Raw genomic sequence first — 144179 nt, 5'->3', positions numbered from 1 at the left:
ATGTATGATTTGTTTGAACTCATTTCCTGGTTTAATTGGACATTGTGTTATGTATTCTGGTCCATCTGACCATGGATTCCTAACCTGTCTTGCACCATGCCTGTCACCAAACAATCTTCCAATCAATCACATATGTTTGGGTCAAGTTCAAGGCTGTCTACGAGAGTGTGCAAGATGAGCTACAATCTCTATAGCACCGAAATCTCAAAAAACAAATATGTTTGTGTCTGTGTAAGTGTTTGAAACTGACACTGATACTTGTGATTATGTGTCAGTGTCGGTATTGTGTTTCCGTCCGTGCTTCATAGGCAATAACACATGACCTCAAATTTTTACGATAAAATTGTGAGTAAATAAACCCTCGTAATATATCTGTTTCGGTTAAATCGTAACTGAATATGATTCTTATTTATTTTGTCGAGGTTGAACCATAACTAACCAACAGCCTCTAAAAATGTGAGACGTTCCTCAACAAATTATACCTCCTAAAAATATCCAAGTTGTAAAAAATCTTTTTGTTTTTGATAAATGTTTAAACTATAGTAAATAAATAAATAACATGTGAAAATTACTAATGTTTGAAACAACATACCAATGTATAGTTATGTTATAATTTGCTTGATTATAAATCTTAACTATAAGCTTGTCTCCTCTATGAGCTATCAATGTTGGACCAGGAAATTCTCCATTTACTGTCAAAATGTTCTTGGTACTACATAGTCTTGTGAAAGATGAAGATTTCACCTGCATAAAAACAACACAAAAAGTTTATTTTTTTTACAAATATTGTTCATTGCTACCATCATTAATTAATGAGAGAAATTAAAATTGAAAAAAAAAAAAAACTTACTACAAACTTGTGATGGTGAACTTTTCCATTTGCATATTGAATCTGAAGAATGTAAAGTATAGAGAGTGCCAAAAATCTTAACATTTTTTTGAACTTGTTGGAGATCATCATTTGCCTTTGGATCATATGGCTTCAATTGTTTCTACTTATAATTATAATATCTAAGATATTTGATTATTTATGTAAACAAGTTTAAAATATATATATTTGATTCTTTAATAAATTAAATTGATTTTCCTTCTATAAAAATGTTGATTTTTCTTAATCTTTTTTATTTCTTTTACTTTTTGAAATTAAAAATTTTGGAATTTTGATTTTCCTTATGAATGCATATTTTTTACTTTTAATTTATTTTTTGACATAAATTGAATATTTTCTGCATAATTGTGTAGATAAATTCTTCAAGTTTTACCGAATTTAAGTTGACAGTAAATTCTTGTAAAATTTTAAGGCTATAGAGACTAAGACTTTGTTCATGAATGGAAGTGGTGAATTTGTTATACCTTGTTTAAACTATTTTTATAATATTAAATTTAATAAACTTTGACTCTATTACCTTTGAAATTAATTAACCTGATTAGCATTATTATAGAAAAATATCCCATAGAATGTCCTTAAAATAGGCTAAATAAACAAATATAAAAAAAATTATATTATAAAATAATGTGTTCAATTTTAAAAAATAAATAAATAAACATATTTTGGACTTAAGCAGTGCCCTTAGCTCTGCATGGCTAACTCGTTTTTAAACTTATAGCTTATAAGTTCATATAACGATAGGAGTTTATAGAGTAATTTATTCACTTATAATTTATTTTCTAGACTTATAATTTATCATCTATAAACTATCAGACATCAGCTATAAACTATAAGTAGTTATTGGAATAAAAAAACTATAAACTATAAGTTATCAGTTATAAATTATAAACTATCAACTACCTTTTTAATTAACCGTTATTTTTACCAAATAGAACTTTAGATAATTATTAGCATGATTTTATTAACAAATTTAAAAAGGAAACTGGTTATTTTTAAAAGGAAATAAAAGCTAAAAATATTTTGATAAAAATTCAATAAATACTTTATATTTAAAAAGTGTGATAAATATAATATAAACCTATCACAAAGTCTCATTTTTACTTTAATTTTTTTCAAAAAAAAAAAGTTTCATTCTTTTCGTTTCTAAAGTTTTAATAAGATTGGTAAAAAAAAAGAGAATACTACATTACAAAATAGATTTTTTTTAGGAAATCATATTATTTGTGGTATATTAAATTTATTAAATTTTTTGTATCATTTTTATAAATTTATTTTTTAAAGAATATAATCAATTAACATTTTTATAAAAGTACTTATAACAAATTGTATATTACCTTAAATAACTAAGGTATATTGATACAAAAAATAAATACAATTGAAACTTTATAGAAAGAGTTTATATATATATATATATATATATATATATATATATATATATATATATATATATATATATATATATATATATATATATATATAGGAGCGTATCCAGTGAGAACTGATATCTATTGTGAAAAATGAGAATTATCAATATTAACCATTAGATTTAATTAACGTTTAATTTATAAATTTCATATAAAAAATATCTTATTGGATTTTTTTTTTCTAGTATGCTTAGTATCTAAAACTTCCATAACAAAAAAATTATATAAAAAATATTTTTCTACATCCTATAATTATGTTTACTATTTTTTTTAAAGTTATTAGAGAATATTTTCTACTTCCATAATTATTTAATTGAAGTTTAGAAGTTTTTTATTTTTGCATGTTCTACTATACTAAGATCATTTTAATTAAAATATATTATCGATTTATCATCTATTTTTTAATTAAAAATATTGAAAAGTGTAAAATTACTACCTATAGGATTTTCAAATAAATGAAAATATGGGTGATGAATAACAAAAATTCAAAAAAATAATAGTTTCACATTATTTAATATTTTAATCAAATGAAAATATAAGTGATATACCAATACATTTTTAAACTTTCAAATAAATAATAATTTCACACTCTTCAATATTTTTAGTCAAATAAAAATATAGGTTATAAGTCAATAAATTTCAAATTTTTCAAATAAATAATAGTTTCACATTCTTCAATATTTTTATTCAAATAAAAATCTATGGGATAAATTAATAATATGTTTTTATTTAAAATAGTCACAATATTAAATCTTCCAAAAATAAATAAAAAGTTGAACATGCAAATAAGAAAATCAACCAAACTAAAATATATGTAATAATTTCATGTTCTTCAATATATTAAATCAAATGAAATTATATGTGATAAATCAGTAATATACTTTTTATAAAAGTAAAAGAAAAATCAATTATGTGTTTTATTTAAAATGTTCAGAACTTTTAAATAAATAATTATGAAAGTAGAAAAATATCCAGTTTTAAAAATTTGTAAACATAATTATAGGATGTAGAAAAATATTTTTTATATGATTTTTTTGTTATGGAAGTTTTAGATACTAAGCATACTAGAAAAAAAAATTCAATAAGATATTTTTTATATGAAATTAATAAATCTTAAATGTTAATTAAATCTAATGGTTGATATCGAAAGTTCTCATTTCTCATGATAGATATTAGTTCTCACTAGATACGCTCCCATATATATATATATATATATATATATATATATATATATATATATATATATATATATATATATATATATATATATATATATATATATCCCTCTTTTTTTCAAGTTTGATTTTTTTTAATTGTGTATCTTTTAGGTAATTGAAGTGTGTTCATTTTTTGTTCTATAAAACTTTTTTTTACTCCAATTGTGGTTTTATTTCGTTTTAAATGACTATTTTCCATAGTTTATATACGTATATTAAGAAATACAATAAATTTATTAAAGTCACCTTTTTACTCCTAAAAAATAATTTACTTTTTAAATTTATTGAATAATTCATTATTGTTGAACTACATTAGTTCAAATATCCAAGAATTTGATGTCCGTGACAAAGGACAAAGACAATCGACTAAATTGTTTCAGTGCAATAAAAATATAATAGACGAGAGCACAAAGAAAATTGTTTGTCTAGTTCAACTAAACCGATCTAAGTTATTGTCAAAAAAAAAAAAAAAAAACGATCTAAGTTTGGAGTGGAGAGAAACTCTCTTATATATTCAATATACTTCAAAACTGATACAAGATGAGTTACAAGAAAATAACTTTGAAGTTCTTAAGAACAAACTCTATTTTCTACTCAACTGTTTTCAATCTCTTCCACTTTCATTATTTGAATCAAACAAATCCAAAGTGTTTAAATTGTTTCACACATCTCTTTGATAACTCCAAAAGGTTGGAAAATGCTAAGAATAAAATCCTAAAAAGTTCTACCATTTTCTTCCCGCTAGAATTGCTATTTTATGTTGAACATGTGACCTCATACACAATAATTGGAGGTAAATTGTAGTCGTATGAAAAATGATAGTTTAAAACAAAATTATTTTTAAAATCAGACTTCAAAAATATTTTATCAAAAACATTTGTATAGGCTGCAGAATTTTAAAGTAAAGAAAATATGCGGAAAGTAAAAGAGTTAATGGAGGAGATATAACACTCGAGATTTATAAAGGTTTGATTTTAAAGAAATCTCATACTCCCTTCTCCAAAGATTGTCTTAAGAGTATTCAATAATGCTTGTACAAAAGAAAATGAAGTTTCAATTTTACCTCTAACCAAGCAATGACCAGTGAAATGAAGCAGTTAGTCCTCACACCAAACAACAAAGAAAGCTTCGAGCAATTAGTCTCTAAGACAAATTGAGATTTCGTATGAATTTTCTCTGGTTATTCTTAATGAATCTAAAAGAAGAGTTTTTCCTCAAGTGGCGGAGCTCACGAACCAAACGGAAACTAACACTAATCCCTCAAAGAGCTTTTGTACAGGTTTAGCTCTAAACCTAAACAATAACTTCCTACGGAAGAATAATCTACTCAAGAGGAAAAATAACTCTTGGAAAATTTACAATAATTCCCTTCACAAAACAACTTCCTCACTAAACTCAAGAATGTTTCTCAAAGCACTATAGCTAAATATATTTGAGTGAAAGAAAAATACTTTAGAGAGATATTGATAAAGAGGAAGGTGAGATATCTCACGATTTCTAGATAAAATGAAATGAAGGGGAATGCCTATATTTATAGCATAAAGTTTGGCTCAATTTAGGAAACAATCCATGAGAAAAATTAATTGCCTAATTGATTAGGAACGTGAAACAATAAATTATTTTTGGCCATATTGAAAGGTTTTGATAGTGTCATTATCATTCATTAAGACATTATCATAATCGATTGTGGACTTGTTTCGCCTTCATCTAATTGATTAGGCATTTGTTATAAACGATAAGACAGTTTAAGAAACTTGCCTGAATCAATATGACAATTCTCAATTCATCTGGCTAGCCTCCAAAAACATTTTAGGTGATTTAATTTGAATAATAGAAGCCTTAAAAATAGTATTGTGTGTGTTATTCATACTACTTACGAAAAACGCTCTTGTGTTTTTACAAAGCACTCATCACTCATCTAGACATGATCAAACAAGATTTCGCACTTCCTCTCTTTCACACTCTGAAGGTTCAAGTCCTTTTGCAAGATATACCAATCATATAAGCACTTCACTTGAATATTCTTATGGATGAGGCTTGAGATACTTCAAGTCATATGCCACCATTAGAGAATATTACTGGTGGTCATAAAACCTTAATTATTTAACTTTATTTAAAGGAATAGCTTGATCAACCATCTCGAGGATCTTTGACTGCTTGAACTAGTTTTAGTACTTGATTTTCTTTATGTTTTGTTATCGAGATCACTTCAGGATTTGTTTTCAACTGCTTCAACTTCTTCAGGTGTAGTCATCATCAAAGCATGACATTATTAGGGATAAGCATTTCTTGCTTAGCTTTGATTACGTCTTGATTATAATTGCAAGCACATAGTTCCACATTTTTCTGCTTTTTATGATGACAACACATCTCGGGGAGGTGGTAAAAGAAAACAGGTTGATAAAAAATTGGAGTGTTTAAACTCCTCCTCACATGAGTATAGAGTATACTCTACTCCCCTTGAATGTGTATATACTTCTTCACCTTTTTCATAATCAAAAAGTCTGGATAAAGATGCAAGATGGAATTACAAGCATATTATTTACATATTCAAACATATTAAAAGGAAAAAAAATTCATTGATTCAAAGCATACCATAGTTCAAAGTACAAGAAAGCATAAACAATAGGAAAAGAAATAATGCCGAAAACTATATTTTAAACACCTTAAAGAAAAATATTAAATTAAGAAACACACATGAGTGAGACTACTCATTTCTATAAGTATCACTTATTCTTGAGGTATTCCTTTTGATAATGGCTATGTCCTTTCCAGATTCTGTATTTCTAGAACATTTTGTTGGCCATGAGATTGATAGTAGTTGCATTCTTTATTGCAGGTTGGGTGATGACTTCATCTTCATCCATCAAATCATTATTTAATTCTCCATGATAGATGTGAACCCTAATTCTTCTAAGCGAACCATTCTTCTAATCGAATGATTATTCCTCCACCTTGATTGTAGGTTTTTGAATAAGTATATCCTCCTTGAAGAGTGTTAACATAGTTAAATAGCTCAATTGGAGAGCTCATTATGACTTGAGAATATGTGGTCACGTGGCCATTAACTTAACAAATCTCACATAGCACTTAAATGATGCAACAATATTCATACTTAACTTATCAAACTTTTGGATTTAAACATCAACTTTTGAATCAATTAATTCTAGGTTGTTTATATAATATTTACCTCCTTTTTTGGAATGTTAAGCATGTCCACTAACAAATAGGCAGTGAATATGTTGTGGATCTATGTGATTTCATGTACGACTATTTACAATTGTTAGATGCTCAAGATGGTTTTGATGATGAAAACACTATATGTCAAAAGGCATGATTTTAAGCCTTCATCTGTGAAGAAGAAATGAATCACAAAGATGTTCTTTTAAAGATTGAGATATACTTGTGTCTGTTATGATGACAACACTATATGTCAAATGTCATGATGTGAAGTTTTCATTTGTGAAGAATAAGAAATGATCAAGATGTTCTATAAAGATCAAGATGTCTTTGTGAAATGAAGATGATCAACATGTTCCATCAAGGTCAACATATCTTTGTGAGATCAAGATGTAAAGCAAAAGGCAACACCTAAGGTCAAGCGAAATTTGGTGAAGTCTTCATTTGTCTCTTATCAAGCAACCTCTGAAGATGACATCTATCAATGAAGCTATGTTAATCCTTATCAATTAGAAGAATCAATTCCTAGATGAACTTTTGAATCTTTGATGAATCAAGCAAGAGATCTTAAAGCATTAAAGTTGTAAAAGAGGGGAAGTGTGAAAGCTCGTTTGGTTCGTATCTAAGGGATCAATATATTGTAAAGATATAAGAGTAACTGATCGGTCACCATTTCTAGTAAGTTTTCGCACCTTTTTCCGACAAAAATTCGTGATCTTGGTAATACTAAGTGGCATTTGCATATGTTTTTAAAGTAAATTTCGTGTTTTCGTTTGTGTGACTTTGTTGCATTTTAATGCGTTTTGAGTATTACAAAAGTATCTTTTTATGCGCTGATTGTTAGTTTTGTTGGCCAGGTTGATGCACGGGAAAGATAGGACCTTGTGGCGCACACGAGCGGATAAAAGAAGCCGAAAGAAGCTAAGCTCATATGTCAACACGGGCACCCGTGTGCAGGCACACGGTCCGTGTCAAAAGATGGCTGGAAAGACAAATTCTGGATGCAAAAACAGAGGTTTTACACGGGCACCCGTGTGCAGGCACACGGGCCGTGTGGAAAGATGCGTGGAAAGTTGATTTTGGCCCAGGAGCAGACAAACAACACGGGCGCCCGTGTGCAGCAACACGGCCCGTGTTGATGATGCGTGCTGATTTTATTTTCTTTGTTTTCCTCACTTGAAGGGGACCGGGAAGGGTATTTTTGGTACTTCAGTTTCAACCTGAATGGAAGAGAGTTATAAAAACAACCTGAGGGCAAAGGAAAGGATACTTTTGAGATCGTAAGATAGAATTGCAGAGAAGAAAAGAGACGGAAGCGAGATTTTGGAAGGCGAAGAGATTCAACGGTGGACACCATTGAAGATCCTAGTTCTCCCAATTAATTGTAATGTCTAAACTTTTCCACTTGTGTTTCTTGAATACTATGAGAGGCTAAACCCCCCAATGCTAGGGGTGTCCCTGATTCGATTTGTAATAACTCTGGATTTGGTATTTCATTGATTTAAAATTCGTATTGTTCAATTCAATTGTATACTGTTTATAATGCTTTCTTTATCGGACCAATAAGGATTGTTCTGTGGTTAACAATTCGTAGGACTACAATTGTTAGGGTTTGTATGCAATTGAACCTTATAATTATCACCTAGGACTAGGGATATAGTCAGGTTATTCATAAATTCTTGATAAATTAACGATTTGGTTTTGTCTTATTTCTCTAAGGACTTAGGTAATCGGATTTTAAACCAAACAAGATTTTTACTAAGGACTTAGGAAAATCATGCTTGATAATGAATAATTGAATCATATAAACGGATTAAAGAGATCTTCATCCAGAGGAATTAGAAAGAGAATCACACACCCTACCTTAGCATTATTTTCTCATAATCAAAAGTTCAGTTTTAATTTCCCTTATTTCTTAGCATTTTAATCTCTTTTGTTAATCATTTGAAACAACACCCTTATGATCTTTTGTTTAATTGACTGAGTACAACCACTTGTATTTCCTACGCAATCCTCGTGATCGATACTTGGGGTAAAACCCATTATTACTACATCGGTAAAAATAGTACACTTGCTATTTTTCCGATCAAGTTTTTGGCGCCGTTGCCGGGGATTGCCAAAATATAAGTCGTTAACTAGTCAATTAAAATTTTATTGCTCTGCAATTAAAATTTTATTTTTGCTGAATTTATATTTGTTTAGTTTTATTTTTTTATTTACTTCAAACTAATCGACTTCTAATCTTGTATGCGAGGTAAGGCCTCAGCTGAACTTCTTTTTGACGCAGAACCAGAAAGACTATTGCGAGCACGACTCCGAGAAGTTAAACGGAAAAGACTGGCTTCAAAAGGAGAATCACCTACAGTTTCATAATCGGAAGACAAAGAAAGAATATCTATTTCATCCGAACAGTCAGAATCTGAGCCTGAAACTATGGCAGCTGATCCACCTCCTCCAGAGAGGCTTTTGGGAGATTATGGAAGGGCTAATTCCCCGCTTGGAAGAATGACCATCGTAAATCAACCAGTCAATGTGGCACACTTCCAACTACATCCTTCAACTATCCGACAGTTAGAGAGCAAGCCGTTTGCGGGAAGAATCAATGAATATGCGAATAAGCATCTACAAAGATTCCTCACCACAACAACATCATTGAAGATCGAAGGCCATTCTGAAGAAGCCAAGAGACTCGTGATGTTCCCATTCACTTTATCCGAAGACGCAGAAGAGTGGTTTTATTCACTTCCAGCTGGAAGCATCACAACGTGGGAACAGATGGAAACAGTTTTCCTTAATGAGTATTTCCCTGCATTCGTCTTTATTCGAAAAAGATATGATATTGTGAACTTCAAGCAGAAAGAAGGGGAATCACTGGGAGATGCATATAAAAGGTTCAAGAGGTGTTTGGTGGCGTGTCCCACTCATAACATGGACCCGACAGAGCAAATGCAGATTTTTGTTAATGGTCTCCGACTTAAGACAAAACAGCTTATCGACACTGCTGCCGGTGGCTCAACTAATTTCTCAACAGCCACTGGTATCAAGAGAATCATAGAAGCGATTGCCGCTAATGAGCACATTGAGTTATATGACCGTGCAATGAGTCAACCGGAAGGAAAAATTGATTTGAAGCTTGCTGATCAGGTAGTTAAAATGGAAGAACAAATTGCGGCTGAGGTAGAAAGAAGATTGAAGAAGATGAACATTGGTGAACAGAAAGTAGCTCAAGTTGAGCCAACCACCTCAGTTGTTTGTGAAATATGTAGTGGACCACATTTTGCTATGCATTGTGTGGCAACGCAAGAACAGGTGGAACAGATTCATATGTTAAGGCAAAACAATCCATATGCCAATACATATAATCCAGGATGGAAAAATCATCCTAACTTTGCATGGAAGGATTAACAATGAAACTTTCAAAAGCAAGGATCAACCTAGTTTCAAGTTCCAGCTCAGACACAACAATACAGACCTCCACAACAACAACCTCCATATCAGCAACAGTTCCAGCACCACCCACAATAGTTCCAAACTCAAGGTCAACAACAGGTACCAAAGAAAGCAGATTGGGAAATCGCTTTTGAAAAGATGGCCGCTCACAATTCTCAATTCCAAGAGGAAACAAGGAGCACTCTTAGGAACACAGGAGCTTCAATCAAAAATCTGGAAATTCAAATGAGTCAGATTGCACAACAAATGACCAACACTCAACCACAGGGTGCTTTACCAAGTGCTACCGTTACTAATCCCAGAGACAATAATCATGTGAACACTGTGACAACAAGGAGCAATAAATCTAAGGAAACACATGAGAAGAACTCTGATGAAGAGGATATGTTGATTGAAGTGGATGTGGAGATTAAAGAAAATGAGGTTGTAAGGAAAGAGGTCACAGATGAAGAAGGTGTAGTCCAAGAAAAAGTTGCTACACCTAAACCAGCGGTTAGACTTCCTTTCCCCACAAGGAATAAGAAGAAAGAACAACATGAGAAAAATTTCGAGAAGTTCTTAGAGATGTTCAAGAAACTTGAGCTAAATATTCCATTCTTAGAGGCACTAGAGCAAATGCCTACCTATGCGAAGTTCATGAAAGATATCATTTCAAAGAAGCGAACAATCGACAATGACCCGATTATTCTAACTGAAACTTGTAGTGCTATTTTGCAGGGAATGAAGATCCCAGTTAAAAAGAGAGATCGAGGTTCAGTAACGATTCCATGCACAATTGGTGATAGGTCTTTCAAGAAAGCGTTGATCGATTTGGGAGCATGTGTGAGTCTTATGCCATTATCTATTTACAAAAGATTGGGAATAGGTAAAGTACAAGATACACGAATGACACTTCAGTTTGCTGACCAATCCATTAAAAGACCCTACGGAGTGGTAGAATATGTGTTGGTGAAAATCGACAAGTTCGTATTTCTGGTAGATTTTGTTATTCTAGAGATGCCCGAAGATAAGGAGATACCAATCATTTTGGGAAGACCTTTTCTAGAGACCGGGAGATGCTTGATCGACATAGAAGAAGGCACAATGACTTTGAAAGTTTATGATGAAGAATTGAAGATTGATGTGCGAAACACTATGAAGTACAAGGATGATGTTGCCACGAGTCAACACATTGAGGTAATTGAGCAAATTTGTGATGAAGAAAACTCTTCGACAACACAGAAGCTACCTTTGGAAAGAGTTTTGAGTCTATCAATCTTCGAAGAGGCGGAAGTAATTGATGAAAAAGACATTGAAGTTTTAGCCATGATGGAAACATCATTTGTCAAAAATTCTCGCCACAATCGATGGGAGGATCTAAGGCAACCGTTAGTGGAAGGAAGTAAAGATGAACCAAAGAAGGGGGCTGAACTAAAGCAATTACCGGAGAACCTCAAATACGTCTTTTTAGACACTGAAAGTAAGTGCCCGGCTATCATAAGTTCTCACCTTGAATTCCTTCAAGAAGATAAGCTTGTCAAAGTCCTTAAAAAGCATAAAAGTGCTCTTGGATGGTCAATTGAAGACTTGAAAGGGATAAGTCCAACACTTTGCATGCACAAAATCTTAATGGAAGATGATCACAAACCGGTTGTCCAACCTCAACGACGACTAAATCCAGCGATGAAGGAGGTGGTTAGAAAGGAGGTGGTAAAACTTTTGGACGCATGGATGATCTATCCAATATCTGACAGTTCATAGGTGAGTCCAGTTCATGTGGTGCCTAAGAAAGGTGGAACTACGGTAATTAAGAATGAAAAGAATGAGTTGATTCCCACAAGAACAGTTATAGGGTGGAGAGTCTGTATAGATTACCGAAGATTAAATTTGGCAACTAGAAAAGATCACTTCCCGTTGCCTTTCATCGACCAGATGTTAGAAAGGTTAGCGGGTCATGACTATTATTGCTTCCTCGATGGATACTCGGGGTATAATCAGATAGCTGTTGCACCAGAAGACCAAGAGAAGACCGCATTTACATGCCCTTTTGGTATTTTTGCTTACAAAAGAATGTCATTCGGGTTATGTAATGCCCCGGCCACATTTCACAGATGCATGCAATCTATTTTTGCAGATATGCTTGAGAAACATATGGAAGTATTCATGGATGATTTCTCGGTTTTTGGTAAGTCTTTTGATAATTGTTTAACTAACCTTGCTCTTGTTCTAGAAAGATGCCAACAGACCAACTTAATCCTCAACTGGGAGAAGTGTCATTTCATGGTACGTGAAGGTATAGTTTTGGGTCACAAAATTTCTCACAAAGGAATAGAAGTTGACCAAGCGAAGATAGAAGTCATAGCGAAATTGCCTCCTCCCATGAACGAAAAAGGTATTCGAAGTTTCTTAGGGCATGCGGGTTTTTACCGTAGGTTCATAAGAGACTTCTCCAAAATTGCAAAACCATTAACTACACTGTTAGTTAAAGACAAAGCCTTCGTTTTTGATAAGGAGTGTGCCATAGCATTTGATACTATAAAGAAAAAATTAGTGTCGGCACCAATTGTTGTAGCTCCGGATTGGTCTCTACCTTTTGAGATCATGTGTGATGCCAGTGATATTGCAGTAGGGGCGGTTCTAGGACAGCATAGAGAAAAGTTATTACATGTTATTTACTACGCAAGTCATGTGCTGAACCCTGCACAGATGAACTATGCAACTACTGAGAAGGAGTTGCTAGCGGTTGTTTATGCCTTTGATAAGTTCAGGCAGTATTTGTTGGGTTCTAGAGTCATTATTTATATTGACCATGCTGCCTTGAAGTATCTTTTTGCTAAACAGGACTCTAAACCAAGGTTGCTAAGATGGATCTTGCTCCTTCAGGAGTTTGATGTGGAGATTCGTGACAAGAAAGGGTCTGAAAACACTGTGGCCGACCACTTGTCTCGATTGTCACCTATTGAAGAAACAGAAGATATGCGCCCAATAAAGGACGAGTTCGCTGATGAACATATCCTCGCTGTTGTTGGTGTGCCTTGGTTCGCCGACTATGCGAACTATTTGGTAGGTGGTATTATACCTGACGATTTTGACTCTAACCGAAAGAAAAAGTTCTTACATGATTGCAGGTTCTACTTGTGGGATGATCCATTCCTATACAAGAAGGGACTCGATGGCTTGATCAGAAGATGTGTACCCGAGGAGGAACAAAGGGATGTGCTAAAAGCATGCCATGACTCCGAATATGGAGGACATTTCAGTGGTGATAGAACGGCTGCAAAAGTCCTACAATCTGGTTTGTATTGGCCCACACTATTCAAAGACGCTCAAGGCATTGTGAAAGAATGTGACAGGTGTCAAAGAACAGGGAATATCTCCAAAAGAAACCAGATGCCGCAGAAGGGTATACTTGAAGTGGAATTGTTCGATGTGTGGGGGATCGATTTCATGGGACCTTTTCCACCATCTTTTGGAAAGAACTACATCCTTGTAGCTGTTGACTACGTCTCCAAGTGGGTTGAAGCAGTCGCTCTACCCACAAATGATGCGAGGGTGGTAGTAAACTTCCTCAAAACCAATATTTTCTAAAGATTTGGGGTTCCCAGAGCACTCATAAGCGATGAAGGCACCCATTTCTTAATCAAGTTGATGGAGAATCTGTTGAAAAAGTACAATGTGAAGCACAAGATTGCCACTGCATACCATCCTCAGACCAGTGGTCAGGTGGAAGTTTCGAACAGGCAAATCAAGCAGATTCTCGAAAAGACTGTTAGTGCTTCGAGAAAGGATTGGTCTCTGAAACTCGAAGATGCACTATGGGCGTACAGAACAGCATTCAAAACCCTCATTGGTATGTCCCCGTATCAACTAGTTTATGGTAAGGCGTGCCATCTCCCTCTTGAACTTGAGCACAAAGCATTTTGGGCTACCAAATACTTGAACTATGATCTGGAAAAAGCAGGTGAATTACGGATTCTTCAACTCCATGAGCTAGAAGAATTCTGTAATCAAGCCTATGAGAATGCTAAGGTCTATAAAAAGCAGACCCGAAAATGGCATGATCAGAGAATAAAACAGAAAGTATTCTGGGAAGACCAGTTAGTGCTTCTATTTAACTTCAGGCTTAAACTTTTTCCTGGGAAATTGAAATCCCGGTGGTCTGGTCCGTTTGTGGTACAAACGGTATTTCCTCATGGTGCGGTGGAAATTAAAAATCCAAACAACGGAGATGTTTTCAAGGTGAATGGACAACGGTTGAAGCCCTACTATACTGGAGTAGGAGCAGGAGTGATCGATCATTTGCGTCTCACCGGCTGAGGTGTAGACCGTCGAGCCATGCGATGTTAAACGAAGCGCTCCAAGGGAGGCAACCCACGCTCGTTTTCTTTAACGCTTTTTCTTTGTTCTATTTTGTTTTATTTTAGGTGGTAAAGTTTAGACCGGTAGGCGCAACTCGAGTAACAAAGCACGAAGATTATTCAATTTTGGTGCATAGAAGAACATCAACACGGGCGCCCGTGTACAGCAACACGGCCCGTGTTGAGTAAGAACGCAGAAAAGAAAAAAAATGTGGAATTGAAGCTACAGCACCAGCAACACAGGCGCCCGTGTGCAGCAACAAGGCCCGTGTTGTCCCTCAGCACTCTTTCTTTAACAAGCAGAACATTCACACGGGTGACCGTGTACAGGCACACGGACCGTGTGGTTTGTGCGGGGGCAGAAATTTGAATTTTTTTTTGGGCCATTTGTGTGGTCCCCATCTACATTATAACACATCTTCTCCTTCATTCCACTCATTCTCCCACTTCTCACTCTCTTCCTCCATGAAAACCTAGCCTCCACCTTCACAAACCTCACTCTACCACCATCAACCACTCACTTAAACACTATAGTGCTTTCACAAAAGTTGCTCTACTCTCCATCCTCTACACTTCTATCGGTTTAGATTTTAATTTTGTGCAATTTTAATTTTTCGAATTTTTCTTTGTTGTGGTGTTTGTCTCTTGTTTTCAGTTTTCTTGCAGAGACCTTATCATGCCTCCCCGAAAGACAACCCAGCGCCGCAACATCAGGGATGATTTCGCCGAATCCTCCCAACCAAGGCAGAGGGTCCGTCGCGCAACCGGTCGTAGTGGGAATCAAGAGGAGAATGCCCATGGCATTACATTTGCTATTCCTGAACACAAAGCAAGGTATGATGTTTTAGTTCAGCGTAAATTACTCCCGACCCGATATATCTGTGATGACACACTTGTCAAGTTAGGCCTTAAAGATGAAGTAAACCGTATGTTTCACAACATCGGGATGTTGCCCTTTATGTTATTTGAGGTACCGACTTATGAAGGCCTAACTCTTGAATTTCTGAGCACTGTGGAATTTAAATTGAGACACAAATGGAATGGCTCCGAATTGGAGTATTTTGGTGATCTGGAATTTTATATGTTTGGAAATAAGCATACTTTATGTGTGGAAGAGGTTGGGGCGGCCCTTAAATTACCTTCCGCTGGACCGGGAGCCCCACCCGAAACATTTCCTGCTTGCGAATTTTGGGAAGCCAACACAGGTTCAGCTGGGTACAATCCTAGTAAGGCTAAGGCCTCGGGGATTCATAACCCTTGCTTCTGATATGCTCAGAAAGGTTTGGCCTTTACCTTATTTGGGAGAGGAGATAGTACGGGGGTATGTGCGAAGAGAGAGTTGTTTCTTTTGCATAATATGATTGAGGTAAGTCGAGTGAATATAGCGGCCTTTGCTGCTAACCACCTAAAACAAGTTGGGTATGCTTCTACTGGAGAGATCTCAGTCGGTGGGATGATCTCCCATCTAGCTGAGCACTTGAACTATAGCCAGCTCTTGATTGAGGAACCCTCGATACCGGGTAAGAAGATTGACTTGCAAACTCTTGTAAATCAAAGGATGATTGTGGTAAAGCCCGGGTACTTCTCCCTAACTGTTCATGGGCAACATATTATGGCACTACCTGCACCCGATAGTATTTCTATTGCAAATCGTGCTAACTGGTTGTATGTAGCTACAAGACCATATCTAGGCGAAAGCCCCCCACATGATCATAATTTTGCAGGTGACGACATGGAGGATGATAATCCAACTCAAGATCACCCTGTCCCGCCTCCTCAGCAGTTCTTCCAACAAACTGCTGGGTCATCCTCCATGACTCCAGATCAATGGGGATGGGTACAATCAGAGATTGGCGCTCTCCGTACCGAGCAAACAAGACAAGGTGTTGAATTGTTCCGACAAGGAGCTGTGGTGGACGATGTCCAAGAGATGATGCGACGTCTTATGTTGCACTTTCCACAGGATCCTCCTCCTCCACCGCCGTTTCAGTAAACCAGGTAATCTCCGTCACACTGGAATTAAAACATTGAGGACAATGTTTCGTTCAGGTGTGGGGGAGATTCTATTTTATTTTATTGCTTTGCTTTCCGTTTTGAATTCATAGTTTAGTTTGTTTGTTTTGATTATGTTCATTTGTCTTTCTTTTATTTTAAAGTGTGTTTCTTTCAAGTTTGTATGGTGCAGTGCTGTCATGGTGTTACCAGGTGATTGATACGAGTCGGAGGGGAGCAAACTAATAGATAGTGGTTGAACAACACATCTCACACTTAATCTCCACAGGCACCACGGAAGTTAACACAATCAAAGAGAAGAATGTAGGACGCAAAAAGTCAACACTGAACCAAGAGAGAAGTATGGTATACTTTAGATGAAAGGAAACCGCAGGACACCAAGAGCACCTCGAAGCATGCAAGCTTAACCGACCCGGTGAGATTTCAAAGCCAAATTCATAACTCCACATGAGAGTCCAGTCAGGTAGGGCACTATTCACTTTGATTTTGCGTATGTTCTCATAACACAAGCACACTACGAAAGCGCACACTGAGGCAAGTTTTTTTTCGTAACCCCGAGCCTTTCTAGCCATCCCGTATGCATGATATCCATCGTCAACCCCCTTTGAGCCGTAACGTTAGTTTTGTTGATTGTTGTTATTCTTGTTACCACCCGCATATTCACTGTTCATGTTATCGCTCGGCATTAATGTTAGTCTCTTGAAGGACACGAAAGAATCTAAGTGTGGGGTTGTAAACCATTGAGAAAAGGGCAAAGAAAAAAAAAAGAAAAAAAAAAGAGAAAAGATGAATGTGGAACTTGTGAAAATCCAAAGAGAAAGTTTGAAAATCAAAACAAAGAAAAAATCTTAGCCCTTGCCCACTTATGTGAAAGACCTTGTGAATGACTCTAAAAAAAAAAGCGAAAAACAAGATGTCGAAGGTCTTAACCCCACTCTTACGATTCAAACCTCTAAGTGTAGAAAGAACCCAACATAAATGCCGAGCACCAAACCATTTGTTAACCCATTCCTTGTTTACCCCACCAAACCCAAGCCTCGTTACAACCCGAAGACCGCATGAAGTGTGTGTAATCTGTGTGTGTAGTGATTAGAGAATATATTCAAAGTTAAAAGTAATATGCATGCCTTGGTACTGTGAGTGTAGACACTTTAACCCGGAGAGAATTTGTGAGATTGTGAAAAGCTTGCAGGTGAAAAAGTGCTTGAAAGTGATAATGCGGTTGATAGTTTGACGAAGGAAACCATAGACTCGATTGCTAAGTGAAGGTATTTTGCGAAGAACCCGATTGTGTTGTGGAGAAAAGAATCTCGTTGGTGACCTTTGTTTCGCCTCGATACATCACTTGAGGACAAGCAATGAGACAAGTGTGGGGTTGTGATCGGTCACCATTTCTAGTAAGTTTCCGCACCTTTTTCCGACAAAAATTCGTGATCTTGGTAATACTAAGTGGCATTTGCATATGTTTTTAAAGTAAATTTCGTGTTTTCGTTTGTGTGACTTTGTTGCATTTTAATGCGTTTTGAGTATTACAAAAGTATCTTTTTATGCGCTGGTTGTTAGTTTTGTTGGCCAGGTTGATGCACGGGAAAGATAGGACCTTGTGGCGCACACGAGCGGATAAAAGAAGCCGAAAGAAGCTAAGCTCATATGTCAACACGGGCACCCGTGTGCAGGCACACGGTCCGTGTCAAAAGATGGCTGGAAAGACAAATTCTGGATGCAAAAACAGAGGTTTTACACGGGCACCTGTGTGCAGGCACACGGGCCGTGTGGAAAGATGCGTGGAAAGTTGATTTTGGCCCAGGAGCAGACAAACAACACGGGCGCCCGTGTGCAGCAACACGGCCCGTGTTGATGATGCGTGCTGATTTTATTTTCTTTGTTTTCCTCACTTGAAGGGGACCGGGAAGGGTATTTTTGGTACTTCAGTTTCAACCTGAATGGAAGAGAGTTATAAAAACAACCTGAGGGCAAAGGAAAGGATACTTTTGAGATCGTAAGATAGAATTGCAGAGAAGAAAAGAGACGGAAGCGAGATTTTGGAAGGCGAAGAGATTCAACGGTGGACACCATTGAAGATCCTAGTTCTCTCAATTAATTGTAATGTCTAAACTTTTCCACTTGTGTTTCTTGAATACTATGAGAGGCTAAACCCCCCAATGCTAGGGGGGTGTCCCTGATTCGATTTGTAATAACTCTGGATTTGGTATTTCGTTGATTTAAAATTCGTATTGTTCAATTCAATTGTATACTGTTTATAATGCTTTCTTTATCGGACCAATAAGGATTGTTCTGTGGTTAACAATTCGTAGGACTACAATTGTTAGGGTTTGTATGCAATTGAACCTTATAATTATCACCTAGGACTAGGGATATAGTCAGGTTATTCAGAAATTCTTGATAAATTAACGATTTGGTTTTGTCTTATTTCTCTAAGGACTTAGGTAATCGGATTTTAAACCAAACAAGATTTTTACTAAGGACTTAGGAAAATCATGCTTGAGAATGAATAATTGAATCATATAAACGGATTAAAGAGATCTTCATCCAGAGGAATTAGAAAGAGAATCACACACCCTACCTTAGCATTATTTTCTCATAATCAAAAGTTCAGTTTTAATTTCCCTTATTTCTTAGCATTTTAATCTCTTTTGTTAATCATTTGAAACAACACCCTTATGATCTTTTGTTTAATTGACTGAGTACAACCTGTCATACCCTAAAATTTTCCCATTACATTTCAAGATAATTGAGCTCAGTTAGTCTCCACAGGCTCATATGATCCCTGACTGAAAACATGTTCATTCTCATCCTAAGCAATGAAGGTCAGAACTAGGGTTTGAATTTTCTCAAGGTTAATCAAATTCTGAGATCCCAAATAGGCTCCATGGCCTCTCATATGCCTCAAAGGACCCTCATGACAAATTTCAAGCCTTGATCCACAGGATTGCTCATTCAATCACTTAAACGATCAACAGTCGACTATTTTGACCTAAAAATCAACTATGGTCAAAATACAGTCAAAACTCCCGATTTTTGGGCAACATCAACATTTCTATGTTATGTTCATCATTTGATCAAAATTTGATCATGATTCATCAGGAAAAAGGTCCAAAATCATCAAAGGAAGAAGTTACTAAATTAGGGTTTTAAGGGGAAAGTCAACTGAACTTTGACTAATCATAACTTTCACATGGTTCATCAAAAATTGCCCAACCAAAGCCTATTCTCAAGGAAATTAAATTCTCTACAACTTTTATGTTGGGCCCGAGGTCAAGAAATGCTTCCGCATAAGAGATATAAGCCAAAACATTACAGGTCCTTCTAGAGACTCGGAAAAAGCAGTTCTCTCGCACAAGCCATATCTTCAAGATAAAATCTCCAATTGGAAAAAGGCTTCCAAAGCAACTTGTAGAGGACATCTTGGGCTTTCCAAAAAGTCCTAGAACACTTTCATAGGATAAAAATTGAACGAGATATGATCGTCAGAAGTTGGAGAAAATCAGTCCAGGTTCAAATAATTGTAAATAAAATCGTGAAAAAAACTCATTGATCAAAATAAGTCCAGGTTCATCCAAATTAAATCATGAAAGTTGCACAAAATAGAAATCAGTCCAAAAAAAGAAAGATTTCATGTGAAAATAAAATCAAATTTTTTTGGAGTAAAAGCATGATTTCTTTCCAAACTTTTCAACCCTAATTCCATGCCATATATATTCATAACATTGCAGCTCTCCAACAGACGAAACCCTAGCCTCTAAAAGTGTTCTTCAAACTCACAAAAATTTCAAAAGAAGTGTGGTTTTCGTTTTCTCAGTTACAACGACCATCAGGCCAAAAGAATCCTTCTAATCTCCTCCTGTGACGTGAAGAGGTAAGAATGACCCCATAACCATGGCCCATGCTACCCAGGTTTCGTCCTTCATAGCATTCATGCATTCCCCCATTTGGTTTTCGTTTTTGATATATTGCTATGATTTAATGATATTTAACGATTTGTTTGAGTGTCTTGTGATCTATAGAGCAGTTTAGAACCATTAAACCGTAGCTTGGACGTAGAATCATGGAACCACCATGGTTAGGGCAAAAACTCTCTTGAATTCGGGTTGCATGATTCAAGCCATTGCAGACCAAAATGAGGGCACTAGTAGACTCGTAACCATCCAATCAGTAGATCTGGGTCATTGCAATTGCTTGTTTGAACCGTTTTTGCAGGTTTTAAAAATGTCTAGAAGTGGTTGCGACATCCGCAGGTAAAGTCCCAAGTGATTCCGCAGGAGTATCCGCAGGGAGAAAGGTAGACGATGATGAATAGTGTAGGAGACTAGTTGACTACACGCGGCGAACACACACTGGCCAGTCAAAAAGTCTCCCATGTACCTGCTATCTGATTGGCTGCGTGTGGATCCTTTTGGTTCACGTGTTTTTAATATTTGTTTCTTTTGTGTTCGGTTATAATCAGGTTAACATCATAGCAGGGTTGGTAGAAAGGCAAAGACAATTGGTTCGAACGCGCGGGTTCGATCCTCGCGCGGGCCAATATTTTTCCTTTTATTTTCTTACAAATTGGTAACTCCCAGATCCTATGTGCTTTGGTCCACGCACAGCCTTGATGCACCTTCAGGTCCAACCTTTGGATTTCAATGGACGAGGATCTAATGGACTGATATAAAGACACACCATAGGCGCACAGGAAAGAGAAGCAGGAGATCATGCGCCCTATTTCTTCATTGCTTATTACCTTTTTTTTATTTTGTATATTTTTGTTTGTTTTTTTTTAATTTACTAACAAATAACCAAAACAAAAAAATCATAAAATTTTTTAATTTAAAACTAATTAGTAAATTATAGGTTTTTTTTAATTTTAAATATAACCTTTTTTATTTATTTGTTTGTTTATCTTTTTTTTATAAATTCATTTAATTTAGATCTAGATTGGTTAATTATTTAAAAAGAACTTAATAATTAATTTTAAATTTAGGATTTAATTAAATAGTGTCATTTTAATTTAACTTGCTAATTAATCATCAATCATTTCTTATTATCTCTCGATTTTCTTCTCTCATCTCAAAATCCCGTGTATGGCGCGTGCTTGTTATTTTATTTGGATGTTAGAATGTATATAGGTAAAAAATGTAAATATCATAGTGAACCTATTTACTTTCTCGCACTTTTAATTTCCGTATTTTTATTATATTGTTAGATATATGCTTAAACTGGGATATATATGATAAGCTCGAATCGAACGATAGATCACATGAAAAATACAAGATAAATTATAATCGAATCCAACACACTTGCACGCACTCACCCTTAGGGTACTCTTGGTTTCCTTCAATTAAAAGGTCGTGTCCCTCGAATGTAGAGGTACCTATTAGCAAAAGTCCCCCGATTAAAATCATCGCAAAGATCATAAGTCCCTCGATGACCCACGATGTTGCCTACGATAATATGATCTAGTCCCTCGAACGGTTGCCTACGAAACGATGATTGTCCCTCCAAATATTGCTAAAGGTACCTCTACTTGTTGCCTTCAAACGACCTCGATGACCCTTCGATGACCCACACGTCCAATATAACTAGGATTTCCTACTTCTATATAGTATGGATAATCCTGGGAATCGTAAAAAGTATAGAAAAGGACCAAGTAGTTAGGGTAGTGCTCTTAACCTGCCTAGCTCAATAAAAGAACATATTTTCACTACTATTTCAAAAAAAACTAAGGCTACGCATTTACGCTAAAGTCCTTATGCTCCTTTCAAAACAAACAAACAAACATGAGCTAAGCAAGTTAAGAGCCTGTAGATAACTACGGATGAAAAGGGTACTTGCACCTTCCCTTTTCATAACTTACCCCCCGTGCCTGTTTTCTTTCAAATAAGGTCTTTTTCTGTACTTTTTACCTTTCCTAACATTGGACAAAATAAAAGTCGGTGGCGACTCATGCTCACCGCAACATTGTTGCATATTAAAAATAAAGTCAGTTCACCGAGTTACACAACCACTTGTATTTCCTACGCAATCCTCGTGATCGATACTTGGGGTAAAACCCATTATTACTACATCGGTAAAAATAGTACACTTGCTATTTTTCCGATCAGTAACTATAAAATTAGTAAGGCAGCCCACTCACTCACCTAAAATTGTTTTAAACCTCTATAATTTTATAAAATACCTTGAAAACAATGGAAGAATTGCCAAGGTGCATGTGGAATTGACCAAGAGTATTCCTAATCATTTAGGAAATATTTGTATACTGCCTAATCAATTAGGGACTTTGTACAATTGATTAGAGCAATGAAAAAGGCTTATTAATCTATTCTAAATACTCTTAATTGACAGACACATAATCATTATAGGGATTCCTTTTTGGGATTAGAGTTGTGGTTATTTTGAACTACTTATTTGATTAGCACTAGTACTTAATCGATTAAGTCATTAAAAGGCCGATAGATTTTTTTTTCTATTTGAGCCAAAATTTTATCCTATAAATAAAGGGCTTATTCTCATTTAAAAACACCCTAGAAAATATATTTCAATCATACTATATCACTTTCTATTCTTTCTACTACATTCCTTTCTTTTTCTTCACAAAATTGTCTTAGTGCTTTGAGGGTGAAAAATATATTTGAGGCTTTTGTAGTTTTGGTGTTGTGAGAATATTGTAGTTTAATAAAGAGGGGTTAGTGTCTTCTATATTTCTTTGAAAGAATTCGTTTTTTAGTTCTTGAACTTAACCATTTAAAAGCTCTGATTGGTTCTTGGGCTTAACCAGGTAAAAGTTATGTTTGGTTATTGAGATTAGCCAAATAAAATCCATGTTTAGGTTTGCAAGTTAAGCGTGTTAAAATATCGTGTTTAGTTATTGAGTTTAGCCATCAAAACTCTAGCTCTGTTTGGTTCTGAGATTAACCCAGTATAAAAGCTCTCTTTTGATTTTGGGATTATCTAGTGTAAAATATCTTATTTGGTTTGGAGTCGCTTCTCCAAAAAAGTGGCATCAGATCCTAACTCATATTATAAGACTAATCATCTCAGGAGGTAGAATGATGACTTCATACCATTATTTTAATATGATTTTTTTTAAATACACCTATACCTTTTAATCATGAAAGGTTTGACTTATGGAAAGCTTGAATTAAAATATTTTTAGAAGCTAATAATAAGGATATGTTGAATTTTTTATCAATAGTCTATTTATCCCTACTTGTTGTATTAATACTAAAGTAGTGAATAAACCAGATAATTTTTAGACCAAAGATGATAATATAAAAGTCAAACTAGGCTTTAAAGCTAAACTTGGTTTTTAAGCACTAAATTTTTATTTTCTATTTTTTATTGTAGTTCTTCCAAATAAGTATGAGACACTCTTTAAATGATCCATGGAGATTTTATCAAGATTGAGCAAGAGAGAACGAACATACATATCCAAGAATATGAGTCACCAAGTGAAAGTGAAGATGATTTTCGCAAATGGTTCTCAAACATTGGAATCCTTATGAGGTATTTTAGAAAGTTTATATCTAACAAATATCTCAAACATAAGAATTGGTATAAGAAATAAGATCCAATACTTGATTCGTAAAATAAAAATGTTTGTGTAATCCATAAAGGAGGAAGTTATCTTGTGTAGCAACCTGCCCTAAAAATAAAGACTTTTAGAGTCGCCACCTATTCTGAAGGGCGAATAGGAAACCCTACGCAGTTTAGAGACTCGGGGTAAGTTATTATAATCAGGTCGAGGAAAGGTGTTAGGCACCCTCAACCCTTTCCTATTGGCTTTGAATCTAAGGGTCAAGTTTATGGCTAAAATATTCAGGTTTAATAGCTAAAGAATTGAATAGGGAAAAAATTGAGATTTTAGGGAGGGGGGACTCACCTTGGTTATCCAAGTGCCTACGTATCTCCTTAGGGAGAATCAGAGTCAACGTAGTTCGGGCACAGGGTTGTACGCCTTTGAATTGATTATGGAGGTGTTTGAAATTGATTAAAGGCTTTTTGAGTGGCCTATTCGCAGTTTTGAATTAGGATGAAAATTCGTAGTTTGATTTGAAGTGTTTTGAATGTTTTAAGTTTTGGGAGTACAACCCTGATTTGATATGGCACCGTTAGATGCGGTGACCAATAGATTTGGTCAGTATAGCTAACGGATTAAGGGGCATTGCTGGTTACTCAGATCGATAGATTGATCGTCGCGGGCAGCAAATTAAATATGTTTTGAATTTTATATATTTTTTATCCCTCGTCTAATGCGACTAATAGATTTAGTCGGGTCGAGGAGAGAAATAAATAAAGAATTAATTAAATTATTTTATTGCTTTATTCAGATATTTGATCAGTACGACATAGAGAGTCGACTAATTCGAAGGCGGGATGAAATAGATATTCATCCGCCGTTTATCCGTTAAAAAGGAAGTTAGAATTGATTGTTTTTATTATTTTTATATCTCGTCTAATGCGACTAATAGATTTAGTCGGGTCGAGGAGAGAATTAATTGAAGGTTAATATTTCGCCCAATGGGCAATGGGATCGGTCAAATCCTAATATTTTGGTTACACACTCCTAGGGTTTTTTATGATTTAATATTAATTAAAATTAATCAATTAAGTCGAATAATCGACATAATTGAATAATCGGGGGAAAATGTTATACTCATAACCCTAATCCTAATTTGATTTTTCTAATCCTAATTTAAAAATTAAATTATATCAATATTAATATTTTCTACAATCAAACAATCATATAAATGATATCTAAATAATATAAAGAAAATAAATAAAAACCTGGACCGGATCATGTGTGTATGGCCTTTGAAGATCCATGGTGCTCCTTCAGCCCCTGTACGTTAGATCTGGATCATTGGAGATCCTGTGGTAGGTAGCGAGGGCATATGGTGAGCCACATGCGCACCAGAATATGTGGAAACTTAGGCCACAAATGAAATAAAAATGAAGTATCCCTAGCCAGGGATCGAACTGGTGTGATGAGGATCCACAACCTTTTGCACTTGCCACTTGATCTATGCGTTTTCGTTGTCAAGGTAATAGCCCAGTAAAATAAAATATGAAACATTAACCAATTGGAAGAATCAAACTCAGTCAACATGTGGGGCCCCTGGTTTCGTGTGTAACCAATGAAAAGGAGTGAGAGAATGTTGAAAGATTGACCGGCCAGGAAGGGGACGACACGCGTGGAGAGAGAGTGTGAAGCTTTTGACTGACGAATGGGATTCGTTAATCGTGCCACGCTAGCAAGTCCACCACCCTGAAAACCCTACCGCCGCCGGAACAGTAAAAACCACCTTCTTCTCCGATTGTTTCACGAGCTCACCTACAAAAATAACGTAAATAAATGCCAGAAGAGGACCCTACCCCCCTATTTCGAGGGCTGCGAGTCCAATGGTGCACTTCTTTTGACCTGAAAATGGTTGTATCTTGGGCTACGAAGAGGATGATGCAATCACGGGCATTAATGGCAAGGCTCCGTTCTCACGTGAAAACTCCCATGTAATGATCCAGACCTGGCCTGTGTCACCTTATAAACTTGTTGATATGGTTAATTCAAACTAAAACATGCATGCTAATGAAATACGAAAATCAAAAAGAAAAGTGAGAGATACAAGCCACGGTCACGATCTTCAGGTGCTTTTGGGGGCTGCTGTTGATTCGTTCTCCTCCCTTTCGTCTTCAGGAACGTAAATATGTGGTTATCCTTTCCTGAAAGTGGTTGGATGCCCTCCTCCTCTCCTCCCTAATTTCTTGAATCTTTGTAAGCTTTGAAAACCCTAGGCCTTTGTTAATTTCGTCCCCCCCTAATTTTCGTGGCCCCCCTTTTCCTTCTTTTTTTCAGAATATATATATCATAGCCCTAGGGTTAAGAAAATCAATCTCTCTTTGTAAGAAAAATTTGATATGATCTTTGTATCAAATCTTTCTATCTTGGACTTCAAGCTATTTCATGCACTTTTTTTAACTCATTCTTGGCCCTTGGATTAATTTTGAGTTTGATGTGAATTAATAAAAAAATAATGATCATTATATAATTATTTTAGGATTTTATCTAATTTTTATTTGAAATTAGTTAGACAAAATCAAATATAAATAGAATATTATCATAAAAATAATTATATTTGGTCAATGAACTTCTTTCGGGCCTATTATCACATGGATAGTTCAATCACTAAGGCCCATTTGAAAAATACTCAAAAATTGCTCCATATTGATTTCATGTATTTTCTCCACAATCGCCCAACTTGTACCAAGCATATCTCTTTCAATTTTTGTCATATGGCCATGCTCAAGGACTTTTTAGAAAGCTTGGAGTGTCCTCTAAATGATCCTTTTTGTTTTATCTTAATTGAAGCTTCCATGTTCGAGTTATGAGCTTTGACCCAAAATGTGTCTCTGTTGACTTTTTTGGAGGACCTATAATCTCTTTGACCATATCTCTCAAATGAAGCATTTCTAGCCTTGGCTTGTGAGAGACAAAGTTGTAGAGAATCAAATTTCCTTCAAAATAGGCTTTGAGTGAGGAATTTCTGATAAAGTATGAGAGAGTTATGCCCAATCAAAGTTGAGTTGACTTTTCCTATAAAAAACCCTAATTTGAACTTTTGACATTTGTTCATTTCTGAGTTTTTATTGATGAATCATGATCAACCTTTGATCAAATGATGGATATAACCTCACATACTTGATGTTGACCCAAAATCTTGAAGTTTGACTGTATTTTGACTATGGTTGACTTTTAGGTCAGCATAGTCGATTATTGATCATCTGAGTCATTGAGTGTGCAATCCTTGGAATAGAAGCTTGATAATTGACATAGAGGTGCCTTGATATATGTGAGACACCTTTAGATCCATTTGAGACCCTAGAAATTCAAATTCCTTTGATAGAATGCAAACCCTAGTTTTGAGATCCTCGATTAGGAGAGAGTGACTTGAGAAAACCCTTGAACCTTGAGGCATTGGAGATGATAAGAGGAAGGCAAATTTTGGGGTATGACATCTTGAAACTCAAAGAGATATTCCACCTTCTAGAATATGAGAATTCAATAATATTAGATGAATATTCATCATCTTTAAGACTAATTGAACAAATAATTGAAAGATAGGAACCACATGCGCCATTTAAAATAACTATCACAGTAAATGAATGTTTCTCAAAAGATTCAACCTCTAGTAGATTTTATGAGGAAGCTACATCCAGGAGAATCTTTGTAGAATCACCATTTGGAAGAATGTTTAAGGAAATTTTGACATGTGACACCAGATACAAGATCGGTGGTGAATTATGGAGGTTTGAAAAACATTGAATTGAAACAAATATTTGCGAAAATCCGAGTTTAAAATCATGAGTTAAGCAAATAAGTAAATAAGCATTGGAATAAGGACATAGATGGAAAATCAGAAGATAGAAATTAATTGGAAAGTAAAAGAGATAAGGGAGAGAGAAAAACATCATCAAATTATAGAGGTTCAGTCTAAATGAAGGTGACCTAATCCTCCTCCCAAAATTTCTTCTTGGGAGCTTCCATTATCTTGAGAGCTATTAATTGCGTGTGCCCTCAGACCTCCTTTTACAAGTATTTTAATTTTTAAATGGCTAACTAAAAACAAAAAATAAGGAGAGTTTTGATCGACTATCCTTCCAACCAAACAGAGATTTTGTACAGGCTGACCTCTGAACCGGGATGGAGTTTATTTTGGCTATCCTCTGAATTGAGATAAAATTTTATATTGGCTATCCTACAAATCGAGATTAAGTTTTATACTAGCTATCCTCAGAACCAAGATGGAGTTGTAAACTAGATATCCTCTAAAATGAATTGGGGTTTTACACGGGTTGACCACCAAACTGAGTTAAGATTTTACACAAGCTAATCTCAAACCAATATGAGATTTTACATGTGTTGACCTCAAACCGATGGAGCTATTACATCTCGATGAGCTCAAGAGCTTTTGTGGAGATTTTACTAGATGATCTTCACAAATCAAATGAGAGATTTTACAAAAGGAAAAACTCACAAACCAAATAGAGACTTTTAAAGGCAATCCCCAAGTCAAACAACAACTTTTACAGGTTTAGCTTGCAATCAAACAAACTCTTACATAAGATATTTTGCTCAACAAATAACACAAATTTGGATAAATTATGAATATGATCTTCACTCAGAACAAATATCATCACTTAAGTACAAGAACATTCTCAAAGCACTAAAACAAAATTCAAGTGAGAAAATGAAATATTTATAGTAAAAGATGAGAAAGTGAGAAAGTAGTATCAAAGATCATTTTCTGAGTTGTTTAAAATGATATAGGAACACTATATTTATAGGCCAAAATTAGGTTTAAACATTCCATGGTCAAAATAGGTTTCATAATCGATTAGCCTAATCGATTATTACACCCCAAAATGGAATGTTTTAATTTCTAGTTATTGCTAACCATTAAGAAACTTGTTCCAACTGATCGTGAATATTAAAAATTGAAATAATCAATTATAACACTAGGCCTAATCAATTATCCTTTGTGAAGAGGCTTCCAATTGATTAAATAATTCTCTAATCAATTAACTAGCCCTTAAAAACATTTTCAAGTGGTTTTAACAAATTAAGAGAGGCTTCTTAAATATTTTGTGTGTGTGAGTGTGTGTGTGTGTGTGTGTGTGTGTGTGTGTGTGTGTGAGAGAGAGAGAGAGAGAGAGAGACAAAGAGATTGATTTTTCCTTTGTAATTCTATAAATACCCTTGTTCCTTTACAAAACTCTAATCACTCCGAAAGACATAATTAGACAAGTTTTCACACTTTCTCTCTTTCACAATTTTGAGGCTTCAAGTCTTAGCATCATTGTGTTTTAACTTAGCTTCACACTATAACTTTGAATATTTAGCTTGATGAGGCTTGAGATGTCTTCAAGTTAATTATCATCATCAGAGAACTGAGAAACCAAACCACCGGAGAACTCGAAACAAAAGTCTTCACTTAAATATCGTTAGACAAAATTTTTGTCTTTAAGGAGATAACTTAACTATTGAGTTAAAGAATATTTGACCGCTTGAGCTATATTTAAGAGATAAGAACTTTAATAAATATCATTGAATTTTAGGTATTGTCATCATCAAAATTAACCAGTACATAGTATATTTGATATCAACAAACTTCAAAATTTTGGATCACCTTGACAATACATGCAAGCACATAGGTTCATATTCTTCCCATTTTTTATTATGGTAATGCATATCTCAAGGATGTGGTAAAAAAATAAAAATAGAAGGGTAAAATTTGGAGTGATTACGCTCCCCCTTCACATGAGTAAAGAGTGTACTCTATTCCCCCTGGGAGTATACTTATCTCCCTTTAGTATAATTAAATAGGGAGGAAAAATATGCGAGAAAAGAATAATAAACATGCAAGCACATAGTTCACATATGGTTTACTAAAAAAGGGAAATTATAATTTCATTTATTAAACAAAAATACAAATTAAGAAAAGGTTGCAACAAGGATGAAGAAACAACAAAGGAAAAAGGAAATCAAAAAAAGAAAACAAGCAAGCAAAAACTAAACAGTCTCCTTATCATCACCATTGAACATACCAGAAGTAACCGTAAATCTAATTCTAGTTTCAGCAAGCTTGCGAGCCAAGTGATGGACTCTTGAATCTTTCTTTATTTGCACCCTCATTTAAGCTTGTTGATTTTGAATAAGGACTTGTTTGTTTTGGAGAATGGTGTTAAGGAAAGCATCTATAGAGGTAGTTTGAGGGATTTCATGACCAAAATCCTCCAGGGTTGCATTTCCTGCTTACGGATGTTGACTTGTAGAAGCTCTTCTTCTTAACTTGGAGGTAATTTAACTAATACTTCATTGTTGATCTTCAGCCTCATCATCCCAAGGTTATTTCCTATTCTTGTGTATCCGTTTTCTGATTCTTCATCCTCTAAGTCGATGCCAACATGCTCTGGTATTTTTGTTATTAACCTACAATATGGTAAACTCATATTTTTATCTTTGCTCCCCATCATGTGATGGATTACTGCAATAGTCAAATTCTTTTCAACTTTATTAGCTAGAAAACATACCACAATAACCCCGACTTTTGTAAAATGACTAAAATTATTTTTCCTTGGAAAAATAATGTGGTTGGCCACATAGAGAGTAAGACGAATATTTGGCACACTAAGACAATAGTGAAAGGAGTAGGAATATTTGTGTTTGAGTGATCACTGTGTTGTACAGATATTAGAGTATTTCTCAAATTACTAAGGCAAATCACACACTCACGTAAAAATGTTTTGAACCAATCTGAATTTATTAAAATACCATAAAATCAATGGAAGGACTGTCAAGATACATGTGGAATTGATCAAGAGTATTCCTAATCATTTAGGAGGCATTTATACACTTCCTAATTAATTAGGAAATTAGTCCAATCAATTAGAGCTAGGAAAAAGGCTTCTTAATCGATTATAAATTCTTCTGATCGATTTAAACTCATAGCTGTTATAGGGTTTCATTTTTAGGATTAGAGTTGTCGTCATTTAGAACCACTTAAACGATTAAGTCATTGAAAGGACCATGGATCTTTCTCGTTTTTTGATCCAAACTTTTCTCTTATAAATAGAGGGTTTCTCCTCATTTTAAGAATTTTTCTTTAGCCACCTCCCTATGGGGGTCACCCCCAGCGAAAAACCAAAACTACCCCTGCTTCGGAAATGAACTTCCGAAGCGCTTTTTTTTTTGAATTTTTTTTGTCTTCGGAAATGAACCTCCGAAAATGTCAAAACCGTTAATATTTTCGGAAGTCCATTTCCGAAAATATTTCTGCATATACAAATTTCCCTCCTTCACTATTTCATCATTTTTCTCCAACACTTTTCCAAACCCTCTCCAAAACCCAATCAATCTCCATCCATTTTTCGTCCTAAAATCAAGTTTCAAACCGTTGATCACGTTAAAGGGAGCATAGAAAGCTACAATTTCAGGTAAACATCACTTATTTCATTCCCTATTTCACTACATTGATTCAACAAAATTCTGCTGAACACTGATATAATTCGGAAGTGCATTTTCGAAATATGTTACCTAACATATTTCGGAAATGAACTTCCGAAAATAGGCCTGGCAGTAAAAAAAAACAGTTTTGGCCAACTTTTGATAATTTATTCATTTGTTAGGTATGGTGCATCCGGACAACATTGTGCAAGACGATGGAGTATTAGTTCCAGAAATTGTCAACAATAATAACGATCCGGTTATTGACGTTACTCCTACGATCAATGCGGTCGATGTTCGGCAACATTTTACAATTGATCGGAGCTTCGGCGATCGCGAACAATTGCTTGATTGGGTTCGGAAGGAAGCTAACAAAAATGGATTTGCAATTGTTATTTTAAGGTCGGACAACGGAAATAGTAGGCGGATTGCAATTGATGAGATGCCACTTTTTATGCACAAATATATCGATAACATCGTTGATGTTGGAGGAGACGGCAATTGTGGATATCGGGCCGTTGCGGGTTTGCTCGGTAAAGGGGAAAATAATCACACTTTAGTCCGACGGGAACTTCTTGCGGAGTTGACTTCTTATCGGGACATCTACGGCCGACTATATGAAAATCAAGAAAAGTTTGCAAAAATTCATGATTCACTTGTTCCACCACTTACCGGTATCGCTCCGGTCTCGAAGTGGATGTCATTCCCCGATATGGGTCATCTCATAGCAAGTGCATATGATATTGTATGCGTCGAATTGACGAGTTTTAGACTATGTGAGACTTTCTTTCCACTTCATAGTCGACCGCCATTGGACTCGTCGGGCCGAATCATATGCATCGGGTATCTACGATCGCGGCACTTCGTCCAAGTGTTTTTGAAACCGGGGTGTCCTATACCGGCTACTTGTTGTCAATGGACCGCACATCGTTCAAATGAGGCGGAGACTTGGCCGGATCCTTTTGTTTCAAGAATGGCGGAGTTTGAAGAAATGATGAGCCAAGAGCGCGAGCAAAATAGAGAGCGGTCGAAGAATGAGCCTATTTTTGACTTAGGATCCACCGATTGGTTCGGTGAATTTTAGTTTGTTCCGGATCGTTTTTTGTATGTATTGTTGTTTATCATGTAAAATCGGACCGATTCAATACATTTATAATATAATTATGTTTTATGACTTGCTTGTCTAATTTATGGTTAATGTCAATTCCATATGTTCAATTTAGACAACACACTAAGCAATCAACAAAATGCAAAATTTATGTCTGTTTCTGCATAATTCGGAAATGAACTTCCGAAATATGCTAGTCTGCCTCCTATTTTCGGAAGTTCATTTCCGAAATGTCCCCTGAGGCAGGATAAGGTTTGTTAGGCCATCAATGCTCCAATAAGTCTATAAATACACACTCTTCTTCATCCTCTCCACACCACAAAACACAAATGACACAAACCTACCCCTACCTAGCATTCGTCTACTTTGAAACCGGCTACCCGATGCCGTTCCAATTTCGCTTCTCGCGCGACACGCCGTTTGCGGAGTTCATACCGTCGCTCAACACGCTTTTGCACTATCTCGAGAATCGAAAGGTTGTCAAGCTCGAGTACCGCTCGCCATCGCTTAACGACGAGGGAGGCATTAAGTTCACACCTTTTGAGATCAAGAACGACGAAGATTTGGCGGTTTTGTGGACAACATTCGACCAATTTTCTTCGAAAGGCCCGATCGAGTTGGACGCGAAACTTCAAAGATCGGCGGACGATGTTATCAAAATGTTGACTCATCCCCACCTACCTGTGATCAACAATATGTAACTTTAATTATATGTAATATTATCGTTGTAATCTTCACCCGATTAAATAAAGCGAATTGTTGTTGTTTTTCATTTTCTTCTGTCCAGACATATTTTCGGAAGTTCATTTCCGAATTCCCCAAGGGGGGTGCGTTCGGAGATGAACTTCCGAAACACCACATTTTCTGAAAAAGTAACTTTATTTCGGAGATGCATCTCCGAAATCAATATTTTATATTAAAAAAAACACGTTTTCGGAGATGCATTTCCGAAAACACCTTTTTTAAGAAAAAAGTACAGTTTCGGAAATGAACTTCTGAAACAAGGGGTATTGTGGTAAATTCACCAGGGGTGGGCAAGAAGGTTGGGAGGTGGGTGAAGAAATTTTCCATTTTAAATCAAACTAGAAAACATATTTCAATCTTGCTATCTCACTCTCTGTTATATCGACTTCATTTCTTTCTTTTTCTTCACGAAATTGGCTTAGTGTTTTGAGAGTGAAAAATATATGTGAAGCTTTTGTTGCTCTGGTGCTCTGAGAATATTGTAATTTACTCAAGAGAGATTTGTCTCTTGTGTAATATCTTCTAAGAAGTCGTTGTTAGGTTCTTGAGCTTAACCACTTAAAAAATTTGTTTGATTTTTGAGTTTAATTAGTTAAAAGTTTTGTTTGATTCTTGAGATTATTCAAGTAAAATCTCCATTTAAATTTGTGAACTAAGTCTATTAAAGTTCGCGTTTAATTATTGAGTTTAGTCTTCTAAAATTTTATGTAAAAGTTTTGTTTGATTTTAAAATTAGTAAGTATAAAATATTTAGTTTGATTTAGGGATTAGTTAGTGTAAAATCTCTTAACACAATAAATTACCGATAAAATTAAACATTTAGCAGTTTCACCTTAAAGTTCTTATTGATTTAAACACAAAAGAAATTACAATTACAAGTTATTAGCTGATCACTAAGTTAATTTTCGACTTTAACAAAAATGATATACTTGATTTAAAAATTGTAAGTCAAAATAAGACAATTTAAGTTACTAAAATGGAGTAGTTAGTTTATGTTTCCGAACTGGTTGCGTCAGTCAACGATGTGTATTACGCATAGGCGTGAATGACTTGGTCAGAGTATTGTCATGCTCTTTACTTGGTCTAATGTTTACTTGTATTTTTGGAGTAGAATATTGTGCAATGCTTGACAAATTGATGCATGTAATTAACAATGATGAGAGTAGTCACAAATATTTGTCTATATTCAAACAAGATCCATGTTTTATTTGTTTGTCCCCTCTTTCTCTCTAAATGTGTTTTTGATTCTTTGCAACTTTTTGTTCCAATGTGTTTTTGATTCTTTGCAACTTTTTGTTCCAAAGTCTTTTTCATTAGTTTAATGTTCAATTCGAATAGTTTTATGTTTTTCTTAAATTAACCACAGAATCCGGTTCACTTAACTATTTAATCTGATCTGGCTGATATTAAGTGGTTACAATTCTCTCTTGATCACAGTTTTGTGGATCAAATTTCAAATCTTTCTGCTAAATTTAATGTCAATTATCATTAAACTAACGGACAATTGATTACTTTTAAACTCTTTTGGTTAGTGTTCTCTCTTTCTTCTAATTTACTAATAGTTAGTCGTCGCACACACAAAAATTTTGAAAGAGAGAGAGGAAAGATTAATCAATAGTTGATATAACTAATATTATTGCATGACGAAATAATTTCATAAAGGATATGTGATGATGCAAATCTGTTAATGACAATTTGTGCTTTACAGAACACAAATTTAAAACCAAAAACATATTTCTTTTAAATAGTGTAAAAGATATTGTGTTATTAAATGATTAGTTTTTATTTTTGAATTTTTAAACTAATATCTTAAGCCCGGGTTATATATAGAAGAGATATATTTACTCAAGAAGTAAGTTATTATAACTTACTTCACATCTTGACAATTAACTCTTTTCGATTTAATGGTTAAAAATAATAAATAATTAAATATGGAGAGAGAAAACTATTATTATTTTTAACCATTAGATTGAGAAGAATCAATGGTCTAGATTTGGAGTAAAATATAATAAAAAATTATTATTATTTTTAACCATTAGATTGAGAAGAATCAATGGTCTAGATTTGGAGTAAAACATAATAAATTACTCCAAACTTCTCATATATATATATATATATATATATATATATATATATATATATATATATATATATATATATATATATATATATATATATATATATATATATATATATATATATATATATATATATATATATATATATATATATATATATATATATATATATATATATATATATATATATATATATATATATATTGTGGAAAGTTATAGAAAAATTATAGTAAAAATGTATTTTATATATTTTGCTGCAGGTTCGGGTTTGGACGAAAAAACTCGAACCTAACAGATGCGGATGTTGGTGTTATTTTTCCACCCGAATAGTTTTGGGTTCAGGTTCGGGTGGTGATTTCGGATGCGGGTTTGGATAGTGTAAAACTCACACCGGACCCGACTCGTTGTCATCCCTATTAATAAGAGCTTCAAGGATTTTGATAAGATTTAATTCTGATTCTCATGTTTTATAGATAAGAGCTTTACACCTAACTTGACATCTAATAATTTGTGTGGTTTTATAAATAATTATGATAAAAATCAAATTATATTAATGATACAACGAATATAATTTATTGATAATTGGTTGTGATCTTGTACATATCATTAAGAGAGAGTTGAAGATTGATAAGATGACAACTTTTAATGGTATGTCGGTCTTGCATGCTCTTTCTCGGTTTAAAAGTGTGATGAGGTGGTATCTGTGAGAACACTTTAACGCTCAAATCAATGAATGAACATGACAAAGGGAGAAATGTTTTTAGATTTTTAAGAGTGTGTACCTTGATTTGACGTCTCTATTTCTTTTCATAGAAATCTCATTAGGATTTTGGTAAGCCATTGTCCCTTGGTGTTTAATCCAGACCGTCCATACTCGTAGATGACATATATAATTTATTTTGTTATCTGACGATCCTGCCTTAATTTTCTGCTTAGATTCGGTGCTTTTTAGGGCAGGTCTACGCGTACTCCCCGACCCTAGAACCTTCCTCTTGGTAGTATATTCCTAACGTCATTAGTCTGATGTCGTCATTTTTGTAAATATCTCTATTTTGTCAGTTTGAATGATAAAATTGGTTTTTCCATTGTGGGGAAGAGATTGGTTTGTGTTAGCCAAGACTCGGGCATATGGATTACTACGTTAATGTGGCAATTTCAACCATTCCTTAATACAGGTAGGAACAGTTTTCCCCTAAGTCGGGTTTGACGGAATCAGGTATGGGCTTGTAAATATTCTTGCAGTTAGGGTTTTAAAATGGTTATAGCTGAGTTTCTCTCGTATTATACCAGTCTTTCCCCTTTAGTCCTTAGGTATTCTCAAACATTTATGTCAATAAATGATGTGATTCATCGATTTTTGTTTCTTTAGCCTCCTGCTACATGTTAGTCTAGGGAAAGTAATGTTATTGAATATCTCTAGGTCGCTTATGATAGGCTTCCTAGGAATATTATTTGTAATAATAATTTTGATAACGCGTTTTGTTACATGGGCTTCATCTATTGGTTAGTGTTTGGTTTCACACTTTGTTGTACTTCTAAATCTTGGATATTGCCCTTTCATTTATTCCCTCAAACGGGAATAAGTACTACAAGTTGTTAAGCCCTTCAATTTTTCTCTTTTGGTTTCTACTCCCCTATTTTATGGAATTGCTTTGATATTCTCTTTTATTGCTTTTGTCATCCATGTATTTGCATTATTTTGTGCTTCATTCTCCTTTTACTATTTAATGGTCTTTTATTTGTAAGTTTAGTTGGTTCATGTTGTAAGATACCCCTGCATCCCTATTCTAAACGAGAAAACATGCACCTCATTCCCATGTGTAAATTATATCTATTTAAAAACATTTTCAATTTACTTTGACCCAATGAAATCATAAAACTATGACGTCGATGCTAAAGTAGGGGGTTCTTCTAACATTTGAAAGATCATCATTTTGTATTTTACAAACAAGATATGTCCAGAAAATTCCTTATCCATTATTTCCCATGTTTGATGTAGTTTTTAGAGAAATGGTTTTTTTCTTACCCTTAACCTCTTTTGAGCGAGAGGTTCTTCATTATTTAGTTTTGGCGCCTTTACATTTGCATCCTAAATTTTGGGTATTTCTTCGAGCTTTCCAATTTGTGTGACAATACTTGGACGAGGAGGTTTCTATCAAAGTCTTCTTCCATATATTTAGGATTGGGTAGAAAAGCTTTTCTTCTCATTTTGGCTCGATTTCACTTGAAATAGTCCCTAAGATTGTTTGATGTGTTTAGTGAATCATTAAAAAAACCTTTAAATTTCATTGTGTGGTGATCGAGCCAATCACATATGATTCCCATTTTAACATATGTGGCTATGAGGAGGGATCCTTGAACGTTGTATGTGATCTTGAGTTTCCCAAATGTTAGATTCAAAATATTTATGGTAGAGGGAAGCGAGTCTAATCTTCAAGTTCTCAAATCTTTATCTAGAGAAAGGTGAAAGTTTAGTTGTTATTAAGAGTTATGTTAATGAATTTCTCCAAGTTCCTTTTCATGATCGTAAGTCTAAGACTTATAAAATGAGGGATCGTTGTGTGAATACTATATCCTTGGTTTTGTTTCTAATCCACTTAGTTTATTTTATTCATTGTTAGTTTTTTATTCGTGTGTCTCTTCTCAAGGACGTTCTTGGCCAAGGGTGTCCTTGTTTTATCCCTTCCTAGTCAAAAACTCTTAAAAGGGTGGATCGCTTATGAAGAGATCTTTGTTCATGATGGTGGGTAACTCATCAGGTGAGTCTCTCTTATTTGCCATCGTTGTGACTATCGAACTTTGTCCATGTTTCCTCAGGAAACATGTTCACCTTTTTCTTCCTTGACACAATGAGATATAGAAATAAAGGTAAAATAGACTTGAATATATAATGAAAATTTTATATTTGATTGTGAACCTTAAAATGTATGATTGATGACTAACTGTAAAATAATTTGAATTTTTTTGCATTCCATATGAGGGGTATTACGTCCCCTGACATGGGTTTTAGAATATAGGCTTATTTCTCTATAATGAAAGTGAGTCGGTATGGTCTATCGCAATTGTAACATACCTCTAATAACCCGCGGCAATTAAACAAGTATTAATCAAAGTAACATGTAAAGAGGCGTCACAATTCATAATTAAAGAAGCATACGTTCGGTACATGTCATGCATCCACTAAAAACATCTGTAATAATAACACATTAAATAAAATCATGTTTACACAGCGGAATTAAATCATCGAGTCAACATTCATCATCAATGTATCAGACTCCAAACAACATAAACAAAACAGAGTTATAATCAAAACTCAAAACATCGTGTTCCCAGTGTTACATCTACTAGAGCATGACACCGACACGACAACTAACTGACTTATGAGCCAATCCTCACCAAGTCACGCCGCTATCCTCAATTTGAAAATGGCAACAAGTAAGGGTGAGTCTCATCACAGTTAACCAATATTATTGCATCATAAATAACAATATATCGTAGTTATATCATTCACCCAATTGTTTCATATTCAGACACATCATCATCACACATCCACAGACATCAAGTCATCACATAACATATATAATCATGTTATAAAATCATGCACATGTATGAAAATGACACTATGTATGTGGTACCAACATCATCAATCGGAAAACCCACCGACCGATCTATCATCATCCAGATACGGCCCTGCCAGCACAGATTCCATACAATGGGAATCTTGCCTTTCACTGAATCCTCTCATCTTTAGGATACAACCCTCATCAATGATTATGAATGCACGCAACAATATATACAACATACTATCATCATCATCATACTATGAGTAACATCATCTATCCTCATTCATCATCATCATCATTAACAAGTATGTTCAATATATATATATATATATATATATATATATATATATATATATAAATATAAATAATTGCATCATTCAATAAAATCATGTATCAATTAATCATACGAATTATCTCGTTCTAGTCATCACAATTCAATCATCGTTTCCAAACAGATCAGCATTTGAAAGTTACTCATCGTCAAACTTTCAGAATCACAAAACAGCAAAATCTGCAAGTCACGCTGGCCATACGCGTACCATACGCGTACCAACAGAGCCAATTTTCCACAAAACACAAGCCATATGCGTATCATACGCGTACAAACAGAATCAAAAAACCACACAAAACAAACACATACGCGTATCAGCCAAGCATACGCGTACCAGCCAAACCCCATACGCGTGTCATACGCGTATGAGCAGGAAGTGCATTCTGTTGCACATTTGGGGAGCGTACCATACGCGTACCACCTCCCCCATACGCTTATCTTACGGGTACCATACGCAAATGGGTTTCAGTTTACCAAACCTGCAACTTACCCATTCGTCTTCCTCGTGAGTTCATCTGTACAGCCTGCGATTTGGGTCTCAAAACCAGAAAATTCACATTTTAACAGCACAAGGATTCACCCAACAATCACAATTTATAATTCTACAGTCAATTCTACCCATCATAACCTAAATCTATTCAGTTATTAGGGATTAACAGTCAAAATTCCAATCTAAAAGATGAACACAACAATAGAACATGGAATCCATTGATCTAAACAATACTACCAATCTATACTATTACCCATAATACGATAATAGAGATTAAATGGAGAGTCCCCCCTTACCTTAGACAATTTCTTGATCTTTGGTCCCTCCCTCTTCAGTTCTCCTTCACGTTCTTCGTTCCCAAAACTTCTGTTCTTTCACGTTCCTTCTTTTCCCCACTTCCTTATTATTTTATGAAAAATAATAATATTAAGATTAGTAAAAGCTTTACTAAATCACACCCCCTTCTTTACTATTTCCTCGCTATGGCCCAAATGCCATAAACCATCATTTTCCACAAAATTCTTAATAATTCTAATTATTAATTAAATATTCCAATTAAATTAATATTAAAATTATACGCGTGTTAAAACTCTCCCCCACTAAAAGAGTTTTCGTCCTCGAAAACATACCTCAGGTAAAGAGTTCTGGATAAGAATCCTTCATCTGACTCTCTAGCTCCCACGTAACATTTCCCTCAGCTGGTCCTCCCCAAGCTACTCTGACTAAAGCTATTTCCTTAACACACAATTGCTTCAGTCTTCGGTCTTCAATCCTCACAGGTAAAGTCTCACCCGTCAAGTTGTCTTTCACCTGTACATCATCTACTTGGATCACATGGGACGGATCCGAAATGTATTTCCTCAACTGAGACACATGAAATACATCATGCAAGTTTGCAAGCATCGGCGGTAAAGCGATACGATATGCCACTTCTCCCACTCTTTCAGAAATTTGGAATGGTCCAATAAAACGCGGAGTCAACTTCTTTGACTTCAATGCCCGACCAATTCCTATCATAGGAGTAACTCTCATAAACACATGATCTCCCTCTTGAAACTCCTTGAAACTCAAGTGTTTTCCTCCTCTTGTCATGATAACTCTTCTGACGACTCTGAGAAGCCTTCATCTTCTCTTGAATCATCTTAATCTTCTCTGTAGTCTGTTGTACAATTTCTGGACCAATCACCGCACTCTCACTAGATTCGTACCAACACAACGGCGTCCTACACCTCCTACCATACAAAGCCTCAAACGGAGCCATACCAATACTTGAATGATAACTGTTGTTGTAGGTAAACTCAATCAAAGGCAGATAAGTATCCCAAGTACCCCCTTTTTCCAACACACAAGCACGCAAAAATCCTCTAACGACTGAATCGTCCTCTCAGTTTGTCCATCAGTCTGCGGATGATAAGCAGAACTCAATCTCAGCTTAGTACCCAAAGCTTTCTGCAAACCTTCCTAGAACTTAGACGTAAACCTCGGATCTCTGTCTGACACGATACTTGAAGGAATACCATGCAGACTAACTATCTTCTCAATATACAACTGATCCAGTTTATCCATCGGATAATCCATTCTCACCGGTATAAAATGTGCAGACTTCGTCAACCTGTCCACCACGACCCAGATAGCTTCACAATTTTTGAGAGTTCTCGGCAAACCCGAAACAAAATCCATCGATATGCTATCCCACTTCCACTCAGGAATAAACATCGGTTGCATAAACCCAGATGGCTTCTGATGCTCAATTTTTGACTTCTGACACGTCAAACAAGAATACACAAACTCAACAATTTCCTTCTTCATTCAAGGCCACCAAAACAACTTTTTCAAATCATGATACATCTTGGTAGCACCAGGATGAATACTCAACCCACTACGGTGTCCTTCTTCCAAAATACGCTTTTGGAGTTCAGCAATATCAGGAACACAAACACGGTCACCAAACCTCAGTATACCGTTCTCGTCAACTCTGAATTCACCATTCTTGCCTTGATTAATCAAAGTCAACTTATCAATTAATTCGACATCAGCTTTCTGACCCTCTCTGATCTCTTCAAGAATACCACTAGTCAGCTTCAGCATACCCAATTTGACACTAGTAGGAGTACCCTCACACACCAAACTCAAGTCTCTGAATTGTTCAATCAAATCCAATTCCTTCACCATTAGCATAGACATATGTAAAGTTTTCCTACTCAATGCATCAACAACAATGTTTGCCTTACCCAGATGGTAATTCAAACCAAAGTCATAATCTTTAAGAAATTCTAACCATCTTCTCTACCTCATATTCAGCTCTTTCTGATCAAAGAGATACTTCAGACTCTTATGATCACTGAATACCTCAAATCTCGAACCATACAAATAGTGTCGCCACAACTTCAAAACAAAAACCACAGCTGCCAACTCCAAATCATGAGTCGGATAATTCCTTTCATGCACTTTGAGTTGTCTCGACGCATAAGCGACTACTTGTTGATTCTGCATCAATACACCTCCTAAATCCATCAACGATGCATCACAATAGACCACAAACGATTCTGTCGGAATCGGCAAAATCAAGATAGGAGCACTAGTCAACCTCTTCTTCAACTCTTGGAATCCTTATTCACATTTTGCATCCCAAATAAAAGCTTGTCCCTTCCTGGTTAATTTAGTTAACGGCAATGCTAACTTTGAAAATCCTTCAATGAACTTTCTATAGTAACCTGCAAGACCAAGAAAACTATGAATCTCTGACACTGACTTCAGAGCTTCCCACTGAGATACAACTTCTATCTTTGTAGGATCGACCGCAATACCATTCTTAGAAATCCAATGTCCAAGAAACTGACCTCTTCCAACCAAAATTCACACTTCGACAGTTTGGCTAAAAGTTGCTTCTCTTTCAACAGCTCTAACACAGTTCTGAGATGTTCCGCATGTTCTTCCTCATTCCTCGAATATATCAGGATATCATCTATAAACACCACCACGAACTTATCGAGATAGGGATGAAAGATCCTGTTCATATACTCCATGAAAACACCAGGTGCATTAGTAACTCCAAACGACATTACAGAATACTCGTAATGTTCATACCTCATTCTAAAAGCAGTCTTCTGAATGTCATCATCTTTCACACGAATTTGGTGATACCCAGACCTCTGATCAATCTTACTAAACACGCACGCTCCAACCAGTTGATCCATCAAATCATCAATCCTCGGCAATGGATACCGATTCTTGATAGTAACCTTGTTCAATTGTCTGTAATCCACACACAGCCTCATTGAACCCTCTTTCTTCTTCACTAATATTACAGGCGCACCCCACGGAGAAACACTAGGACGAATGAATTTCTTCTCAAGCAATTCTTCCAATTGCTTCTTCAGTTCCGCCAAATCAGACGGCGACATACGATACGGTGCCATCGATACTGGACTAGTTCCCGGAACCAAATAAATAGAAAACTCTACTTCTCTTTCTGGTGGCAATTCATTCACATCTTCTGGAAAAACTTCTGGAAAATCACATACCACTGGTAGCTCGCTACTCGTCACTTTTTCTTTCACATTCATCAATGCGAACAACATAAACACCATTGCACCATCTTCGATAGCTTCATTCACTTGCCTAGCTGTCATTTCCAGATCATCAGAACTAACCTCTTCAGGAAAAAATACCGTCTTTTCAAAACAGTTGATATGAACACGGTTGAATTCCAACCAGTTCGTTCCTAGGATTACATCAAGTTGCTTCAACGGAATACATACTAAGTCCATCCTGAATTCTCTACCAAAAAGGTCAACCGGACAATTCAAACATGCAGATGAAGTAGTTACTGAACCCGATGCAGGAGTGTCAATAACCATACTTCCATTTATATCAGATATCTCTAGATTCAACCTCTCAGCACAATCCAAAGAAATAAAAGAATGAGTTGCTCCAGTATCAATAATCACAACTAAAGGTGTGCCATGAATGAAACACGTACCTTTAATCAATCTGTCCTTTGGAGTAGTCTCTGACCCGGTCAAAGCAAAAACCTTTCCTCCTGATTGGTTCTTCTTTGGCTTGGTACAATTCGGACTAATGTGACCCTCTTCACCACAGTTGTAACAAGTCACAACCCTCTTCTTACAATCAGCAGCAATATGGCCCACTTGGTCACACTTGTAACACTTCTTATGATCTAGCTTGCACTCGTTCCTACGATGCCCCATATCACCACAATTATAATATCTGATACGAGCACTGGAATCTCCCCCACTGGTTTTCTTCCAATCAGCAGACTTACCTCTACCATATGTCTTACCTCTATCCATATGTTTCTTTCCCTTTCGGTTAACCAACTCGCGAGAGTGAGATGACCTTAGCTTGATATTGTCCTCCTCGAAAATCCTGCTACAATCCACCAAGTCTACAAATCTCCGAATCCTCTGGTACCTGATACCTTGCTTGATTTCATCATGAAGACCATTCTCGAATTTGACATATTTTGAGAACTCACTAGTTCCATCATTGTTGTAGTGTACATAGTACTTTGCCAGCTCCACAAACTTTGCAGCATACTCTGGTACTGTCATGTTACCTTGGACCAGCTCCAGAAATTCAACCTCTTTTCTGCCTCTAACATCCTCAGGAAAATACCTCCTCAGAAATTCCCTTTTGAAAATAGCCCAAGTAACTTCTATACCATCAGCATCCAGTTCAGCTCTGGTTGCCAACCACCAGTCATCAGCTTCCTCAGACAACATGTGCGTACCATATCTCACCTTGAGATTCTCAGCACAATCAATGACTTTGAAAATCCTCTCGATCTCCTTTATCCATTTCTGAGCACCCTCGGGGTCATGCGTGCCTTTGAACAATGGAGGATTGTTCCTCTGAAAATTCCCCAGTTGCCTATCAGCACCAATCCCTGTCCCTACAGCATTCCCTCCAAGCACACCAGCAATCATGCCCAGAGCCTCGGCGATAGCATCATCGTTTCTTCCTCCTCTTCCAGCCATTGTTCTGCTTAATCACAAACAATCCAGTCAGAACAAAAGTATCGACGAATAACTCGTATTAGTCGCATACACAGGAAAGATTGACACTAAGACTCTGGTCAAAACGACCGACTATGCTCTGATACCACTATTGTAACACCCCTCTAATAACCCGCGGCAATTAAACAAGTATTAATCAGAGTAACATGTAAAGAGGCGTCACAATTCATAATTAAAGAAGCATACGTTCGACACATGTCATGCATCCACTGAAAACATCTATAATTATAACACATTAAATAAAATCATGTTTACACAACGGAATTAAATCATCGAGTCAACATTCATCATCATTGTATCAGACTCCAAACAACATAAACAAAACAGAGTTATAATCAAAACTCAAAACATCGCGTTCCTAGTGTTACATCTACCAGAGCATGACACCGACACGACAACTAACTGACTTATGAGCTAATACTCACCAAGTCACGCCGTTATCCTCAATCTGAAAATGGCAACAAGTAAGGGTGAGTCTCATCACAATTAACCAATATTATTGCATCATAAATAACAATATATCGTAGTTATATCATTCACCCAATTGTTTCATATTCAGACACATCATCATCACACATCCACAGACATCAAGTCATCACATAACATATATAATCATGTTATAAAATCATGCATATGTATGAAACTGACACTATGCATGTGGTACCAACATCATCAATGGGAAAACCCACCGACCGATCTATCATCATCCAGATACGGCCCTGCCAGCACAGATTCCACACAATGGGAATCTTGCCCTTCACTGAATCCTCTCATCTTTAGGATACAACCATCATCAATGATTATGAATGCATGCAACAATATATACAACATACTATCATCATCATCATACTATGAGTAGCATCATCTATACTCATTCATCATCATCATTCATCATCATCATCATTAACAAGTATGTTCAATATATATATATATATATATATATATATATATATATATATATATATAATTGCATCATTCAATAAAATCATGTATCAATTAATCATACGAATTATCTCGTTCTAGTCATCACAATTCAATCATCGTTTCCAAACATATCAGCATTTGAAAGTTACTCATCATCAAACTTTCATAATCACAAAACACCAAAATCTGCAAGTCACGCTGGCCATACGCTGGCCATACGCGTACCAACAGAGCCAATTTTCCATAAAACACAAGCAATACACGTATCATACGCGTACGAACAGAATCAAAAAACCACACAAAACAGACACATACGCGTATCAGCCAAGCATATGCGTACCAGCCAAGCCCCACACGCGTATCATACGCGTATGAGCAGGAAGTGCATTCTGTTGCACATTTGGGGAGCGTACCATACGCGTACCACCTCCCCCATACATGTACCATACGCAAATGGGCAGCAGTTTACCAAACCTGCAACTTACCCATTCATCTTCCTCGCGAGTTCATCTGTACAGCCTGCGATTTGGGTCTCAAAACCAGATAATTCACATTTTAACAGCACAAGGATTCACCCAACAATCACAGTTTATAATTCTATAGTCAATTCTACCCATCATAACCTAAATCTATTCAGTTATTAGGGATTAACAGTCAAAATTCCAATCTAAAAGATGAACACAACAACAGAACATGGAATCCATTGATCTAAACAATACTACCAATCTATACTATTACCCATAATACGATAATAGAGATTAAATGGAGAGTCCCCCTTACCTTAGACAATTTCTTGATCTTTGGTCTCTCCCTCTTCAGTTCTCCTTCACGTTCTTCGTTCCCAAAACTTCTGTTCTTTCACGTTCCTTCTTTTCCCCACTTCCTTATTATTTTATGAAAAATAATAATATTAAGATTAGTAAAAGCTTTACTAAATCACACCCCCTTCTTTACTATTTCCTTGCTTTGGCCCAAAATGCCATAAACCATCATTTTCCACAAAATTCTTAATAATTCTAATTATTAATTAAATATTCCAATTAAATTAATATTAAAATTATGCGGGTGTTACAACAATTGCCTAATATCTTCCCTTGTAAAGCATTTTTGCAACTAATGTCTACTCTTCTTAGGACGATATCTCCGTTGGTGAACACCATAGGTAATACTTTCTTAATATACATAGATATATTTTTTTGTTTCACCAAGGCTTCGCTCAATATCGCGGCGTGAAAAATACCCAAGCGTAAAGAACGCTCGAAATACAAGACAGTCGCTACCGAACTTTATTAATTCCAAACGGAAAGAGAAAATATCTATAAAAACCGCAAAAGAAAAGAGAAACGGTCGTCGCAACCAAATTAGGATTCGGAAGTCGGTTATGCAAGGGAAATGTCTTAACACCCCTCACATCCTTGTTTTCAAAGGGACCCATTTAGTTAGTTATGAGAATGAGTGTTAGCGTGAATCATTTACGATCTTCAACTTATTGAGCGAGAAAAATAAAGAAAGGGTTTTTTAGGTTTTTTATTATTGTGCTCGCCAAGATTTCAAAATCACGTGTCTATGTATTTTCAAGTGCAATGAGAAAATTAGAGCTCCGTAGTTCATGGTAGAAAACCACAGATTTGTTGCTTACTTTTAAAGAGTGATGCTTTAGACATATCGAGCGGTTAAACCTTTTCTTGTAGCTCCCTCTTGGAGCTTGAATCCTTTGTTTGTTTCACTTCAAAATGAATAAAGCACACTCGTTTCTGAAAAGGCTTTTGAAGTCGCATAAGGGCGAAAAAAGAAGTTATGTTAGTTAATTTGATTTAAAAGTGGAACTCAAGCATTAGAATAGTAAGCTATTATGGCTAGCACCCAAATACTTAAAGATTAGGATGGGTATTGCGCCCAACTAACCCTTTATCGTCTAAAATATTTTTGAAAGTTGCAAGACTTACGGTGGAGAGAGGAAGAGACCGCAAGCGGAGAGAGAGAGCGAGAGATTTCACGTTGAATTTATGATTCTCTTGATTTTTGGTTGAAGGTGATGATGAACTATGATGAACACTTGAGAGAACAAGTTTTGATCTTAAGAGAGTTGAGAGAGATATTTTTTTAGTGTTTTTGGTGATTGGTGAATTATGAGAGAATTATGAGACAAATGGGAATATATAGTATGGGCCAAAGTGAGTGGGTTGGACTAATGGGCCTCAAAATAGTCCAAACAAATAGTGCAAAATTCTATTAGGTTAGACTTCGACACGTTCAGAGCAAATTCGCAAGGGGCACTGTGCGAAATTCAGGATCAGAATGTGAATAAAAAACGTAGTTGACGTTGATATTGACTTTATGTCAAAAGATGAGCTCATTCCGATGAAAAACGAGTGATATGAAATTTTGAATATCCAGCAGTCAGCATACAAACGAACAACACTGTGTTTAGCGTCTGTGGAAGACCCTAACACATATTCGCACAAAAACTGGTATTGATCGGGGAAGAATCCAAACTCGAGCTTCAAAGCAAAGTCATAGATCTCTGAGTCAGATTCATCGTGTAAAAAGATGAGCTCAATCGAATAAGAAACAACCGAGTTATGAATTTTCTCGTGAAACGACTATTAAATTCGAACTTCCCTCTTCGGTTCAACATTGTTGTTTTGTTAATTAAACCAAAAATGAAGGTCTTCATTGCACCGTTCGGACTCGGGCTTCAAAACAAAATTGTAGATAATAACACTTATGATCTCGTGTCAAAATATCAACCCAATACGATAAAAATCGACCAATTTATGTTTTTTGCTAGATTGAGAATACAGTGGAGCGCGTCACAAAAATCCTTCAATGTTTCCAACTTTAGGAAGTCTTCTGATCATATTCGGCTCTCGGGAAACAAAAACGGCATGAAGTTGGCATCGAGACGGGATTTTGGGCTCTAGAATGGCGTCAATACCACATTCCTAACTCGAGTTATGAATTTTTGATCGTCCAGAAAACAACGGTTTAGCACACTTTGTCACCGTATAACTTCAGATAAATTGCAAATTCGGGGACCTTCCTTAAAGAATAGATTGTCGACCCCAACACATGAAATATAGTAGACCTCAAGACATAACTTTTGGAATATGGCTCGCTTCAAAATGATATTCCGGCCAAAAGTTATGAATTCCCAAATATCCAAAAGATAGTGGAACGGTAAATTCAAATCTCAATTAACTTGCACTTTCAAACATCTTATTCAAAGAATTGACTTCCGGCCTGAACACGAAAGATGTAGAGAATGACAAAAAAATATCAACAATGCAAGAACCAAGTCCATATAACCTTCTAGTCGAGAGTTACAAATTTTGCACTTGCACCTTAAAAGCAGACTTTCACACCAAACTGTCTTGAAACAACGAGAACTCTTTATTATTTTCTCTTGATTTTGAATGACGAAATAAACTTCTACCATAAATTATACTAAAAAATAAGAGGGAAAATTTTGGGGCGTAACACTGTACTTTTTGAAGACTCATCATAAGATGTGTCTTCCTTCCATCTTGTTGTACTATCTGAGGGATACAATCAAGAAGACTAGGACAACTGATATTCAGAGTAAGAAGATTCCACCATAAGTTCCTTTTGGAAGGCTTCTGACTGACATCTTTGTGGAGAGTGGGTTGGTTAAATTCTCGTAGAAGAAGCTCAGTGTACAGAGGATCTGACTCCACGCATTGGAGAATTCATCAAAGTCTGGAATCTATAGTACATGGGTTTGTTGAAGAAGATAATCACTAACCCTCTGACGGTTTCTTCTGCTACCATATTGACAGAAGACTTCCAATGGACAACTTCCCTCTATTCACCAAAGGAGATAATCTAGATGGAATTGCTGCCTATGTGGTAATGATGGCAGAAGCAGGGATTGACGTGTCAAGCTTCAGATATGAAGATCTGGCTCCTGCACACTCTCTCCTTGATTCCTCTAGAGGCAAAAGGAAGAAAACCTCAGAAGGTACTGAACCTAGGAAGAAGAAAGACAAATCTCAAGCTTCTAGGAACATCTCTCTGGCTTTCTATCCAGAACCTTCAGCTGGCGTCTCTAAATCTACTGCTCCTGCAAGTAAGTCACTTGCTCCATCTGTTTCTAAGTCTTTAGCTAAAATTATTAATGAATTGTCATCCACCACTTCACTCTCAGTAACTTCACCCTCTACCACCTCCATCCCAGATACATCCAATTTTACTTCTTTTTCAACTCCACCATCCACCGTTCCCACAAATATTTCTGAACCAACAAAAACCAATCCAATTACTGTTTCTGATCCCATATCAACAACAATTCCAGTTATAACAACAACCATTCTGACAAGTGTTTCTAATTTTGTAACAACTACTTTTGATTTTGTTACATTGTTTATTTCATCTATTCCACCCACAAGTGTTCTGGGCTCGACCGATAGTCAGGAACGACCTAATCCATACCTACTCCAGGATGGCCAATGACCCTGACCCAATCATTCAAGGATAGAAAGTCCAGAACCTCCGCGACCTAATGCATAGGTCGCTCCTTCGTCCACGACCAGGGACGACTCATGCTTCAGTAGTCAGGCATCCGACTCCTTGGATACCGCCCATAGCTCCTTCTTGTCAACAAGGAACGTCCTTCTGCTCGCCCAACGACTACTTCCGAGCAACTTCCCAGGATTCCTACATTTGCTCCTAAAATTCGGACAGTCACACATTTTGGGTCTTAATCCACGATCCAGCCAAAAACGCTGACCATTGGCCATGATGGGGGGTATTATATGATCTCTCTCCCTCGAGAGAGTCAGGTTACACATTTTCATGATCCTAAACAATAAACCGTATTTGTGCTCCTACTGACTTGATCGTCGAAGTACCTTGTAGGTACACACCCTCCTCGTCATCATCAATACCGTGCAAGGCGTTCTTGACCCTTTCTGATTCTGGTCCCCAGGTCAATATAACTAGTAATCAAGTTTCCAACCTTTTTTCGTCCATAACTACTCCCATTCTATCAGCACCATTCCAAACTTTCAGCTTAACAATAATCACTCCTTCATCTGAAACATTCCACTCTGCCACCTCTCAAACTTTGTTTGGATATGCTTTCACCAACCCAAATGCTATCAATCTTGGCTCACCACAATCTCACCATTTTGATCCTCACTCACCAGATTCTGAAAGCACCTTTGAAATCCATACAACCGAACCCCTTGAAACTAACGATCCTGAACCGATTAATTCAGCTTTGTCTGCACCTTTTGAGATTTCAACCTCTGAACCTTACAATATCTATGATATTCTTGACCTAACCGAGGAATCTACTGTAATCCATATTCCTGAAAGAGACCTACCCGTCGTCATATATCAACCCTCTGCTCCTAAATTTCCCAAAACCTTGGATGAATTCACTTATATGTTTAGGGATAAGGCTAAGAAATAGGTTACAAAGGTTAGAGCAGAAGGTAGCACGAGCACTGATCCTCAGGCTCTGGATGACTCCTCGAAGAACCTTAGAAATGGATGAACTCTGAGTTTGTCAGACTAATGAACTTTTCAGATGCATCAAGAGTTGCCAATGTTCAAATGATGACTGAATATGAAGAAGCTAAGAAGGAGAGAATCAAACTATTTAATCTCCTTAAGCAAAAGGAAGTTGAAGCTAAGGCTCTTCAAGCAGTTGAAGAAGAGAAGCTCAGAGCTGTTGAAGAAGCTATACTGACTAAAGAAGATGAAGATGTAGAAGCTGTAAATCAAGCTATAGTAGTTGTCTCCTCTGCTGATCCTGTTATTTTGCGTCTGGAGCAAGCGATTGGAGAAACTAGAGAAGAACAAGCCATGTTCAACGAAAGCATCGCCCAGTAGAAGGATGTTAATGAGAATGTTCATAATATGCTTCAACTGATCCTGGCCAAGCTGTCTACACCATCATCCTTTAGACCTTAGGCTCATAGGCTTTTTTTACCTTTTGCATCTGAACCCTAGGATTCTATTTATCTTTCATTGTTTGTTTTTTCCTTTTGTTGCTAACTTATCTTTTGTTTCATCTACCAAAGTTTTTATCTCCTTCTGTTATTTTTTTGTTTTTGTTTTCGCACATAATCAACTTTTTGACTATCACAAAAAGGGGAGTAATAACTGAAGTTATTATTTTGAATCTAATAGTCATATTTCCTAAAATAAACTGCTCACATTTCTACCCCATATAAACTTCTATTTTTGTTAGAACTGCTTTATTTCACAGATATCATGATCTGAATCAGGATCTGGGAGTTATGAACAACGTTTGTGTCTAACTTTTGGAATTATACTCTAAGAATTGAGTACTCAAGAATTGATTCAACAAATTAGGCTCTGAAAATTCAATCAGGCTCTAAGAATTCAAGTTCTTATTTAGAAATCAGACTCTGAGTAAATCAAGTGAACAATCAGGCTCTAAGAAGACTGGAATCAGACTTCTATCAGGCTCTGAAGATTTCAAGCTCTTGACTAGCTAATCAGGCTTTGAGATTTCAAGATCTCGTTTTGGCATTATTGCAACCAGAGGGAGTTACCCTGACGGTTCTTAATTAGGATATCTGATCTTCATCAAGTCTTAGACTCAGGGGGAGTTTCTCATATAAAGGATAAGTATTCCTTACTTTCTTTTCAGAAACTTTTTCTGATTATGTCAAAAATTCCTCATAGGCTTTTAATTGTATGTTGATTGAAGCATGTTGTAGATGATCATAACTTGAATTTTTAGTACCTAAGTCTTTGAGTCTTTAGAGCTTGTTCAGTAGAACCTTGTCTTCAGAGTCTTTAGCACTTGGTCTTCAGAAGTTATGTCTTCAGAAGTTATGTCTTCAGATCTGTATAACTTGCTCAGCAGAACCTCGTTTTCAGCATCTTTAGAATATATGACACAAAAGTAAAACTTTAGAAGGCCTCCAAAGCTTCCTTACAAAGTCACAATCAGATACTCTTGTATTAACGTTCCTTGAAACCTTTGCATAAGTAACATTCCAGAATCTTGACTTCCATAGTAACACAACACTAGTATTCTTCCAGAGTGTTGAGTTCTGAATCTGATGACGTTACACGCCTTCTTACTAGAGTTAGAACCTGGAATGCAAAAACCACACACTAGAAAGAAAACCGTTAGTGTATATAATTGTTCCTTGAGATAACATGTAAAGTTATCATTAAAACCTAAGACCATATGCAAAACCTAGTTCTTACAAATGACTTCTTCGATTAATGACCTATAAACACATACTACAAACAAAAGATTGAACTATGAAATTTCACCTGTCTTTGAGTACTTTCAACATACTCATAATTTTTCGGAAATCTTAATAAATTTAAAAGACTCACCTATAACAATTTTTATTCAAAACTATCATTCATTTAACTCACGTTAATTTTGACGATCATTTTCGGCTAACAACTTAATTATTTTTAATATAAATTATGTTATAATTATAAAAAATTTAAAAATTGATTTCACATAGATTAAACACATAAAATAATATATTTTCAAGGGACTAATTCCCTATTTAAATCTATAAAATAATTATTTTCAAGGGACTAATTCCTATTTAAATCTATGAATAATAGTAGACAATTATAGTATACACACAAAAAGGAAGATAATTACACTAGTATAGTAACTTATACTAGTATTAGTAGTAAACATGTTCCTTGAACTTGAATGAATCCAATGCTATACCACATGAAAGTGACCCACAACATAGTATTTACTTTATCTTTTTTTTTAACATTTCAACCTTTCAACATTAAACCTTCTTTCTTTCTTTCTTTCTTCTTACAGAGAAGCAGAAGTGGGTGTGGGGACCAGTCACAGCCGTGCATGCGTGCATCTTTGACTCTACTCTCTCTCTCTCTCCTTAATTAATCCCATTCCCAATAATCCCATTAATCACACTTTAACTACTCATATTCATTTTACTTAAACTAACATAATTTTTTTATTATCACTCCTATAAATTGGTTCGAAGGTCAGTTCTGATATCAAGTAAGTCCAACCTCTTTGTAATCGCAGGAATCTAACTGTGATTTTCAATATTAAATACAACGTCAATCAACACTGAACCAACAATTGATTTGATATTCATATTTTACTTTGAAAAGATAAAAAAAAAGAATAATAATAATTAAGAAATTTCTCAGTAAAGAAAACGATGCAACATTCGTTGACCTGCCTTTTCTCTTAACCCTTTTCTCTCTCTCTCTCTCTCTAAACTGTTCTGCATTTTCATTTTCATTTTCACCTCAAACTCAGCTATACCCATCTCAAAATTTAGCTTCTTTTTCATCCCAACAACACTAATAACCAAAAAAGATTAGATTTTTAACCTACCCATCATTCAATTTCATCAAATTAACCATTTTTTGTTTGGTCAACGTGGTCAAACTCTGGTGTTGGGAATCGTGTAGATCAAAAGAGGGTTTTTTTAAGGGATTCAAATCAGTTGGTTATGCATGGTTATGAAAGTGTGTTTGTAGTTGAAAGTAAAGATGGAAAGAGTGGCTTTTGTTTTTTGGGCAATTTTGGCTTTTGATTTTGTGATTAAAGGGTCTTCTAATGTGGAAGGTAGGTGGTTACTTTTGTCTTTACTACATGAAGGTTTTGATTGTTTCATGAAATGTTTCTATCTGTTAATTGGGTGCTTTATGATGCTATGATTAGGGAAATTTGCCTATTTTTGATCTACTAGGTTGCTTTCTTTGCTATATGAGGGTTTTAATTGTTCCATAAATGTTTCTATCTGTTAATTGGGTTGTTTTAAGTTGCTATGATTAGAGGAATTTACCTAATTTTGATCTACTAGGTTGCCCTTTAGCTTTATTGTTACTTCCTATATTCATATGTTTGATTGAAAAATATGCTTCATAATTTGACTTGGAGTAGCTTTTGTCATATTTCAACTCATTTGCTAGGAAGTTATGGTCATGTGTTTGAAGAATTTTAGTAAATTTAGTATATGACGGTGTTTTTGTTTCGTCTGCGTTTATTTAGATTAGTTGGACTTGGTTTAGTATTTAGATGTATGCTACTAAGGTTGACTAATTATGTTAACGATTGCATTGCATCGTGGATGCCAATGGTTACGTTATCTCGTAGACCATGCAAGTTAATATTAAGGATGTTTGCAACTGAAGATTGGTTCTTTTTAGCACAGGTGATGCACTGAATGCATTGAAGAGCAACTTGAATGATCCTAACAATGTTCTTCAAAGTTGGGATGCTACCCTTGTCAATCCTTGCACGTGGTTTCATGTTACATGCAATGGCGATAACAGTGTGACCCGTGTGTAAGTTGATACGTCGTTTTTAACTGTAATTTTTACGAATGTTTGTGCATGTAGTGAATTACTATTAACGTTTTGTGCATTTGAACAGTGATCTTGGAAATGCGGACCTCTCTGGTACACTGGTTTCACAACTTGGTGATCTCTCAAATTTGCAGTACTTGTAAGTTGTGAATCAGATATGACTGTTTATGAGAAATTTAGCCGAACCTTGTTTCTTGATTGATACTTTTGTATTTTAGAAACTTTACAGTATACGTGGTAATCTATTTTGGTTTGTCTGGTCGTATTCACAACATATCAGCTTCAACAGAATCACATGAATGTGACTTGTCATCATTCAATTATTTTTGGACTTTTTTGTTTGCGCGAATCTGAATTTTCTTCCCTTTTCGATGGCAGGGAACTTTATAGTAATAATATAACAGGAAAAGTCCCTGAAGAGCTAGGAAATTTGACAAACTTGGTGAGCTTGGATCTTTACTTGAACCATTTAAGTGGTACCATACCGAATACATTGGGCAACCTTCAAAAACTACGTTTCCTGTATGACATACTTTCCTTAATCTCATATCTTTGATCTGCAAAATTTATTTATGTTGGTTTCAATTTTTTTTCTTCCTTTACCTTGTTCAATTCAACATCTGTTTTTTCGGTTTTCGAATGCAAAATTAGGTAGATTTTGTAGCCTCTACAACATGTTCATTCTATTTCCAGTAAAATTTCAATATACAAAAATACATGCCTTAAAAAGTATAGTCCTATTTTTTTGTTATTGGCCTGATAAGAACAAGATAAAGGAAGAATCTGAATTGTGGAGAGACAGACTTTCGAAAACTTGTGTTGTAATATATCCCAAAAATTATCTATATAAATTTCTGTTTCATCTTTTCATTTCTGTATCATGATTTATTATTCTACTTTATCAGTTATATATACACCAAACTAATTATTTATCTTACTCTCCAAAACAGGCGTCTCAATAATAACACCTTGACCGGCCGCATTCCGGTATCTCTGACAAATGTTTCTACACTGCAAGTTCTGTGAGTGTTGCTTCTCTATTTAGATTAGTCAAAGTAGATTCATGTTTATACTAGAATCATTAATTTCCATGTATAAATTGACTCAACGGCCATCTTGGAAAACAGTGATCTGTCAAACAACAATCTAGAAGGGGATGTCCCAGTCAATGGTTCATTTTCATTGTTTACCCCTATCAGGTCTGTGGAAAAAATTCTGTTCTTATTTATGTCTTATTGTTGACAGATGACCTGAAACTTTACTAATGCCATGTGTTCCACTTTACAGTTATCAAAATAATCCTCGCTTGAAACAACCGAAAAACACTCCAGCGCCACTTACTCCACCATCACCGGCTTCTTCAGGTACATTGATATCTGTTATTTATCGACTAATTTTAAACTGTTAAAGAATAGCTTGAACTGAAAAAATCCCTTGATCTAAAAGCGAGTTAAGCAATGGCTAATGATGGTTTTTCTACAACTCATAAAACTAGGTTAACTTGGTATTGAACTTCGTAGTTCTTTTTTTCCCGATTAGTCACGATCTATTGTTTCGAGTTATAATTTCTTACTAAACTGTTAATTCTTTTTGTAGGTAGTAGTAATACTGGAGCTATTGCTGGAGGAGTTGCTGCTGGTGCTGCTCTTTTGTTCGCAGCCCCTGCAATTGCACTTGCTTATTGGCGAAAAAGAAAACCACAGGATCATTTCTTTGACGTTCCTGGTTAGTTAAATAGCAGAATATATGTATACATGCTCATAAATGATTCCGTTTTTAATTATCACTTATGAACCGACTTTTTGTCTGTCTTTTATTGCAACAGCTGAGGAGGATCCTGAAGTTCACCTTGGTCAGCTGAAAAGGTTTTCTCTACGTGAGCTGCTAGTAGCGACAGATAGCTTCAGTAACAAAAACATTCTAGGTAGAGGTGGATTTGGAAAGGTTTATAAAGGACGTTTAGCTGATGGCACTCTTGTAGCAGTAAAAAGACTAAAAGAGGAACGGACACAGGGTGGGGAGCTACAATTTCAAACAGAAGTTGAAATGATCAGTATGGCTGTGCATCGCAATTTGCTTCGGCTTCGTGGTTTTTGCATGACATCTACAGAACGTTTGCTTGTATATCCTTATATGGCCAATGGAAGTGTAGCATCATGTTTACGAGGTGCCTTATCGTTTCAATATCCTTATTTTGATTTGTTATAGGAAAAAAATAACAATTAGTATTTCCTATATAATGGCAGCTACGTGAATACAATAATCGGAAATTCTTAATAGTTAAAATTTTTAAATGCAACGAGTGCTCTTCTAGTTGAATTTTCAAAATTTCTAGTTTCAAACTAAAAATGTGTCTATGTACATTGATTCTGTTGTTGTAGAACGTAGTGAATCTGATCCGCCACTTGAGTGGCCAATGCGGAAGAATATTGCGCTAGGATCTGCCAGGGGGCTTGCTTACTTGCATGATCATTGCGACCCTAAGATTATTCATCGTGATGTGAAAGCTGCAAATATATTGTTGGATGAGGAATTTGAAGCAGTTGTTGGAGACTTCGGTTTAGCAAAGCTTATGGATTACAAAGATACACATGTTACTACGGCTGTTCGTGGTACGATTGGGCACATAGCACCCGAGTATCTGTCAACTGGAAAGTCTTCAGAAAAGACGGATGTTTTTGGATATGGTGTGATGCTTCTTGAACTAATAACTGGACAGAGAGCTTTCGATCTAGCACGTCTTGCCAATGATGATGATGTTATGTTGCTTGATTGGGTATGTTTTTAAATTAACTGTAACATGCATTAATCTCTTCACAATGATCTATACGCCATTGCATAACGCATAGGCTATAACGTAATATCAACACTAATGACTTCTCGTTGGTTTCTGACATTGTTTTGAATCTAGGTTAAAGGACTTCTCAAAGACAAGAAGTTGGAAACACTTGTAGATGCAGAATTAATGGGAAATTATGACGATGATGAGGTAGAGCAGTTAATCCAAGTGGCTTTACTATGCACACAAGGGTCTCCAATGGAAAGACCAAAGATGTCCGAGGTTGTGAGAATGCTGGAAGGCGATGGTTTGGCAGAAAAATGGGAGCAATGGCAGAAAGAAGAGACGTATAGACAAGATTTTAACAACAACCACATGCATCACCCGAATGCAAATTGGATAGTAGATTCAACTTCACATATGCAGGCAGAGGAAGTCTCAGGCCCTAGATGATCCGTTCTACATTCTATCATATCGACAAGTGAATACACAATCCTTCCTCTGCCTGAAAGAGATAAAACGTCACGATTTGTGCATATGCTTTTCACCATCGCTTCTACTTAATCTTTTGTTTTGATCTTGTTGAAATTATCTTGTATGTTCAGGTTCGGTTCCATGTCCATTGATCAGGTTATGGTTATTTAAGAAAGAAGTTTGTAATGTTTATTGGGTTGTCAAGTTGCAGGATAAAGTGTAGGACACAAGCAACCAACACTTTTGTCATTGTATGTATGGGCAACTAGTATAGAGAGCTTTTATGGAAATATATGCAATTTTATATTTATTGTTTTCAGATAATAAGTAGGTAATGTATTTGTTTTTCTTTGAACTGTGAAATAATATTAGTACAGTACTTCAGGGGGTTGCTATGTTTGTCATTTAATAATGGTAGTACTTTCTCTGCAAATATGTTTGAAATATAATGGAAGCTATTCTTCAATTTCTCTTTGGAATGTCTCATTTAGCCAATTATTTATGGGGTTTCCTTTCCCACTTTTTGTGGTGAAGAGTCATCCTATGTAAATTCTAAATTGTGTCTCATGAATTTGGAAATATATTTTCGGATGCACACCAAATACATTAAATTATTTAATGTGCAAGGGAGCCACACATTCATTTTATTAGATATGAGTTTGAAGATGCATTTTTATATTAATCTCATATGCACCACATGTAATCGTAAGTGATTTACTCCCTCATGTTGCATTAAATTTGTCCGGAAATGTGTCTTTGTAATAAAACATAAAAATATACTTTCACAATCGCTCTTCAGCCAACCACATCTATTCGTAAGTGATTCACTCCCTCATGTTGCATTAAATTTGTCTGGAAATGCGTCTCCATAATAAAACATAAAAATATACTTTCATAATCACTCTTTAGAAAGTAAAATTTGACATTTTTTAATGGAATACATTAATGTAATATGTCATGTATAATGATTATACTATCATAATAATTTTGTTATCAATTAAACCATACATTGATTTAATGTATTAGAATCAATCCAGAATCTATAATACTATCAAAATGATAAATTACAAACCATAATACTATTCATAATGCAAATACTAACAAATACTATGTGTATATCAAATCTCCTTGATCCTTCTCTGTCTCCTGTATTGTAATGTCGTTCGTGCCTCAGATAGAATTACATCTATAATGGTCCTTGTTGAACATTTGATTCCACACACAAAAGAGAGAAGGGATGAATGTAGGTTTCGTAAAAACGATAGTTTGAATTTTGCTATTATTTTTCAGAGTTTAAAATCTTTTTGGTACTAATGTTTCAGAAATTAGCAGTGGAAAGTAAATATGTGAAGCATAAAGATTTAGGAAAAAGAGAAATGACACCAATAATTTATACAGATTCAGTCAAGAAGACTTAATCTTGTCCCCAAGATTTGATCTTAAGAGCATCCAATAATGTTTAAGAGCTTTTAGTAGGTTAAAATCTCAAACTTATACAAAAAAATGAAATTTCGGGCTAACTTCCAACCAAACAACGGAGATAAGCGATTAATGTTCCTTCCAAATATGAACTTGCAGATAGAGGCAATTAATCTTCCTTTTAAACATCGACTGAAGCGATTAGCATTCCTTCCAAACAAAAACTTGAAGCGGCAAGTCCCTAAGCTAAAACGAGATTTTCTACACATTTTATCGAATCAAGGTGAGCTTTTAAATCCGATTGAACTCCTGAACCGAACTGAGGTTTTAACCAGGTTGATTGCGGACTAAGATGATATTTTAAATCAGACTTATCTCGAACCACAATGAACTTTTAAATCGAGCTGAACTCGTGACTCGAGTTGAGATTTTGAACCAGAAGCTTTTAACCAGAATGAGCTTACGAACCGAACTGGTGACTTAGAAACTAAATCGTCAAACCGAAGCTTTTCAAAAGTTTAGCTTTTAACCCAAACAAAGACTCCTTAAGAATTATTCAACCAAGAAAAAAACACTCTTCGGTGAATTTACAACAATTTCCTTTCTAGAATACACAGATTTCTTACCAAATACAAAAACTTTCTAGAAGTGCTACGGCTAAATTCATGTGAGAGAAAGTTGAAAAACATTTTAGAGAGAGTGTGGGGAGTATGATATAAGGCCCACATTTTTGGATGGTAAAATGTGAAGGGAGTGATCTCTATTTATAGGCTAGAGGTTAGCGCAAAAAAAAGAAAATTTTCATGGGTCAAAATTAATGAGTTAATTAATTGGCTTCTGGCCCAATCGATTGTGCCAAAAATAATCGATTATGAATGTTTAAAAAGGAAAGAAGGGCCACAAAGGCGTTACCCTTCATTAAGGATCTATCATAAACATTTAAGAACAACTTTTCCACTAAACCAATTGATTGTGTATGAGTGTGCATCAATTGGAGAATACAAATTTTGTTTAGAACTTTCTGACAGTTCCTGAATCAACTGCCACAACTCCACAAAAATTTAAGTATGTTTTCTTAAGAAATAGAGGCTTAAAATACTTATTTTAGTGTGTGTGTGTGTGTGACTTATCCTATAACTTCATGAAAAATCCCTTGTATTTTTACAAAACACGGTTCACTCAGACGCAACTGGGTGAGCTTTCACACTTCCTCTCTTTCACGCTTTGAAGCTTATAAAATTACCAAGTAAATATCATATATACACTTGCTTGAATATTCTTGGAGATAAGGGTTGAAAGTTATTCAAGTTGAGTACCATCATCAGAGGATGTTTGTGGTGATCACCAAACTCTAATCTGTCAACATACATCTTTAACTACTTGTTATAATTGAATCCTCATAGGTTGTAAATGTTGATATGCAAGTCGCCATACGCGTTGCATCATCAAAAGCTCATTCGAGTTGTCATTATCAAAAGTACTTTGTCAAGAGCTCCTTTAGTTACTTCTTTGAGTACCCTATAAAACATTCCACATTCTCCCTTTTTTTTTTTAATGATGGCAACACATTTTTCAAGGAGGTGGTAAAAGAGACAAACAAATATATAGTTGGAGCGATAAAACTTTTCCTCAATTAAGTATAGATTATACTCTACTCCTCCCGAGAGTATATTTCTCCCTCTTTATCAAAATAAAAAAGGCGAGTAAAATATGTCTTACGAGAATTTAGATATACAAAAATGTAAGCACATAATAATTTAAGAAAGGGGAAATATCACACTTTATTAATTCAAATCATACTAGAATTGAAATACTAACACTAGAAATTACAAGAAGTAAAAATGGTATGAAAAACAGAAAATCAAGCACGCTTATAAATTAAGACACATTATTGAAACTATTTTTTATCATTAGCATCATCCTTTCTTCAGATGATCTTCTTATCTCTTCCACGTCTTTTATCAAATTCTAACATATACTATGTATATAAGTAAAATAAAAATTACGTATGAATTACAAAAATATTATTTATAAATTTCAAATAAAATTTCATACAAATAAAAATTACAAGAAATACTATTTTAAATTTAGAATTTTAAAATTTCATACAAAATAAAATTACATAAAATACTATTTTAAATTTACAAGTTTAAAATTTCAAATAAGAATTACAAATTAATATAAAGTATATATAAACACATATTTTTGTTTATTTTGATATATTAATATTATCCTTTTTTTTGAAATAACATATATTTATATTCAAACGCATTTAATTATAAATTAAAATTACTAAAATTATAGATTTAAATTGACTTCAACGTAAGTGAGAGAGATATATATAATTAAAATAAAAGTGTAAGGGAGAGAAAGATGATTGATATAAAGGTCTGATTGAGATCCTATATACTATATTCTTAAATAATAAACAATTTTTTGTTTATTATTTATTTAAATGTGTTTAAATAATATTTAAAAGTGATTTTGGTGGTTGTAAATTTTATAGAAAGATTGATTATTAAAATGTATTAAGTATAATAAAATATTTTATATTATTAATATTTTAAAATTTTAAACACATATTTAATTCATTTTGACATATTTATTTAGAAATAAATAATTATTTAATATAAAATAAATATTAAAATAATAATTTAATATATAAAATAAAAGTGTTAGTGAAAGAAAGAGACAATTGAAATGATTAAAATATATATATTTTTTAATATTAAAAATTAACTTTGGAATAAATATATTTTTAGAAATTAATTTAACAAATGAAACAAATAGTGTAGTAGTTAAAAATTAATTTAACAAATGAAATATATTTGTTTTGAAGGGGACAGAGTGTGAGTGTGTGTTGATTGTTGATGTTGATGTTCCATGACGAATTCGTGAGAAAACAAGGAAGTTTGGTGGAACTTTGATTTTAGAGGTTTAGGGAGATTGAGAGAGTAGAAGTTGGAATGAGAAGAATGAAGGAGGAGAAGAGTCTGACACGAATTTAACATCAAATTGTTTCGTAAATACATAATTTAAAAAAAATGCTTTCGAAGATAAATCAACGGAAGGAAAGAACATCTTTGACAACACGCATGGTGCATGAGAGACTAAAGCGGGTTGCGGTTAGAGATTTTTTTTTTAAGTTCATATACCAACGATGTACCCTAACTTCATACATACTATCTATCTGACTGTACACTATGATTTTATTAAGAACGTGCTAAAGAATTTCAAAGTTTAATATATTGAGCTGAAAGAAATGACTGCATTGAAATGATAGCATTCAGTAAATGGAAATGTGGTTAAAATTAAATAGGAGTATTGATGTTGATAAACCAAAGATAAGTCAAAATTAAACTATCCACTTTACTATAAACCTTCTAAAGAGTAAAGAAAGGGTTTGTGTTGTAGACTTGTAGTTGAACAAAGATGGAGGAAAGAGTGATTTTATCGTCTTCTAAACCTTTCTTTCTTTTTTGGGCAATTATGGTGTTTCATTTTCTGCTTAAAGCTTCTTCAAATCCAGAAGGTCACTGCTTACTTTTTCTCTTTACTCTTTCAACCTTTTTATAGATAGATATCTTAAGAAACTAAATTTTATATTTGCAACTGAAGATTGGTTCTTTCTTTAGCACAGGTGATGCACTGATTACATTGAAGAGGAACTTGAAGGATCCTAATAATGTTCTTCAAGATTGGGATGCTACACTTCCAAATCCATGCACATGGTTTCATGTTACGTGCAATCAACATAACAGCGTGATCGCCGTGTAAGTCGACATGTCTGTCATTTTTACTTGTAGTTTTCCTGAATGTTTTTTTGTCTGCATAGTGAATCATTATTTTTGTTGCATTTTGACAGTGATCTTGGAAATCAGGACCTTTCTGGTACATTGGTTTCAAGCCTTGGTCATCTCTCCAATTTGCAGTACTTGTAAGTTGTCACTCATATATGTGATATTGTTGAGTGAATTATTAGGCTAGCTTCTCAATTTCACGAAAAATTGACCCCTAGTCGCACGGTTCCAGTATTCGTCAACTTACATTTTAGATTGTACTTTTCTTTTTAGTGACTGTATCATAACTCAGGGCCGAGTTTGAGGGTGTGCAAGGCGGCCTACAGCACACGGCCTCACACTTTTTTATGATTAAGCAATGGCAAAAAAGGCCTCCATACACATATTCCACAATTAATTTACGGTTAAATAGGACTCATTAAAAATTCACGACTCAACTAAAGGTAACTTCTGCTTCTTATAAAGGGCCTTTGAGAGGCTCTGTCAAAACTCAAATGCTTGCTGCCCCATCTCTATTCTATTGTAGAAAGTATGGATCTATATAAGCGAGCACTATACCGCCCCATATCTTTTATTATTAAAAATTGAATCATGAAAATTTATGGTACCTTCATAAACCTTACTATAAGAGGCTATCTTGTCTCGTCGAGTTCACACTATATCAGTTTCATACAAATTATATGAATGTGACTTTCAATTATTTGTTGGACTTTTTGGTTTGCACAAGTCTGAACTTTCTTCCTTTTTCATTGGCAGAGAACTTTATAATAATAGTATAACAGGTAAAATCCCAGAAGAGCTAGGAAATTTGGCAAACTTGGTTAGCTTGGATCTTTACTTGAACAATATAAGTGGTACTATACCCAATACATTCGGCAAACTTCAAAAACTACGTTTCCTGTAAGACATGCTTCCATTATTCTTGTATCTTTGATCTGTAAAATTTATTCGTGTTTGTTTCAATTGTTTTACAGGCTTACCTTTTTCAACTTCCTTTTTTTTGTGTTTCCCGATGCAAAATGTGGTAGATTTTGTAGCCTCTACAATACGACTTATCAAGAAAGCTGCAATAAACAAAAATGAATGCCTAAAAAAGTAGTCTTGTTTGTTCCGTTATTGCTGCTGCTGGTTATTATTACATGACGCAATAGTGTGGTTATATGAAAATTGAATCAAATAGTTGAGGTATTTCTAATTATTTGTAAGAAGTCTTAACAATATCTGTTACATGTTTTGATCGTCTCGATCTCTGTCTACCAAAGACGTTACCAGTTCAACACAGTACATGTTTATCAGTTGTATATAGCAGCCATCAGTATGCATCATGATTTATATAACTAGTTGTCTATCATGATTTATTACGCTAATTCATCTTGTTCTCAAAAACAGGCGTCTCAATAATAACATGTTGAGTGGCCGCATTCCCGTGTCTTTGACAAATGTTTCTACGCTGCAAGTTCTGTGAGTGTTACTCCTTTATTCCGATTTGCCATTAGTTATAGTCGAAGTAGTTCTTTTTACAGAATTCAAACCAGATTTTTATTTGCACTAGAATCATATATATTTCCATGTATAAATTGATACAACGGACTTCTTGGAGTACAGTGATCTCTCAAACAACAATCTAGAAGGGGATGTTCCAGTGAATAGTTCATTTTCATCATTTACCTATGTCAAGTCAGTACAAATAAATAACTATGTTCATATCTTTGTCTCATTGTTCACAGACGACATGAAAATTTGCTAATGCCATGTGTTCCAATTTACAGTTATCAAAATAATCCTCATTTGCAACTACCAAAAATCATTCCTGTGCCGCCTTCTCCACCATCACCAGCTTCTTCAGGTTTGACGATGTTTGCTTTTTTGTCGACAATGATTTTGAATTAGTAAAGAATAACTTGAGACAAAAGCTTCAATTAAGAATATAACTCAAGCTTGCTCAAAACTCTCTAGAATTAAAACCAAACACAACTCTTTTTTTTTTAAAGTTTAATTTTAAGATGGTATAAAAGAACCAAACGAGGTTAATCCTTTTCATTGTGTTGGGTGTGAATCAGTCATAATCTATTTTTCGAATAGACTTATCCTTTCTAATTAGACTGTAAATCCTTTTTTCAGGTAGCGAAAATACTGGAGCTATTGCAGGAGGAGTTGCTGCTGGTGCTACTCTGTTGTTTGCTGCCCCTGCAATTGCACTTGCTTACTGGAGAAAAAGAAAACCACTCGATCACTTCTTTGATGTTCCTGGTTAGTTATATAACAGAAAAGACGGTCTACATGCTCGTAATAGCTATATTCTATAGTTGTTAATTACTGGTGAGCCAACATGTAGCCTGTCTTTTACCACGGCAGGTGAGGAGCATCCTGAAGTTCGCCTTCGCCTTGGTCTGCCTAACAGGTTTTCCTGGCGCGAGCTGCTAGTAGCGACAGATAACTTCAGTAACAAAAATATAATAGGCAGAGGTGGATTCGGAAAAGTATATAAAGGACGTTTAGCTGATGGCACCCTTGTAGCAGTAAAAAGACTTAAAGAGGAGAGGACACAGAGTGGGGAGCTACAATTTCAAAGAGAAGTTGAAATGATCAGTATGGCTGTGCATCGCAATTTGCTCCGGCTTCGTGGTTTTTGCATAACATCTACTGAACGTTTGCTTGTGTATCCTTATATGGCCAATGGAAGTGTTGCATCATGTTTACGAGGTGCCCTATCTTTTCACTCATATTCTTATTTTGATTTGTTATTGAAAAAAAATAACAATTAGTATTTCCCAAATATTGACAGCTACACAGACACAACGGAAATTTGTAACTAGTTCAAATTTTTCAATGCAATGAGTGCTCTTACGGTTGACTTTCAAATTTTCCACTTTCAAACTAAAACTGTGTCTATGTATATTGATTATGTTGTAGAACGTAGTGAATCTGATCCGCCACTTGAGTGGCCGATACGGAAGAATATTGCGCTGGGATCTGCCAGAGGGCTTGCTTACTTGCATGATCATTGTGACCCTAAGATTATTCATCGTGATGTGAAAGCTGCAAATATATTGTTGGATGAGAACTTTGAAGCAGTTGTTGGAGATTTCGGTTTAGCAAAGCTTATGAGTTACAAAGATACACATGTTACTACTGCTGTTCGTGGTACGATTGGGCATATATCACCTGAGTACCTGTCAACTGGAAAGATTTCAGAAAAGACAGATGTTTTTGGATATGGTGTGATGCTTCTTGAACTAATAACAGGACAGAGGGCTTTTGATCTAGCAAAACTTGCCAATGATGACGATGTAAAAAACTGACTGCTACTTCTATTCTGCAGTTGTAACAATTTTGGACACTTTTAACACTATACTTCCACTGGTGGAAGACTTGCTTTAAAACTGCACATAACACTTTTTACACTTTTTACTTTCTTGGTTGAAAATGAAAATACAAACAAGTCTTTATATAGACCTAAAAGACTTCTGCTATACTAGGAAATTAAAGCAAATAAATACTCTTAATATGCCACTATCTCTTGACCTTCCAACTACAAGAGACTCTTTGTTTTTCCACTAACTTATTAATAAAAACTCATTTAACATAACATTAAAGTTTATTCAACAAAACTCCCCTGTAAACTTAAATGTTTCTACCATCCATCATACCTATCAATTTCTTGCCTCTGTCGAAAATTTCTTTCGATAATGGTTTTGTGAAAATATCTGCTGCTTGATCCTTGCTTGCTACATGCCTCAATTCGACACTTCCTTCCTTCACATGTTCTCGAATGAAGTGGAAGCGAACGTCGATGTGTTTGCTCCTTTCATGATTCACTGGATTCCTTGCTAACTCAATTGTTGACTTGTTATCCACTTGAATTATTGTTGCACCTACCTGCTTTAGCTCCATTTTGCTTAACAATCTTCTAAGCCATATTGCATGACAAACGCACCAAGATGCTGCTATGTATTCAGCTTCACATGTCGAGAGTGTTACAATCGGCTGTTTCTTTGAAATCCATGTAAAAGCGGTATTTCCCATAAAGAACACATATCCTGAGGTGCTTTTTCGATCGTCTACATCTCCGCACCAATCGCTGTCGGAATAACCAATCAGCTTGTAATCTTCTGCTCTTGAATAAAACATTCCAAGTGACACAGTGCCTTGGATGTATCGAAGGATTCTTTTCAATGCCTTCCAATGTGTATATACTGGTTCCTCCATGAAACGACTTACAATTCCGACACTAAGCGAAAGATCTGGCCTTGTACATGTGAGATATCGAAGACTTCCTACCAAACTTCGATATTTGCTTGCTTCGATGCGTTCTCCTCCATCAAATTTTGACAACTTTGCACCTGGTTCCATTGGCGTCGATATCGGATTACAGTTTTCCATCTTATATTTTTTCAAGATTTCTTTTGCATATTTCTCCTGTGAAATGAAAATTCCTGTTTCTTCTTGTCGAACCTCCAGACCAAGAAAGAATCTCATCAGACCTAAGTCTGTCATCTCGAATTCACGTGTCATTGTGCCCTTGAATTCTTCTATCATCTGACTGTTGTTACTCAAGAAAATTAGATCATCGACATAGAGAGCAACGAGTAACAGGTTACCTCCATTCTTCTTTACATACAGAGCATGTTCGTAAGGACATTGCTTGAAACTGTTCTCTTTGAAGTATGTGTCGATGCGTGTATTCCATGCTCGCGGTGCTTGCTTCAACCCATAAAGCGCCTTTTTCAACTTTAGCACTTTTTCTTCTTTTCCAACTTTCATGTATCCGGGTGGTTGTTCGATGTAAACTTCTTCGAGCACACCATTTAGAAATGCTGTCTTGACATCCATTTGAAATATCGGCCATTTGAATTGAGCAGCTTGTGATATAAGTAATCGAATTGTCTCCATTCTTGCAACAGGAGCAAATACTTCGTCATAATCGATTCCAGCTTTCTGTTTGTATCCCTTCGCAACAAGCCGCGCTTTATAACGTTCTATTTCGCCTTGAGCATTCATCTTTTTCTTGAACACCCACTTCACACCGATGGGTTGAATTCCTTTTGGTAATTCTGCTAGTTCCCATGTGTTGTTACGTTCAATGGCCTTGATCTCTTCGTTCATGGCAGTTTTCCATTTTTCATCTCGCATCGCCTCTTCGAGGCTAATGTTTTCAGTATCTGCCAAAAGACATATAAGATGCACCTCTTCTGTTGTATCATACAAATCCTGCAGGCTTCGCATTCTAGGTTGCAGAGGTTCATCTTCAGTGTCAGAATCTTCAAGGTCAGATGAAGTGCTTGTCGGTATAGCGACTGATGTTTCTCCAACATCGACGATAACTTCTGTCGAATTGTTCCAGTCCCACTTGCTCATTTCGTTTACTCGAACATCTCTATTCACTATCACCTTCTTGCTTATGGGATCAAACAACCTGTACCCTTTTGTCTTCTCATCATATCCAATGAATATGTATTTCTGACTTTTGTCTTCAAGCTTTGTTCTTCGTTGATCCGGTATGTGTGCATAAGCCACACTACCAAATAATTTGAAATGAGAAACTGTTGGCTTTTGTCCGCTCCATGCTTCTTGTGGTGTTTTCGAATGAGGACATCGATTCTGAACATAAATGGCACATTGTACAGCTTCTGCCCAAAATTCCTTCGACATGTTCTTGCTCTTAAGCATTGATCGAACCATGTCGAGAACTGTTCGATTCTTCCTTTCAGCCACACCGTTTTGTTGAGGTGAATATGGTGCAGTTAGAAATCTCCTTATGCCCTGCTCTTCACAATACTTCATAAAGGCTGTTGAAGTATACTCACCGCCTCTGTCAGATCGAACTGCTTTGATGTGTCTGTCAGTTGCCTTCTCCACCATCACTTTGAACTTTTTAAACACCTCGAATGCTTCAGATTTTTCTTTCAAGAAATAAACCCAAGTCTTTCGTGAGAAATCATCGATAAAGGAAATGAAATACCTTTTGCCACTGAAAGATTCCGGAGTGATTGGTCCACATATGTCGGTATGAATCAGTTCGAGAATATGTTTAGATTGATATTCGGCCTTCTTTTGAAATGAGGTTCTTGTTTGTTTGCTAAGCACACACTCTTCACAAAACTTTCCTTCATGGTCCATGTCTGGTAGCCCGTGCACCATGTTCCTCTTTGCTAACCTTCTCAGACCAGCATGATGTAGATGACCAAAACGTAGATGCCACAGCGACGCTTTGTCTTCGACATTGACTTGCAAACATTTTCCTCGAACGCTTCTCAAGTTCAGTTTGTACATTCGATTTTTCCCCTTTTCGACTTGAGCAACCAGATGCCCTAGATTGTCCTTCAAGTGTAATATCCGATCTTTCATACAAACTATCCAAATCTGACGGTTCAGAACCAATTTACAAAAAAGATCTTTCTTCCTGCCTGCACCGTAAGTTCATCTTTCACCGTTTCTTCATATCACTTATTATTTAACTTAGGATAAAGCTAACATGGGGCACATGTTAAGAAACTTAAATATAGTAAATTTGTATTGGAAAACGTAATAAACACATTAATTATAAATTTTTTATGAAAATAATGCACAATTTTTTAGAAAAAAATTCTAGATTTAGCTCTTAACATGTTAGCATTAGCATGACCCTTTAACTTATTATTTCGCTGAGTATGTTGAAAAATAATTAATTTTTAATCTTTCTAAGAAATTACTGCATTCAAATATTCAATTACTAATATTGACCTTTTATATTATATTTAAGAGGTTAAGAGTAGTGCACTACACTATCATCCGATAAAATTAGAACATTCTGTCATGTCATATCAGTATTTTTAAATTAAAAATGTGACTTGGTTGAATACATGCTCCTGATTGACTGACAGTGTAAAAATATTTTATCGGTGATTAGTGGTTACTTTTTTTTTCTCTATTTAATCAATGAACGTGTGCTTAAAAATTAAATATTATTGAAAAATAAATAAATATTATGGATGGAAATAAAACAAAGAAAAGTCATAATTAAACCATAAACTTCACTTCACTAACGATTTTTCTTTGGGTCAACAAGTCAAAATGTTGATGAAAAGAAGGTTTGTGTTTTATTATGAATGAATGATTTATGACGCTGTTTTGTTATTGTTGTAATTGAATAAACATGAAGGAAAGACTGATTTCATCATCTTCTAAACCTACCTTTCTTTTTTGGGCAATTATGTTGTTTCATTTGCTGCTTAAAGCTTCTTCCAATCCAGAAGGTCACTGCTTACTTTTCTCTTTACTCTTTCAACCTTTTTATTTATAGATAGATATCTTAAGAAACTAAATTTTATATTTGCATCTCAAGATTGGTTCTTTCTTTAGCACAGGTGATGCACTGAATACATTGAAGAGGAACTTGAAGGATCCTAATAATGTTCTTCAAGATTGGGATGCTACACTTCCTAATCCCTGCACTTGGTTTCATGTTACATGCAATGAACATAACAGCGTGATCGCCATGTAAGTCAATATGTCATTTTTACCTGTAGTTTTTTTATTATGAATGTTTATCCGCATATTGAATCATTATTTTAATTATTTTTGTTGCATTTGGACAGTGATCTTGGAAATCAGGACCTTTCTGGTACACTGGTTTCAAACCTTGGCGGTCTCTCCAATTTGCAGTACTTGTAAGTTGTCACTCATATATCATATTGCTGACCAAATATTAACTGTTTCTGTTTCTTGATTGATACTCTTATTCATGTTAAAACTTTAAGTTATTATTCTTTTTATTTTTTTCAATTCCCAACAGTTTTTTCCATAAAGATACCTGTTGTGCACTCGGATCTCAAAATTGTGATCCCTCATCTGGAAGACATGACAGAGAATCACTTAAGTCTAGGCAAGATGTACTTAGCATCTGATTGTTTCTGCATCAGCTACACCATAGATGCACATTTTTTCCGAAGCAAGTATTGTTAGCTACTCATTTTCACTGAAAATCAGCCCCTAGTCGCACGGCTCCAGTATTCTTCCGCATAACCAAACATACCATTAGTTTTGCGAATTAAGGAAAAAAAGCCAATCAATTGTTAAACCAGCTTAGCATTTTTAACTGATCCGTTAACTCGTCTATTTTAGATTGCATTTTGCTTTTTATTTACAGTACCAAAACTCAAGTTCCTGCTGCGCCATCTCTGTTTGATTATGAAATCTTATGAATCTATATAAGCGAGGACTATACCCCCCACCCCACCCCACACACACACATCTTAGATTGTCATCTTTCTGTTATTTGTTGAACTTTCTTCCTTTCTCATTGGCAGGGAACTTTATAATAATAGTATAACAGGTAAAATCCCAGAAGAGCTAGGAAATTTGGCAAACTTGGTGAGCTTGGATCTTTACTTGAACAATATAAGTGGTACTATACCCAATACATTTGGCAAACTTCAAAAACTACGTTTCCTGTAAGACATGCTTTCATTATTCTTGTATCTATGATCTACAAAAATTATTTGTGTTTGTTTCAATTGTTTTACAGGCTTACCTTTTTCAACTTCCTTTTTTTTGTGTTTCCCGATGCAAAATGTGGTAGATTTTGTAGCCTCTACAATACGACTTATCAAGAAAGCTGCAATAAACAAAAATGAATGCCTAAAAAAGTAGTCTTGTTTGTTCCGTTATTGCTGCTGCTGGTTATTATTACATGACGCAATAGTGTGGTTATATGAAAATTGAATCAAATAGTTGAGGTATTTCTAATTATTTGTAAGAAGTCTTAACAATATCTGTTACATGTTTTGATCGTCTCGATCTCTGTCTACCAAAGACGTTACCAGTTCAACACAGTACATGTTTATCAGTTGTATATAGCAGCCATCAGTATGCATCATGATTTATATAACTAGTTGTCTATCATGATTTATTACGCTAATTCATCTTGTTCTCAAAAACAGGCGTCTCAATAATAACATGTTGAGTGGCCGCATTCCCGTGTCTTTGACAAATGTTTCTACGCTGCAAGTTCTGTGAGTGTTACTCCTTTATTCCGATTTGCCATTAGTTATAGTCGAAGTAGTTTTTTTTACAGAATTCAAACCAGATTTTTATTTGCACTAGAATCATATATATTTCCATGTATAAATTGATACAACGGACTTCTTGGAGTACAGTGATCTCTCAAACAACAATCTTGAAGGGGATGTTCCAGTGAATGGTTCATTTTCATCATTTACCTATGTCAAGTCAGTACAAATAAATAACTATGTTCATATCTTTGTCTCATTGTTCACAGATGACATGAAAATTTGCTAATGCCATGTGTTCCAACTTACAGTTATCAAAATAATCCTCATTTGCAACTACCAAAAATCATTCCTGTGCCACCTTCTCCACCATCACCAGCTTCTTCAGGTTTGACGATGTTTGCTTTTTTGTCGACAATGATTTTGAATTAGTAAAGAATAACTTGAGACAAAAGCTTCAATTAAGAATATAACTCAAGCTTGCTCAAAACTCTCTAGAATTAAAACCAAACACAACTCTTTTTTTTTTAAAGTTTAATTTTAAGATGGTATAAAAGAACCAAACGAGGTTAATCCTTTTCATTGTGTTGGGTGTGAATCAGTCATAATCTATTTTTCGAATAGACTTATACTTTCTAATTAGACTGTAAATCCTTTTTTCAGGTAGCGAAAATACTGGAGCTATTGCAGGAGGAGTTGCTGCTGGTGCTACTCTGTTGTTTGCTGCCCCTGCAATTGCACTTGCTTACTGGAGAAAAAGAAAACCACTCGATCATTTCTTTGATGTTCCTGGTTAGTTATATAACAGAAAAGACGGTCTACATGCTCGTAATAGCTATATTCTATAGTTGTTAATTACTGGTGAGCCAACATGTAGCCTGTCTTTTACCACGGCAGGTGAGGAGCATCCTGAAGTTCGCCTTCGCCTTGGTCTGCCTAACAGGTTTTCCTGGCGCGAGCTGCTAGTAGCGACAGATAAGTTCAGTAACAAAAATATAATAGGCAGAGGTGGATTCGGAAAAGTATATAAAGGACGTTTAGCTGATGGCTCCCTTGTAGCAGTAAAAAGACTTAAAGAGGAAAGGATACAGAATGGGGATCTACAATTTCAAAGAGAAGTTGAAATGATCAGTATGGCTGTGCATCGCAATTTGCTCCGGCTTCGTGGTTTTTGCATAACATCTACTGAACGTTTGCTTGTGTATCCTTATATGGCCAATGGAAGTGTTGCATCATGTTTACGAGGTGCCCTATCTTTTCACTCATATTCTTATTTTGATTTGTTATTGAAAAAAAAATAACAATTAGTATTTCCCAAATATTGACAGCTACACAGACACAACGGAAATTTGTAACTAGTTCAAATTTTTCAATGCAACGAGTGCTCTTACGGTTGACTTTCAAATTTTCCACTTTCAAACTAAAACTGTGTCTATGTATATTGATTATGTTGTAGAACGTAGTGAATCTGATCCGCCACTTGAGTGGCTGATACGAAAGAATATTGCGCTGGGATCTGCCAGAGGGCTTGCTTACTTGCATGATCATTGTGACCCTAAGATTATTCATCGTGATGTGAAAGCTGCAAATATATTGTTGGATGAGGACTTTGAAGCAGTTGTTGGAGATTTCGGTATAGCAAAGCTTATGGGTTACAAAGATACACATGTTACTACTGCTGTTCGTGGTACGATTGGGCATATATCACCTGAGTACCTGTCAACTGGAAAGATTTCAGAAAAGACAGATGTTTTTGGATATGGTGTGATGCTTCTTGAACTAATAACAGGACAGTGGGCTTTTGATCTAGCAAGACTTGCCAATGATGACGATGTGTTGTTGGTTGATTGGGTAGGCTTTATTAACTTTGAATATGTCATTAGTACTTGAACAATTTTGTTAATTATGACATTCACTTATCTCTTTGCAATGTTCTATTCTCTCAAGCATCATTATTGAGTGTATCTCTATGCCTTGCATAATATCAAACAAATATTATAGAGACCATTTAGGTTATTGTGGTATTGCTTAGGCTATAATGTAATATTGACACAGATTACTAATCATTTATGGTAACTGTCTGGCATTGTTTTGAATTCAGGTTAAAGGACATCTCAATGACAAGAAGTGGGAAACACTTGTAGATGAAGAGTTAAAGGGAAACTGTGATAATGATGAGGTAGAGCAGTTAATCCAAGTGGCTTTACTATGTACACAAGGGTCCCCAATGGAAAGACCAAAGATGTCTGAGGTTTTGAGAATGCTGGAAGGTGATGGTTTGGCAGAAAAATGGGAGCAATGGCAAAAAAAAGAGACAAATCGACAAGAATTTAACAACAACCACATGCATCACCCTAGTGCAAACTGGATACAATTAGATTCAACTGAACGTATCCAGCCATAGGAACTCTCAGGTCCTAGATGATCCATTTGAAGATTCTATCATATCGACAAGTGAATACACAATCCTTCTTCTGGCCTGAAAAAGATAAATTTCCTGATTTGTAGTCTATCATTTAGAAAGATAATGGAATCTACTTTCGAGTTTAGTTTGGAGTCTATCATTTAGCCAATAACCGATGATGTTAAACTAGATATTAACTATTACTAATAAGCCTGTGGCCAAATTAATTAATCCTATAATTAAATAGAATTTTTCATTTCATAAGCTCTACTTTGGCAGTATGATATCCTTTTAATTTTTTTATTAATTTAAAATTAGGATTAGGAAGGGTAAGCAAGGATAAAGAAAACCCCAAGTTTTAATGAGATTTTTTGTCTTTTTGTCTAGTAATCTAATGGTCGAAATTTCATTTTTAAAGATGAATAAGTTGAATGTCGCAGGTTTGAACCTTCGCCCTTACAATCGGATGTCTCTGCACAAACACAACTACTAACTGAGTTGACTTTATAGAAAATATGTAGCATTAGTATAAATATGTTTTACAGAGATAACTAATGAGATTCAAATTATTTTAAAGTGAACATGGGTGTCAATATGATGATTTGTAATAGAGTGTTGGCGGAAAAATCGTTTTAAAAAACATTGCACATCCATTAAACTCTTCATTTGTTACAGGGCCTCGTCTTATAAAGGCCGAAGTGCTTCACTAAAGAGATGGTGAATTTTGGTGTATGGTTTCAGTCTCGATGCTTCAATTTGGACGGCAGGGGTGTACCTTCAAACACTCTAACATTCAAGTCAATGATGACATAAAGTGAGAGACATTATGAATTAGAATAGTGTGTACTTTGATGTTGCGCTTTCGTTGACCTTTTATGGCAGGGTTCTCAAGTTTCATGGCCCTAAAACCTTCTGCGTTGGACAGTTGTATAAAGATAGATGTCACTATACCGCTCACAGTATAATTTGACGATTCTGCTCAATGATTTTCTCTAATCAAGTGTCTATCCAGGACACATCCATCTTAGGCTTTACATTATTAGAACCTTTTTGTGGCTAATCGTTCCTAAAGAGTGACATCATTGTGTCATACAGTAAAATTTTGCCCCAAAAAAGATCATTTCATGAGTAAGAACTCAAAGTTTAATGTAAGGTTTTGTTAAAGATTAACTTTTCTTTTTTCCTTTCATAAGTAATAGAGTCGACCAAATGAAATTTTACTTTGAGTCTTTTAGAAATCAACAAGTTTGTTCACTTCTCTTTCCTTTTTCATTTAAAGTTCTCAAATAGGGATTCATTTGGGTAAGGTCTAGTTGAAAATAAGATGCTTTCATCACCTTGAATCTACTGATCATCATTCATAATCATTTCTTTTTAATGTTTGACTTTTGCCATGAATTAGCAAGTGAATTAGAGTCTTGAAACTTAACTCATCTCATTTCATTCTCATACCATGTTGAGAATTTTGACTTGAGTCTAAGTAATTAAGAATAATGCAAACAAGTTTGTAAGTCATACTACTTAATTTCATTTCTTTCATTCAAATGGTGATACCATATTAAGGAATGGTTTACAAAGTTGATATGTCATTTTTACCTGTAGCTTTTTTATTATGAATGTTTATCCGCATATTGAATCATTATTTTTTGTTGCATTTGGACAGTGATCTTGGAAATCAGGACCTTTCTGGTACACTGGTTTCAAACCTTGGTCATCTCTCCAATTTGCAATACTTGTAAGTTTTGAGTATATTTGAGTGTTTTTGAGCAGATTAAGCTCAACCTTATTTTCTGTTTTGCTGTTTGCTTTAAAGGATCATACAAACAGTAGCTCTATATTGAGTGGTTATGCATCAAATCAATTTCTTTATCTTCTTCACTCTATTTCGGTTTGTCTCGTCGAATTCACAATACATCAGCTTCATACAAATAATATGAATATGATTGTCACCTTTCAGTTATATATGCTGGACTTTTTTGTGTGCCCACAAGTTTGAACTTTGTTCCTTTTTCATTGGCAGGGAACTTTATAATAATCGTATAACAGGTAAAATCCCCGAAGAGCTAGGAAATTTGGCAAACTTGGTGAGCTTGGATCTTTACTTGAACAATATAAGTGGTACTATACCCAATACATTGGGCAAACTTCAAAAACTACGTTTCCTGTAAGACATGCTTTCATTATGCTTGTATCTTTTATCTGTAAAATTTATTCGTGTTTGTTTCAATTGTTTTACTTCCTTATTCAACATCCTTTTATTGTGTTTCCTGATGGAAAGAACCAAGCTCTCGAAACTTGGTAGAAACCGTGGCTTTGCATTAGCTATTTCCTGTGTAACAATTTTGTTCTGAGAGTGTGTGTATGAATTCCATCTCTGTTTGAAAAATATGCTTCTCAATAAATTATTACTTTAACTCATCTTGCTCTTAAATATAGGCGTCTCAATGATAATACTTTGAGTGGCCGTATTCCCGTGTCTTTGACAAATGTTTCTACGCTGCAAGTTCTGTGAGTGTTACTTCTTTATTTAGATTTTCCTTATAGTCGAAGTAGATTTTTATTTATACTAGAATCGAATTTTTCCATGAGTAAATTGACACAGCGGACATTTTGGAGTACAGTGATCTCTCAAACAACAATCTAGAAGGGGATGTTCCAGTGAACGGTTCATTTTCATTATTAACCTTTGTCAAGTCAGTACAAATAATACTGTTCATATCTGTCTTATGGTTCACAAATGACATGAAATGTTGCTAATGCCATGTGTTCTACTTTACAGTTATCAAAACAATCCTCACTTGAAACTACCAAAAATTATTCCTGAGCCACTTTCTCCACCATCACCAGCTTCTTCAGGTTCATTGATTTTAAATTGTTAAAGAATAACTTAAACAGAAAGCTTCAATTCAGAATATAACACTAGCTTGCTCAAAATACTCTAGAATTGAAACCAAACTCAACTCTTTTTTCTCCTAAAGTTTAACTTTAAGACGAGATAAAACAGCCAAACTAGGTCTTGATATTGATGTCATGTTAAAAAACCACATTACCTAAAAGTTTGAAATATTAAGCAAGGGTTGCCACCATGTCAAACAAGTATTATATTTTTCATATACTTCGCAATTGTTTTTAATCTGCCTCTAACCTTTCTCTTACCTACCATTATTGCTGTTGTTTTGATAATTGATAGTCATTGGCTATATGGCTTTTTCCAAATGTTTATTCAGTAATTATGGAAAAGGATGGTGTTCCTCATGGTTAATCATTTTTTCAGGTAGCAGTAATACTGGAGCTGTTGCTGGAGGAGTTGCTGCGGGTGCGACTCTGTTGTTTGCAGCCCCTGCAATTGCACTTGCTTGTTGGCGAAAAAGAAAACCACGTGATCAATTCTTTGACGTTCCTGGTTAGTTAAATAACAGAAAAGATGGTACACATGCTCATTAATTTATATATTTATAGTTGTTAATTACTGGTGAACTGACATTTTGTCCATCTTTTACAGCGGAAGCTGAGGAGCATCCTGAAGTTCACCTTGGTCTGCTTAAAAAGTTTTCTCTACGTGAGCTGCTTGTAGCGACAGATAACTTCAGTGAAAAAAATTTCCTAGGTTGGGGTGGATTTGCAAAGGTTTATAAAGGACGTTTAGCTGATGGCACTCTTGTAGCAGTAAAAAGAATTTCTAAGAAACATATACTACATATGGAGCTGGATTTTCAAAGAGAAGTTGAAATGATCAGCATGGCTGTGCATCGTAACATACTCCGGCTTCGTGGTTTTTGCATGACGTCTACTGAACGCTTGCTTGTGAGTCCTTACATGGCCAATGGAAGTCTATTATCACGTTTACGAGGTTCCCCCATCTTTTCTCTCACATGCCCTTTTCTGGCAAAAAAATTTATTAGTGTTAGTCTTCAATATCAAACTTGTTTCTGGTTCATTTTTATTTATGATAAAAATAATGTTGTGAAAAACGATACCAATAACAAAGTATAATAGGGAATTATGGAAGAGAATAAGAACACAAGAATTGGTTATAACTGTTATTCTTTTACTTTCTCTTAAAACAAGATTACAAGTTTACAAGAATAACAAATAACCTCTCTCACCCTAAATTAGGATTTGCAGCTTAGCAATGATGAGAGACTAGTATGCTATTTATAATAAAACCTAACATACTAACTAATGGGCTTTTTCCACAAGGCCCATTACACAAGCCAACTTAATAAACAAGCTAACTTAACAAATTAGGGTTTAAACACTAAAACCTAATTTAACATGCTAACAACCCTAGCATCTTCGACACAAGCATGTGAACAACCTTCGACTTCATGCTTAATCCTGTCGAACCAAGAAGCTACCATTCGACCATACTAGAGTTTGATCCAATATCTCACAAATCTCCACCTTGGACCTAACTCTACAACGTCAAGGAACAAACTAGCTTTCTTCATGCAGCTTTATCAACTGCATACAGTGGAAAAACTTGTAACTCGGCAATGTCTTGGTGATCATATCAGCAGCATTGTCTTCAGTCGAAACCTTCAGCACTTGGACTTCTCCACGCTCGATTACTCCTCTGACGAAATGCAGCCTCACATCAATGTGCTTAGTTCGCTCATGATAGGCTGAATTCTTCGACAGGTGTATTGCACTTTGACTATCACATTTAACAGTGATACCTCGACCTTGAAGTTTTAGCTCCTTCGCAAAACCTTCAAGCCACAATGCTTCTTTCACAGCTTCAGTTAGGGCAATATACTCCGCTTCAGTGGTTGATAGAGCAACAACCTTCTGAAGTGTTGCTTTCCAACTAATTGCAGTGCCAAACATAGTGAAAACATATCCAGAAATAGATTTTCTGGAATTCATACAACCTGCATAATCAGAGTCGACATATCCTTCTATTACTGCTTTACTATCTTCACCCAAGGCTCCACCATAAATTAGGACTCTATTCAGAGACCCATTTATGTACCTTAAAATCCACTTCAATGCTTGCCAGTGAGCCTTTCCAGGATTCGCCATGTACCTGCTTACAAGACTTACTGCGTATGCTATGTCGGGTCTAGTACAAACCATAGCATACATCAAAGAACCAACTATATTAGCATACGGAATGCTATTCATATAGGCTCTTTCGACATCAGTACTGGGACACTGATCAATACTCAGCTTGAATTGAGGGTTTGTTGGAGTCACAACTGGCTTCGAATTCGACATACCAAACTTTTCAAGAATCTTCCGTAGATATGCCTCTTGAGATAGACATAACTTCGACTTCTTTCTATCTCTTCGAATGTCAATTCCAAGAATCCTGGAAGCAGCTCCCAGATCCTTCATATCGAACTCCTTATTGAGTTCAGCCTTCACCCTCATCACATCTTCAACATTGTTGCTTGCTATGAGAATATCATCCACATAAAGCAACAAAATAACAAATGAATTACCAGGTCGAAATCTGAAGTAAACGCAGTGGTCGAACTGACTTCTAATGAAACTTATGCGTGCCATGAACTTGTCGAATCTCCTATTCCACTGTCGAGGAGATTGTTTCAGCCCATACAAAGATCTCTTTAACTTGCACACATAATCTTCCTTCCCCTTTTCGACATACCCTTCAGGTTGCCTCATTAGGATCGTTTCATCTAGATCACCATACAAGAACGCAGTCTTCACATCCATCTGTTCCAGTTCAAGATCGAACTGTGCCACCATGGCAAGCAACATTCGAATGGACCTATGCTTCACAACAGGAGAAAACACATCATTGAAGTCGACACCTTCTTTCTGAGTGAAACCCCTGGCAACTAACCTTGCCTTGTATCTTTTCGACGTCACTCCTTCAATTCCTTCCTTAACTTTGAAAATCCATTTACAGCTGACTAACCTTGCCCCAACAGGTTTCTTGATCAGTTCCCAAGTATGATTATCATGAAGAGATTTCATCTCATCATCCATGGCCTTCAGCCATTCAGTCTTATTTCGACTCCTCATAACTTCCTTATAGTCTCTAGGTTCTTCGTCTAGAACCTCACTTGCAGAGATTAAGGCATAAGCTATAAGATCTGCATATCCAAGTCTCTGAGGTGGCTTGATGACTCTTCTCGACCTATCTCTCGACAATAGGTAGTCATCGTCAGTTTCCTCAACTTCAGCATCTTCTGCTTCTTCTTCGACTTCATCTGGGATATGCAATTCAGCATCAACATGCTCCACCTCAACAGGAATCTCTACCTGTTCCAGCTCTTCGTCAGATGTTTCTGTACTTCGACCAACATCATTAGTTTTCTTAAAAGCCATTTCAGCTTCATTGAAAACTACATCTCGACTGGTGATACACCTCCTGTGACCTGGCTCTAGGCACCATAGCCTATAAGCTTTGACTCCTTCAGGGTATCCCATGAACATGCATTTCAGAGCTCTAGGTTCGACCTTGTCTTGCCTAATGTGAGCATAGGCTACGCAGCCAAATACTCTCAGTTTGTCGAGATCTGGTGGATGTCCCGACCAAACTTCTTCAGGTGTCTTCATATCTAACGCTGTCGAAGGACATCTGTTTATCAGATATGTTGCTGTCGAAACAGCCTCAGCCCAGAACACCTTTGTTAACCCCGCACTAGTCAACATGCATCTGACTCTCTCCAAAATAGTTCGATTAAACCTTTCAGCCAAACCATTTTGCTGTGGAGTACCTGCAGTAGTTCTATGCCTTGCAATACCAGAGGCAGCACAGAAACTGTCGAATGCCTCATTGCAAAATTCAAGGCCATTGTCGGTTCTCAACCTCTTAACCTTTCTGCCAGTCTGATTTTCAACCAGAGTCTTCCAACTTTTGAAATTCTCAAAAGTTTCATCCTTAGTCTTCTGGATGAATACCCATAATTTTCTGGAATAATCATCTACTATGGATAGAAAATACCTTGCTCCTGAATGTGATGGACACCTTGCAGGCCCCCAAAGATCAGCATGGATGTAATCAAGGGATCCATGTGTTCTTTGTTTGCCTTTGTTGAACTTCACTCTGCAAGATTTTCCAAGTACACAGGGTTCACAAAACTTCAGCTTTTCGACTTTGTCTCCACCAAGCAGATTTTGTTTCCCTAATTCGACCAGACCCCTTTCACTGACATGGCCCAATCTCATGTGCCAGATTTCTGTTTTCGACAAAGGTTTCGTGGATGCAACATTTGTCGAACCACTTACAACTTCAGCCTCAAGGGTATACAAGCCTTGTTTCTTCACGCCTCTCAAGACTTCCTTCGAACCCTTCATGACTCTTAGGATACTTTTCTCTCCTTGGAAAACATATCCTTTCTTGTCGAATTCACCAAGAGAAAGCAGATTTCTCTTCAAATCAGGAACATACCTGACTTCAGTCAACAACCTTATTGACTCATCATGGAGCTTGAATCTCACAGATCCAACACCTGCAATCTTGCAAGCCTTGTTGTTTCCCAGCAATACTGATCCACCATCTTGATCACATAATTCCTCGAACAAGTCTTTGTTTGGAGTCATGTGCCAAGTGCAACCTGAATCCATAATCCACTCCTTCTTAGAGTCACTGCTTGAAACCACAAGAACATCAGATGATTCGAAATCATCTTGAACAATGGCAGCGTTGCCATTATCCTTACCTCCATGATATTTCAAGCGTTCAGGGCACACCTTTCTTGTGTGACCCTCCTTCTTACAATGGTAGCATCGAATGCTAGATGCTTCGCCACTGTAAGTCTTCGACTGGCTTTTGCCTTTCTTCTTGTCGAACTTACCATCCTTTCGTAAGAGTTTTCCTTTAGCGGCCAAACCTTCGCCAACAGTCGAAGGTTTATGCTCCTTTCGTTCATTCAAGTCCTTAGAGTACAAGGCTGATTGAACTTCTTCAAACGTCAGGGACTCCCTTCCATACAAGAGAGTTTCTTTGAAGTGAGCATGTGATCGAGGCAAAGCGCACAATAGTAACAACGCTTGATCTTCATCATCAATCTTCACATCAATATTTTCAAGATCAAGAATCAGCTTGTTGAACATATCCAACTGCTCAGCCAATACTTTGTCTTCAATCATCTTGAACGAATACAAAGCTTGCTTTAGGTAGAGTCGATTTACCAGCGATTTGGTCATATACAAACTTTCAAGTTTCACCCATAACCCTGATGCCGTCGTCTCCTTTGATACCTGCCGGAGAACCTTATCACCAAGGCTCAACAAAATTGCGCTGTGTGCTTTCTCGATCATATTTGTTTTCTCCGCTGCCGTCAATTCTGCATTCATGGCTGCCTCTCCCTTCAACGCTTCCAAACAACCCTGCTGAACCAGTAGGGCTTTCATCTTCAAGCGCCACAGACCGAAATCATTCACTCCGGTGAACTTTTCAATCTCATACTTTGTTGAAGGCATCTTCTCCACGCTCACCGCACCAATTTGTTGTGAAAAACGATACCAATAACAAAGTATAATAGGGAATTATGGAAGAGAATAAGAACACAAGAATTGGTTATAACTGTTATTCTTTTACTTTCTCTTAAAACAAGATTACAAGTTTACAAGAATAACAAATAACCTCTCTCACCCTAAATTAGGATTTGCAGCTTAGCAATGATGAGAGACTAGTATGCTATTTATAATAAAACCTAACATACTAACTAATGGGCTTTTTCCACAAGGCCCATTACACAAGCCAACTTAATAAACAAGCTAACTTAACAAATTAGGGTTTAAACACTAAAACCTAATTTAACATGCTAACAACCCTAGCATCTTCGACACAAGCATGTGAACAACCTTCGACTTCATGCTTAATCCTGTCGAACCAAGAAGCTACCATTCGACCATACTAGAGTTTGATCCAATATCTCACAAATAACACCTTAGTATTTCTTGAGTATTCTCTGGTAGCTACTCAAAAGCATTGAAATTCTTAAATACCTCAAATTTTAAAACTTTGTCTATGTATATTGATTCTGTTTTAATTTGCAGAACGAAATGATTCTGAACCGCCGCTTGAGTGGCCAATGCGGAAGAATATCGCCCTGGGATCTGCGATGGGGCTTGCTTACTTGCATGATCATTGTGACCCTAAGATTATTCATCGTGATGTGAAACCTGCAAACATATTTTTGGATGAGAACTTCGAAGCTGTTATTGGAGATTTCGGTTTAGCAAAGCTTATGGATTACAAAGACACCCATGTAACATATACTCGGATTTGTGGTACGTTTGGGTATATGGCACCTGAGTACTACATAAATGGAAAGTGTTCAGAAAAGAATGATGTTTTTGGATACGGAGTGACGCTGCTTGAATTAATAACTGGACAGAGGACTTTTGATCGAGGACGTCTTGCCAATGATGATGCTAATATATGGCTACCTAATAAGGTAGGTTTTATAAAATTTAACTGCCATTTGTACATGAACAATTTTTGTTAAGTTATGATATGCATTAAGCTCTTTGCAACGTTCTATTCTCTCAGGTTAAAGGACTTCTCGAAGACAAAAAGTTGGAAACACTTGTAGATGCAGAATTGAAGGGAAATTATGATGTTGATGATATAGAACAGTTAATCCAAGTGAGTTTACTATGCACACAAGAGTCCTCAATGAAAAGACCGAAAATGTCTGAGGTGGTGAGAATGCTAGAAGGTGATGGTTTGGCCAAAAAATGGGAGCAATGGAAGAAAGAAGAGACAAATCGACAAGAATTTAACAATAACGATATGCATAACCGTAATGCAAATTGGATAATAGTAGATTCAACTGAACATATCCTGCCAGATGAACTCTCAGGTCCTAGATGATCCCTTTGAAGATTCTATCATATCGACAAGTGAATAAACTATACTTCGTCTGCCTGAAAAAGATAAACTTCATGATTTGCACATATGCTTTTCACCATCATATCTTTCAATAATTATGGGATAAGTATTGTATTGTATTCAGTTTTTTTTTTTCTTTGGACTTGGAAATGAGTAGTATCTGAGGAGGTTGCTATGATTTTGTCTTTCTAATGGTTGGAATTGGACTTTCTCTGCATATATATGTTTGAAAGATAATGGAATCTACTTTTCAAGTTCACTTTGGAGTCTATCATTTCATCCTAAAATATTACTAATAAGCTTGTGCTTAAATTAGTTAATCCTATTAATAGATGGGATTTTTCATTTCATAAGCTAATGTATTTCTGACATAGGCAATATTTTAGGATGAAATGAATTACAATTAGTGTGCTAGCTGTGTCATATTACATAATTGCTGTCAATTATGATTTAAGCATGAACGTAGGAATTTTTCCAACAATAATATTATTTTGTATAGTTCATTCTTACTATATGTGCTTAACGAGCCTGTTGCATATATTTGCATATGTTTCCATACTGCACTACATACCAAATGGAAAACTTCTTTTAACAGGTTGATTAACTTGTCACCTGTTACTTATGCTTAAACCTCATATTTTTAATATTTTAATATTGCATGCTTTTATATTATACTCTTGTCTAAAGTTATCAAATTTCAAAAAATATGAGTTTTTATCAAAAATTTTTAAAAAATATTGAAAATTTTAAAATTAAATTATTACTAATATTATTTAATTGATTTAAAATAATTACTATCCAACTAAATAATTGTAATTAACTAATAATTAATTCTACTCCTATCATTCCCTAAATCTCTACGTTTTTACTCAAACACCTCATACACCTTAAAACGAATATTTCTAAGGCTACCACCCTATACCAAAGGATCCTCCAACACACCAAAACATCAAACAACATACTATAACACATAATTCAATTACAAAAAATTAAATTAAATAAACCAGGATGTTATAAGAGGGATGTCCAAATCAAATAAATTTGACAAATCAAAGGTAAATGTTTTAATTGTCAGAAAACTTGTCACTTCAAGAAGATTTGTCTTGAGAGAAAAGGTCAATGATGATTATGGTCAAGTTACGATTGACTTAGATCATGATGGTTGTGAGGATGTTGATGCACTAGTGGTATCGAGTTTGGAAACTGAAGATAGTTGGGTTATTGATTCAGGTTGCTCTTATCACATGTTTCCATAAATAAAATACTTTGAGACTTTGAAGCTAGTGCATGGAGGAGTAGTTCTTCTTTGTGATAATAAGGCTTACAAGGTTCATGATATTGGTACATTCAGACTTAAAATGTTTGATGATCGAGAGTTTTTTATTCACAACGTGAGGTATGTTCCAGAACTCAAGTAAAATTTGTTATCTATAAACATGTTTGATGATCTAGGCTATTGCACTAGAGTTGAACATGGAGTATCGAAGATTTTGTGTGATGAAGTGATTATTGCTAAGGGTCTAAAATATTTGATCTATATATTTTAAAAGGTTCAAATGTTGTTATTCATTTATCATTAACTAGTGGAGGCTTTCATGACAAGAAAAAACTATGGGATTTGAAGTCAAGGCGTTATGAATGCCTTAAGGCTGTTTCAGAAGTGTATAATAAATTTTGCAGAAAACAATGGATAAAAATGCATGTTATCGCTGAGTTTTTATTGAGTTTTTGTGGAGGGGCTAATGTCAAAGCAGCTTACTTGGTTGGTAGAGAATTTCCTCAAAGAAAGAATAGTACAAACCAATGGATAAACCTGTTAGAAATAACGGAAAAAACTCAACTTGAGGAGGAGTTTCTTACTATGGAGAAAACTCAACTTATGACATAATTGATTGGATGATGCTATGTGTGAAAAGAGTGGACTAATTTATGGTTATAAATAGCAATATGGTAGGTTGCTTGTTCCAGGGCATGGATTTAAGCAAGATGTTTTATTAATATCAAGTTTAAGAGCCACCACATCATCTTTTTGCCCGTTGTTTTTAAATTCATATGATGAACCCCTCAATAGTTGTCATTAGGGGTGGGAATAGGCTGGGGCGAGCTAGGCTTTTCCAAGCCTGAGCCTGGCCTGTCAAAAAAACGGAAGCCTAAGTCTGGCCTGTAGCCTGTCGTAGGCTTATTTTTAGGCCTGGGCCTGGCCTTTTCGAAGGCCTGGTTAGCTTGTTAGCCTACATAAAAGCCTATTTGTTTTAGACATATGTAAACAAGCATTTAAAATAATGTTTAAATAGACTAAATAACTAAAAAAAGCAAGAGATTAAAAATTTGTTTGCATTGACTTATTCTAACTTACCTATTAATATTAATTTTGTGAGACTATTTGTTTAAGAGAGTTTATGAAAACAATGTTCATCACGTGTTTTCATCTTATTTTCACAAGGTCTTCAAGATAATCAAATTTTATTTATGTATTTTAATTCAAACTACAAAACATAACATAATGATAATAAAAAATTATTCATATTTATTTAAATAGGCCGGCCTGGTAGGCTTCAAAGGCTTTGTTTAGGGCCTGAAGCCTAGCCTTTTTAATTATATAGGCTTATAAAAAAGCCCAGGCCTTCTCTATTTAAATAAAATGTGTGGCCTAGCTTGAGTCTGAATAGGCTAGCCTGTAGGCCCCTGTTATCGGTCTGGCCTATTTCCCCCTAGTTGTCATAGCATTATCCAAAATAGATCTCCTAAGAATAAAAGTTGATTGGTTATTAGAGACACACTTATCAAAAACTTTTTTTAGATTATTCGTAAGAACTTTAACTATCACTTTGTAATGTTTGCATATAACATTATAAAGTGTAATCGGTCTCCAATCTTTCATGAATGTTTGATTTCTTCTTTTGAAATTAGTGTAATATTGCACTAAATTCATAGCCCACAAGTATCCAAAAACTAATGATAAAAACCAAAGTTAAAACCGTTAAGCCCACTACTCTTATCTACTTGCATAGAAAAAATGATTATTTAAATTCATGGTTAATAAAAATATTATTGGTCATTTGTTAGCATAATCTTTTTAAATTTTTATCTATCTCAAATTATTTGTCTCATCTGAATTTGATATGCGGTATTTGATTTTATTATTTTGTAAGAATTGTTAATAAAGTAATTTTAAATTATAAATTAAAGAAATTAATATTGTGTTGAAAAAATATATATATATTCAATTTTTAAAATTTCCAAAAATTAGCATTTTTAGTACAAAACTATACAAAGAAATTAATATTTACTATACAAAAAAAAAAAATACTATTTGGTCCAATTCAAAAGTTTGAAATTTGAACATTCGAAGATTCTTTCCGGCGGTGGCTCATCCAAACCGTTGAATTAAGAAAGATCACAGGATCTTACAATGAGGTTGCCACACCAGATCATAAGCTACGCTCTCTTCGCCGCCGATCGGAGAAACGCTTTCGCAATCGGCTTAGTCCTCTTCGAATCGATTGGCGGAATCTTCATCGCTATTGGCCATTACAAAATAGCGTCTCTTCAATTTCTGAAATCGAAGCTGATAGAAGACGGTGAGAGGTTCGGTTTTGCAATTCTCTGCCGGAATCCATGCTTGCCGGAGAAGAGAAAAGTTTGAGAGAGTAAAAGTTGACATACATACGATGCACCGTAACTTGATGCATTATTATCCAAATCTAACGGTTCAGAATCAATTTGCAAAAAGGATCTTTCTTCCTACAAGCGTACGTATATCTTTGACCGTATCTTCTTTTCACTTTCTTATTTTAATCACAATTTATTATTTTGTATTATGATTTCATGGAACGTGTTAAACAATTCAAAATTTAAAATATTGCATTTTAATAAAATTAGTTTTTAATTGTTAATTGTTAGTTGGTCAAGTCGTGATTCAGTTCTGATTGATGGTGACAGTAAACTTGCTATAGAAGACTACTGTTCGATCTCTGCAACTGCGATCACGATGGTCCAGATCTTTCTAAGAAATTACTGCCTTCATTTAATATTGACCTTTTATATTAAAGTATTTAGTTAATGAACATGTGCTTAAAAATTAAATATTATGGATGTAAATAAAAGAAAGAAAAGTCATAATTAAACTATAAACTTCACTAACGATTTTTCTTCGGGTCAACAAGTCAAAATATTGATGAAAAGAAGGTTTGTGTTTTATTATGAATGAATGATTATGAAGTTGTTTTGTTATTGTTGTAGTTGAATAAACATGAAGGAAAGACTGATTTCATCATCTTCTAATACTTTCTTTCTTTTTTGGGCAATTTCGGTTCTTCATTTGCTGCTTAAAGCTTCTTCCAATCTAGAAGGTGTTTGCTTACTTTTCTCTTTACTCTTTCAACCTTTTAATTGTTCATATGTTATTTAATATGTTATTTATTGATGAATAATATTGGAGTTGACTTCATAGTAGACTTGGAGTAGCTTTTGTAATATTTCATTTTCAACCCAAATATTTTGTACCTGTAATATTTTTGATCATATGTTTGGATAATTTTGGTAAAGTTTCATATATTGTGATGGTGTTCTGCATCACTACCTAGATTAGGCTGTTTATTGTTTGTTCAGTGATTACTGCTTAGTTCCGAGCCTAGGAAATTCATGGTTGAACTGAATTCGCGATGATGATAATTATAACACTTCGTGACATAATCGTAGGCTGGGTTTGACCACCTATACTGTATAGGACTTCCTATAATGGCAACTGAAGATTGGTTCTTTTTAGCACAGGTGATGCACTGAATGCATTGAAGAGTAACTTGAATGATCCTAACAATGTTCTTCAAAGTTGGGATGCTACCCTTGTCAATCCTTGCACGTGGTTTCATGTTACTTGCAATGGCGATAATAGTGTGACCCGTGTGTAAGTTGATGTGTCGTTTTTAACTGTAGTTTTTATGAATGTTTGTCCGTGTAGTGAATCGTTATTTTAATATTTTTTGTTGGATTTCGACAGTGATCTTGGAAATGCGGCGCTTTCTGGCACACTGGTTTCAAACCTTGGTGATCTCCCAAATTTGCAGTACCTGTAAGTTGTGAATCATATGTGATATTGTTGAGTAAATTTTAACTGTTTCTGAGTAGATTAAGCTCAATAAAATCACGTGAATGTGAGCGGTCGTCATTCAATTATTTGTTGGACTTTTTTGTTTGCACAAATCTGAATTTTTTTCTCTTTCCAATGCCAGGGAACTTTATAATAATAATATAACAGGTAAAATCCCAGATGAGCTAGGAAATTTGGCAAACTTGGAGAGTTTGGATCTTTACTTGAACGAAATGAGTGGTGTTATACCTAATACATTGGGCAAGCTTCAAAAACTGCGTTTCCTGTATGACATACTTTCATTATTCTCATATTTTTATCTGCAAAATTTATTTATGTTTGTTTCAAAAAAATTTCTTCCATGACCTTCTTCAACACCCTTTTTTTTCTGTTTCCCTATGCAAAATGTGGTGGATTCTGTAGCCTCTACAACATGACCAGTATATTTTCAGCAAAGCTGCATGCAATATAGAAAAATGAATTTGCTCTATCCAATGCATACAAATTTCTAATATGATTATATAATTCATTCATGCACTTGGAACTAAGACTTAAATTTATGAATGTATCAGTTATGACTTAAATTTCTTTCTTTTTTAATGTATTTAAATAGCTAGTTGCCTGTCATGGTTTATTACTCCACTTTATCAGTTGTATATAGCAAACTTATTCATCTTGCTCTCCATAATAGGCGTCTCAATAATAACAACTTGACGGGCACCATTCCCGTGTCTTTGACAAAAGTTAATACACTGCAAGTTCTGTGAGTGTTACTCCTTTATTTAAATTTTCCATGAGTTGTAGTCAAAATAGATTTGAATATGTGACACAACGGCTATCTTCAAAAACAGTGATCTCTCATTCAACAATCTAGAAGGGGATATTCCAGTGAATGGTTCATTTTCATTATTTACCCCTGTCAGGTCAGTGCAAGTTATTATATTCATATCTCTGTCTTATTCTTGACAGATGACCTGAAATTTTGCTAATGTCCTGTGTTCCATTTTACAGTTATAAGAATAATCCTCACTTGAATAACATAACAATCACTCCTGTGCCAGTTTCTCCATCGCCACCACCTTCTTCAGGTTTGCTAATGTCTGTTTTTTGTTTACAATGATTTTGAGTGAAAGCTTTCAATTCAGAATAAAACAACCAAATTAGGTCAACTTGATATTGATGTTATATATAAAAACCATGTTACCTAAAAGTTTGAGTTATTAAGCAAGGGCCATCGACATGTCAAACAAGTATTATATTTTTCATGGACTTTGCCAGTGTTTTGAATCTGCCTCTAACCTCTATCTCCCCTACCATTATTTCCAATGTTTAATTAATTTATACTCATTAGCTCTCTGGCTTTTCCAAATGTTTACTCCGTAATTATGGAAAGGGACGGTGTGCCTCGTGGTTAAATTTTAGAGGAAAATATGATTGTATTGAACTTCGTGACTTTTTTCCAATCAGTCACAATCTATTTTTAAAATAGAGTTGCAATTTCTAATTAAACTGTTAATCCTTTTTTCAGGTGGCAGTAATACTGGAGCTATTGCTGGAGGAGTTGCTGCTGGTGCTGCTCTGTTGTTTGCTGCCCCTGCAATTGCACTTTCTTATTGGCGAAAAAGAAAACCACATGATAATTTCTTTGACGTTCCTGGTTAGTTATATAATGGAAATGATGGTACACATGCTCATAAATGCTATATTCTATAGTTGTTAATTACTGTTGAACCAACATTTTGTCTGCTTTTTATTGCGGCAGCTGAGGAGGATCCTGAAGTTCACCTTGGTCAGCTGAAAAGGTTTTCTCTACGTGAGCTGCTAGTAGCGACAGATAACTTCAGTAACAAAAACATTCTAGGTAGAGGTGGATTTGGAAAGGTTTATAAAGGACGCTTAGCTGATGGCGGTCTTGTAGCAGTAAAAAGACTTAAAGAGGAACGCACACAAGGTGGGGAGCTGCAATTTCAAACAGAAGTTGAAATGATCAGCATGGCTGTGCATCGTAATTTGCTCCGGCTTCTTGGTTTTTGCATGACATCTACTGAACGCTTGCTTGTGTATCCTTTCATGTCCAATGGAAGTGTGGCGTCATGTTTACGAGGTTCTCCATCTTTCCTCTTATATCCTTTTCTAGCAAAAATGTTGGAAGTGTTGGTGTTCATTGTCAAACTTGTTTCTGATTTATTTTTAGTTAACATTGAAAAGCATGGAAAAAACATAAATAGCTCAAACTTTAAATAGCAAAATAGTATTCTTACTGATGAAAAATGTTACTGTTGTTGTAGAGCGTAATGATTCTGATCCGCCGCTTGAGTGGCAAAAGCGAAAAAATATTGCGCTGGGATCTGCCAGGGGACTTGCTTACTTGCATGATCATTGTGACCCTAAGATTATTCATCGCGATGTGAAAGCTGCAAATATATTGTTGGATGGGGAATTTGAAGCAGTTGTTGGAGATTTCGGTTTAGCAAAGCTTATGGATTATAAAGATACCCATGTTACTACAGCTGTCCGTGGTACGATTGGGCATATAGCACCTGAGTACCTGTCAACTGGAAAATCTTCAGAAAAGACTGATGTTTTTGGATACGGTGTGATGCTTCTTGAACTAATAACAGGACAGAGAGCTTTTGATCTTGCTCGACTTGCCAATGATGATGATGTGATGTTGCTTGATTGGGTAGGTTTTATTAACTTTGAATATGTCATTAGTACTTGAACAATTTTTGTTAACCTTGCGATGCATTAATCTCTTCGTAATATTCTATACGTCTAAGCATCATTTTTAATGCATTACTATCCATTGATCATTGAGGAGTACTTATTTATCTCTTGCGAAGCATTCGTAACTAGAGTTTTGTGAATCCAGGTTAAAGGACTTCTGAAAGATAAGAAGTTGGAAACACTTGTAGATGCAGAATTAACGGGAAATTATGACGATGGTGAGGTAGAGCAGTTAATCCAAGTGGCTTTACTATGCACACAAGGGTCTCCGATGGAAAGACCAAAGATGTCTGAGGTGGTGAGAATGCTAGAAGGTGATGGTTTGGCGGAAAAATGGGAGCAATGGCAGAAAGAAGAGACGTACCGACAAGATTTTAACAACAACCCCATGCATCACCCTAATGCAAATTGGATGGTATTAGATTCAGCTTCACATATCCAGGCAGATGAACTCTCAGGTCCTAGATGATCCTTTCAACATTCTATCATATGAACAAGTGAATACACAATCCTTCCTCAGCCTGGAGATGCTCTCTGTTGGAAAGAGATAAACTTCATTATTCATGCATATGATTTTCACCATCTCTTCTACTTCATATTTTATTAATTAGTGTCTTTTTAAGACTAGGATGATACAATGTCAAAGTAGAAAATATTTAAGCAATAGACAAGACTGAAATCTATCAATTTCTATAAGGATAAGAAGCATGAGCTTAGTTTTGATATATTTTCAATGTATAAATTTACATTATCAACAAATCAAAATCAATATACATGTAATTGTAACTTTGAAGTCAAATATTTTTAATCCGATTATAACTTATTGACAATGTACATGTACATAATATGGAAAATCCAGTCGAAGTTTCATAATCAATTAAGACCAGTGGGAAGAAGGTTCTTCTTTACCACTATCATCTTGGGAAGGAGGTACTATTTGTGCATCGAGAGTGTTCATCAGAAGTATTATTTATTTTGGTGACATTGTTCACATTTGGTACTATTCATTCAATTTTTTTCTCAGTTAAAAAAAGGAAAATTTTGGAATGGAGCATGCGTATCTCTTTGCTATTACTTCCAATATGGTTGAAAATAAATCTGTTCTATTTTTTCAACCATTATGGTGCCACTCATTACAAGACATTTGATTCTCAACATTATCCGAAGAATATTTCTCCTTCCAATATTATGTACTATTATTATTGTAGATGGTTCTCATCCTCAGGTTGATTGTTGTCGAGATACTGGTCTTCAACCTTTTAAATTGAAAGATGTACTTCATGTTCCCGGTATATTGATCAACTTTATCTCTATTTGGAAAATTAGTTAGAAAACTTACACAATCTTGTTACTTTTGTTGTTAGCTTAGTCGATCAATTCATTCATACCAATCAACATAGATTCATTAATAAGATGCATTTCAAATTGTACAACATTTGAAAGGAATCTCAAGTAAAGAAATTTTGTTTGGCAAAGTGTAAGTGTGGGTCTTGAAACTTATACTGATAATGACTTTGAAAGGTCAATTGTGAAAAGGGTAAAACTATAAGACTTTAAAAATCCAAGTTTTCTCAGTGAGATTTTTGTAACCTGAAAGAGTAGAAAATAAAGGGTGGTATCCAAATTTAGTGATGAACCAAAGTTCATATCAACGACACAAGAAATATGCGAGTGATGAACGAACCGTTGAATCGGGAAATTAAATATAGGAGATGATACATATCTCTATAATGACTTTGAAAGGTCAATTGTGAAAAGGGTAAAACTATAAGACTTTAAAAATCCAAGTTTTCTCAGTGAGATTTTTGTAACCTGAAAGAGTAGAAAATAAAGGGTGGTATCCAAATTTAGTGATGAACCAAAGTTCATATCAACGACACAAGAAATATGCGAGTGATGAACGAACCGTTGAATCGGGAAATTAAATATAGGAGATGATACATATCTCTATAAAGACTAGTCACTCAATTCACATGCGGAGATCAGACTCTTACAACATGGTTAAAGGACTGAGTATCTATATAGTTTAGAGTAATGCTATTTTTACACCTATATTATACATCAATACTTACACCAAACACTGAACAGTATTTATACAATGAATAGTGTTTTTTAAAATAAAATAATAGTGTTTATTTTTATTTTTAAAATTATGGACGACATTGTTCATGTACGGACGTGTATTAACCAACTTTATTACTGCATTAACCAAGTTTTTACACTACATTAACCAAGTTGATAGACTACTAAAAATATTTTTAATACCTGTATGTTGCATTAACCAACTTCATTAACCAAGTTTTAATGACTACTGTAATTTTTAATGAACAGTGTCGTCTGTAATTTTAAAAATAAAAAATATTTTTTATAAATATTATTATTTTATTTAAAAACACTGTTCACCGTATAAATACGGTGAACAGTGTTTGGTATAAGTATTGGTGTATAATATGGGTGTAAGAATAACATTACTCTTTAATTAATTTGGGCACAAACTTATCGCTAATTATTAGTACTCCCTCTCGGTCCCATAATGAGTCGCTTATTTGAAATAAAATAATATTATAAAATGAATGATCTATTTTAATTTTTAATACACTTTTTTCAATTTTATCCTCTAATAATTAAAATTTTCATCATTTTTAATATATAATAAGAATACTATAGTAAAAATACTATCCTCTATCTCACTTTTCACTTTTAACAATTTTTGTTAATCATCTGTGTAAAATGGTGGGCGGGATGACGGAGGAAGTATTTAGACAAACTTCATCAATCATTGGTAAAATGATAGAGTCCAAAGTGAACTTGAAAAGTAGATTCCATTATCTTTCAAATTTATATATTTGTGAAAGTCTAATTCCAACCATGAGAAAGACAAAATCATAGCAACTCCGCAGATACTGCTCATTCCAAGTCCCAAGAAAAAAAAAATGAGATACAAAATATTTATCATCTAAAAGACTAAGTAGAAGATATGGTGAAAAATATATGTACAAATTGTTTCATACAGACAAAGTGCTTCTGAGGCGAAGAGAATAAGCGATTGGAAGAATATTCTTCCTCTCATCATTAGTGATAAACAAAGTGCTTTTATTCATACTGACAACACTATGTTAGCCATTGAGATTTTTTAGCTACATTACACATTTACTTTTCTAGAGTAGAGGAGGAAGAAAATTAACGATCTCGTGTGACACTTCTGGTTTTCTAGAGTAGAGTACAAATAATGAAGTTTATCTTTTTCAGGCAGACGAATTGTGTATTCACTTGTCGATGCGATAGAATCTTCAAAGGGATCGATCATCTAGGACCTGGGAGTTCCTCTCCCTCGAAACGTTCAGTTGAATCTAACTCTATCCACTTTGCATTCAGGTGATGCATCTTCCATTGCTCCCACTTTTCTGCCAAACCATCACCTTCCAGCATTCTCACAACCTCTGACATCTTTGGTCTTTTCATTGGAGACCATTGTGTGCATAGTAAAGCCACTTGGATTAACTGCTCCACCTCATCAAAATCATATTTTCCAGTTAATTCTGCATCTACAAGTGTAGCTAACTTTTTGTCTTTCACAAGTCCTTTAACCTGGATTCAAAACAATGTCAGACAGTTGTCAACATTACATTATAGCCTAAGAGATTAATGAATGTCATATTTAATTTTATAAAACCTACCCAATCATACAAGATCAGATCATCATCATTGGCAAGACATCCAAGCTCAATAGCATTATGACCATTTATTAGTTCGAGAAGCATCACACCGTATCCAAAAACATCCGTCTTTTCTGAACACTTTCCTCTTGACAGGTACTCAGGTGCTATATGCCCAACCGTACCACGAACAGCAGTAGTAGCATGTGTATCTTTGTAATCCATAAGCTTTGCTACACCGAAATGTCCAACAACTGCTTCAAATTCCTCATCCAGAAATATGTTTGCAGCTTTCACATCACGATGAATAATCTTGGGGTCACAATGGTCGTGCAAGTAAGCAAGCCCTCTGGCAGATCCCAGCGCAATATTCTTCCGTATTGGCCACTCAAGTGGCGGATCGGATTCACTACGTTCTACATCATAATCAATATACACAGACACAGCTTTAGTTTGAAAGTCTAATTAGAAATGCCAGAAATTCAACCGTAAGAGCACTCATTGCATTTAAAAATTTGAACTAGTTACAAATTTACATTGTGTCTGTGTAGCTGCCAATAACAAATCAAAATAAGGATAATAGTGACAAGATAGGGCACCTCGTAAAAATGATGCAACACTTCCATTGGCCATATAAGGATACACAAGCAAACGTTCAGTATATGTTACGCAAAAACCACGAAGCCGGAGCAAATTGCGATGCACAGCCATACTGATCATTTCAACTTCTATTTGAAATTGTAGCTCCCCACCTTGTGTCCTTTCCTCTCTAAGTCTTTTTACGGCTACAAGGGTGCCATCAGCTAAACGTCCTTTATAAACTTTTCCGAATCCACCTCTGCCTATTATGTTTTTGTTACTGAACTTATCTGTCGCTACTAGCAGCTCACGCCAGGAAAACCTTTTAGGCAGACTAAGGTGAATTTCAGGATGCTCCTCACCTGCCGTGGTAAAAGACAGGCGAAATGTTGGTTCACCAGTAATTAACATGTATAGAATATAGCTATTATGAGCATGTAGACCCTCTTTTCTGTTATTTAACTAACCAGGAACATCAAAGACGTGATCGAAATGATCGAGTGGCTTTCTTTTTCTCCAATAAGCAAGTGCAATTGCAGGGGCAGCAAACAACAGAGCAGCACCAGCAGCAACTCCTCCTGCAATAACTCCAGTATTTTGACTACCTGAAAAAAGGATTTACAGTATAATTAGAAAGTATAAGTCTCTTCGAAAATAGATTATGTCTAATTCACACCCAACACAACAAAACTGTTGGAGGCTGCAATGAAGTCAACCTAAATGTTGCAATATCAAGTTAACCTCATTTGGTTGTTTTATCCCATCTTAAAACTAAACTTTAAAATAATAGAGTTGAGTTCAAGTTATTCTTTACTAATTCAAAATCATTGTCGACAAAAAAGCAAACATCGTCAAACCTGAAGAAGCTGGTGATGGCGGTGGAGGAATTATTTTTGGCGGTTGCAAGTGAGGATTATTTTGATAACTGTAAATTGGAACACATGGCATTAGCATATTTTCATGGCATCTGTGAACAATGAAACAAAGATATGAACATAGTTATTTATTTGTACTGACTTGACATAGGTAAATGATGAAAATGAACCATTCACTGGAACATCCCCTTCTAGATTGTTGTTTGAGAGATCACTGTACTCCAAGATGGCCGTTATGTCAATTTACACATGGAAATATATGATTCTACTGTAAATAAAAATCTACTTAGACTATAACTAATGGCGAATCTGAATAAAGGAGTAAAACTCACAGAACTTGCAGCGTAGAAACATTTGACAAAGACACGGGAATGCGGCCACTCAAAGTGTTATTATTGAGACGCCTGTTTTTGAGAGTAAGATGAATTAGCGTAATAAATCATGATAGACAACTAGCTTTATAAATCATGATGCATACTGGTGGCTGCTATATACAACTGATAAACATGTACTGTGTTGAACAGGTAACGTCTTTGGTAGAAAGAGATCGAGACGATCAAAACATGTAACAGATACGGTTAAGACTTTTTACGAATAATTAGAAATACCTCAACCAAAGATATGAGAACAATGAAAGTATGTCTTACAGGAAGTGTAGTTTTTGAAGCTTGCCCAATGTATTGGGTATAGTACCACTTATATTGTTCAAGTAAAGATCCAAGCTAACCAAATTTGCCAAATTTCCTAGCTCTTCGGGGATTTTACCAGTTATACTATTGTTATAAAGTTCCCTGCCAATGAAAAAGGAAGAAAGTTCAACAAATAATTGAAAGGTGACAATAAAAGATGTGGCATAGTCCTCGCTTATATAGATTCATACTTTCTACAAATCAAACAGAAATGGGGCAGCAGGCATTTGAGTTTTGATATAGCCGTTTCAAACTTTTGAGAGGTCCCGTATAAGAAGCAGAAGCTACTTCAGTTGAGTCGTGAATTTTTTAAAGGATCCTATTTAACCATAAATTAATTGTGGAATATGTGTGTGGATGCCCTTTTAGCCATTGCTTAATCATAAAAAAGTGTGAGGACCTGTGCTATAGGCCGCCTAGCACACCCTCAAACGCGGCCATGAGTTATGATACAGTCACTAGAAAGAAAAGTACAATCTAAAATGTAGGTTAATGAATTAAATTATCAATTGATTGGCTTTATTTAGTTAATTTGCAAAACTAATGGTATGTTTGGTTATGAGGACGAATACTGGAACCGTGCGTCTAGGGGTCAATTTTTCGTGAAATTGAGAAGCTAGCCTAATAATTCACTCAACAACATCACATATATGAGTGACAACTTACAAGTACTGCAAATTTGAGAGATCGCCAAGTTGTGAAACCAGTGTACCAGAAAGGTCCTGATTTCCAAGATCACTGTCCAAATGCAACAAATATAATGATTCATTATTCAGACAAAAAAACATTCATAAGAAATGACATGTTGACTTACACGGCGATCACGCTGTTATGTTGATTGCACGTAACATGAAACCATGTGCATGGATTTGGAAGTGTAGCATCCCAATCTTGAAGAACATTATTAGGATCCTTCAAGTTCCTCTTCAATGTAATCAGTGCATCACCTTCTGGATTGGAAGAAGCTTTAAGCAGGAAATGAAGAACCATAATTGCCCAAAAAAGAAAGAAAGATTTAGAAGATGATGATGAAATCAGTCTTTCCTCCATCTTTGTTCAACTACAAGTCTACAACACAAACCCTCTCTTTACTCTTTAGAAGGTTTATAGTGAAGTGGATACTTTCATTTTGACTTATCTTTCTTTTATCTACATCAATACTCCTTTTTAACCACATTTTCTTAGAAAGATTCTAAACTAATTTTTTTTAATGCTGTCATTTCTTTCAGCTCAATATATTAATTTTTTAAGTGAAAGGAAGTTATACATACGCTTAAGGGTTGCAAAACGGGTCAGGCCCGCCGGGTCGGCCCGTTTGACCCGCTATTTTGGGCGGGTTGGGCTGAGGTTTTTGGCTCGGTATCTTAAGTTGGTTCGTCCCGCCTAACCCGCTTAAAAAATCGGACCGAGGCGGGGCGGGCGGATTTTGCCCGCGGGCTTTCTATTAAAAAAATTATTTTTTATTTAAAATTAAAACAATTTTAACCATAAAAACAACACTCTTCTCTTAGAATTATATTAATTGAATTGTATTCTAAATTATTATACATACAGATTGAATTATAATTGTAACGTTCTTTCTATAACTTTCTAATACATGTGTTGATTGGAAAAACTTGAAATAAAAAAACAGTTGTATAACATGCATAATTATTAAGTTGTTAATACATTAACTCACATGTTTTCTTTAGAAATAAATGTTGATTTTAAGAAAAGGAGGGATTTGATGAGTCCATAAGTGTGACAAATTTTGGATTTAACTATTAAGGAATCGGTTAATATAAAAGTTTATATGAAGTAATTAGTGAGAAAGTTAGGTGTTGATATTTTATGCACTACTATTTTATGAACCGTCATGTATTATGTGGTGTAATTGTTATGAGTGTCTGTTTTATGTAAATTCTTAATTGAGTTTTTTAATAGTTAGTTTTTAAATAGGATTAAAGTGATATGTATTATTTATTTATTTAGATACGTTTTTTTATTGTGGTTGAGTTTATTTCGTTATTTTTTTTATAATTGATCTTTATTTGTTTTATCTTTTGAACTGTTTGGACTTAAGATATGTTGAAGTTCTATTGTGCGTTTTAAAAAATATATATTTTATCAACCTTTTTGGTTATAATTAATTTTTTTGTAAATTTTGTGGTAAATCAAATTGTAAAATAAAAAAATAAATAAAAATTGACGGGCCGGCCCGCCAACTCGTTAGTAAACGGGGCGGGCATGATTTTTGAACTCAGACACCTAAGTAGGTTTGCCCCGCCCCACCCCGCTTTTGGACGGGCTTAAATGGGGCGGGGCTAAACGTGGCGGGCCGCCCGCTTTGCCAAACGCTTTGTATAAGAAAGGTCAATTTTATAGATTGATTATGCACCGTCAGATTTGAATAGTATGTATCAAGTTAGGGTACAACGTGTATGTATGTGAATTAATTAAATAAAGTATCAATATAAATTATTGGGATATACAATATGTGCGATGTATACAAAACTCGAAACGTTAGGAACTACTCCCTCTGGCCTTATTTATAAGCAAAGATTCTCATTTTAGGTTCATTGAATAATGAATGTATCTTGTCTTTCATGTAGATTAGATACATTCATTATTCAATGAATCTAAAAAGAGCATTTTTGCTTATAAATCAGGTCGGAGGAGTATTACGGTGCAAATTCAATAAAACACCAATCTCCGGTAATTGCGCCATTTTGTTGAAGCGGTATAGCGGCAAGCAACAAAAGTTTTGAAAATATTTATCCGGGAAATTTATCGCCTCCATAGGGACTAGTGCATTGAACTGTCCTCCAACAACTTCCATAGTTATGAGTTTGGATTGAATTGTTTAAAGAATAAAAACAGAAAAGTAAATATCAACATAAAAAGAATTCATTTTTCAGAAAGAAAAGACTTATCAAGCATGGTATTGGTATAAAATCTACTTCTCACAAACTTAAACTTATCGACCAGTTACACTCAACCTACAATACTCGTCAATATCATCCGGCATCGCTGACACTCTAAGTCATTTTTAACCCAAAGTAGAGAGAACTACTATATCATCTCGCCGACGATCTCTCAGCACACCTCAACAACACAGCAGACATCCATATCAATCGTATCGATGATCTCTCAACCAACACAACCAACACGGAAGCATTAAGCTTCAACACCTATAGAGATTGTTAGCTCTAAATTTATCTCTAAAATCCAGAAACTAATAGACAATCATCTTAGATAAGGATTCAAGAAGTCTATCTCTACAACAACCCAAATCTCTAGCACAGAGCAAAAATCTAAGACAACAATCAACAAAGATTTGTAAAGCAAGATTTATATAACGCCATGGGCGACAAATATACATGAGTTCAAAGTAAATATATATACAAAACCTAAAAAAAGAGTAATACATAGAGAGAAAAGATATAAACCAAACTTTTCCGGGTTTGTCAGCGCCGATTGAAGAGAAAGCCACCCTGAATCCACAAGATGCAAGACCCTAATGTTGTTATCTAAGCTGATCCTAAATAAGAATGAGGTTGATGGAGTTGAGAGAACAAAAACCCTCTCCTTAAACCATAACCCTAACAAATGAAATGAAATATATACAAAACTATGTCTCGCCGCGTTCGCCCAGCGAGCCAATTGCTCCGCCTGACGAACGACTTTATTCTGGCCACACAGCCTCCGCCACGTCAACAAGTGGGCTAAAATATCTTCTTTCGCCCGATGACTCCTTATTCGTCCACCCGACGAACAAGAGGCGATCCAAGGCAGAAACATGACCATTTATTTTCCACACTTGCCCGACGAAGGAATTGCTTCGCCGAACGAATCACACCAGAAACTGCTGCCTCGCCCGACGAACCACACCAACCTACACTTCTTTATTTCTTTAAATGGGTTCTTCTTTATTGATCAAGGATTGCATCCTTGAAGCTTTATTACTCAATGCTCCATACATGCTCAAATACCAACAAAATGAATGAAAAACTATAGTCGATACGTATATGAATCCTAAACTCGATTAAACACAAAGTATACGTATTTATGTAATATACACTAAAACTCGTCTAAATTGAGGAAAAAGATAAGATAAGTGCCGCAAAACTATACACAAAAATAACTACAATTTGGCACTTATCTAGTACAAATATGACAGTGCTCTAGATGTTGATTTTAATGATTCTTCTGATGGATATGAAGATATAGATGAAGATGAATTGGACAATCTAGTTGAACAACATGAAGAAAGAGATTAAGGTGAAAAAGATGGGAGTGATAGTGAAAGTCAGGGTTTGGTGAGTGGGTGTGACACTGATGATAATTTTGGTGTTCAAAAAAAGGCTATCCCTATGTTTAAGATGCAAAAGAACATGGTTGATTTCAAATGGGAGGTGGATTCCTACTTTAGTTCAAAGATGATTTTAAGGAGGCAATCATATCATATGTTGTCCACAGTGATAGAAACCGTAAGTTCACAAAAAATGACAATGTAAGGGTGAGGGTAAAATGTAAGGATGAATATGATTGGGAAGTCTATTGTGCCAAATTATCAATTGAAGCAACTTGGCAATTAAGGAAGGTGAATGATGTAAATAGTTGCAGCTGGGATTATAATGCGAAAATGAGGACTACCAAGTGGCTGAGCAAGAGGATACAAAACTCCTTAAAAACCAATCCTAGATGAAAATCAAAGATATAAAGGCAAAGGCACAAAATAAAGGAAATGTAGGTGTGAACAAAGCCAAGGCAATTAGGGCAAGGTTTAAAGTTAGAGATATGGTTGATTGATCATTCCTAGGGAATTAAACCAGAGTTTATGATTACTATCATGACTTGTTAAGATCAAATCCAAGTTCCACGGTAACGATTGGTGTTGAACTATGTTAAGAAGGTTCAGATGTCCATACGCCATATTTCAAAAGGTTGTATATTGTTGAAAGTATTTGTGGGTAAATATTTTCTATATATCGTATTCACAGGGATTGGTTTAATATCACTGTCGTTCTATCATATTTGTGGGTAAATATTTTCTATGTATCGTATCGATTTGCTTCGCAACATGAACTATACATATGTAATGCAATTCTTACTGAAAAACACATGAAATTAGCACACTTTGCTTAAGTTTAGAGCATAATGTCATAATCACCCATGAAAATACCATAAATTCATCCCTAACAAACTCTCCCCAACTTAGAGTTTTGTTTGTCCCTAAACAAAAGTACTCACCTTAGTGAAGTCAATGATATTTCTCAACAATCATGCAACAAGTTTTCTTTTTAACAAAATTTGAATGGTTCACATCAAATGTCAATCCAAGAGCAATTCATCACACCATAAACTCAAGATACGTATATGAAACCAACTTCGCAAATAAACTACCACTGGAAAGTTCAAAACACTACACAATAACAGTTAGACCAGCACTAACACTCTCATCAAAAGATATGATGAATAGAAAAAGGGTTGAACACTCATCCAAACAATCAAATCAACAATTACTCATATTATACGTTTACCAAAAGTAGCATCGAATATTATGAAATCTAAAAATCGAAAGGTATTTCTAGGGTTGTAATGTGATTTAGATTCAAATAATAAGAAGATGTTCAAAGGTTATCCTATCTAGGGAAGCATTCTAATAATCTCTTTTGTCTTCTTGCTTCTGTTTACCTTTGTTGCTCTCTTTTCTAAACACTTTCACCCACTCTCACAGTTTGATTTATGAAATTATTTTTCTTTTTCTTTGGAACTTCCTCTTGTTCCATTTCATTTAACTATAAAGTTTTTCTTCTTTTCTTACCCTTTTTCCACTTGTTCCTTCTTTTGTCTTTCCTCTCCCCAACTTGGATGTCAACCTCTTATCTGATTTATGAATGCTCCCCTCCTTTCTAAGAAGGTAAAGAAAAAGACACATCACCAAAGACTGTGGTTGATGTTTTAGCAACAAAAATCTCATTGAGATCAAGATTCAATTCTTTTTTTTCTTTTCTTTTTTTGAATTTTATCTCTTTTTTCTTGATCTCAGGCTCAAAGAACGGTTGGCAAAGGATCGCACTCTCACAAAAGAAATTTAAGAATAGATTGAGCTAAGTAAATTCTCAATTTTAAACAATTGCCTTAGTCCCTTTAACAGAATTTTCACAAGATAATGCACACTATGGTTTAGCATGATACAAAAATGTCAACAAGATTGATGGTCTCCTGCATTTTGAAAAAAGTGGGAGGTTTTCCTCACAATGGTTAAAAGCTAACTGATTCAACAATTAATATGTACCATAAAGAAACTTCCAATAGAATTTACTAGCAACTTAAGTTTCATATTCATATCAAGAGTTTGAGCATGACACAATTTTACCTGTTTTGTCGCTTTTCAAAAAAAACTATCATAACCATTCAGATGCATGTTGCTCCTGGTTGAGTATAAAATTTAGTTTCTTAAGCAGTGACCTTCTGGATTGGAAGAAACTTTAAGCAGAAAATGAAACACCATATTTCCCAAAAAAGAAAGAAAGATTTAGAAGAAAATGATGCAATCACTCTTTCCTCCATCTTTGTTCAACTACAAGTCTACAACACAAACCCTCTCCTTACTCTTTAGAAGGTTTATAGTGAAGTGGATACTTTAATTTTGACTTATCTTTGCTTTATCTACATCAATACTCCTATTTAATTTTTAACCACATTTCCATTTACTGAATACTATCATTTCAATGCAGTCATTTCTTTCGGCTCAATATAGTAATTTTTGAAATTCTTTAGCACGTTCTTTATAAAATCATAGTGTACAGTCAGATTTCGATAGTATGTATAAAGTTAGGGTAGTATAGTATGTATGAAGTTGGGGTGCATCGTTCGTATATGAACTTAAAAAAAATAATCTCTAACTGCAACCCCCGTTATTGCACCATGCGAGTTGTCAAAAATGTTTTCTGCTTCTGTAGATGTGTTTTCGGGAGCATTTTGTTTAAAAAGTTGTTTTGTTCCGTAAGTGCATATACAAAATTCTTCCAGTTATGCATCTACGGAACAATTTGATGTTAAACTCGTGTTAGACTCTTCTCCTCCCTCATTCTTCTCATTCCAACTTCTACTCTCTCAATCTCCCTAAACCTCTAAAATCAAAGCTCCACCAAACTTCGTTTTTTTCTCACGAGTTCGTCAAAGAACATCAACATCAACGATCAACAGACTCTGTCTCCTTCAAAACAAAATTTAATCGGTAAGTTTTTAACTTTTCGAGTTATTTCCGAGTTTTCCTGTAATAGAGTTAGAATTCAATTTTTAGGTGTAGAAATGATTGGGTAGTTTTAGAAACATAGTTTAGAGACAATGTAGGTATTTTTGAATGTGTAAAACGGACGATTAAGCCGTCAAAATGAGATTTTTAAGCCTCTGGAATAGTGATAGACATCATTGTCGCGTCCTTGGAGTTTCAGGACGTTTTTTAGGTGGATCTACGGAACAAATGAAACGTTAGATAGTTCCGTAGATGCACCTACGCAACAAACCCATTTTTTTGAAATGCTAGCTTGTTCCGTATTTGCATCTACGGAAGAGTTCTGTATTTGCATCTGCGGAAGTAAATTTGTTTTTTTCCTTTTCTTTTTAATAACTAAATTGTATCTAACTCGGATTTATTTGTAATACAATGCAGAGATTATGGTCGATCATTCAGACCGCTATTTAAGAAGACTGCACATCATGCCTATCCTGGATCAGTTGTTGAGCTTCACGCATCGTCCACGATTTTGGGCTCATTGAGGCCCAAGTGTGAGAGGGTGTGTTAAAATTTTCGCCTTAATTGTGACATTTGGATTGCCTTAATTGTAGCCCTTAACACCTTCATTTTATTGGGTCTGATGATGATGATGATGATGATGTTGTTAATCTTAATGATATGTCTGATAATGATCTGGTTGCTAATGTGAACCCTATCATAGCAAAATGTCTCATGACAAGGAAAGGGAAGAAGGTTATTGATCAAAGCCCTCCCAAGAGGAAGGTTGTTCTTAAAAGCACCTCTACTGGCCCTATCAAGAGGAAAGCAATTCCAAAAAGCACTTCTACAGGTCCTATTAAGAGCAAAAATGTATATAAAAGTGCTTATGTTGGCCCCACCAAATCTTGGAGCAAGGTTGTCCCCAAGAAAAGGAAGGCTAAAGTCATTACTGACTCTGACTCAGATGTTACTATTGATGTCCAAGACATTCCTTTAAGGAAGAAGCCAACAACTAGCAAACTTGCTTCTAGTGTGTCTGAGGTACCTATTGATAATATCTCCTTTCATTATCCTTCTAGTCAACAGGTGGAAATATGTCTACCAGAAGAGGTTGGCCTTGGAAAGGGAGTTGGCTCAGAATGCTCTTGAGAGTAAGGAAATCATGAACTTGATACATGAAGTTGGGATGATGAAGATTGTTACTCATTTCTCTAAGTGCTATGAAATGTTGGTGAAGGAGTTCATTGTGAATCTATCAGAAGACTGTGCTGATAGAAAGTTAAAGGATTTTAGAAAAGTGTATGTGAGAGAAAAGTGTGTCACCTTTTCCTCAACTGTTATCAATAATTTTATAGGAAGATCTGATGAAGCTCAACCTGAACTGGAGGTATCTAACAACAAGGTGTGTTAAGTGATCACTGCAAATCAAGTTAAAAGCTTGCCCCTGAAGGGAAAACTATCTGCAAGCAAGCTCAGCATAAAGTATGCTATGCTGCACAAGATTGGAGCTGCCAACTGGGTACCCACAAACCACAAATCAACTGTTGCTACTGTCATGGGAAATTTTATATATGTTGTTGGAACCAAGACAAAATTTGACTATGGCTCTTACATCTTTGATCAAACAATGAAGCATGCAGGAAATTTCAGTGTGAATGGCCCTTTTGCCTTCCCATCTCTTATATGTGGTATCATTTTGAACTAGTATCCTAGTATCTTAAGTGAAAAGGGCTCTGTTTGCAAGAGATAAAGTATCATGTCTTTTCACTACAAGCTGTTTCAAGGAACTCATGTTCCTGACATTGTCATGACTTCTGCTGAGACATCCGAGGGAAGCTCAAATGCAAGCAAAGCTGAAGTAATTGAAATACTCAAAGAAACGTGCAAGAAACTGGAACCAAGGAAGCTTTCCCTTGAGAAGCTAATCAGCTCTTTGGAAATGGAAGAGGATGTTGATTTTACTGCTGGTGCTGAAGAATAATAGGATGGGGTTGGTAATGAAAGGGAAGCTGGATCAGATGAAGAAGTTGAAGCATATACCAGTTCAGATGATGATGTTGATGAAGAAGCTGATGGTGATGGCTTCAGTGGCTGTGAGTCTAATGACTAGAGCATTGATGGTGAATTTTAATGTTTTCTTTTAATTTTTGATCATGGTCTGTACCTAATCGGAATATCTTAGTTGCTTTGGCAACTTTTATGGCCAAAAAGGGGGAGAAGTATGTCACCCCAGAACAGATATGTGTCTGTGAATAATTATGATTTTTTTTTATGATGATGAATGGAGTTATTTCTAAAGTTATTATGGTGTGGTAGAGTAGCTAGGTGTGATGGTAGCATAGTTGCTTCGGATGTGGTAGTGTAGCTATGTGTGTTGGTATAGTAGTTATGTCTGATGGTAGCATAGTTGTTTCTGGTGTGGTAGTGTATTGGCTATTCTGCATGATTGATTGTATGATGTGTATTCTTCTGCTGCATGTGATATCTGATATGGTGACAAGTTGTTTTATCCAAAAATTTGCCAAAGGGGGAGTTTGTAGATGTTCTTGATTGGTTGCATTTTATGGTAAAACATATTTTTGTGTTTAGATGTCTTGACTAATGTCATGACATGCATGTGTAGTGTACTGCAGGATTTGCATGGTTAGCCAATAGAGATTTTATTGGATGTCAAGCTGAATATTATGACATCAGTATCTGACAGCATGGGTTGTTATGTGTTTTGTTACGTTTCCTTATTAATCTCAGGCTATATTTTAGGAAACTATATATTCAGTGTTGTTCATGAAAGACCACGCTTATGGCCTATATTTTAGCATCCTGATATGTGAAAATTAGGTTAACTTGGTTAACCCTAATTTGTGTTTATTAGGCCAAAGGCCCATGTTCTGCCTATAAGAAGATTGGTAATCCTACTTGAAGAGGCAAAGATTTTTACGTGAAGAATTAAGTGTGCTGCATTTTGTGCGTCAGGTTTATTATTCTTAGTGTTCTATTGTGAGCCAAACAATTGTCACTTTGATAATTGTATTGGAGTAGGTTGTTTTGAGTTGTAATTAGTTGTGTCACTCTAAGCTTTTAAGCACGAGTGTTGTGTCTCTTGATTGAAGATTTTAAGCAAGATCAAGATTTGTTTGAAGTGTGTATTCAAGTTGAATTTATTTGTGTTTGTTTGTTTGTTATCCATGCTGTGATTGAGGGGGACTGAGTAGGAACTCAGGTCTAGTATTAGATTGAGATTGCACTGGGTAGGTTTTAAGTGAGGGGTGTAAACTGGTAGTTTAGCTCTGAATTAATACTGCTTATAGTGGATTTCCTCCCTGGCTTTGTAGCCCCCAGAGTAGGTGTTGTTGTACATCGAACTGGGTAAACAATCTCATGTGTTCCTTACTGTTATTGTTTACTTACTACTTAATTTAATAATTTGTTCAGTAGTGGATGTCATAACATCCGATACGACATCGATCCTCTGCTACTAGAATTTTCACATAGGATCCGCTACTGCTCCCCCACTGAGCCAACTAGGCTCTAATACCTTTTGTTGGAGAGTCCGAGAAGTGCCGAAATTGTCAATGGGTCAAACGTCCAGGATCCAAGAGACATTGACACCGCATATTCATCCAAAATCTTAAAGTATTTAGAGTATGGGCTCTTTCTTATAAATCCAACATTTCTTTAATTTTTAATCAATGTAGAACTTAATCACTTACACCTGAATCCCAAAAATTACCCAAAAAAACAAAAAAACTAATTTCACCACTCTTAATCTTTAAAAAATGGATTAAAACATTCTCTTGTATCGATGGATTAAAACATTCTCTTGGGATATCTCTGGTAACTTGTGCTTTCAACTTGTTGGAACCTGTGCTCGCAGTGATATGATTTTTCACATTACCTTATGAAATGAAAAATTCCATATAATTAGGGGTTTAATTAAGAGTAATGTTATTCTTACACCCATATTATACACCAAACACTGATCACCGTATTTAGGGGTGTGCAAAAAAACCGGTTTAAAAGAACCAATTTTAAAAATCTAGTGCACCAATTTTAAATATCCAATTTATGTTGGATGAAAACCGCTCCAAATCCATTTTGTAACTAAAACAAAAAACTGGTTTCCAATTTTAATAACCAATGGTTATCCGTATAACAATGAATATGACATCAAAGATTAGGAAATTGTTAGTGACTTACGGTGTACAATTGTTACATTCATTGTTCATCCAGTCAAATTCCTTTTATTTTTCTTTACTGAATTCATTTTTTTAATTTTTTTTCTCCTTTTTTATATGTATACTATCTTATTCAAAAACTTGTGTAGACAACGAATTAATTTGTCTTCATTTTATAAAGTAAATTATTTTTTTATTATATAATATTTTAATTTATTTTATTTTTTATTTATATATAATATTTGGACTTAAATATTGTTTTTATCTCTACATCATTATTAAATTTTTTAATTCTTATTAAATTGTATTTTGTCCTTTAAGTTATTTATAAGTTTATTTTATTCTCTTAATTTAGTGTTTTAAAAATTGGACCAAATTAATTGGTCGAACTGGAACCAAAAGTTTTATTAACCTGATCTAATTGTTGAACTGGATAAATTTTAGAACCAGTGAAAAACTCAAATAACCAACCAAAACAAATAAAAAAATGATGAACCCGTAATTTTAAAATCCCAACGAATTAAATATTTGTATGTTTTCTTTTTTATAAAATACTACGTTGTTTTGATAAAAAAATTTAATTGTTCAAACTGTCATAAACTTATAAACTTATAAATTAAAGTATATAATAAAACAAAAGATCATGTTTAAAAAGAATAAAATAGTTTTTTAGGTGGCCAAGGTAGAATGTTTACCAAACACGTCACTCAATTGTTTAAATGTTATTATAAGGATGAAACAAATCCATTAATTTAAATTATCTGAATGTTATTATTCATCTCAATTTTTTTAATTTTATTTTAAAAAAGACATAAAATAATGAACAATTCAAATGTCACACAAATCAATGATCGAGTCTATAAAAAAATTGGGAGCTTCAACATATACCAGTATTAAGCTACAATTTAGTAACAAATTAGTTTTGATTAAAAACCAGCTTGAACCGGTTTTGAAACCAAATTAAAACCATTTTGCAGTTTCTAATGGTTTTTTTATAAAAAATGGTTTGGTTTAAAACTAGAACTGCTAAAATGGATTGGTTCTTGAAATGTGGTAACCATGCACACCCCTGATTGAAAACAGTATTAATTTTTAACAAAAAATGATTAGTATATACGAGACCAGAGAGAACCTCGACAAGTCCTTATTTAAAGTTCCTCTCCAAATAAAGTCCTTATTTAAAGTTCATCTCTAAAATAAAGTCCATGATGTATTTTTAGCATGAAAAGGATATCTTATGCAATGAAATGAAATTAACAAAAATCCTATTTGAATGTTGCATTCCATATAATTCTCACAAATAAAGATGCCTGAACTAGAAGGTAAAGTATTTTTACTGCTTAACAGCAAACTTTCTATATACACAAAATTTGACACCAAAAAGTTCTAGTCTTGCAGAGTCATGAAAAAACCTCTTGTTGATTACTGGAAGAAGAAAATGCACACATGCAAAACCATACATGCATTCTTTTACATATATACATACACTGAAAGATATCACTATGCATTTGTTGATAATATCTTTGAAATATGCACACCCCACCAACAGTATCTCAGAACTGCGTCTTCTACCTTCTCCCAGTCGCACCAATGCGTGGTTTTCCCTTGACCTCAGATTCCTGCCACTCGCATATGAACATATCAGCAACAGGTGATAGAAGGAAGGATATCCGTTTAGATATGAAGTCCAGATAACTGGTATGATATAACACATTATATGCTCTATAAATTATTTAAAAAAGACATAGGCTTCATAGAAGTAGCCAAACCAAATACCTGTGGCAAGTGCAGGAAAATGTTGGTCTTTGCTGTTGCCGGATTATGATTTTCTGCCCCTTTACTCCAGTCATAGCAGACCTACAAGATATCGGTATATCAGTTCCACATGTTTTAACCATATAAATAAGAGAAATACTAAAGGTAACTCAAATACTAGCCTTTTGAATTTAAAATCCTTTTACTGGCAAATTATGAACTACAATTAGAAAGTAATTAGCCAACAGCAAGGCAGTCAAGCACGGGATCTTAAGTAAGATCGGACGGCCTGTGAAAGATCGTAAAAGCAAGATCGTAGATCGGCACTTAAGATCTTACTAAAGGGTAAAATGGTAAATTCACATAGACAAAAACATGAAAATTATAATACATGAACAAGATAACCTAAAAATCACTACATTTAACTAATTTAATTAATAATTCATAACCATCAACCCCTAATTTAATAAGCTCAAAAGATCAAGTTCAAAATAAGTAGCTTAAAAGATAAAAAAGTTGCAGCCGTTTTGTGTTTCTTAATATTAGGGTTAGGAAGACAGAACTTTAAGTAAGACAAAAAAACTGGGTTCACTTAAAAAATATGACCCGGTTAGAAAGCCCAACATAACAGGCCCAGATCTATGATTTTTACGATCTTACTTAAAAGATCTTGATCTTGACTACAAAAGCACACAAAAAACATTTTTGCAAGATCTTAGCACTAAAAGGCAATAAAAGATCGTAAGATCTTACGATCCTATGACCGAGATCTCGATCTTGACTACATTGGCCAACAGAATTTTCATTGCAAGATCAACATCATAAATTTAACATCCCATGAAAGACTAACAGAAATTCTAGTAAGAAAAGTGGATAAATTGATAGATCGTCTAATTACATGGTAGAAGAAAGCATAAGTGCCCAAGAAACTTTAAATGAGTCCCGTTATCAAAGACAATCTAAATGCTTTTAATGAAATTTTAATGTTTAATAAGCCTAATGGTTTTGATTGATCAATGCACTTGAATCACAACTTAGTGACTATAGAGCTTGAAAGTATAATACATGAAATTTAGAAAAATTTAACACGAATGAGTATAATAGTACATGTTAATCTCTCGTCCTCTATCTATTCATGTTCCATCAGTTACGACAAGCAAGTAAATGAAGTCATGAGTATTTATTTCTATTATTACAGATCTACATTCCACACAAAAATGTCACCTCTTCAAAATAAAAGGAAAAAGGAAAGAAAGCTGCGGTTTACAAATATATATTTCTATGTATGTATTGCTAGGGAAGTAAAACCGTGATGCTTCTGAATTTTCAAAACAAATTCATGTACAAATATGAGATCTCTGACTCCTCTTTCGCGGTTTCTTTTTAAAATCTTACACATTTTCTACCCTTTGTAATAGTATGAGATGCAGGAAGTTAGATGGTTATGGTTGGAAGGGCAGAGGCTTGGCTTAAAAAGTAGGAGAGACAGAAAGGAAAAACTAGGAGATTTGTCAGCAATTGGGAACTAAGCATTTTGTATGTTATGGAAAACCTTTTTCTTTATCATAAGGGAAATGCAAGTTTATTCTTTTCTTTGTTGTCATTCAATATTCAAAAAAGGATGCATTTTATCCCTTTCTTCTCTGTTTATTGCACCTCTCTTTCTAAATTCATATATTGTGTCTGTAGGCTCAGAATACCTACTTGTAAAATTCTAAACAGTTGTCATCATGCATTTTGACATCCTCTCACATACATGCTGCGCTCAAGGAATGTTTTTGTAAGTTATATTCATTACTAATTGAACAAGAATAAAGAAGCAGAAGAAGAAAAATCCCAATTTACAATGCTAGAGTAAAAAAGTATGCATAATAGAAAAGGTTTCCGAAACTTATGCAGAATAAGATAACGGGCGTACTGCGTAGGCATATAATGAACCATCATTGTTGAAGCTACTGCAAGGAACAGGTTGGCTGCATCTTAACATGGCCTGAAATAAGGGAAGATCACATTAGATAAGCATGTATTATGCCAAAATGTCACTACAATATATATTCATCGGTTGGGAACTGAAGGATGATGATAGATATTGAAATAACCTTCAGCCTCTGTTTACTATCTTTGTCCCAGAAGTTGAAAGCGCCGTCAGAACCGGCAGTAGCAAATGTATGGTGTACCTAAAATATGAACAATTGATGAGGGCAGGAATAAGAACAAACTAAAGTGGATATACTTTGTCAGAGATATCTTGTATCCATAATTTCTGTACATTTGGGTCTAGAGGTGCCCAAAGAAAGGCAAGTATTTGCTACACAATTTTAAGGAGACCAACAAATAACAGTAAATAGATATATAGCAATCAGCAAAGCTCAAAACAGAATTGAACTATTATAGCAAAGAAGGTTGAGTGAAATTTGAAAACTGAAGGTATAGGACACTAAGAGATTTGAACAAAAATATCAGAGAAAGAGAAGTCATGAGTATTTATTTCTATTATTACAGATCTACATTTCACACAAAAATATCATGAACTGATTTTCAATATAGTCAATTGACAATTGAATAACCTCAGAAAAATAAAGCAATGGTAATTCATCAATATAACATATCACTTCTATTATAAAAATTCAGAGATGTAGTATGGGATGACGGCATGTCTTACAAGAATAGAGTATATAAGTTTCAAGCTATGCGAACTCTATTCTTAGTTTCTTTATCATCAAAATAATAAGCAAGTAAACCAGAGACAGGTGCAATTGCCACCATATAATTTATTAAAAAGAGAAAGATGGTGAAAAGATCATACATAACACGTATTACCGAAAATACAAAGATAACAGTGCAACTTAAACAATGTAAAGTAAACAATATTAAAGCCGAAGAGTAAGGCCAAGATGGAACCATAAATCTTACAGGATGGAAGTTTAAAGAATTGACAGAGTATATTTCATTCCCCTCTCTGTGACACTTGAAAGTGAAGTTTTTAGCCTGCTGACTATCATCCAAATGGTGCACTCCAACTCTCCCTTCAATAGATCCCACCTACAGCACAGCAAGTAGTGTCAGTTTCAACAACCCAAATTAATCGGCCTAGATTGCAAGTAAATGGTCTGTGTTTAGATATAATTCATGTCACGGCACGATATTATGGCATTGTTTGACCTACATAACCAATTCCAATTATTGGTAACAGGCTTCACTGCTTCAGTTGCTGCTATAGGCTTACAAGTGAAGGCTAACACGGGAAAGAGAATCTGGAAGGCAAAGGGATATTTTTGCAAATGTTTCTCTAAAACAGAGATGCATTAAAGATACTTTAGGGAAATACATGAACATTAGTTTTTGTCAAAAAGTGGAAAAGGATGGAAAAAGGAGTACACTTCAAATTTTCCATTTTTTTAGCCTGCTCAAACAGAAATTTTTTATAAGTGAAGAGTAATCTACTTGGCAATCTAATGTAATACTAGCAAACCTTAAATTATATCTCTCGTTTAGAAAATGAAAACAAATTTGTGAGCTCTAATAAATTCGACATTTTCAGAGAAAAAAAATCTTTATTAACTCATACTATTATCAAAACCAACTTAATCAAGATATCATACATGCTCCTGCACATTCTAATTTTGGCAGGAAAGTTTAATAATTTAATTCCAGCAAGGAAAAATGCAAAGCTGAAGGGAGTTTTCTAGTTCAAAGAGAGATGCATGCAAGATATTTTAAAAACCAATAAAAATAGGTTATAGAGAAAATGTTCTTTCACAGATGCTATAAATAGAAGCACCCTATTGAACGATTGGATATCATTTTCATAGATAAAATGACAATAGGAAATTAACATTTGTCAAATACAGAAAAGCATAACAGGTGTAAAAGAAGTGGGGAATGATGCATACCAAGAAACCTTGTTGATCAGGGAACGCAGCAAGGCACCTTGTCTGATACTTTAATGGTGAAACAATTCTCTTGAATTCAACCTGTTGAAAATGAATAATGATCAAGCTAAGAGATACTTGCAGAATTGAAAGCATTAAAGAATGATCAAATGAACAAATAATGACCAACTGTCCGTACATAAGTGAACTCGCCAATCTAATAATAGCATGTTGAATACCCACTAGGGAGAAAATGGAATGGAATGCAAGACTCCAAGAAAATTGAAATCAACCAACAAATAAATAACGCTAACACAACTATTTCTGTAGAGAAAATTGAATGCCCACTAGGGAGAAAAATGATGTATTCCTAATAGTTGTGTTTTGGATTACGCCAATCGTACTCGCTTTTTGTGTTTGGATTTTAGTTTTTTTACAGAAATAGTTGTGTTTCTCTTTGGCAGCTTCTTTAGAGAGCTTTTAAAAAGAAAGAAAAAAAACCAACTAGTGACACACAGTGTTACCTGAGGATTTTGCAAGTTGTAAACAATAAGATTTCTATCAGCAGTGGCTACTACCATCAGAGGATGTTTCACTGTCATTGCATAGCAGCGCTCTGGGAGTTGTTGTGTGTGCACTGGATTTGACTGCCTTGTATCCCAATACCTAAAAGTGGCCAAGAAAAGTCAATGAGGAGGAAGAAAACCTCAGATAAAGTAAAATAGTAAGATCCATAACATATCTAATCAAAATGATGCAAATCGCAATACATGTCAACACCACTATCTAAATGCCAAAGCATGTACTGTAGTTTATATTGAGCAACTATAGGTAATATTTGGATAAATAGACATGATATATGCAGGAGGTTACTAAAACTTCTTTGAAACAGAAAAAATAAAAGAAGGAAGAACAAGAGATATTTTATAATCGATAAGTAAGATATTCTTCTAAAAACAAAAAAATATAATCCTACATGGTTACACAAGCTTCAGATAGAAACACTCATTTCTGACATTCCTCTCTAGAAGTAATTAAATCAACTCTAATTCAAATAGAAGATAACAGAAAAGCCATGCGAGAATATATAAAATGCGAACAATAATTTAAAATTCTTGAGAGAAGTGATTGCCAGTACATTACCTTATAGTCCGGTCCCAGCTTCCTGTGGCTAAAAGGTTCATCTCAGGAATCCAAGCAATATCTTTTATGGGTGCATCGTGCATGGCTACAGTAATTGGTTGTCCTCCAGACAACAGGGGCCACATTTTCACTTGCTTGTCACATCCACCAGAGAAGACAGTCGTGCCGTCATCCTTCCAAGCAGAGCACAAAACCTATGCAAAAAGATATGCACTATGAACTGATGAAATATAGACTACTGTAACAGAATACTGTTTCTGATGAAACTTCAATCAGAAATAGAAGATAATAGAGTTGAATTGAATCACACCAAATTACAAAAAACTAGAGTAGTCTCTTTCTGCCCTGGAGTTCAGAAACTCCAAGAGATTATCTCTGTTCATAAAACTGCCCTACACAAAATCTAACTGCCCCCTAACAGTCACACCATGAAAAACAAATATATAGTATGGTAGCGAGATAGATAAAGTCTCCGGTTGTCCAGATGTAAAACAATGCAGATATGCTTCCAAGTTCCAAGCAACTATTTACAATTTCATTTTAAGCATCTATTTGGAGTTGATATAAAGAGGACATCTTTAAAACTATAACCTATAATTGAAATACTGCCTTCAAGAAATGACCAAAAATTAGTGTACCATCATTGCTCAAAATGGATTGTAGAACCCTATGCAACTGAAAAAAAAATTGAATAGATATGGCAACCACACTTTGTGCTCTACACGGATGTACCAATGGAATCAGTGTCCATAACCGTCTGTAGTTTTTTATTATAATTTGACCGTTACATGTAAAGGAAACACCGATGTACTCTTTGAAGAAGGGAACACATCTTAGAATACTTTTCAAACTAATAATTACGAAAATACATACCGTGCTACTGCTACATTGCAATAATTAAAACTAAGTAACTATTCCATAAACTGCCACATAATAGTCTTAAAAATTTATAACTAAATCCCAACATAGCAACTATTAAAATGGAGTTCTATGTTTCCTATAATAGACTTTTTAGATGAAATATTTCGTAGACCTAGATTCAAAACATTAGGCAAACAAATGAACAAGATCATGAAACCAATAGTTTATAATTTAATACTATCATCAATCAATCGATCTACATAATCAACTAAATAAACTTTACATGTTAATATGTCAATATTCATTAGTTGTATCAATCTACACAAAACAAGGAAATAAAATAGCAGAAATAGTAAAAAAAAAAAAAAAAAACTCAAAACACACACTCTACATAAATACAAATATCTTAACATGTGAAAATAGAAAGTTTAAAAAGCTGAACAAATGGGAGGATCACGGAAATACACACTCTAGCCCCGATACCTCTAACAAAAGTTGTGCCAGTGTCAGTATCTGAAACCAACACTGACAATTATAATTACAGTCAACTTATTTATTTTTATAAAATTACTATTATTAGTGTCTGACACTTGTAATTAAGTTTAACTTATTTATTTTTTCAAATTATTATTAGTGTCGAGATGTCGGTGTCGTGTTTACGGTTTCTGTGCCACATATGAAATATATCATCATCACCAAACAAATTCAGGAACATTTTAATGCTAATTACATAACAAAACTTAACCACTCTACCGGATGATCATGTGCTATAGAAGCCTTAGGCATAGTAGCAACATTCGCTCCATCACGAGCAACCTCCCAGCACCGAACCTACAGTTCACAATCTTCCATAAGTAACAGAAAATTCCATCGCATTGCATTACAGAAAAGAACTAAATACCTGATTATCCCACGAAGTAGCGACGAGTAGGTTAGATTTAGGACTGAAATTGAGACTGGAAACAGAATCAGTTGGAGGCTGATTCACCTACAAATATGGAGAAAGCGATTGTGAGAATGAGAAGAGAAAGAGTGAGAGGAAGAGGATGAAGAGAAGATTGAGATACCTCGATTGATTTGTTAGGGTTTTGATTGGTGTTGGACATGAAATTCGACATTGGAGAGAAGAGTGAAAATTTCGTTGGAGAGAGAAAGAGAAAGAAGAAGAAGAAATTGGAGGGAGTGAAGAAAGAAAGGTTTTGTGTGAGTGTGGGAAGGTGTAGGTATTTAATCATACGACCCAGCGTTATTACCACGCTTGCTTCGGATTTTGTTGTTCTCTTTTCTTTTCTTTTTTCTTTTTTTTTTTCTTAGATTTAAATATAATTTTGATCATTTGATCTCTTTTTTTCTAATAGGGTATTGCTAAGGCACATGATAAGCATATCACAATTAGAAAATTAGAAATTTTGAGTAGAATAAAGTTATATTTAAAGTTTTAAAAAAATTATTGCAGGTAATTAAAAAATTATTTTTACAAATAATTTATTAATTTGTGTTATTGGAGCATATGTTAGCATTTGTTTTTCTAGAATTCAATTTTTTATATCTTTTATAGATAAGAAAATTAATGGATCTTAAAATACCATCTTTGCTCTCAATTTTAGCAATGACATGTGTCTAATTTGGATATTTTTTATGTCTAAAACTAACTAATTTCAACTAATTCACTTTCTGATTATATGCTAACCAACATGTAGGGGGTTTTAAAAGTATTTTCAACTTAAATTATCTGTCTTTATAAATTCTGGTTCAATTCCAATTTTCCTCTTTTCATTCAAGACCTTTTACAATCCAACATGTCTAATCAATCCAACTTTTTTAAAAAAAATTACTCTCCAAAGCATCCAAACTTCATCATTACACATTTTCTGAATACTTTATCTCTCTCTTCCTTCACAATTGCATTTCATCTTTCCCTTCTTATGATTTTTTTAATACTCTTTCTCTTCCTTCACATTTGCATTTCGTCTTTTCAAACTTCATCTTCTTCTTCTTCTTCATAACCTTTCTCTTCCACACAACAGGTAATGTCTTTATCTCTTTCGTCTATTCATTCTAATGTCTTCTTTCGTTTTTCTATGTGTGAACTTTTATGTATTTAAATTTTAAACATTTATATCTTCCATTTTCATCTTCATGTGCCAAATTTTCTTCTTTTGTTTTCATGTTTCAAATCTGAGACGAAGAAATTAATATTTTCTCTTTATTTTATATGCAGAAACTATTTAGACATGTCTATAAATCGAAGATATGCAACATCTCATCTGCTACTGATTCATTTTTCATGTAATTTATTATGGGATTCTCATAAAGTGTGTTCATCTCATCTCTTTTAGAATTAGTTTACAAAATTTTGGGGACAGAAATTCATATCAAAAAACACTGAGCATGTTAAGATTATTTAAGGAATTGAAATAGGTGATGCTTTGCCTAAGTTTAGATTGCTAACATTTTGACCAGAAGGGGTGATATTGAAAAGAGGCAGACTTTTAAGTAGGTTGCTCAAATTGGTGATTAATTTCATATTTTACTATATGTTTGTGATGCATTTTAATTGCTATTATTTTTGTAAGTGTAACATGGTTTCTTTTATTGCATGCTAGATATATATTTGTGAAGTTAATAACATATTCAAATGACTTGTAGATGCATTTCCTTGTGGCAATCAAAATCATTTTTCTGCTTCCTTCAAAGATGGATGCATTGAACAAGTCATAAAACGTAAATAGACTAGCCAAGGTAACCCTTATTATTCTTTTTAATTGTTACTTGAAGCGTGTTGAAGGGTTTTCAACAATTCTCTCTGAAGTTTGAACTCAATTGCGTGCATACTCCTAATACAATTGGGCATTAATTCTCTATCATCTCAAATAAAGGATCTGCAGTAGAATAACATTATATTGAATGAAGAAAATAGATAGGTGTGTAAGTGGATCATAGAAAACCGATTGAACCGACAATCCAAACCAAACCAAAAAAAATCTAATTCTTTTTGGTTTGGTCCAAAAATCGAACTAAATCAATAAAAGCGAGGTGGTTTCATTTAGTTCTCGGTTTTAGTTTTTAAAAATTGTCAAACCAATGGCTATAGATACCCACTTAATATTTTATTAAGCCCAAATTTTATTTTTGGTCCAAGCCTTCTCCAACTTTGTTTACGTTTCTTTCCTTTTAACAAAACATGTAGCTAGAACCAAACTCAAAACATAAAAAGTAGAAACGGCAAGTCACAAAAACTTGTTCTCACTAGTGAACCTCCATTGTTGCTCTTGCCGTCATTATTCTGATATGTTTGATCGCCTTCTTCGTGTTCAAGTTCACTTCGTTAGTTTTCATCTTCTTTTTTACCTTTTTTGTTTCTTCTTCTTCAAAAGTCCATTCTACTCTTGTTACAAAGTAATTTGGATGAGGTGTGAAACATGTTAACTTATGTGTATTGAAACCTTTTGTTTTTATTTTTGTGTTTTATTTGTTAAGCTTTCAAATCCCTTCACAACCTTCTGATGTCAAGTGTCAAAATTTATATTTGATAGTGAACTTATTTTACAATGAATGAAAATCATGCTACTGCTTCGTATAGATTAAGAACAACTTGTAAGTTGTTTGAAAAGTAGAGCATGAAATAAATTATATGAAATATATTATCTAGAAAAAATATTAGCATAAAATACACCAAAAAACACAATAGCGGATAATATCCAAATGAATATAATGTTTGAAAAATATGTTGTAAACTGATCAACCAAACCAAACTAAAATGGTTAGTTTAGTTTGGTTTCATTTTTTAAAAATATAAAAAACTAAACCAAACCAAACGGATGGAGATATCATCAGTTCAGACATTTTTTTTACCAAAAGTCGGTTCAAACTGAACCGATTACACCTCTAAAAATAGGAAAATATCTTTAAAGGTTTATTGTATTTTTTTCGTTTATATTGTATTTTTTATTACGATTCGTTTATATTATATTAGTAGGTCTAAAAAAACAAATACTTAGGTTTATTGTAGTTTGGAAATAACTACTAAGAAGGGTTTATTGCAGGGTTTTAAAGGACATAAGTCGAACTTTTTAAAGATTTGGTTGATGCTCATGAGATGTTATTCAAGACTGTTGACTTTTTTTACCAGAGGGGTGATACTAGAAATTTCACTCATATGCACATGATTCTCTGCATAAAACCATAAGAAACTATGAGAAATAAATTTGTGGTGGTGAAGGTATCTGAAATTAAAATAATGGAATTTGATTTTTAGTTTTGTTTTTATTTTTTTATTTTGGTATTCTTTAGCATTTCTCTTTTGAATTCTATTTTAAGATTCGGTACTGGTAGTGTATTTCATTTAATAAAATTTATTTAGTTTAAAGTTGAAATTTAATTGTTACTATAATATGACTGATATTTATTTAGTTAGTGTGGATATGGTAGTGGAGAAGAAACTTAATTATGATTTATGATTTTGGGAGAATTCTATCAGTACGTAGAGAAAATCAAAAGAGGCAAATGCTAGGAGTAGAAGGTTGGAGCTTAAAGAAGAAGAACAACACCTAAGTTAGAGAATCAATTTGCTTGCTAAGAATTAAGATAAGGGGTAGCACAACCTTGATAAAGTGTATATGCATGAGGGGTATAGTAGAGAAATTCTTAACCTCCAATAGGGTATTTTATATTGATTAAATTTGAGTTTTGTGTTGTTAAGATGTTGTTGGCTGAATTGATGATGAATTTTCATGTATGATTATGTGTGATTTACTATTTTGAAATGGTAATATTTTTCACCATTGTTGAAGGTTGAAGCTTTGGGGTAAATATGTTTTCGAGAAAATTGAGAATTATATATGTTAAATTGTTGTTTCAATTGTTAGATAATTTTAGTGCGTGTTAGAATTCCATTTGTGTATATTTTGTATATGAATTTTGTGGTATTTTTTAAACTCTTGTGCCAAGTTTGATTTCCTTTTGATATAATAATATGTAAATAAATAACTTTTTGTTTATTTTGTATATAAGTTAGTTTAGTAACTTTTGTTAATGTATTTTATAGGTATTAACATTTTTTGGCAAGTTGGAATGAAAAGAATGATTGGAACAAGCTTGCAAGGAGGTTGGAAGACCAAAAGAAGGAGAATTGCACCAGAAGGTCCGCTTAGCGGAGCTCTAGCGGAGGCAGGCAGAAACTTTTGGTCATCAAGTCCGCTTAGCGGACCTCTAGCGTAGCTTAACAGAGGCAAACACCAAATGTGAGTCCGCTTAGCGGAGCCCCTCCGCTTAGCGGACCTTGAAGATAAATCAGATATTTTAGTTGTTCCGCTTAGCGGACCTAGCCCGCTTAGCGGACCTACTTTTTCATCTCTTGTGCTTAGCCACATAAACTTGATATTTTGTGTGGTTCAACTTACCTTTTCATAACACACTTTTATAGAAAAAGCTAGGGCAAGAGAAGAAGAGAGAAAACCATTTCAAAAGTGTAAAATCAAGATTTCCAAGCATCTTTCTTCATTCTTCTTGAGTTTGATGCCACTAAATCTTGTTTGTTGCTTGTTGTTGAAGCTTTCATGGCTATGGAGAGCTAAGTTTCATCTTGTGTCAATATTAGAGGTAGTTAGTTTGTAAATATGTATTTTCTTTGATCTTTTATGTATGAACTTGGTTGATGATTAATATATAGTGAATATCTTGTTATTTATGTTTCATTTGTTGTTTTGGATCACTATTGAGAGATATGTTTCAAATCTAGACCTAAAAGATATTCATCTATCAATAAACAAACTCTAGAGATAGATTTGTGAGTTGATAATCACTTGTATCAAGCTTTTAAGATTATCACGTTGATTGTCGGCATGAGAGATCATCTGACGGTTAATATGATAATAATCACGATATTGCTTTAGAGATAAACGGTATCGAGAGGATACGTGGTTGTATTAATCATTAATAGGTTCATATATTTGATCATTAGAGTACATATGAAGCAAACTAACGAACACTAATCTTGGCACAGTTTTCTCAAATCGTTTTCAAACATTATTTTATTGTCTTTACTTACTTTTCATGCTATTTACATTTTATGTCACCAAACTTTTACTCAAACCTAACTCAAAATACACTAAGCTGTAGAACAGCGGTAATATCGCATCAATCCATGAGGAGATGATAAAAGAAATACTTATCCTATGCTTTCTAACAGTGCGTCGAATTCTGAGATAGGAGGTTTTTCGAACTCGAAATTAAAGGTCCAGAAGGCCTCCAACGATGAAAAAACGCAAAAATTCAACATTCTGAAGTTAGCATCGATACATACGTCGCATAGGTCGACGCATACTGAGTTATATGCAAAATCATACTTTATGTCCTTTAGGTGTCGACACATACATTATATAGGTCAATACATAAGTCACATAGGTAGACGCATGCTCCCGAGAGGTCGACGCATGCTAGGCAGAATTTGAAAAATTGTCGCTTTGACCTAAGTTGTATTTCTCGCCGATTTTGGCCATAACTTTTGATCAGCAAGTTCAAATAAGTTGTCATTTGAAGAGTTAGAAGCTAACGCGGATTACTATCAAATGGAATTGTTTTAAGGGGTTGAATGTGTTGTGAGAGCCTGAGTAATTTATGTGGATTATATGGGTTGTTGATGTTAGGTTGGAGATGATGAGGATTGATTACTTTGAAATTATTTAATAATGATGTTGCACTGATTTCAGTTGTATTGTGCAATTTTGATTGTGATTGCATGGTAATTCAAAGAGTGGATTATGAGAGTCTTCAATGCACTATGTAAGGATAAGAGAGGGGTCTTAATGCATTGACCATGATATGTATGATTCATGCATCATTTGAGTTGTGTCAAGAGGCATGTTCGCTAGTTCAGAGAGGGGAATTGTCATACCGTAATTTTTACCTAAGATCTCACACCATATGTATCATTTCATTAAATCTTTTGACTTCATCAATCATACATAGCATGGATTTCATCTAATTATTGCACATAAGTCGGTGCTTGAGATATTTCATTGTCATGAGCATAAAAGGATTTGAACCACATGTATCTTGTGATTTGGGTTTTCATCATCTCAAGAGGTCCTCATATTCATCAATATCTTACTACATTGAGGTTTCATCATGGATTCATCAAGTATTGGAGCAAATTAGGGTTTTTGAGGCCCTCAATCAAAAGTCAAACATTTGGGTTTCAAGGGTTGAGATTCAACTGTGTGCCAATTAAAGAGATCCTCAAGCTTATCATCTCTATATCCTCAAGGTTTCCTAATGAGATGAAGCTTTCATTATGATCATAAGTTTTGAATTCATTTGGAAAAATCAACTACTCATAGTCAAACTTTGACTTTTGGGATTCTTGGTCAAACATGGACTTCTCAAGTCAAATTTCATGAAAATGTGGTTAGTAGTTAAATTTGATCAAGTGAAATCAAGAAATTTAAGGTAACTTGTAAAAAGGGCAAAATTGAAAAGATTGAAAATTTTCAAAGTTATGGAAATGCATGTTCATATGGCTAACTTTCCAACCTTGTAACTTTCTCCTCAAGCATCCATTTTTCATGCCCAAGGGATGTACTTAAAGATGGAATTTGATACTATATCATAGCAAAAGTAATTGACCAAGAAACTCATAAGAATTTAAAGATACGGTTGATCAAGTTGGCATCTCAAAGTTGTCTAAATTCCTATATGATCCAAATTAAATTTCTTCAAGTATCCACATGAAAGTTTTAGTATGTGATCTCATCTTTCTAATGAGTCTAAGAACATGAAATTATCTTACTTGAGCATCAAGTTTCGAAGATGGGAAGATGGCATGTTAGGACTGATTTTTCAAGACATGAACATAAGCAAATTGCATTACAATCCATAGAAAACTTGCAAGATCTCATGTTACATGTCCTTATTGCTTCTAAAATCAACAATTGGATCACTTTACACATGCTTTACACATGCTTTTGAAGCATTGTCCAAGTGTTTGAGGCATTACTCAAAGATTCGTTCCATTTCAAGAAGAAAGATCACACTTCCACTTTGGTAAAAAGAACTTTAATCACAAATTCAATGCTTAGAGCTTTGTGAATGTTCCTTCTGATCGCACACCATCTTAATACCATGAAGCAACCTTCTATGACATGCAAGCCACCCTAGAAACGCATCATGCTCATTCGTGAAACCATGCATTTCATGTACTTTCCACTTGAGATCCAACTAAGTTAACTTTTGATATAGAGCTCAATTTAAACGGATTCCTTCACACACAAATCACACCTAATTCGTGTTGGAAATTACTATAATTTAAATAATTGTTGGAAATTAGGAATAGTTGTTAGAATTATTTGTAATTAATTAAATTAGATGAATAAGAGTAGGAATGATGAGGATTAGTGAGGGTAAAGAAGGAATATCATAATAGGGGTCTAAGGGCTGATTGAGTAAAAGGGAAAAGTGAGAAAGAGAATCATATCGTTTGGAACGATTGCTCAGAGAGAAATAGAAGAGAAGAAGCGAGGAAGTGATAAGAGGCTAAGGCTTGAAAATTCAATCGTTGAAGTTTAGGAACCGTCTATCTAAGGTAAGGATGGGGTTACAACTTTCTAAGGAATTGTATAATGTTAGGTATGTGGGGTTGATTGTCATTGTTGTATGATTTTATTCATGAGATTGCTTTGTGAATGCGTGAACCTAAATGATGAATTGTTGACATATTTGTGTTTGATTTGATGAATTGGTTTGTGTAAAGTGTATAGTAATGTTGTATAACATATGTATGTAAAGGTTGGAATTTCAAAATATGATTTTGATTGCAATTTGGAGGTTCTGGGGTTGAGAGAAAGGGCTTTCGTATTCTGAAAAATAGCCGATTTTTGGAACTGGTAGGATGTAATCGGTTACATGTTTGATGTAACTGGTTACCATGTGTGAAAAAGGCGTGAAAATGTATTTATGGGGGCATGTAACCAGTTACATGTAATCATTTACATTATAAATAGATTCGCAGTTTTGTGGGGTTACAAGCATGTAACCGGTTACAAGTTTGATGTAACCGGTTACCACTGTGTTGGGCAGATTTTTTTTCAAAACTTTAAAAATTCGTAACTTTTGACTCGAGTGTTCGTTTGAACCTACGGGAAGATAAAAATATTTTCTATCATATAAAAATACTTTTGAAACTAGAGGATGAATATTTATTGGTAAGTGACACTTTCCGTGTGAAATTTTGTGTGTTATGCTGAGATGTGTGTATGCTTTTATGTGTGTTTATGTTGTGTGTTTTTGTTGAGCTGTACGGAGTGTATGTTGTATGCATGAATAGAAAGTGGCATGTATTGACTTGTTGCATTGATGGATGTAGATATCAATGTGTTATGTTTGTTGCATGGTAGAGTCGTATGCATTATATGTCGTGGACGTTGGCCATGTTGTTGGATTTGATCCTATATGGAGTGGACCTGGAGCGAGGTGAACCAAATTGTTCATGATTGTTGGCTATGATCCTAGATGGAGTGGATCTTGAGCGATGTGAACCAAATTGTTCATAATTGTTGGCTCTGGTCCTAGATGGCGTGGATTCAGGAGCGATATTGGTACCACATACATTGAGTCTGTGAGTCGGTCTCATTGCATTGCATTATTGTGACATTGATAAATAAGTTGTGTGATTGAATTGTGAATTTTATGATAATTGTTTCGGATGGTGTGGATGTGTGAGATTATGGAATGTATGACTATGCATGATCATATTACTATATGCCTATTATTATACATTCTTTTATATTGTTGTGATATCTCACCCTTCTGTTGGAATGATGCTTTATACGACATCGTGCACATAATCAGGTGTAATTCCAAGGATGCAGAGTTTGGAAGAGGTTGCTCTTCATTTCTTTTCGAGTCGGCGTCATTGCTCTGATACGTAACACTTTGGGGATGAACTCTTAGTTTATTTTGATGATTTGTTTGGAGTCTTATGAACTCCCTATTATTTGAATAAATATCATTTGTTTGTTGGATGAAAATGGTTTTAATATTGATTATGATTCTTTCCGCTGCATAATAAAAGTAACATTGAGGATTATGAAATTTGTTTTTATTCATCTGAAACCGTGTTATGTATCTATAAATAATTGAGAAAGTTTAATATGTTTGAAAAGTGTGACATCCTAATTGCATGTTTTATCGTATGTTTATTATTTTGAAAAATTTACTTTGGTTTTATATTAATAATTGTCGGGGAATTTAGGGTGTTACAACAAGTATCAATGACCTTTGACGTGTTATGCAAAATGACATCCTTGAATATCTAGACTTAAACCATTTTCCTACAGTACAATATCATGACATCCTATTGGACATTGTATTTCTTTAGCATCCAAAGCAATTGAGGGTAATAGCCTCCTTTAGCATAATATTTAGCTTTTATGGAAGATCAGGATTAACTCATTATTGATCCAATGGACAAAATTTGTTTCTAAATAAGAAACATTCTCCATTCAAATAGAAAAGGCCTAGGCTTTTATAAAAGCCTATTTAGCTAAAAAGGCTAGGCCACAGGCCTATCAAGCTCAGTCGTTTTGATGAACAGATAAAAATTAACTACAAAAACTTTATGAACAATATAGTAAGTTGTTCTCTTAAGTTCTCTAAAACAAATAGTATCAAAAAATTTATGGTAATAGGTTAACTTGAATAAGTAAACAAAAATAAGCATTTAGTCTTATTGATCTTTTAATTTCTTAGTCTATTTAAACATTAGTTAAATTTTGTTATTAAAAATGCTCAAATAAAATAGGCTTTTATGTAGGCTCTTAGGCCAAACATGCCTTCAAAAAGGCCAGGCTTAGACCTAAAAATAAGTCTATGATATACCACAGGCCAAGCTTAAGCTTTGAAATTTTTGACAGGCCAGGCTCAGGCTTGTCAAAGCCTAGCTTGGCCCAACCTATTCCCACCCTTACTTGTAAGAATAAGTTAACTCATCATGAGTCATTTCTTCATTGCAGCAGTCTACATCAGAAGCACACTTTCCTATCTTGACAGGTTCAACACCAGGATCACTATCCTGATCAGATCAAGAAATAGAAAGCCAATCAGTTATTTTTTGAAGTAGGTAGGGCATTCTGCCAAAACAAGTCTAAAGCCTTCACATATATTGCACTGAATGTTTTTTTACTTTAGGTCCAGCTTTACTTTCATCATCAAGGATCTTGTTGATGTCCTTGACATCTGGCCTTGACCTTCATTCCACTTTCCCAGAACCTAATTGAAATGCACAATCGCATTAAAATAACCCTTCATTAGAGATCAAGTTACGAACTCCTACGGAGTTGGAGACAAAATCCATGCTTTTATTCTATTATTTTGAACTGTCATATTGAAACATCTCACAAAAAAAATTAAGTGCCCTAACAAGTTCTCTACTCCCGTGTTGTTGATATCTTGGGCTTCTTTAATGGTTGTCAGTTTCATATCATATATCTTGGGTAGAGACCTGAGTATCTTCATCTTGATCAGGCTTTCTTATGGACTATTTTTCCCAAAACACCTGGATATGCCTTTATGAGTGGACTTGAGAATTTCCCAAGTATCTTTGGTCACAACACATGTGATAATCAGTCTAAACAGGTGCTTATCAACTCCATTGATTATGGCATTGAAAACTTCAGAGTTATAAAGAGTCAATTCATACTCTTCCCTTCTGTATCCAGGACCAGGATTCTTCCATCCTGATAAACTTCAAGATTCTGCTGTCCAATGATTTCTAGAATACTATCATTCTAGCTTTTCTGGAGACATATAGTACCAGAATATTATCTCTCTGAAGCTCACCCAATAAACACAACAGGGTGCCTACTCTGATGCCAATTGAAATTTTGGCACTTTTAAAACATGTCAATACTTATGTCCCATCATCAGATCATGATGTCAGGACAGATGTTACAACCTATGTTGACAAACAGAACCAACATATCAAAACAGTAACTTATGCAGAAATAAATTACAGAATGATAAATAACACAGATAATTATTAACCCAGTTTAGTCCAACATCACCTACTTTGGGGGCTACCAAGCCAGGAAGGAAATTCATTATGATAGTATTAGTTCAAAGTCTAAACAGTCTCAATTTACAACTTCTCGCCTAATACCTACCTTGTACAACTTCCTACAACCAATCACCTTTCTTACTAGATATGAGATCCCTTTCTCACTTCCTACAACCAATCACCTCAGTGATAAAATAGTCTCAATCCTAGTTACTCTTTCAAAACAAAGAACCAAATAGAATATTACACTCCAATACAAAATACTTATTTTTGCTTAAAAGCTTTAACCAAGAATAATACTCAATTCTATGCTTACAAGAGACTCTCAAACCTAAGACTTCTACACTTCCCCTAATATTACAAAGGGTCTTGCTAACGAGTTCCCTCAGAGCACTCTTTAAGCATACTAAATAAAGAAATTATTTTTTATAAAAGTCAGTATTTCAATTTCCAAAGCATTTTCAATGCATTGATTACACGCATTTTTAAAAAAACTTACCACTTTAATCACTTAAAAAGTGCCCCAAGGGCATTGGTTAGAATTTCTCTTTTACAAATTGTGAAAGCTTGATTACATTAGGTTTAGGTATCCCTTTAAATATTGCTTAGCAGTCCATGGGATTCAAAATCTTCACCCAAATATTACTTCATCCACAAGATGAAAGTTGCACCAATTATGCAGAAAATCTTCTTAAATCTTGGAACAAAATATTAAGTTTCCTAAATTGTCTCAATATCCAATTTTAGAAACGTATGCACAGTTGGAGATCAAATCACCTGTTCCATATTAAATCTTCTTGAACTGCGAAAATAAGTGAGTCATATCCAAAAGGAATCGCACAAAATCAAATCAAATCAATCAAGATTTATAACATCACGTACTGTATCAGTTTGATCAAGATGTCACAACATCTATCAAAACATCTGTCTTCAATGCAACCTTCACATTATACTATATCAGTTTGATCAAGATGTTATGATATTTTTCTCAGCATCTGTCATGAACCATGTGTTAGCGAAATTGTTGTCAATCCTAAAACCATGGATCTAACACATATATTATGTTTAACGAAATTATGTTTCATATCCTTAACCATTGCATTGTTCCATCAAAATGCAACCATTCTAAATGGTGTAGAGTCATCAATAAATACCATACATATTAGTTTTCAAATCTTCACCTCTTTCATAAAAATTCATAACCTTTATCTCACAAATATTTTCAAACAAAGTATTCCATATCCTTCAATTTTCATTGAGAAATTTTCTGCATTGGTACATACCATTTCAGAAATATTTTGTCATACATTCATATACCTTGAGCACTAATATATCTTTGTGAATTGTTTTACTTGAAAGAGAAGATCAATCAAGTGATTGATATATTGTTCTATTATTCAAACTCTTATACAAAAATTAAATACTTGTTGTATTCTTGTTATGCAGGATTGTTGGAAACAAGTTAAGCACTTTGAGAGGATTGTTCTCATAAGTGGTCTTAGTGAAAAATCCAAGAGGATTGTTCTTGGTCCAAGAGGATTGTTCTTGGTCCAAGAAGATTGTTCTTGGTGTTGTTGTGTGTTGTACAAGTTACCAACAATAGTGAAAATCTCTTACTACGTAAGGGGACTGGAGTACTCTCGGATTGTGAGGGGAACCAGGATATATCCTTGTGTCATTTATTTTTCTGAATTTTACTCTTTCCTTAACTTCAACATAAACCATAAAAATAATCCACGTATCACCAAAAACCGATAAAAAATTTAAGAACCTAATTCACCCCCCCTCTTAGGCGCACTTCGTACTTACATTCTGGTTTTGAATAAAATTCGTAAGTTATAGTGGAAATGAATGAAAACTATGATTATATTTGAAATCCTTGCAAAATTCTGAGCAAGATGCTATATTCACATGTTTGATTTGGTGCAAAAATGAGAAAGTTGCATTTTTTGTTTAAATAAAGTTATAGTAACAATAACGATAACAAGAGGTTGAAGATGAAGTTGCAATTTTGAGTTTATGAACTTGTTTTATTTTATGTTTAATGGAATGTGTTGATTTAGTGACCATATCGTTTGCCCCAGTGTCTGAAGTGTGTGTTTTAAGGCTTTCCTCTTCAAGGGCGTGGGTTTGAATCCCCCTTTTTGCACTTTTGAAACTTTATTTTCATTTTTAACCATTTACCACTCATTTTGCTATGTAGTGAACTGTATGGACCCTATGATTAAAGAATAGCACCTAGCCCAGTGGTTAAGGTCTTAAGCTATGAGCGTGAGGGCTTGAGTTCAAACCCCTTTGAGGCCCAAAACTTATTTTTAATCACTTGTTTATTTTGCTTTTTTTTAACCAACTTTCATAATTTATTTAAAATAGCAAATGAAATTATTTTGACTTGAAATTTTGCACACTCCTTATTTAAGTTGTTTATTTTTAGATTATAATTTAAACATCCAAAAATATTTATTATTTTATCATTTAAAAATTAAACCAAAAACAAGTCTTTTTATGTGTTTAAAAAACAAAAAAAAAATCATTTCTTTTTTTATTTTTTCACCAAGTAAGATCTTGTATATTTTTGTGTGAATATTTTTTAGGGCTAGGTTTATGTCTCCCTTGACTATCCCATGTACCCTTAGGCCTACTCTCCTTTAGAGTATGGTGTTTTAATCATTAGAAATCAATCAAGCTTAAATATGGTTCTAAAACCCTAATACATGATCCTTTGCTTATCTATGTTAAATGTGACTTGTTGCTTTGATTATTGTCTTTGTTTGTGTACATATATACTTGTTGATTTTTTTATCCTTGTATTTTGTACTTGTTATCCATTGTATTATCATTGTATGTACTTTGTTTACCAACCCCTTCTTTAAAATCTTGGTACTAAGAGGAGAATTATTCCCGGTGAAACTACTCTTAGTCCATTGATCTTGTATTGATAAAACTCAACCAACCCCCCTTTTTTAAAACCTTGGCATTAAGAGAAGAATTATTCCCGGTGAAACTACTCTTAATCCAATGACCTTGTATTGTTAAAACTCATGACCCAAAAAGATTTTGGCCACTTTGGCACTTTTATTTTCCTTTTAAGAGGAACTACAAAAGCTCTGACTTCCCTATTGTTAAAGGGGTATGTAGGCCTAAGATGCGATGTCTTATCGAGCTCACTTTCAAAAACTTCTTTTCCCATCCCCACCCTCTATTTTAAAAAAAATTCACATAAGCTTTTCAAAAAGATGTACAAAAAAACAATAACATTTTCAAAGAGGTTCCCATGGAGTACCATGGATATGAGGGGTGCTTAAAACCTTCCCCTTGTATAACAAATCTCCTTACCCAAATATCTAATAAGTTTATTAGTTTTGATTTTAAAAAATTCGGTGGGTTTTATTCGCTCTTTCTCCCATTCCTTTTTGGAAACTATAAAGCGCGGTGGCGACTGTTTGAAACAAATGAGCTAAGTCTTTTCCATGGCTTTAGTCTCACCAATTTCACCGCTACACCATCAATTCCATATTCGCTTGCTCTTTTTCAGATTCATATTCAGAGGAGTCAGAGCCATTCCATGTTGCCGTGAGACCTTTCTTGTTTATCTTTGAAGTACTTTTTCTTTGGTCTTTCTTTGTTGAGTCTAGGACACTCGTTCTTGAAATGGCCAAGTTCTTTAAATTCGAAGCAAGTAACCTCTCTCTCAGCTCCATACTTCTTCTGCCTAGATGCTAACTCAAAACGACCATCAGATCTTTTCTAGCCTCTGAACCTCTTATATCTTTGCTTCCAGAGTTTATTAATTCTTTTGGACAGCAGAGACATTTCTTCTTCATTATCATGATTTTCTTCTGAATCTTCTTCTGATTGGAGAGCTTTAGTCGTTGCAGACTTATTTTTGGATTTCAGAGCAACAAATTTCTTTAGAAGACTTTTGATGATTTTCTTTACATGATTTGTAGTAGTGTAGCCTTTGTCTAAGACATTCAGTCATGATATCAAAGTTTGAAACTTTGAGAACATACTCTCAACAGTTTCATCATCTTTCATCTTGAAGGATTTTTACTTCTAAATTAAGGCTCGGGCCTTGGTTTCTTTGACTTGCTCATCTCCTTCATTAGTCATCTTGAGAGAATCAAATATAGACTTCACAAAGTCTCTATTTGTTATCTTTTCATATTTAGTATATGAGATGGCGTTCAACAGAATGGTTCTAGATCTATGATGATTTTTGTTATCCCTTTTCTGTTGATCATGCATAGCACTTCTGTCGAGCCTGACACCATTGGAACTCACATGATATGTGTAACCATTTGTTACCATATTCCACAAATCAACATTAACTCCAAGGAAGAAAATTTTGATTCTATCCTTCCAATAGTCAAACTTTTTCCCATTAAAGACGTGTGGTTTAGTTGGAAAATGATTTTTTTTCATTGTTGGTATTTGCTGGTGGAACTTCTGCCATTGTGTTTCAAGTACTGGATCTTTATCTAACATGGTTAACTGTTTGATACTAATCAATACCAGAATCGGAGCTCTGATACTAATTGAAGGTTCAATGAAACACAAGAAAGGGGCGTTGAATTGGGTTTCAAGATTAAAATCTATTTCGAACATACAAACACAAAATGAAAAATAGCAGAAGGATAAAGAACACAAGATTTTATACTGGTTCACTGTTAACTAGGCTACCTCTAGTCCACCCTACCTAGATGATTTTGCCTTATCAATAAGGACTTAATCCACTAATCAAACACCCTTTGATTACAACCTTAATGACTACCCGTCAAAGACTTCTCGAGGATCCTGACTAAACCTTTATTCCTCCAAGGAATATTAAGCGACCTGGTTAAGTTACAAAGTGTTGTGTTTACAAAATGCTTCTTGAAAAGCGGATACACGAAGTTACAATACAATGAGATTTACAAAGAATGAAAGTTATGAAGCTTCTAATGAAATAACAACTTTCTTCTTTATGTTGATGCTCGATTTTTTTCAAGTGTTTCTCTTTACTTATTTGAATATGATTTATGCGTTTCACGTTCTTGTTCTATTTCAAATTTTTTCCCGTCATTTTTCCATGACTTCAAACACTCCCTTTAATAGATAAAAATAGATCTGTTGGAGGGTGAAGTTGGAATTTCATAAACCACCGCTTGCATGGAGACATTGAGCAGTGCAGTAGTAGAGTAGCGGTAGCAGCATAATGGAAGGTGAGAATGAGACGTTTTGCAAAATTTGGTACCGACAACAGTTCTTTTGTCTTCTTTTTCAAGGTAGTGGAAATGATGATGATTTGTACTATTTTAATATTTTCACACTATCTTCCTTCGTAGTATTTTCTTTCAGACAGAGGCTTCAGATAGAATTTGGTGATGATTGTTCAGAGTCAAAAGTTACTGACTTTCTTCACTTTTAACCACTTGAGTGAGAGGCTTCTAATAGATTATGATGATGCTTGATCAAAGTAAGTCTTTTGTGCTTTGAGAAACATTGAGTCCTGAGCGATCAAAGTCGATATGGATAATCTTCATTCAATAGATGACATGATGCTTTGTTGAAGCAGATTTGTCGCTGTAAACACTTCTTTCTTCAACGATTTAGAGTGCATTTTGATTGCCAAGAGTCTAGAGTTGCTTTGCTCAGAATCCAAAACTTCACTTGTCTAGAGTCCACAACTTGCATACTGAAAGTCCAAAATCTATAAGTAAAATATGCACACATTAAACAAATTGTTAGAGTACAAAAGTGTTTCATACAAATGTACTTGATATTATCAAAACTTCAAGGATTAGTTGACGAACCAAACTTGTTCCAACAGTTTTTACAAAGACACACTAATTTATAGCAAAATGAGGATGACTCACTTACAAAGTATTGTAGTGTGGATTTTTTGTGCGTCCGAAAGTGCATCTTCATATTTAAAAAGCATTTATAATTTATCATAGAGGCGTGTGAGCACCACTCAGGGTTCAATAAGCAATCTAAAAAAATGGCAATGGACTTAGAGCCCAATCTTCTAATGGACCATTTCAAAATAATGAAAATAACAAGGAAGCTTTTACTTTAGACCCCAACCATGTACTTTTACTCTACAAAATCTAAAAAGTATAAATTTTATCCTTTTTCAATTTAAAGTTTTTTCATTCATACACAAATTTTTCAAATAACTTAAATTTTTTTAAGAGTTTATTCACAATTTATTTGTGGATAAATCTAAATTTTCGTGTGTAAAATTGTTTATCGAATAATTAATTTTTTTGAAGTGATTATCAGATTATCAACTATAAATTTATGAATTTGATAAAAAAAATAATAATTTATTGTTTAATGAAAATTACTATTGTGACATTATTATAGAATTGATGGATCGTACTTAAATATATTAAATATATGTGTTTTTTTTATAAAATTTGTACAAGAGATCATGAATTATAGATATTGCAGTGATAAAAAATGAAGCTACATCTGTTAAGTAGAGAAAAAATAATTGGTATAAGTCTTACTGCATGTGATCACAAATGGTCCTGGATTTTTTATGTAGAGACAAAAAATTCACATTATAAATGTGAAAATGGTCCTATATATATATATGTCCTAGTAGTTATTCTCTCCCTCGTCGACATATATATAATTTACACATTAAAAATTTATATTTAATTGAAATACATACATTACATTTTTAATTAAAATTTTAAAGTATCATCTATAAATAGTTGTGATGCATTAATATTGTAAAAAAATTTATACTGACAATATATATTAATTAATTTTTAAAAAATTTAATATTAAAATATTAAAATGTGTGGATTCAAATGTTTTAAAAAATCAATATTTTAAATATAAATTTTTATTTATAACTCTTAAAATTATTGGACAACATAATTATTAATTAATTTTAAATATTTTAATATTAAAATATTAAAATTTGTGGATTCAAATGTTTTAAAAAATCAATATTTTGAATATAAACTTTTATTTATAACTCTTGAAATTATTGGACAACATAATTATTAATTAATTTTTAAAAATTTTAATATTAAAATATTAAAATTTGTGGATTCAAATGTTTTAAAAAATCAATATTTTAAATATAAACTTTTATTTATAACTCTTAAAATTATTGGACAACATAATTATTGATTAATTTTTATATATTTTAATATTAAAATATTAAAATTTATGGATTCAAATGTTTTAAAAAAATCAATATTTTAAATATAAACTTTTATTTATAACTCTTAAAATTATTGAACAACACGTCCTTGTCTTTATATGAAGGGAGGAACAACAACATAAATAGGAATCAAATTTGGTACATTTTGTGGTCCATAATATTCATATGTCTCATCACCTTTAGTAAGTGTTCACCGTCCAACATATATGCTTAGCTAATAATGCTCATTCATAAATATTATTTGTGAATTTGTCTTCAAATCCGAAGAGGAAATTTTCTTGTTTTTCATGACAATTCTCAAAAACTACTTTCATCTGCGTCTATTTTTTTTTAAAATTAAAATTTCATAAATTGCAAAAAAAGAAACATTACAAACGGGGGCCTCCAAGAGGTCATCAAAAAGAAGAAAATTTACAAGAATGTATACCTACTTTTTAATGTCACTAGAAATGAAATAAAAAATTGGTGATAGAGTTATAATTGAGATCGACATTGACCATGAAATCGACACAAGAATTCTCTTCTCTATAGATGTGTGAAATGAACAAATGTTTATGTGCAAAGTAATTTAAAGAGCAAAACCAATGATATCTTAACTGGCAAACACCAAAAATTGATTATGAAAAGCTTGCGACATTGGTTGAATCTGTTTCAATTCAAAACTTGCACCAATCTTTTTCCATTGCAATCTTCATGGCTTGAACAACACCACTGAACTCTGCAAGGTATGACGAGGGTCACTAAACCTTGTTTGCAAAAGATATCATAAAATTGCCATGATTGTTTCTAAAAATCTCACCACAATCGGGAGGACTGTAAATAGTTGCATTTTAGCCAATCTAGAGATGAGGATGCCACCATACCTCTTAGATTTGGGGAGCACGAGGGGACCTAACAGTCAAATTGAAAGCCTTAATTATTTGAAAATCATCAATATAAGAAGAAGCCGTAGCAGATGAGTTGGAACCAGTCAACATGATGTGATCTTTAATCTTGCCTACTGTGTGCAAGACATTTGGAGAGTTTCCTCTAAATCTCTCAAAGTTCCTAACTTCCCGCGGATAGCTCAAAATGTAAGTAATAGTTGCTTTAAGAAAAAGAGAACATTGCCCTGACCTATTGATTATATAAGCTAACCATCAATCCTTCAAAAGCTGGGGAGGATTAGTTATGTTGATAGTTGTATAGAATCAATGCAAATTTTTTTTTTTTGGTTGAGAAAGAACAATAAAAAACATATGCTTCAGGATTTCAACATTCTTCTTGAATAGGCTGCACCTCGATGGGATTTGACATCTCTTGTACTTGAGGTTATCATCTGTTGGATTGGTGTCTATTTGATTTTGCTGTAGAATCAATTATAAAAACAGAATCATTTCTACTTTAAAAAATCAAAGATTTCAAAATTATTCTAAAATTGATTATATATCTCTATAATTGCTTTTGCCTATTCCAAAAAATAAACCAAACATATACTTTATCATTTTAAATAAATCGATAAAAACACTATTTTGAGAGTTACTATTAGATTAACTTTTATTTTTCGTCTTTATAATATTTTAAACACGCAGATTTCTTTCATTCTCTCCCATGTCTTAACTGAGAGTTTACTTTTAAAATTAATTGAATAACTAGATTGAGACATGTGTGATGCACATTAATTGATGAAATTTTTAAGTAATATTAGATTATATAGATTTTGAGTTTGTTTAGTATAAAAAACGTTATAAGATGAAGAAGATAAAAAAGAGTGAGAACAATTTTAAACAAAGACATGTTAGAATTATAAAAATAATAAATAAAACATTGCAATTTAATTTTAAAATGTGAAATAAGTGAAAAAAAATTTAATATATTTTTTTATATTTTCTTTTATTTTCTTTTCTTCTACATTTATAAAAATGTAAATCTTCACCATTTTATGGAGAGAAGATATTTTATATTCTACCTACTCAGATTCTATGTAATTAATTATCATTGTCAACATTAATATTTAAATTGAACTTCTCTATTTTTTGAAGAATGTATTTTAAAATTTTTATATTATTCCACATGACAAATAGACATGTCTACTGATAAATATCAAATACTTATATCATTAAAGTATATTATTAAATTTTGTTAAAATGGTGTAAATTAAATCTTTGAAATAGACAATATTTTATATTTTAATATTTTTTTAAAATTTTTGGTGAATTTGTCTTCAATTGGATTTTGTGAGGATAAATCTTAATTTTTAGAGTAATTCTTCCATTAATTTTGTTTGTAATTTTATTTTTAAATTATTTAATACTGTATACATATTTTTATTATTTAATGTAAATTTTTTAAGCTTGATATTTTGTTTTTGTATAACTTTAATGTTCATCTAACATTTAAACTATTGTAAGGAGGTAATTACTTATGTAAATTTGTATTATATTTTATTTTGAAAATAAATTTGTATTATATTGACTTCAAAGATTTGACTATATTGAAAAAATTGATAGAATCGATTTTATATTTTCAAAAAATATATTAATAATGATGAAATAGACGAAATTATTGCAAGAAAATATATAAAATATTCTATAATATTTATAAATCAATATATATTAAGTTATTAGTAATTAATTGTTAAATTAGTATATATTTTTATTTATCGAAAGTTGAACCAAAGACTTCTAATAGAAAATAAGCCTTATTGAAAAGTGAAGATGAGTTTTTAAAGGTACCGCATAAAAATATATTTGATGTGACAAAGTTTAGATGATATGGATGATGAGGTGTCAATGCAAGAATCTTTGACTCTGATTTAATATATTCTAATAGATACATAAATAGAAGTCAATATGTATTGCAAGATAAATATAAATATTGTTCTATGAAATTTATGAAAATAATATATTTATTTAAGTTAAAAATTAATTGATAGGTTAAAATATTTTCAGATATAATACTTTAAGATTAAAAACATTTACTTCAAGTATTAATTTCTGTTATGATTTAATTTTTTTGAAATTTAGAAATATATATATAGTTATTGGAGTAATGGTTGTTTTGTTAGACAATTCAGTTCAAAATGAGATTTTTTTTCCGTCTTTGTCAAAGTTAAAACCTGTAACTTCTAATAGATAATACATATTATATTTAATCTTATGAAAAATAAAAATAAATTTTGGGGTATGCCTCACAGGATCGTGTGATGATGTGACATAAATAGAATTGAAGTGTTAGTGTGAGAATATGCGCTTTTGTTTTAAAATATTATTAGATTAAGATCTCTGCGGTGTGCAGATGTTAATTAATTTTTATTTGTATATTGAATTTTAATTATTTTAAGAATTTTTTGACAATATAATCAATACATTTATATTATGATAATGAGTTAAATATACAATACTTGTTAATTCTCTGAATTATGTAATTGACATTTAGGTTTGGCTAAACTATAGTAGCAGCAATATGTATCATAGGATGTAAAACTTGCTAATAGAACAAGGTATAAAACGGGTACAACAAGAAGGTGTCCTATGGAATAACTCTCAATATCGCGCCTGCTGAGCTGGATTAATGAGATTCAGTTCCAATTTAACAGATGCAGAATATTCTTTGAATATTATGCAATCATATAAGGATTTGAAGGTTTAAAGGTCTGAAGAATCAATCAGAATGTTTGAAGAATATACAGCTTTACATAGTTTCTAAATATGGAGATATATTCGGGAACTAAAGATATTGAAGACCTTGATCTTATCAGATGTTACTACTTATGTGTAACAGCAAATTAGTTGTGATTGAAGGCCCAAATCCAGTTAGGAATCGAATATAAAAAGAAGGGTCTGTAACCTAGTTTCACATGACACAAGATGTAGAAGTCTAGGGTTTGTCTAGGTGAATCTCTCGGGCTGTGGGAAGATCACCATGTGATTCTCGAAGCTGTGAAGTAAGAGAAGTAGTGTCCACCTTGAAGCCTGTAGGTAAGAGGTGTATTGTCCTTGGAGGAAGCTTTAAAGCAAATCTAAGTTATTGTTCTTAGTCAAGAGTCTTGGCTAGGTATTGTCATGGAAGTGTGTTTTTCAATTGTTGTTTAAATAGCTGTTACAGGATTGTAATAGTTAGGTATCACTAGGGAGTGAGCAGATGTTCTCTTGTCTTAGATGGAGTTTTAAGATAAAGGTTACATTGGGTAGTGACTAGGTAAACCGGAGGTCTTTTATCTGTAAACCGGAGGTTGTTTACATAAAATAGTACTACTGATAGTGAAATCTTCTTCCTGGCTTGGTAGCCCCCAGAGTAGGTGTGTTTGTCACCGAAATGGGTCAACAATTGATTGTGTTCTTTACTTTTCAGTACTGCGTGAAATCGTTTATATCTTGCCTGCATATTTTATGATAGACCGTATGTCTTGACATCCGATAGGACATCTGGGTCTGCTGCACCAGAATTTCAATTGGTATTAGAGCAGGCATCCTGTTCTGTCTCTGGATGAGATCCTGGGAAGGTACTTTCTGGTCATGGGCAAGGAAGAAAGTATTTATTGAAAAGTGGTATGAACTTGGACAATTCATACTATTGTACGGATGATCTCTTGGCAACGATCATTGGTTATCTGGAGCAGAAGTTGTTCCTATTTGTTGCCTTCAGGCCTGTAGCTTGGTGGAAAGCTGCTGTATGTAGGGTTGTCGTTTCTGAGAGAGGCTGCATGCTTCCTTCTTGTATATCCTTGAGCATTTGAAAAGTCAAATGGACTGAAATATGATTAAATATGATGGGCAAATTTTGGGGTATGACAGCTGCCCCTGTTCAATCTTCTTATACCTGAGGATGTAGATTGGCTTGTGTGCCTGTCGGAATATGAAGGTAGAAGAGGATTGAACACTAGAATACCCAGGAATTTGCCCTAGCTGAAGTAGGGACTTTTTGTAGGAGATTGGCTTAAAGATGCCACCCAGGTGTTTGGAAAAGATGTATGATTGGGATGGGCTTGAAGATGCCATCCAACATGTTAGACTTGAGAGTCAGAATACGTCGTACGTTAGAGCGTTTCTGAGGAATGGACTCAGATTGAGTCGTACGTTAGACTGGGTCTTAGTTTGCATCAACAGATGTCTGGAAAACCGTGCATTAGGCTGAAGGATGAGTCGTGCGTTAGACTATATCCAATTTGCATCCGTAGATGTCTGGAAAACCGTGTGTTAGGTTGAATCTGAGCTTAGTATGTTGAGAAATGTTTGTTGGAGATTGATCGTGTCAGCACCGTTCATAGTAACTGAATTAGACTTGGGAAGGGTGATTATTTCCGAACTATCTCTGGAGAATACCCGGAACTAAGTATCAAAATTAAATCTTCGTCTTGATTATCTCTGAACTATCTCTGGAGAATACCCGGAACTAAGTATCAGAATTAAATCTTCGTCTTGATTATCTCTGAACTATCTTTGGAGAATACCCGGAACTAAGTATCAGAATTAAATCTTCGTTTTGATTATTTCTGAACTATCTCTGGAGGAAACCCAAAATTAAGTATCAGAATTAAATCTCTGTCTTGATTATTTCTGAGCTATCTTTGGAAGAAATCCAAATTTAAGTATCAGAATTAAATCTCTGTCTTGATTATTTCTGAGCTATCTTTGGAAGAAATCCAAAATTAAGTATCAGAATTAAATCTCTGTCTTGATTATTTCTGAGCTATTTTTGGAAGAAATCCAAAATTAAGAGTCAGAAGTAAATCTCTATCTTGATTATATCTGAACCATCTTTGGAAGATATCCAAAATTAGGTGTCAGAACTAAATCTCTGTCTTGAATGAGTGTCAGAATTAAATCGTTGACTTGGTTATATCAGCACTATATCTAGAAGATGTATAAGTAGACTGCAAAAGAAACATTAGTTTTATGCAATGTCGTGATGCATGCATTGTAATTTTTTGAAATGAATGAGAGTGTTATGCATATGTAATGAGACGTATGTATGTTATGAATTCACTATGATATATGATGTATGAACATGATTTATGCTATTTGACACATCTTGATTGAGAAGGTCGATCTCCATGTCATTGTAATTTTGATGTTTGATCTTATCTTGAAGATGCTCAGCTGGGGATTTATGATTTCTGCTTGGGGACGATCAGTAACTTGATGTACCCTGATTGGGGATTAGAGATATTAATACACCATGTTGGAGAAGAGCAAAGTTTTGGAGAACCGGTAGTGTTGAAGATGTAAACTCTGTTGGGGAGTTATGTCTTTGTCGGAACGAGTACATTTTAAGGTATCTTCTTAATGATTACTCTGTGGGGGATATGATCTTGCGAACCCGGCTCTGTGGGGATACATGGGTGAAAGTTGCCCCCAGTATTATAGTAACTACCATTCCTGGATTTGATTAGGACACACCAATAAATATTGATCGAAGTGTCAAACTGGCCTTTCATAGGTTTGCTCCTGCTAGTAGGGACTTTGGAAAGATTTGCCTTGCGAGGACTTTATGAGATGTGCACTATGGGCGACATGCCCCTAGTATGATGCCCCTGACTGATCGGGAAGTAGCTTCAAACCCACTTGGGTGCATGCCCCTGATTGTTTGATACTTCTGAGAGATTTTTGAAACTCGACCTGATTGCCCCCAAATTGATCGGGAAATAGTTCGAAACCCACTTGGGTGCATGCACCTGATTATTCGGCATTTGAGAGATTTTTGGAATCTTGACTTGACTGCCCCAGATTGATTGGGCAAAACGTGTCGTGCCCCTTGTATACATAAGAGACATTGCTTCTGAAGTGATTTTGTCTGTCGGGATAACTTTTAGTCATTAGTTGTACCCTGTGCAAATTCTTTCTGTTGCTAACATTTGAAATTATGTAGCAGAATATGTTTAATAATGAAATCATGAGATGCAATGCATATGTCTGTCTTGAGTTTGTTGAAAAATATTAAAACTGGATATGTAAAAGAATGATGTTTATAAAAACGTGATGTTTGTAAAAACGAAGTGTCAACTCAGCATTTGTGGTGAACCTTAAGGAGTCAGGATACCTTTTTGGTGACAGTATGCTTTCGAACTAACCATGCTTCAGTTAGGACTTTTAAGGGTTGTAACGTGGCTCGGTTCACGGTTTAAGAAACAAAGGATAAAGGCTCAAAATTTGATTGTACCCCCCCTCTTCGTGATGATCTTCAATCCTAAGCTCAGTTAATTCAACTTATGCATTCAGTTTCCAGGAGACTTTTGGATTTGCACCTTTGATAATGATGATGGTTCACAATCAAAGAGAACTTTTGAGATGGCAGTCACTTCTTCCTTTTGGTAGTCTCAACATTGTGTTGTTCAGGAATTTATTGACTTCTCTTTTTTCATCTTTTTGATATCCCTAACTTTTGCCTGAACTGTCTATTTTGAGCTTACAGTCAGCGGGATGCCTTGATTTTTGCCTAAGTCTTCTTTTTTGATTTTTTGACTTAGCAGGCTTTTCTTTGTATGTATGTTTTTTGTCATTTTTTTTAAAGATATTGACTGCCTTACTT

The 144179-nt window shown here is 34.5% G+C and overlaps 8 protein-coding genes across 8 annotated transcripts in view; 5 read left to right on the top strand and 3 right to left on the bottom strand.

The window, feature by feature from the left end:
* The window catches only part of LOC131598808 (laccase-14), a 3102-nt gene extending 2168 nt beyond the window's left edge, over positions 1 to 934 (bottom strand). Inside the window, exons 1-3 of the mRNA XM_058871373.1 lie at positions 851 to 934; positions 593 to 744; positions 1 to 100 (exon numbers count right to left, since the gene is read on the bottom strand). The exon at positions 1 to 100 is cut by the window's left edge and continues 145 nt beyond it. Coding sequence (XP_058727356.1) covers positions 1 to 100; positions 593 to 744; positions 851 to 934 — 336 coding nt within the window. The remainder of the gene's footprint in view (positions 101 to 592; positions 745 to 850) is intronic.
* A 53034-nt stretch (positions 935 to 53968) lies between these two features.
* Positions 53969 to 58682, top strand: LOC131645118 (BRASSINOSTEROID INSENSITIVE 1-associated receptor kinase 1-like). Its single transcript, XM_058915777.1, has 11 exons — positions 53969 to 54378; positions 54968 to 55100; positions 55189 to 55260; positions 55500 to 55643; positions 56072 to 56143; positions 56249 to 56320; positions 56409 to 56485; positions 56718 to 56846; positions 56947 to 57288; positions 57503 to 57897; positions 58033 to 58682. Exons 1-11 carry the CDS (start codon positions 54303 to 54305, stop codon positions 58351 to 58353), a joined length of 1833 nt encoding a protein of 610 aa, XP_058771760.1. The 5' UTR covers positions 53969 to 54302; the 3' UTR covers positions 58354 to 58682.
* Positions 58683 to 63143: 4461 nt separating this feature from the next.
* Positions 63144 to 66940, top strand: LOC131645120 (BRASSINOSTEROID INSENSITIVE 1-associated receptor kinase 1-like). The gene is made up of 10 exons (XM_058915779.1): positions 63144 to 63325; positions 63434 to 63566; positions 63659 to 63730; positions 64350 to 64493; positions 64983 to 65054; positions 65199 to 65270; positions 65363 to 65439; positions 65715 to 65843; positions 65949 to 66296; positions 66507 to 66940. The coding sequence occupies exons 1-10, from the start codon at positions 63226 to 63228 to the stop codon at positions 66893 to 66895; spliced, it is 1536 nt and encodes a 511-aa protein (XP_058771762.1). The 5' UTR covers positions 63144 to 63225; the 3' UTR covers positions 66896 to 66940.
* Positions 66941 to 70675: 3735 nt separating this feature from the next.
* On the top strand, positions 70676 to 75251 carry LOC131645117 (BRASSINOSTEROID INSENSITIVE 1-associated receptor kinase 1-like). The gene is made up of 11 exons (XM_058915776.1): positions 70676 to 70828; positions 70940 to 71072; positions 71171 to 71242; positions 71882 to 72025; positions 72515 to 72586; positions 72731 to 72802; positions 72895 to 72971; positions 73247 to 73375; positions 73481 to 73828; positions 74040 to 74434; positions 74685 to 75251. Exons 1-11 carry the CDS (start codon positions 70729 to 70731, stop codon positions 74985 to 74987), a joined length of 1845 nt encoding a protein of 614 aa, XP_058771759.1. The 5' UTR covers positions 70676 to 70728; the 3' UTR covers positions 74988 to 75251.
* A 1337-nt stretch (positions 75252 to 76588) lies between these two features.
* On the top strand, positions 76589 to 85063 carry LOC131645119 (BRASSINOSTEROID INSENSITIVE 1-associated receptor kinase 1-like). Its single transcript, XM_058915778.1, has 9 exons — positions 76589 to 76722; positions 77008 to 77151; positions 77424 to 77495; positions 77609 to 77680; positions 77767 to 77843; positions 78262 to 78390; positions 78490 to 78837; positions 83967 to 84367; positions 84463 to 85063. Exons 1-9 carry the CDS (start codon positions 76604 to 76606, stop codon positions 84784 to 84786), a joined length of 1686 nt encoding a protein of 561 aa, XP_058771761.1. The 5' UTR covers positions 76589 to 76603; the 3' UTR covers positions 84787 to 85063.
* Positions 85064 to 89000: 3937 nt separating this feature from the next.
* LOC131645116 (BRASSINOSTEROID INSENSITIVE 1-associated receptor kinase 1-like) lies at positions 89001 to 93345 on the top strand. The gene is made up of 11 exons (XM_058915775.1): positions 89001 to 89156; positions 89578 to 89710; positions 89804 to 89875; positions 90036 to 90179; positions 90585 to 90656; positions 90745 to 90816; positions 90905 to 90981; positions 91422 to 91550; positions 91656 to 91997; positions 92182 to 92576; positions 92766 to 93345. Exons 1-11 carry the CDS (start codon positions 89057 to 89059, stop codon positions 93087 to 93089), a joined length of 1860 nt encoding a protein of 619 aa, XP_058771758.1. The 5' UTR covers positions 89001 to 89056; the 3' UTR covers positions 93090 to 93345.
* A 2253-nt stretch (positions 93346 to 95598) lies between these two features.
* On the bottom strand, positions 95599 to 99560 carry LOC131645115 (BRASSINOSTEROID INSENSITIVE 1-associated receptor kinase 1-like). Its single transcript, XM_058915774.1, has 10 exons — positions 99234 to 99560; positions 99086 to 99157; positions 98378 to 98521; positions 98063 to 98134; positions 97873 to 97944; positions 97713 to 97780; positions 97323 to 97460; positions 96876 to 97217; positions 96298 to 96692; positions 95599 to 96208 (listed from the first exon to the last, which is right to left on the bottom strand). The coding sequence occupies exons 1-10, from the start codon at positions 99467 to 99469 to the stop codon at positions 95924 to 95926; spliced, it is 1824 nt and encodes a 607-aa protein (XP_058771757.1). The 5' UTR covers positions 99470 to 99560; the 3' UTR covers positions 95599 to 95923.
* Positions 99561 to 111110: 11550 nt separating this feature from the next.
* LOC131645114 (protein RAE1-like) lies at positions 111111 to 118673 on the bottom strand. The gene is made up of 11 exons (XM_058915773.1): positions 118518 to 118673; positions 118352 to 118438; positions 118204 to 118281; positions 116590 to 116783; positions 115971 to 116112; positions 115468 to 115548; positions 114488 to 114616; positions 113674 to 113751; positions 113493 to 113564; positions 111596 to 111676; positions 111111 to 111438 (listed from the first exon to the last, which is right to left on the bottom strand). The coding sequence occupies exons 1-11, from the start codon at positions 118566 to 118568 to the stop codon at positions 111388 to 111390; spliced, it is 1044 nt and encodes a 347-aa protein (XP_058771756.1). The 5' UTR covers positions 118569 to 118673; the 3' UTR covers positions 111111 to 111387.
* Between the last annotated feature and the right edge of the window lie 25506 nt (positions 118674 to 144179).

Source organism: Vicia villosa, linkage group LG1 (assembly GCF_029867415.1).
Source record: "Vicia villosa cultivar HV-30 ecotype Madison, WI linkage group LG1, Vvil1.0, whole genome shotgun sequence".
Lineage (NCBI taxonomy): Eukaryota > Viridiplantae > Streptophyta > Magnoliopsida > Fabales > Fabaceae > Vicia > Vicia villosa.
The sequence above is the reverse complement of the archived record's forward strand: the minus strand, read 5'-3'. Positions and strand labels throughout refer to the sequence as shown.

Bases quoted from the DNA above. Each gene is read 5' to 3' on its own strand.
- LOC131645118 (XM_058915777.1), top strand. From the start codon at position 54,303: ATGGAAAGAGTGGCTTTTGTTTTTTGGGCAATTTTGGCTTTTGATTTT. The intron at 55,261-55,499 runs GTAAGTTGTGAA...TTTCGATGGCAG, and splicing joins CTCTCAAATTTGCAGTACTT to GGAACTTTATAGTAATAATA. The intron at 56,144-56,248 runs GTGAGTGTTGCT...CTTGGAAAACAG, and splicing joins GTTTCTACACTGCAAGTTCT to TGATCTGTCAAACAACAATC.
- LOC131645120 (XM_058915779.1), top strand. From the start codon at position 63,226: ATGGAGGAAAGAGTGATTTTATCGTCTTCTAAACCTTTCTTTCTTTTT. The intron at 65,055-65,198 runs GTGAGTGTTACT...CTTGGAGTACAG, and splicing joins GTTTCTACGCTGCAAGTTCT to TGATCTCTCAAACAACAATC. The intron at 66,297-66,506 runs GTGCCCTATCTT...ATTATGTTGTAG, and splicing joins TGTTGCATCATGTTTACGAG to AACGTAGTGAATCTGATCCG.
- LOC131645117 (XM_058915776.1), top strand. From the start codon at position 70,729: ATGAAGGAAAGACTGATTTCATCATCTTCTAAACCTACCTTTCTTTTT. The intron at 72,972-73,246 runs GTTTGACGATGT...TCCTTTTTTCAG, and splicing joins ACCATCACCAGCTTCTTCAG to GTAGCGAAAATACTGGAGCT. The intron at 73,376-73,480 runs GTTAGTTATATA...TTACCACGGCAG, and splicing joins TCATTTCTTTGATGTTCCTG to GTGAGGAGCATCCTGAAGTT.
- LOC131645119 (XM_058915778.1), top strand. From the start codon at position 76,604: ATGTTTATCCGCATATTGAATCATTATTTTTTGTTGCATTTGGACAGT. The intron at 76,723-77,007 runs GTAAGTTTTGAG...TTTCATTGGCAG, and splicing joins CTCTCCAATTTGCAATACTT to GGAACTTTATAATAATCGTA. The intron at 77,152-77,423 runs GTAAGACATGCT...TCTTAAATATAG, and splicing joins CTTCAAAAACTACGTTTCCT to GCGTCTCAATGATAATACTT.
- LOC131645116 (XM_058915775.1), top strand. From the start codon at position 89,057: ATGAAGGAAAGACTGATTTCATCATCTTCTAATACTTTCTTTCTTTTT. The intron at 89,157-89,577 runs GTGTTTGCTTAC...TTTTTAGCACAG, and splicing joins AGCTTCTTCCAATCTAGAAG to GTGATGCACTGAATGCATTG. The intron at 90,982-91,421 runs GTTTGCTAATGT...TCCTTTTTTCAG, and splicing joins ATCGCCACCACCTTCTTCAG to GTGGCAGTAATACTGGAGCT.
- LOC131645115 (XM_058915774.1), bottom strand. From the start codon at position 99,469: ATGGAGGAAAGACTGATTTCATCATCATCTTCTAAATCTTTCTTTCTT. The intron at 97,945-98,062 runs GTGAGTTTTACT...CTTGGAGTACAG, and splicing joins GTTTCTACGCTGCAAGTTCT to TGATCTCTCAAACAACAATC. The intron at 96,693-96,875 runs GTGCCCTATCTT...ATTATGATGTAG, and splicing joins TGTTGCATCATTTTTACGAG to AACGTAGTGAATCCGATCCG.
- LOC131645114 (XM_058915773.1), bottom strand. From the start codon at position 118,568: ATGTCGAATTTCATGTCCAACACCAATCAAAACCCTAACAAATCAATC. The intron at 116,113-116,589 runs GTAATGTACTGG...GGCCACTTTTAG, and splicing joins AGCTGGGACCGGACTATAAG to GTATTGGGATACAAGGCAGT. The intron at 113,565-113,673 runs GTTATTTCAATA...CCCTTATTTCAG, and splicing joins ATAGTAAACAGAGGCTGAAG to GCCATGTTAAGATGCAGCCA.